We start from the raw sequence: 125,656 nt of genomic DNA on the forward strand, positions 1-125,656 counted from the left end.
TATATTAAACTAGTTTTATAATAATAATAATATATATAACCTTTTATTTTGTATATATATGTATTTTATTAATTAGGGATTTGAATATATTATTGTAATATTTAAAATTTAATTTCTACCAACCTCAAATATTTTAATCATATATTTACAGTGAGTTATTTAACTATTTGTTTAAAAAATCTAATTGGAAAAAGATTTTGCGGAGAACTCAATCCGTGAATTCCTCGAGGATATCTCTATTTCTTACTAGTAATTTAAAAGATCAAGTCAAAATTTTTAAAATAAAAAAATTAACCTTCAAAAACTTACTTTTTTGTTTGTTTGTTTTTATTTAAGTAAGAATTCAATCCTCTCAATTTTTAAATTTATTTTAAACTTAACTCTAAACTAATCTAAAATCCAAGCACGAAATTAGAAAGAAAGAAAGTTAAGATTTATAGACGTGCACTACATTCTCAAACATTCTAAACCTGGACGTTAGGCAAAACCCATACTCCCGTAAAACCAGTATTTATCCAAAACTATGGTGTAAACACAAACACCCCTAGCTACAATCACATTGGAGTATGGGCTTCGTTAAATGGGTGGCGTGGTGAGAAATGGGTCCCCTGGGAATGATGTGTATTGTATGACTAAGAAAGGACAATCATTCCCCTCACTGACACTTCATTTCTCTTGTTTGTGTGAACACTAACATGACTCGTGTTGATTGATTATGAAATCACCCTTTTTGTTTCTCAGTTGTATATTTCCACTTTCCACAGCGCTGCGTTCCCCTCCTTGTCTGCCCTGGCGCCCTTTCCAAACACACATCATTCTATTAAGAATTTAAATCACACTTGTTTCAATAATGACTCCAATTATAATTTTATTAATTTACTCGTTAACGGACGTTTGGTCTACGACTACGAGGGCGTAGATTGGATTTGTAAATTTGTTAACCCACCCGATCCTATTCCAATCCTTCTTAAATCCTTTTCAAACACGTATTATCGTAATTCTATCTATTATCGTGCTATTACAATACTATGACTATTACAATGTTAGGACTATCATAATATTAACCCTCTCCTAAATCATTCATTTTTTCGAACATCCCTTAAATCTTTTTATGTTGTACCTACAACACTCATAAGTTGAATTGTTTGTTTACATATTTGTTGAAAAACTTCATTTTTCTCTCTATTTTGTACATTATTTAATAATATTATAATATATTCATCTTCACTCGTGAACTTAATTTTTTTTTATTGTAAGGGTACTCCTATTTTTAATCATTACGATGATATTTTCTCTCTAACTAAATTTGATTTTTACTTATTTGATATTCCGACGTGCAAGCGTGAAGGTAACGTTGAACTATATAGAACTAAAGTTGCATTCATAATTGATGATTTAAAAAAGACTTCATTTTATAACTTACAACATACTAAGTACTATATTTCTAACTTCAATCTATCAGCTCTAAATTCTATGATTTAGTTGAGTGTCCTAAAATATCCTTAATTTGTTTACTTTTATTTATATGCAGAAATTAATTAAGTATAAAATTTAAAGTTTAAAGTTTGACAATATAAACAACAAACAACAAAATTGAAATTTATTGACTTGATAAACTTTTTTTAATATTCACGTACAAACTTTAAAATTAAATTTATATTTAACCAATGGATTGAAACCTAATTTTAGTGCACATCTAACTTATTTTCTTTTTAATATTTAAACAACATCTGTAACTTAATTCATTTTTTTTTTTCTGAAGTCATACATTGTTAATAACTTATAAGATTTTCAAACTGCAAATTTATATAAAAAATTCACGAATTTATAAGTATATTATACTGACATTGTTGTAAATTTTAATTTTTAAATAGTTTGATTGATCAATTATAAAATTGTGTATATTTTCCCAATGTTTACAAATTGAGATAGTGGGGAATTGTTTTTATATTTTCCTTGTTTTATAATTAACTTTTAAATTTCAAACCTTCAACTAAGAAAGAGTTTATTCTTGGGTTATTCCATTATTTTCTTTCGGCATAATAATCGAATGAATCAAATCAAATTAAAAAATATTCTTTTGGAGAAAAATTAAAACTATTCTTCAAATACTTTTCGTTTTAAAAAAGAAAACCATACTTGAAATCTTCACCATCCATCCTAAAAATGAAAATGGGATTTTAAAATAATAAAATAATCAAACCTTTGAAAATAATAAAATAGACCTCTGAAAGTACAATAATATAAAATTGACACAAATAACTTAGGGCATTTGTTACCAAGGTGAAAGACAATCCACTAGTGATTATAAAATGTGGATCGAGCTGATTGCTTTATTTTTGTTTACCAAAGTTTCATAATTGAAATGAGCAATAGTAGGTGTTTAATCTAATTTTGGTTAAAAATTACATAGAATCGATTGCTTTATCGTTACTATTATTATAACTATCTATCAGTAAAATCTCGTTTCTATTACACTAATTCTCATTACAATTCGATAAACATGATCTAAAATAACTAGGACGAAAATAAAATCTAAACTTCGAACGAGTATAAAAGTTGACACGAGTTTGAATTTTAAAGTTTTACGAAAAAAAAATGAAATTTAATATAAAATCTACTGAAACAAAAAGTAAAAAAAACAAACAAACAGACTTAATAATATTAAGAAACAATTAAGCCATTCATATGTCAAATCTTTATTACTGAAAAGTAGTTTTAAAATAAAAAAGAATCGAATCTCTCAATTAAATAATGAAGTTCATCAATCATGAATGATTCTTGGCAATAATTCATGGTGTAGTGATGAATAAAGTGCGACCGAACCCCTTTATTTTAAATTTTTCGAGGAAACGAACTCTAAAATTTGATTCTTCATCAATTTCGATCAAATACCACATGGTCTCCAAGTCCCTCGTTCACGGGAAGGCCCGACTTTGTTTTGTTTTGAATGTTGGTACGTTGTTATTATGTGGCAATTTCTTATTGGCTTTCCCCTCTAATAATAGTGCCAGCTCATCTGGCTCATGTGGTGGTGTTGGTTAGGTGGCGGGCCAGATGGAGCCTCCACCGTAACCGACTGTATCAAGCTTGTTCTTAGGACATTGAATAATAAGATGCTGAATAATAAGATGCTGAATAATAAGATGCTGAATAATAGGAAAGGGGTGTTGATTACGCGTTGATTTTCTTCTATTTGTTTTTAGGAAAAAAAGTATTACATTAATATTTATTTTTTATTTTTTTATTTTATGCTTTTAAAAGTTGATGCTTGTGTAATAATGAGTACCAGTTTTCTTTTTGTTTATTAATTATTTGAATATATTGGAAGGTTTGTTCAAATTTAATTAATTTTTAAATCTTGACGTAAATTACATTTAAATGAAAATGAAGGTCACGAGAGGAGAAGGCCATAAGATAGTTGAGTTGGGCTTTCGTAGGATCTACGATTCTCGACAATTGGGCTTTCGAAGGAGCTGAGCTTCAAATTCGGCCACTATTCGAATTTCTTTTTGTGGAAATTATGTTAAATAATAGTATAATCAAGGAAAGAAATATAAAAATATAGTATACTTTTTTACAATGAGTTATTATTGAAAACTATTTAACAAATTTTTAGGATGAAATAGTAGGAATATCCGTTTAAAGTATGGGGGTCGGAAGCCGAACGAGGTGGATAATCCTCAATTAAATGTAGAATGAAGGTGGGAGGAGAGACGGGAGAGTATTTTTTCTGTTGGCTAAATGGGACGGGGAGAGGTTTATATTTCGGCCCCGTCCTCGTCATGATTGTGTGTGTTCAACGTGTGTGTGCACGTGGGAAATCCATTTCCGCCCCCGCCCTACCCTGTATACATTTCTAGGAGAGTGGATTTTTTTTTGTTTTTTTAATTGTACTCTCCATCTATATGATTATTTATAGGCTTGTCATTCTAAATAAATGTTATGTTTTATTTAGCCATCCCAAACTAAAATGTTTTAACTTGAAAACATAAAGTACAACTATATTTCATTTTTGAAATTTAAATTTTAGATTGAAAATGTATGATGTCAATTTTAAATGCCCTATATTTTTCAATTTAATTTTCTTCTCAACCATTTTTATGCTTTATGATTCAATTTTTGTTCACTATTGATCTTCGCATATTTGAATACCCGTTTGATTCTTAGTAATTTTTGTTACATTCAATCTCTTACAACATTTTTTTAGTTTTTATTTTTATTTTTGACTATACGAAGAGAAAGATTGAGTTTAACGTTAGATGATAATACATTTTTACGTTCAATTCAAAATGACATTTTAGTTTGTGGTTTGTCAGTAGATTCCTTTAATAACCCCATCTTTGGGTTTCAAGGTGCAATGAATCGTTAGGATTCTTTTTCACACGTTTCCCTCTCTATCTAGAGAACCAAAATACGAATATTACTCTTTGCTGCTTCCTATTATTGAAAATCCAAAAGCTCAGTTCGTTTTCTTTTCTGTTATACTTGATCAAAAAGATGCCATGTGCTTTGCACGTGTTTCGTGATTAAACAGTCCCCATCACCCATATTGTTTTTCACTATTGCCCTACGGAATATTGAGCTTTTTTCAAAATAAATGAGTTGTCAAATTGAAATTCTAATCGCCGTTCCATTTCTTCTAGAAAAATTGTGAAAGATCATGGCCTTCACCATTGAATTGGCGCAAGGAACTCACGGAGCATGGCCCATCTCAAAGTATAAGCCCATTACACAATCGTCGGGCTGGCCTTTTGAATAATCTCGATAACTGGGCTTCAAAGTTGATGTCTGTCCAACTCCTACTTGAAAGCCCAAAAGCCCACTCGATTTTTCTTATTACATTTGATCGATAAATGGTTAATAAAAAAATATAATAATTAGGTTCAAAATAACTAGGTATATAACGATATCTTAGAAAAACTGTAAATATAGCAAAATCCGTCAAAATCTATCAATTATAGAGTATGTTGTAAATATTGATCTATAAACCATAAGAGTCTATTAGTGATAGAAGTCTATAATAGATAGATTTTGCTACATTTGCAAATTTTAAAAATATTTTTATATATTTAATTATAATTTCTAAAATTGCTATCAACTATAATTATGTTAAGGATAATTGCAAGGGAGCCCTTTGGAATAATAGTTAGTGATAATTACAAATATAGTCATTAGATTCAAAATATTAGCATATAAAGCAACATGTTATATTTGATATTTATTACTGATAAACTCATGGAGCTGAGTCAAAACTTTGTCATGTATGTTTTTTTTTTTTTTTTTTGTAGTGTACTATATCTATTAATACTTTGAATTCAATGGTTATATTTGCAACTTTCTCTTACATTAACCACGACCAACAACGACTAGTTGAAAACATATATTGCTCTATTTCTCTATATAATAACTATGCAATACATATTGAATTCACTCGATCTATATATATAAACCACTAAAAAACTCAATTCCTTCCATCAAACTCACGCTACGATCGACAATGACAACACTAATTGTCAGAAACTAATATGTCGACAATCGACCGTTTTTCGACCGACGATCACTCCTAGTATTCCCTTCTTTTTATTTTAACCTAATGATGTATTTTACCATTAATCTTAATAAAATTACTAAGATGGGTTGGACCCATTTTTAGAACCATGAATTGAAATTTGTCATGTGAGAAAGACGGAAGATATATCTAAAAATTGAACTATTCTTATTTTTACTATCTTATCCAAAAAGAGTGTAGGATATAGGTGCATCCAATCTGAATATGCATATGCTACTTAATAGAAAATGAAAGATATATATATTTAAAATAATTTCTGTTTGAGGCTAGAGGTTTGAATATCTAACGTGGACTTCAGAAAACAAGCAAAAATGTGAAGAAGAAATAGCAGAAAATCAAAAGGAACAAGAACCACTCATTTCAAATGGTGGAAAGTACTCAACAACCAAAACACAAATGTCAATTTCTTTTATGAAAAATGAAATGTAAGATCAAAGATGCAAAATGAAGCTCTAAATTCAGAATGGGACCCTGTTTTTTCATATTTTCATTTCTCCTCCACTAAAATCCATGCTCAAGATTCCATCTGGATAATTCTTCCCTTAAGTCTCTGTAATCCCAACTATCTCCTTCCTCCAAAAAGCACTTCTCAATCAAATTTCCTCTTCTTCCAATAATCACACACCATGTCTCTCGCTCATTGCCTCTTTTCAACTTCAAGAAACATTACCAAATCTGAATCTTCTTCAAATCCCCATTCTTCAATTCTCAAACACCGTCCATTATCTAATCATTTCTTCACTCTCCAAAATAAATTCCTCAACACAAATCCTTACCTGTCTTACAAGCCTCATCACCAATTCTCATCTATCTCAAAATTCAAACACTACCCTTTTGCTGGACTTTCATCTTATGCTGAAGCTGGTGGAGAGGGAAAACAAGAAATCATTCAATTCAGTCAAAATCACAATGAGCAAGAGAAAGGTGTTGAAGAAGAGGAATTACCAGGAATGGCTCAGGCTTTTCATATTTCTTCAAGAACAGTCACTGCGATTATTACCTGTATAGCAATTTCAGCTCTTAGTCTTCCACTTTTTATGAAATCTTTAGGGTTGGGATTGAGTTTGAAGACGAAAATTCTGTCGTACGTGACTTTGTTGTTTGGGTTTTATATGGCTTGGAATATTGGAGCCAATGATGTGGCTAATGCCATGGGGACTTCCGTCGGGTCCGGTGCATTGACGCTCCGGCAGGCGGTGGTTATGGCGGCGGTTTTGGAATTCTCAGGGGCCTTGCTTATGGGAACTCATGTGACTAGCACAATGCAAAATGGGATTATTGTTGCGGGTGTGTTTCAAGGGAAGGATATGCTGCACTTTGCTGGATTGCTTTCTTCTTTGGCTGCTGCTGGTTCTTGGTTGCAGGTACTCATTTTCCGTACCTTCTTTCTCTTCTATTTTTACTCAAATTATTTCTACTAAGCTTTAGGAGATTGAGAATGAAATCTGATTATCCATTAGTCTATAACTAAGCTATTAAAAGTCCTTTTGAAAAAAAAATGTCAATTTACGTTCCTAAACTTTTGAAAGTTTGGGGGTTAAAACTTTGAATTTGATCTATTTAAAGTCTATGTTATGTTCTGTTGTATGAACAATATGGCAGACTTCAATTAAACCTTTATATAATAATACTTTTATAGAATTTTACATCCTTCCTTCTATAGTTTTCTCAATGGAACCTTTAGGAGGTGTCTAGGACAACTTTTATCCAATATTATAATAATGACCCATTGTTACATTAAAAACGCCCCTTTATATTTCGTAAATTAGTTTGAGTAAATACTATTTTTAAATCTTCCATTTACTATTTACTATTTGTTGAAAATTTTTCTATTTCATGGTTCTTTTTTATTTTTTTTTGTTACAATCGTTATTATTGACTTTTTGAACTAAAATAGTTTACATACGGTTAGGTAAGAGTATTCAAAAAATAGTTGAATATCGAACTGATTGACAAACCGAACCAAAATCGAAACTGATTCTTATGTGGTTCGATTCGGTTTAAGATATTAAACCGATTTTAAAATCGAGCCGAACTACTTTATTTAAAAAGCAATTACATATATATATTATGGGGTATAAGTGTAACTTTGTATGAATTATTTGGATGAACTTTCAAATTTCAGTGTTTGAAACTTCTATGTCTTGTACTTAGATATTGTACAAATTAATTTAAGTTATGTTTTAGGACTTTTATTTATGTATAATGTTCATAAAGGATTTCAATTCGATTTTATTTATGTATAAATAGTTCAGTTTTGATTTGGTTTGACATAGATGAACGGTTTGGTTCGGTTTTAGATGTGATTTTTTTTTGTATTTTATGGTTCGGTATGGTTTTATCTTCGAACCGAACTGTGAACACCCCTACAGTTAGGGGTGTAAACAAGTTGGGTTGATGAGTATTTTAGGATCAACCTGAATTTTTGGGTTCGTTGGGTTGACAGCGATGATCTAAGAAGCATTCTCAACCCAACCCTAAAAATAAGGGTGGGGTTGGATTAAATTATTAGGGTTTGTATAATTTTTTTTATTCCTAATATTGTCAAATTTAAAAAATATTATACATCATATCCATAAATACACATATCCAAAAACATTCATAAAGTTCAACAATAATACAACAATACTAAACAAAGTTTTAAAATATCTCAAATTACTTCAGGAGAGAGTGAAATATGAATCAAACTTCTAAAATCATATTTCAACCGTCCTTCTATAAAAGTAATTCTAAAAAAAAAAAAAGATTGCAAGTTTTTTTTTATATATGTTTTTACTCAAACCATTTTGATAATGAAATTTTTTAAGTACTTTAGACTAGCCCTGAACACTTCTCACGATTCTTTTTAATATTATAACCAAAAACTGCCACCATTGAGATAAGCACTTCAATTGGTTTTATAATAAGACTAGAATATTTTAGGCGTATTTTGTTTTCAAAAATTAAGTTTACACATATTATTTTTACTTTCAACATTTATTTTACTTGTTATGTACGTTCTACTAATAATTTAAAAGATCACCCTAAACTTTGATGAGAATGAAAAAGAAATAGATTTCAAAAACTTAGAATTCAACCATTGAAAACAATAAAAGAGAAATAGGCTTATGAAAAAAAAACCCGAAATGATTTCCATACTTCTTCCAAGTTTATTGAGAGAAAAAAAAACAAAAACAAAAACTGCCACTTTTAAAGTGATTTTTGCATGATTCTGTGGTACTGAAAAATACTTAAGCACATCCTACAATTTTGAAAATTCTATAATTTAAAAAGTGTTGTTCTAGAAAGGGACTTTTAAAATTAGTTTCTTTAAAAGCACTTTTGAATATAGAAATTAATTGACTGGATGTGAATACACATTAATATTAGGTAAGAAATTATAGTATTATAGCTCAGTAATTTATTTTTGTTCAGACATTGTTGGCCAATAGTTCTTGAATTATTTCTTCAATAGAAATAGAGGCAATTTGACATTATATCAACATCATATTTGAAAATTAAATTCAATTGTGAATATAAAGATCTCCCCTGTAGTTTCCTTTGAGAGCTTTATGATCCCGGAGAGAAGAGAGTTGGCGTTCTAAAGGAGAACAATAAGATTAACCAAAAGTTTTCTAACCTTACTCATTCATCTTCACTTTTGTTGTCAAGATTGCATCGTATTATGGATGGCCTGTCTCGACGACACATTGTATAGTGGGATCAATGGTTGGATTTGGCCTTGTCTATGGAGGAGCTGGTGCTGTCTTTTGGGGCTCATTGGCAAGAGTTGCTTCTTCATGGGTGATTTCTCCATTAATTGGAGCTTTGGTCTCATTCCTTGTCTACAAGTGCATTCGTAGAGTATGTTTCCAAACTTGCCTTAGTTTTACATTAAACTACATAAAAACTCAAATCCTAAAAAGCATAATTAATTGTATGTCCTTTTCAGTTTGTGTACAGTGCAAAGAATCCAGGACAGGCAGCTGCTGCAGCTGCACCAATACTTGTATTCCTCGGCGTAACCGGAATATCATATGTATCATTTCCATTAAGTAAGAATCTTAAATGGGCTACAGCGCAGGCCGTTGCTTGTGGAACAGTAGGTGCATTCCTTGTCGACAGATTAATTCAGGGACAACTTGGCCATCTACTCAACAAAGCGGCTTCGTCATCGAAAAGGACCGATGAAAGTACGATTGAGGGTAAAAATATTGGGTTCCTTGATGATATTGCAGGTCCAAAGGGAACTCAGTTGGAGATAGTTTATGGGGTATTTGGATATATGCAGGTCCTTTCTGCTTGCTTCATGTCATTTGCCCATGGTGGAAATGATGTATCCAATGCAATTGGTCCGTTGGCAGCTGCATTATCCATACTTCATGGCAGTGTTATTGGTGGGGCGGAGATTGTCATTCCAATTGATGTTCTTGCTTGGGGAGGATTTGGAATCGTAGCTGGGTTGATGATATGGGGCTATAGAGTGATAGCAACCATAGGGAAGAAGATTACAGAACTCACACCAACAAGAGGATTTGCAGCAGAATTTGCTGCTGCTTCTGTGGTGCTAATTGCATCAAAACTGGGTTTGCCAATCTCAGCAACTCATACATTGGTTGGTGCAGTAATGGGCGTAGGCTTTGCAAGAGGACTTAACAGTGTTAGAGCAGAAACTGTAAGAGAGATAGTTCTATCTTGGGCTGTGACAATTCCTGTTGGTGCTTTCCTTTCAGTTCTCTATACATGGATCTTAACCAAGCTTCTGTCATATATTTTATGAGGCATGTATATGGACACATTCAGATATGTCTCTTGGAACAATTTGTTTACTCAGTTCATTCAACATATCCTCTTCCTTTTTCCAAATGGAAATCACTGTTTATAAATCATCACGAAAGCGAGTAACTGGTATGTTGCTTGTTTTCAGCCTTTTTTTCCTTTTAGATATTTGGATTCTTGCTGAAGATTTATGTACTTCTGTAGACTGAACTAAGAGATAATTTTGTGTTATTCTGGCAGAGCAATCATTCTTTCAATATACCAAATAGCCATACTCACACTTAGAGTACTTTTCGTAGAGCCTTTGCTCAAACTTTTAAAATTTATCAGCATAACATGTTACATGCACCTATGATCTGACCACAAGCTCTAAGTTTACCTTCTAATAGTATATCTCTTCCAAATTCATGCTTGTGGGAGCTCATCCTTCCAAAATTTCAAAATCTGCCCTGTTGACGATCTTTTACTCCAACATCTATCTAAAGTTCCTCAAACAATGTGATATCTCAAACCGAATAAATCCTTAATACTTCCCCCCTACTAAGACTACAAGTTCTTGAAAACTATGGCCAATATCATGTATGTAAGCAGTAATTTCAAATCCCAAAGTTAAGCGTACTCGACAACTTTACATAAGGCAGAATTTGATTTTTCAGGGATGATAGTGGAGAAGTCAGCAAATAAGTCACCCTTACTTTCCCCTCAATAAAACCGTTCGTGAGATTTTCACCCCATACGGTTCTTCGTTCAATTCACCATCCTACCATATAGGTTTAGCCCCTCGGCAACTGGAGAGGGCAAAAATCATCCAATCCGGAAGTAGGGTTTTACAAATCCTCCAACGTACTGAAGGAATTCACCAAACTTTACCTTGCAAGTTATGGTTGCACATCCTTGTGCTCATGTCATAATCCCAAAGTCCTGAAAACATTTGACGTTCCAGTTTCTTTAGTCTTCCACTAATCCAGTTGTTGTGGAGAACAAAACAGCCCTTCTTCCTGCAGGCTGATTTGACATTTTTTTTATTCCAAAGTCCTTGGTATGCGCCATTAGGAAAAAGGTTTCTATCCAAAAAATGGATTGTTAAATTTGTTTCAGGTTCCAAACATTTATTACTACCCACACGATTAATACCTCCCTCCCCACAAAGGGTATCATAGAAGCTTGGCTGCTCTGATTGTTCTGAAGTTGTTGCATGCTTCACCACCTTCTCCATGGCAGCTATTGTCGATTCATCAGAACGAGCAAAATAAAAACCAGAGTTTAAGCGTCTAGGTAGGTTAATTGGTCCTGCATATACAATCAAGCCATAAAGTGAGGAAAATAATTGGATAACTTAGAACAAATACTTGTTTTCAATATTCTTTGTGTACTTAGAAAAGAGCATCTGGGATGGGAATGAAAACCTGTTTTCTTGTATTCATCAGATTGTGCTACAAGAACACCAGAACCAAAAGTGTAAATAAAGGGAAGAGGGTTCATAAACCAATATACATCAACGTCGCTAAGAAGTACATTGTAACCCAGCTTTAATATCCTTAAAACCATTCTGGACTTCACTTTTGTCACTCTCTGAAAGCACTCTGTTCCAAAATGGCAGTCATTGAAACTGATATTGGTTGGAGGCAATGGATCTCTGTACACAGGCAAGCCCTGAGATAAACATTGAACTGTTGAATATAAAAAGTTGAAATAAATCTAATAAAAAGGCATAACACAGAAGCTAAAAGAACACAGAAGACAGAGAGTCGATAGAACCTGCAGGACTGAGAATTTATAGGTATCTGAGTCGAGAGCACAAACTAAATAATTGGAGATCTGTAGGCGGCGTAATCTGCAAACCCAACTCATTAACATATCCTTGTAACTATAACCTGCAATTGCAAGCACAATTGTCTTATTCTTATCTGCAACCAGGGGCAAGAGAAGCTCCAAGGAAAATGGAAGCTCTAAAGTTTCTGAATATGATATCCCGTTTGTCACTGAGCAATTTTGTAGTTTCTCCAGTGATCGAAAATTATGGTCACAAGTTGTAGGTTTCTTCTTCCTCCCAAAAACAAATTGATTTAGTGTGTTTTCAGTTGTGTTGATCAAAATATAGTGCCCATTACACTTGAGAAGTTTCATTAGAGTCAAATTTTTAGCTTGGGGATGAAATGAAGATCCATATATTGAACCAAGATGGTGGTTTCCAAAATATTCCCAGCTTCTTGTTCCATTAACTGAAGAATTTGAATATTCATTTCTTCCACTGGATGGCTGCTCAAGATCTTGGAGATAGAGACTACTGATGGTCCAACTTGCATCAAACACAAACCTGAATTCAGATGCCATAGCTTCATTGATGACCCAATTGTTATGGATCCCTCTTCCATACAAGAAGGGTGGAAGAACTCCACCGTGCAATGGACTGTCCCAGCTGTTCCACGCTATTAGTTCTTTCCCTCCACAGTAACTCCATTGCCAATGCTCATTGAGCAACTCCTGAAACCAAAAGAAAACCATCTTCTAAGCGGTTGCTCAACATATTATATGACTTTTACCGGACTATTGCCTCAAAAGATCTGTTATATCATCTAATACGTTGATTGTTTGAAATCCTTGATCATTAAGTGGAAATCAAAGTAAATTATGAAGGAAATAATATTGTCGGGATATGATCAAAGGAATCCTTGATCATTTACTCAACCTAGATACAATATTAAATCCTTGAGCTTATGGGTGAAAATAAATTTAATATTACATCATCGAAAAAGATTGCTGGAAAGATGACAAGTAGTACCTTCTGTATTCTTGTAAATTGTTTATCCTCCATTGAGAGATAACTCTTGGACTCATTAAAATAGAATGGTATGTACGAAATGTTTCGCGATGACACCACAAGCAGCCAATCACGGTCAAGCTTATAAGCGTAATTCAAAGTGGAAATAAAATCAGGAAGAAGAATAGTTTCAGGATCAACAAATGCAAAAATGTCTGATGCAAATGACTGAGATCTTGCCATCATTGAATGGAAATAAGGGGTTCCAAGGAATCTACACAAATAAAACAAGAAGAAAAATGAACACAAGCAATCTACCAAATACATTTGAACTTCTTCAAATCAACAATTTCACTTACGTAAAATCAATGTCGCTATCAATATAAACCCGAGAACTAAAAGAACTTGCAGAAGAGACAATGGAAGGGTCTTGGCTAAACAAAATGACTGTAATTTGAGGGGACAAAGCAAGCCATGAACGAATAGCTAAGCTCTGTCGAACTCCAATATTACCAACAAAACGGCGAGGAGCTGAGAAAATTGAAATTGAAGGATTGAGTGAATCACCCAAGGTTTTAGAGCCAAGCTCGGGCTTCACAAAATGGTCTTTGAAGGAAGGCAAACATTGAGTAGCATACAACGAGAGAGCAATCAGTAGCAATCCGGAGAGCCAGATTGAGCAAAGTCCTGCTTCAATTGCCTGTCGAGAAATAGAAAGGAAACATGAAGAGAAAAGGAAAAGCAAAATCAAACTGAAAAAAAAAATGGAATCGGAAGGCCCAAGAACCTTCATGATGAACTGTTATGTTGGTGTCTGAAGGTCCGCCATGGATACCGAGAGGTGAAAGATATTGGTTATTCATTGCTTATGAGACTTTAACCGAAAGAAATGGAGTGCAAAAGTAACAAACGCACCACTTCCATTAGCGTCGGCGTCAGCAACGGCGCACGCCACCGCACCGGCCATGTGAGGGCCTGTCGTTATGTGAAAGAATTAATACTTTAATGTCCACTGAGAATGGAGGGAATGCTTCGTTTTCATTTTTTTCTTTTTCGTATGAATATGAATATGATATCGAAATCCAATAGAACCATTTTTCAGCATTTTGAGTTTTTTAGTCCACCAATCAATGAAGCTATGATCAGCCTTTAACGTAAACACAAAAAGAGGAGAGAAAATCATTCGTCCTAGGATCAACCATTTATTAGTTTTTGTAAATCAATCCAATTTGATGGAGGCTATTTTTAAATATAATAAAATATTATCTTAAATAAATAAAAAAAATATCGTTGTTATGGTGAAAAAACTAATTTCTCCGATGGATATTTAAGTATCGTGTCCACATCTATCGAAATAAAGAAGTGCTTCAAACTTTTACATAAATAATTGACAAGACATTATATTTAATACTTGAACGATTAATATATACTTCTTAAAGTTAAATACAGTTAGAATGAATTGTTAACTGATTTCTTTGTCCCAAACCACATTTTGTGATATTATTATACTCTAAAAAGATTTAAAAAAACCCCTAAATTACTTTACAAGTCAGCCCAATGCAACTCGATTACGGTCGAGTATGCACTAATAAGTTGATTGTTTGAAAAATCATCATTATTTGATACATCAGAATAACAAAAGTCAGCTGTTAAAATGAGTTTATGTTGTTTACCTTTTTATTTTGTATATATATATATTTTCTTAAAACAAAAAACAATTCAAACCAACAAAGTTCATAATTCAAATTTAATAAATGCTAATCCCACTGGAAGTTAGGCACCAGAGAGACCAAAAAGCAGCACATCATATCCATTGAAGTCCAAACCCATTCCCATGGGATAGTTCTGAACCACTGCAAAGCCTTTTTATATGCGATAAACGATGAGCTTCGTTCATCATTTTCCCCTTTTCGATAAAGAAACTCAGATGTAAAAGCACAGACAGATGGTGGAAGCTCCTAAGATTTAAGAACTCAAATACATACACAAAAAATTCCAACGGTGAGTTAAATTTCTTTTCCCATCATACATTTTTTACACCCCATTCCTAACTCAAATCGAACCAGCAAAAAATTATTACACCTGAGGTTTTCCCTTCAAATCCACGATTGTATAAACTGAAGGAAACAGCGCTACACAAGTAACCAATATCATCTTATATTTAAAGCAGCAGCTCCACCTAGAACAGTATGTAGTATCACCAGTTCAATCCCTCACGTGCACAGCCACCCTTAGAGTATCACAACCACCTAGTTAAGCCATTGGAACAGACTTTTTTTGGATTGCGACCTCTTTAAATTCCGATAGAATCTGCAGCTTGTGAATCTTTTCCAAACGCAGCTCGGATTCAGGTATTGAAATCAAGATTCCGAGTCTCCAAACCAATACAATTAGTTAGGATTCTCTTTAGCCATCGACAGTCATCTGCGCCGTCTTGCAGGGGACCTAGATCTTGACCGCCTCGCCCTGAATAATATGTATAATTAGTCCTAAAGAACAACTGGTAATAAAGAATCTGAAGCATCCATTGGAGCAGCTTACTGTTACGAGGATGAGTGTGCATATGTCCTTTAGATCACATACACAAACTTAATCTATGAGACAATGCGTCATACCTGGTGATATCAAGAGAAGAGAAGGGAGAATGCCTGCGCTGAGAGTGCTTGCTATGTGGTGACCGCGATACTTGTCTAGAAATGAAAGCATCCATTATACTGATTTGGTGAGTTAAACATGCAAAAGCTTAGAAGAGAGATGCTCAGCCTTGTGCAGTGTAAAACTTAATAAGAAACTATTTGTTAGTATACACCACAAAAGATAACCTCAATCTTTATGTGAAGAGAAGAACATGGATTGGACAATACACAAGAAAAGAAACGGAGAAATAATTCACATAATTCCTTTCAACTCCTGCAGCAAATGATGAACTTGAAAGCTGGGCAGTGATGATGCCCATGTCTTCCATTTTCCAAGAGATGTATTCAATTAACAGCTTCACTTTTGATCATCATGACCAAATAACCAAGCAGATCGAATTATATTCATTTTCGTATTCCAAAATAAAAAAAATAAAATAACAGTCAAATCTCCATGGAATGTCAAAGATGCAAAAGTGAATTAGAGGTTTAGGATTACAATACCTTCTCTTAGACCTGATTGGAGAAGGGGATTTGTCACGTTTTCTTGAATTCACCTTCCTGCAGAAAGGGACAACGAATGAAATCCCATATAACTTTTTCAAAAGGGGAAAAGAATAGGAATATCTACAAGAAATACCTTTTAGAAACATCTGAGTCATCACTTGAATTATGATCAACTACCTTGGCTTTATTTCTGTCTCTACTGCTCTTGTGCCTACTTGAGTCACTTGGAATTTTCTGTCTCGTTCTACCTTCCTCATCCTTAGCATAGTCCCTTTTTCGGTCAGTATCATCTTTGGTGCTAACCCTGAGAAGCTTGTCTTCTCTCTTTTCCTCCTTTGAATTGTGATGCGTAGACCTGTGTCTAGAGTCAACCTTACCTTTCTCGCCAGACTTAACTCCTTGGTCCTTCAAACTTTCCTTTTGGAGATGCTGATCATCTCTTTCTTCCTTCCTCCGGTGCCTGTGATCTTGCTTCCGACGAACCTCATCAGCTTTTTCACTTGTCCTAGTTTTTACCTCCCCTTCTTCCTTAACACCGTCTTTCAATGAAGAACCACTCGCACTCTCCTGCTTACCACTTTTATGAGATTTTATTTTAGTTTCCCGATCTGGAGAATCTTTCGATCCCTTTTTACCATTGAAATTCTTCCCATGCTGTTCAGATACCATGCCTAGATTATCCTTTGTCCCAGAGGCAGTTCCATCACCAAGTCGTTTTTCATTATCTTTACCTTTACCTTTAGAGCTTGGCTTCAATGAATGTTCTTGACCCATTTCTTCATCTACCCGATTACCATTCAACTTATTTGACCCTGTGTTTTTACTCATTTCATTAGCTGAACTGGTTGAACCATAATTTATGTCATTTGTTGAATGATTTCCACTGTGTTCTATAACATTTTCTTGACTGCTTGGATTCTTAACTGCATCCTGCGTATCTCTTAAATTTCTTTTTGGACTTGATGGCTCCATACTCACCTTTATATTGGAACCTTGCACATTTGAACTCTGACTTTCACCATCTCTATCATAATTTTTTTCATCATCGGAAGCATAATTTCCAAGGCCAAGTACATCTCCAGGTGAGCTGGAATTTGACTTCTCACTAGTATCATCGTTATCAGATTCCTGAACTTTAACTGGAATCAAAATCTTGGCGGAACCTTTGGGTGTTGAAACTGGCAAGGTAGATGAAGAGATATTCTGATTTGGCTTGGCTGAATGTAAAAAGATAACAAAGGGAAGCGTTGTGAGAGAAATAGAGGAGAAAAGCAAAACTTCTAAGGTACTCTTTTCTTTTCCTTTTTTTTCCCACTTTTTTTATGGTGGTGGGGGTGGGCAAAGGGGAGTGTAGATAGTCACCTTCTACAGCAAGATCATCTTCATCCAGAACTTTTGTAGCAATCTCATCAAAAAGTTCATCAGTAACCTGTGTAGAAATCAGACAAACATGCATACATATAAACATAAAAAGTCCAATAAATGTTTTCTACCGATTTCTCAAGTCAACCAGGCTGCAAAATAAGTTCCAACACGGACATATATACTACACACGTTTAGTAAGAGCAATTAATTAAGCAAGGTACGGCAGACACAGAATCCTCCTCTCATTAAATAGTAATATGAATTATGGAACAAGCACGACTGAAGCAAAAGGGACGCAAAAGGCCTAAATTTCCATGCTTAAACCAACAATAACAAGACATAATCTAGCAGGGGCAGAAACCAAAATTATTTTGCTCCTTCCCAATCCAAACTAAACTAAACTAAACAGCAGCCATAGACATGGGATCAAAATATCCTCCCATCTTCAGAACGATTTTAATGCTCTATGGTGCACTATCTTGTAGTTTAGAATGAGTACTTTACTTTAAAATGTTGCTATATATGCTAATATTTGCAATTGTCCCAAAATTCAAAGTACATCAACTTTAGCTTCCTTGCAAATCCACAAAAATGAATCACAACTTCAAAATCCGTACAACAACGGGAGCATGTAGATAGAGATGAACACATGTGGATACTCCAACCCCATTGCAAATGTCATAACCCAAACCAAATTCCAAGGAAATAGTTGGTTCTACAATTCAGGCTATGTGATAACATGAAATGGAACTATGGCAGTATGTGAGGAAAAGAAATTTGAGAATGGTTATTGATTTTTTCAAAAACATGTAGGTCAGATTTAGCAACAAAACCTTCAAAAGTACTTCGGTCAGCACACGCTTGATTTCTTGATTTATTTCTGCAGTTCTTGCTCCTTCCACAAAATCCTGCATAGCACAAAAGACGAACTCCACAATCAAAAGAGAATATGGAAGAAGTTTCATCTGGATAAAGTAAAGTACTCATTCTAAACTACAAAATAGTGCACCATACAGCATTAAAATCATTCCGAAAACATAACATTATATAGAACCTCATCATCTTCTTCTTCAGTTGACCTAGATGAATCAATACTTTTACTATCAGTTTGATCATTCTTTGCAAAAGACTTGTCAACTCCGCGATCTTCCATGAGTTCAGCATCCTCCTTAGGATGGTCAGAAGAAGAGCTTGTGATCACTGCTTTTTTTATTTCCTCCCTCAGCCAATTTGGCACAGAAGCCTAAATTTACAGGATCAGTTAACGAGCATTTTATCATATTTCCCATATCAGGTCATGTGGCTGTTTACCTTTTTTGGACGTTCAGACATACTTGACATGCCATATACATCACCAGATATGACTGTGGGAGGAAGTGCAGCTCCAGGAAATGGAGTAGCGGCAGGAGGAATTGCAGGGGTGATGCCAGAACCAGCAAATCTTCCAAATGGGGGCGGTGTGTGTCCAGGAACAGAAGAAGGAACAGCTACTGAAGGATCAAGCTGCACATTTATAAAAGTTTTCAGGAATTTATCTTGATGACTTGGAACAAAAAATTCATAAAACAAATCCAAGACCTGTGTTCCTGATGCCAAAGGAGGAGGAATTGGTGGATAAACCAAGCCAGGAGAAATAGAAGACCAGGAAGGCATAGGGACACCAGAATCAACGCCTCTAGTGGATCCTCCTGAATCATTGCGAGCAAAGCCAGCATGCACTCTTAAACCATGGTCATGACCGAACCTGGGAGCAAAATCTAAAGGCTGATCTGCAAGATTGGTTACAGGACCAACTGGCCCTGGATCATTGCCATATGCATAGGGTGGAGGATTGGGTGGTTGGAAATGCTGCAGCCCATCATGTATTGAAGAATTTTGTAAAGGTAGAGATTTGAAAGACTGTACAATTTGATCTGCAGTGTCTTCTTTACCTGCCATTAGGTGTTTGAGATAGAAGTTGAAATTAAGAAATTGAGAGGAAACAACAGTAGCACCAACAAATAAAGAGAGGGGTAAGTCTACATAAATAGTAGGACTCCTAGGATTTAAAATGTGGGATCAAATCTCTGCTTCAAATAAGCTTCTGCCCAGAAGATTCAAAAAGTTCATGCAAGTTACAATTGGTGACTTAACTCAACATGATTATGATTCTGAAGAAGTCAACCACATTCTTGACGGTAGTAAAAAGCTGAATATGAAACACAAATTTTACCTTAGATTATTTGTCAAACACTTGTCAGAAAAACCTATGACACGCCTCGGTACTTCATTCAAAGACCAGTTGTTCTAAGTCTTAGAATCTAGATTGTACACTGATTAAATTGGAATGAAGTAGAGAAAGATGACCGATCTACCATTTTTTCCTTTTCACAAGTGCATGTGGGGTAAGGAATGGGAGGAGAGGGGGGGGGGGGGGGGGGGGGGGCTTTCTGCCTTAGAGCAATGAAGTAGAACATAACAACAGCGACCCAGCTTCTCATAATCGCTCATTGAAAATTACATTGACAAGCCATTTTGCAATTATTATTATTATAACAATAACAATAACAACATCATCAACAACAACAATACAATGGCAAAAAGTAACACAATTCATAGTAGATGTCGACAAATAACCAATGAGAACAAACTATTACTAATAAAAGCACCCAAAAGAATCTCCATTCTGCAAGATAGTCACCCAGCAAAGAGTTTTTTCTTTTCCCTAGAAGGAAAGAGAGTTGGGGGGGCTGATGATATTGATACAAAAAGAATTTCTGTTTCATTAATAAATGGGTTTGAAAGCAGGATTCTTCAGGAATAACTACACTCATATATACAAGTGAATCATTACCTGTAACAGAATAATTACTAGAAGGTACCTCCTGCTGATGAACTGATGGACTTGAAGATAACTTTCCTTGATGATGTAAAGAAGAGTTCATGTTGCCTCCATAACTAACATCACCAACAGTGTAAGTTGGACGTCCATCTGAAGGATAAGAAGAATGTTCGCTGCTAACAGTAACAGGTGTGGACTCCAAGTGATGAGCCGCTGGTGGCCGGCCAACAGATGTGGCTGAAGCTGAAAACTGGTCATAGATTGAAGGGGGAAGAGGTTGATGAGACATATCTGGATGATTTGAATTCATTGGCTGTGAATACTGATCATGATAATAGTTCTGTTCTTCAGGTCTTCCTGTAGGTGCAAACTGAGATTGCTGACTCTCCATTGCAGTCTTCGCATCTGCCCATGCCCTAGCTCTGGCGGCCCAATCTTCTTCATTGCTTTGGGCTGTTATTAAATTTTTTAAAAAAAAGTACACAGAAGCCAGTAAACTGAAGGATCACTAAGATTTCAAAGAAACAAAAATGTAATCCTAACATAATAACTCAACTAAACAAATGAGACTTGACAACACAATAACACAACTACAAAGTGTAAGCGATGTAGATACTTTAATCAATGATTTGATGAACCGTTTATATAAGCTGGAATCTGTCTTTATAAGTTGATTATCTCTAATAACCGGCTGCCTAGGTCTATTAACCAACTTACTGGTTCAGCCAGTTACCACCTCTTGTATAAATAGGCTTCCAGCCCTCCATTCTTCAATATAGTTTACAAGATTACTCTTTGGATTCTGAAAGCAAACCATCAGTAAGTGGAGGCATTGTTTCTCGTAATAATGATTAATGCAGATAGTTTAAGTTAAGATCCTTGACTATCCTTCATGCCATATGGATAAACCAAGATTATCGAAGATCAGTCATTCATTCTTATAAGCATTTCGTATTAAACACATCCAGAACAGAATCTATACTTCGTTTTGTGATAGATAAATTCTTGCTAAGCAAGAGTGCAGGTAGACTGGAAAAATCAATCAAGATATTAAGTAACAAAACCTCGATATCCCCAGCTGTGCGATTCATTTTTACAAGTATTTCATATTGAAAAAAACATCCAGAACGGCATCTATACTTGGTTAGGTGATAGGTAGATACTTGCTAAGTGAAGAGTCCAGGAAGAATCTAACAGGAAAAATCAATCAAGATATTAAGTAACAAAACCTCGATATTCCCAGCCTTGGTGCGATTCATTTTTATAAGCATTTCATATTGAAAAAAACATCCAAAACAGCATCTATACTTGGTTAGGTGATAGGTAAATTCTTGCTAAGTGAAAAGTCCAGGTAGAATCTAACAGCAAAAATCAATCAAGATATTAAGTAACAAAACCTCGATATTCCCAGCCTTGGTGCGGAGCCCAATTCGGATTGTTCCATTCCTACAATGGTCAACAGATTGTAAAGAAATGATTTATATGATCAAATATAACCTACAGAAAGTACATTGATGAACCTCAGAAGTCAAGAAAATCTTAGAAAACAGATAAAATAAAAAACAAAACAAAATGAATTCACCCCCACTTCAAGAATCATCCAAACAATCACTCATATCCTCCACCATCTTACGCCATTAAATTCCCACATGTCAAGAAAGCATTCTAGGAAGTAAGAAAATTCAGAGTTAGCAAACATTTAACTAACGAAACTAGCCTGAATCACCTGCGAATAAGGCTGTGGAACCTGAGAATGAAGAGGAGGGTGCTGAAACATAAGAGGACGAGGAGGTGGGAAGGGGTTATGATGCATAGGTTGCGAAGCATAGGGATGGGGGGGATAAGCACCAGGAGGAGGCGGAGGAGGCGGAGCAAGGTCAGAGTGAGGCGCCGGCGGACCCCACTGAGACGGAGGCGGAGGAGGAGTCGGGGACGCGGAGTGCGAAGGATGGTATTGAAATTGGTTGGGGAACCATGGACCCTGAGGGGGAACGGGAGGCCTCAAGGAAGGTTGGTGGTGATAGGGATCGGCGGGGGCAGAGGAGGAGGAGGGTGGCGGCGGAGGAGGTGGAGGAGCCCTGGGGAAATGGTGAGTCTGATGATAAGAATCCATCAGTGTTGTGGAGAATTGGCGGGTTGTTCTTGGGAGGGCTGAGGGTTGAAGCTTGAAGCTTGAAGCTTGAAGTTACAACATCATTACTATGCCCTGCGGGGAAAGGGGAAGGGACACCCCGAGAAGTCCCACTGTGAATTGCAACGGGGTTGTCACCGTTACGTCGCCGTTAGAATTGGGGTTTCCTTGTCGTCGGTGGTGGGGACTTAAACGACAGCAATGACTTCCACTTTTTTCTTCTCCTGCAAAATGGGCCGGACCTCCAAAAGCCCACTTCATTTTCAAGAGCATTTTCTCTTGTATTTATAGTTGCTTTTTTTATAAAAAAAAATACTTGTAATATTGATTTATAATGATGCCCACATGAATGAATATAGTTAAACTAACCTACAAATGTAATTAAGGCTAAGAGGCATGTCGTTTGAATTTCTATCCTTCTTTTATCAAATAATAAAAAATTGATATACACGTTCAAATGGTTTTTGTCTCACTTTTTTAAACTTAAGAATTTTGATCTTTTACTTACATCATTGTTAAGTATTATAATTTACACTTTTTTCACATTTTCTTCTGATTTCTTGGACTTCGACAATCACTATAGCTTCTTCAACGTGACCTTCAATAGAATTGCTTGTTGGAGAGTGAGAAAATGACACCCAACAAAAAAAAAAAACAACCAACAAAAGAGAAGAGAGCAATATATGAAAAAATAAAATGAGAGAATAAGAGTGCAAGAGAGTGGAGGCTGAAAGCCCAACCAACGTGTACTGCTTAATCCTTTTGGTAATTTCATTCGAATTATTGAAAAAGTAAGATAAATCATATTCCCGTCAATTTGTTTCATCCATCAAATAAAAAGCAATTTTTAGGGTTTAAGACCTTAGCCCAACAAGAAAAAGAACCCCTGTGATGAGAGTTTTGATAATTGTTTGGATAGAAATAAATAGAATTAATCAAATAGCCTGACTGTCCTTTCTAATTACAATATATGGTGAAATTGAACATAACTATCTCCTACCTACCTTGTCAAAGAAAAATTAGTCATTCTTTCAAAATGTGTATTAACAAACAAAAGATAATTGCAAATATAGCAATATCAAAATATTAGTATATACAAAAACATTTTAATTTTTTTTATAAATATAACAAAATCTATCACCAACGAACCGTATCGTCAATAGTATATCACTAATAAACCATACAAGTCTATAAAAAGTCTACGATTGATAAATTTTACAATAAATATTACTATACATCGGGTTATTATTCCTAAAATTGCTACCATTTACCATTATGCATGAGTAAACAAACAAACCTTAAAATAAGAGGTTATAGCATTTATCAGCATTAATGGACAGCAGTAAGCACTAAAACACTGTACAAAAAAATGATACATGCATACAAACATCGGAGATTCTGGCTTAAAACATTTATTTCATACAAATTTCAGTGTTTCATGGGCTTTTGAATTGCTATAATTGCTATTGTGATAAATGTGCTACTTTTCTTTCCCTTTTCCCTTTTCCTTTTTCCAAATCTTGTGTCTAAGAATGTTGAGTGGGTCAGCAGATGAAAATTTGCTTCACCCATGCACACTGAAAATAGCTAAATTGGAAATTAGTAGGCAGTCTCATGCCACTGCATCAGCCTGTTTTCTAGTTAATCTTGCATATAAGCCATCCTTTAGGAGAAGCTCCCTGTGGGTGCCCATCTGTGATATAATAATCAATAAGACAATTTCCTTCATAGCTTAAAGATTTTAACATCAAGAGCAACGGGCATCTTCAAATAAAAGGGAAATATCATATCAAAATTCAAAATCGAAAATAAGTTATTTTATTTTATTTTAAGTCAGGTTTAATAACTATTTGGTTTTTGCTCCTTCCACTTTTATCTTGATTTGTTTGCTATCTACTTTTCAGCAATATTTTCAAAAACCAAATCAAAATTTTAAAACTAAAAAAAAAATAGTTTTTAAAGTTCTTGTTTTTGTTTTCTAAATTTGGCTAAGAATTTACCTATACATAAGAAAGATGCAACTCGTCGTGGAAATTTGGGAGAAAAGTATACGTAATTTTAGAAAACATAAAATAAAAAATGAAATATACAAATTGTCGTGGGAATTTGGGAGAAAAGTATTTTAGAAAACATAAAATAAAAAATGAAATATAGTTACCAAAGGATCCGGCCTTATTTTTTCGTTTTCAAAACTTTGACTTTAAAATTATGAAAATGAGTAGAAAACGAACTTATGTGTGGGAGAGTATGGTTTATAAATTTACTTTTAAAAACCAAAAGAATCAAAGGCCTACACAAAATAAGCATGCTTTAAATGTCCAAAAAGTTGGATGAATATTGTAAAAACTTTAAACAAATAGAGAGCAGAACAACCTCAACTATCTGACCCCCATCCATGACCACTATTCGGTCGGCCGCTTGAATAGTTGAAAGCCTGTAAAATTAGTAAAAGTTCAAACTCTCCATTCAAGTGTTGAAAGAATTAAATTTACAATAACCTAACAACTTAAGTTTTGAGCCAATTAGTGATATAACACGCTCAACCAGCAAGAAGCATATGCAATGGAGGACAGAGTAGAGAGCTTACCTGTGTGCAATAATTAAGACAGTTCTCTTCATCTTCGAGTCATTTCTGACAGCACGAAGAACACCCTGAACAACAATGTCAAAAGCAACGTGTAAGCAATCCCTCATGTTTCTCTTTTCCCATATGCACATGTCGTAAAGTTACAAGAGAAGGAAGAAAAATTGCAAAGAACATCTCGAGATGTGGAGAAAGGTGATAAAAGAAAAAAGAGACATTAGCTATCAGGTGACATTAGCAGTGAATCAAGTGAATTAAGCAAGCAACAGAAGAAGAAAAGGACAAGTAGCCAGAGGAAAGAAAAAGAGAATAACTAACAGACCACAGAAAAACAATACAATGAATAACATATCTTCAAACAAGGTGGAGGTCTGCTTTTTCTGAAGCAATAGAATCTGGTTGTTTATACCTGCAGCCATTATCATCTTTATTTTACGGGTACGGTTGCACATCCTTACCCTTTTTGTATGCTTTTAATACAAAATTGTTTGAATTCCATGAGTATGTGGTAATATAGCCCAGCACTGTAACCTATATGTAAAGCCTTTCAGCCTCAATTTGATTATTTGAGGTCCCATTCGACAACAATTTTGTCATACAGTTTTCACTTTTGTTGAAGATCACTTGAATTCTAAGTCATATTCTAAACACAAAACAATTTTTTTAAAACTAATACCTCCGTAGAAAGTGAATAACAAAACATATAAATTTAGGTATGCAGTGTTTATAAGCTTAATTTTCAAAACCCTAAAACAAAAAACCAAATAGTTGCCAAACCAAAATTAATTCCTCTTTAGTCTATTTCTTTCCTCTCACACAAATCGCGTCCTATATCTTTGTTTCCTTTTTCTCGCTTCTCTGGGAAAGGGCATCAAGGGCATTGTGTAAGTAGTTACCTTAACATTGTGTTCACTCTCTGCATCCAGTGCGCTAGTGGCCTCGTCAAGAATTAAAAGAGTCGGATCCCTAAGAATAGCCCGTGCAATGGCTATCCTCTGCTTTTGTCCCCCACTAAGCAAATCGTCATCAACAAGAGTTTGATAACCATTGGGCAGAGATTGGATGAAGTCGTGAGCAAAAGCCTGTTTGGCTGCCCATTCAACATCCTCCTGTCCTACATCTCGGCTACATCCATACTTAATATTTGAACTGACATCCATGCGGAAAAGTTTAGGTTCCTGTTCAAAAATATCACGTCATAGGGGAAATATTGCACAACACTGAACTTCAAATTAAGTTGGAAGTAATTAACAGACCTGCCCCACATATCCAATTTTTTCTCTCCACCAGACAATGTCCAACTCCTTAAGAGGGTAGCCGTCAATTAAAATCTGCGAATAGGAAAAATTACCCAAAATGAGGGAAATCATAAGGGCATGAAGAATATTATTTCGGCTATTTTCACAGCATAGATAACTTTTGTGGATTCCAATCCAGTAGTATGACAAATAGGGAGAGGGAAGCAGGAGGATCATGGAACCCTATGCGGATCCTCATTCATACAACTAAAAGAAATTACTCGTGTAGGTTATTTATCCCTCAGACAACAACTTCATTTACTTTGATATGATAACTAAAATCTTTTATCCTAAACCAACACAAATTGGTGCAAGAAAAAACAAATTATATTGGCATTTATATCAATAAAAGAGGGTGTAAAAGGTAAACACATTACCTGCCCATTTGTTGGCTCGTAAAGTCGGAGTAAAAGATTTACTAATGTGCTTTTTCCACTGCCACTAAGACCAACCTTAAAAAGGAGGAACAAACAGCATCGAGTTATTAATCAATGCAGAGCCCATTATCAGTCAATGAAACAGAGGGAAAGTACTTACTATTGCAACGACTTCATTGGGATGCACTGAGAGGCTTACACGTTGTAATACAGAGACCTATTGAAGGGTTTGTATCAACAATCGTCTCGAGAGTAGGCAAGAAAAGCATCCAAAGTTCAATGATGATGATGATGATGATAAAATTAATAATGTGATACAGCCAGCTTCAGCAAAATAAATTAATAAGAAATCATCATGATTTATGGAAGCTTATCATCTGAATTTTACCTAGCAGAAAGTTCTAAGCATGCAGATCGATGTTGGAATGCATAATAACTCACAATAAGTCTGGCAGAAAGGAGAAAAGAAAGTAAAGTAGCTGATATAAATTATAGCGGTGCTTATGGGCCAATTTAATCAACAAATATTTTCCAGTATTAGCTACACCTATATAGGCAAGTGCAGGTAGAATAGAGATTAAGGTAGCGTTGAACCTTGTAGTTTTTTGCATTCTAACATTAGCCACAAGAACACTTGTAAGGGTCAAACACTCTTAAAAAATGGTGATATTATTCTTTCACAAGAGGAATAAAAGTGATGACCAGATTTTTCGGTCAATGTAAGGTGTATCATGACGGGATACATAAGAAATTAGAAATATAATACCAAGCCATCCTAATTTTAAAAATTGAGGAAATGACCAAAAGTGTTGCATATTCTGTTGTAGATCACAGTAGACTACTACAAAAAATCAGAGTGTTGAAAGAAATGGCGGATAGATGTTACAGCTAAAAAAACAATTTACCGTTGGCCTTGAAGAATAACTGAAAGAAACATCCAAAAACTCAATGTGCCCTGACAGTTTCTGCAACTTTGTTCCTGTTAGTGTCAACACAAAGTCAAGATGAGATTTTATTTTCTTGCTTCTACACCATATGATAAATCAATAGCTCAAAAAACCTTAATGATTTACGCAATGAAGAGAACTAGTTCAAGCTAATAAATTACACCTCATTCTGAAGAGTACACGTTAAAATCATAAAAGGAAAAGAAAAAGAAGCAGATAACAAGAAAAGACAAGAGCAAGGGCATAAGCAGCGTGTAAAATTAGTTTTACAATCTGAAGAAACAAATCCATCATGAAATATTTTGCACAAACAAGCAAAGCAATTTGATGCTGAAACAATATAATGAACATTGTTGCAGGAAAGAATATTTATGGTGCCTCGGTCAATCAAGAATTGCCTGAGGGGGTTTTTCATATTGAACTAACTTAAACTCCAAAACTAAGACTTTTAAACAGGAAACGGCCTGAGGGGAACTTTTGTAATAATTTGGTTCCCCATACTTTAAAAATAAAGCACCTAAGTTCTTGCCATTAAAAACTGATCAAGTATTAGACACTTACTGACGAATAATAACTTTGATTTTTTTAATCTTTTTTAAATTGATATGTGTATTTCCTTTTACATATTGGAGTTATCAATTCAGATAGCAAATCTTATATTGCCAACACCATTTTATGTCATTGACTTGCCATCACACTTTAAGAATGCAGAGAGTAAAATAACTGTAAAAGAGAGAGAGAAAACAATAAAACCGTTACAAGAATTAAAATACAGACTAGAGTCTAGAAGTGTATTTTAATCAGTATGCTTATTTGAGCTTACCACATGATTTCTTTTGGCAAAAATAATGATCAAATGGTCTCGTGGTGAGAACTTTTTCCACAACTAGTTAACTAAATTCACATGTGCCTAGGTATACCTATATGTATTAGCCTGCCATCTAAGTTGGAAAAGCCATAAACAACATTACGATTCTGCATGCGTTAGTGGTTCTTGCATGTGCCAGACCCATCTGATGCACATCTAAAGAAAGGAGAGAGAAAAAGAAAGAGTCTGCAAAACAGATTAACATCTCCATCACAGTTCAGTTAGTGGCTTGCCTTGTGATACAAATTGGTCACTAGGCAAGAGATCCATCAACTGAAAAACCTTTTCACTTGCCCCAACAGATTGCATCAAGGATGATAAATTGTCCCCCACCCACCATGTTGAATAAATTAACCATTCGCTATACAATATAAACTTTGTAAGCTGTTCAGCTGTAATATGACCGGATAGAATAAACGTTCCTCCTAATAGCACAGCAATGACCTAGAAAAAGAAAATATGGCACATTAAGAAACAGACAAGTCTTGTTTCCATTAAAAAGAAAAAAGCAAACAAATAATACTAATGAAGGAACGGTATAGTTTAAGAATACAGAGGTCCTTGCATTGGCCTTTGAATAATGAAGAAGAAAAATTCGGCCGAAGAATAATGATCCTAAGTAAATACTATCTTGAGGAGGCATGTTCATTGAGAGATAGGGAGACCTCACAATCTTTATTAAGATAAATGGGTTAACTCTCTCATTGCCAATTGGTTTTGAGATTACTTTCTATTTATCTGTTGAGGTGTTGAAAATCCTACATTAAAAAAATCAAGAGAACTCACACTTCTTATAAGATAGATGGGCTACTACTTCCATCGCCAATTGGTTTTGAGATAGAACCTCATACTATCAAATATTATCTAATGGTGGGAGTTAATTACTTAGTGGCTGTATTTCTCGTCGGTATAATGTCTTGTCATTTTAGCACCAAGTTTCTGTCTTTCAATGGGGCTATTTTCTAATAAAAGATTCTGATAAGAACAGAATCAAAATGTTAACCATATTAAAATAAGAAAGAAACTGCAAAATGAGAAAGAAATCTAAGAGCCCTCCCCTACTTTAAAAGTTCCGTGTATTTGGGATATTTACCAATTCCTTCCCTACCTCCCAAATCTCCTAACTTCCTTGCCCTAATAAACCATACTTTGCTCCAACAAACACGAGGGAAACATTTCACCCAAATCATTTCAGGCTAGATTGTGCATTTCTTATGCCTTGGCAATTACACAAGACAGCCTTATTAGCATCAGATTTCACACAAACCACTCCAAAATTGCAAAGTCAAATGAGTCAGAACTGCCTTGCAGAAATTCATCAAGCATAAGTAAAAAAGCACCATCCACCAGACATGTTCCCACTCCTTCCAACAGTGGTTATTGAACCATCATTAATAACCAGCCACTATTCAGCACAATTCATACATTTTCGTACATTCATATGGATTTGAATATTTTCAGCCCACCCTTCCAACTTGGGTTTTTCAACATCTTGAACACATCTCCCTCAAACCAGCTTCAATCTGACACCATTAACTGATAGACATAGTCCTGTACTTCACCTCCAATGCTTGCCCACGACTAAAACATTCTTCATTTCCACAAACAAATGAAAATTTCCAACCTATACTAATCCCCAAATCTGTGCTCAACAATAATTGCTCTATGGGGAAAACTGGAAAAATGTGAATTCTCTCTTAACCTACCAATTCCAAGTAGTCCGAAATCTTTGTCCAATACTTCTCTATCTTTCAAGTTCCACGTATCTACTAACTCACACTACTCATAACTACCATAGTCTGCAATCTATACCTCCCTCTCCACATACTAACGAACCCAACCTATGTATAATATAATGCTGACTGAATACTGTACGTAATTACATGTACAAATTAGTTAGTCCAATGTTTATTAGAATAGAGATTAAACATGAGCACATTGTAATGTAGCCCACTGAAAAGACTTATAACAAAGTTGGAAATTAAATGAAACATGAAATCAAATATTCATTTTGCAATCGTACAAAGTAGAAACAACAAAGAGCAGAACCTGTGTTGTATGGTAAAGAAAATTAAAGCTAAAATTCCATAGGCCATATCCTGCACTCTGTCTTAAGCTCACATCAGCTAATCTTTCCAACCACATCCCGTACCTAGGCATTAAGAAATGGGCATTTATCAGTTTGAAATTGAAAAACTAAACAATATTTGCTTTATTATGATTAATAATACATATTTAACCTATAATTACCGAGACGTTGATAGATGAAAATTATACACGGATTGTAACACTAGTCTACCTTCCAAGTTCCTCCTTCTCAGTCCCGTAAACACGAACTGTTCTGATCAAAGACAATGTTTCTTGTGCAACCTATGTTGAAAATTAGAATTTCTCTTTAAAAATTCAGAAAAAAAAATCATCAAATACGTAAAAAGTAAAAATTTGGCATACGTCATTGGAAGAAGCAGTGACATCTTGGACAATCTTTGCTGCCTTCTTCTGATACCTATGATGATGGACATGCATCAGGATGTTACTTACAACAAATTGCTAACAAAATCACTCAAACACAATCATAACCGAAAGAAGACAAGAAGGTTAATTCTTACCGGCCATACACTAGCATAATTGCTCCTAAAGTGGAGCATATCATCAGAGTGCATAAACCAAGAGGCTTTGACAAAAGAAGCAAATAGATCAAAGCACCACCCCCCTAGAAAAAAGAGAGAAGCATCAGATTAAGAATTGATAACCTTGCAACGCATAACTTATTAGTATACAAAGAAAACCTGAAGAATGTTGCGTAATATCAAATTAAGATCATTTCCAATGACTCTCGACACTTGCTGGCAATCAGCACCAAGCCTACTTGTAAGGTCACCAACAGTTTCATTGTCAAAAAATGATATATCCTACAAGCAAAAGGATCCCAAATATATTATATTGAGAGAGAGAGAGAGATTTGAAGCAACTTGATGAATTCCACCAGTTGGAAAAGAAAATTATAGGAGTTGGCTTCTCAATTATTCAGAACCTGTAGAAGAAGAGCAGAATAAAGTGTTTCTCTTGTTCTTTTAACCTGCAGTTAATGAGAGACATCCAGCCATTATGAAAGTTGCACAACCTGAACCAAATCATATTCAACAAGAGGTACAAAAAAATAATCTTTTTACCCGCCGTGCATCCGAATGTTCACTTTGGTTGAAAAGCGAATAATAAGTAATTCAAATAACATAATCTCTGTTTTATAGCATGTCAACCTATGGAAGAAATCCCAAGGGGTTGTTCGGCCCAACAAGTTGGTGGGCCCCACCACATCGATTTTATGACTTGTTAACTTCTTACATTGTGGGCCAAAAAGTTAATAACTATCCATACTTCACTACTCCTTAGAGTTCACAACTTCACTCCCTAGTGAATAACTACAAAATGAAAGTGAAACCCTCATCCTTCTTTTTTTTTTTAAACTACCACTTTCATCAAGAAAAAATAAAAGAATTCAAGGGCACACAAAAACATAAGGCCACAAAGAGAAGTCCAAACTAAAGAAAGGGGCTCAACTATACAAGATAGTGCCTATCAAATAGCTACAAAACATCCTGGAAACTGAAATCCAAAGGAAAACATAAAATCTACCAGGACCGAACATCAAAAGGATCTCTATCCACCCCTCTAAATACTCAATTGTTATGCACACCCTGAAGATCCTACAAATAGAACATACCCAAAACCGTCATCCACTGAGCCACGTTCTATGCTGTAAAGACACTGACAGGTTTAAATATAGCTATTTGCCTGAAAAATTATGATATGAAACTCACCAGGATCATGTTAGCAACTCCAAAACAGTAACCTCGAACACCACTGAAATTCAAAAGGAAAAAGAATCAGGCCAATGCATGAGCATTTCTGCTGCAGTATTCCCTAAAAATTTTCATTTTCCAACAAATAGAGGAAAAATTGAAGCTTAAATGAAACTTTAATTAGCAAATGGAAAACGATGAGAACAAAATTATACATTTGGCAAGTTAAGTCCTTATAAAAAAAAAAATTGGCAAATTAAGTTTCAAAACTATTAGCATAGAGTTAGCTTTAAAGCTAGAGAAGGGATCTTTGGCCATACAAGATTTTGACCTGCATATTCCTGAAGTGATACACAAGAACATCAAGAGTTGCACATTCCTGCGAAATACTGAGATTTTGCCACTCTCAGCAGAAAATATCGTTGCTGTTAAGAAGTGCGGTATGGATATCTCTGAAAGCTGAAAGATAAATGTTCAATAGTCAGAAAACACTGCAAAGCAGCTAGAGACTAAATCGTGTCGATTCCCTAGAATTCCATTAGAGTACCAAGCAATCCACCTATATAACTATAAGCGCTTAAACATTTCAACGACAAAGTAATTTATCAGCACTTTAACCCATTTCAAACTCATAATCAGATGCTAAAACTCGGAATCTGAACTAATGCCACCAAACACAACACTACAAAGTTAAACTAGAGCGGGAGAGAGAAAGAGAGAGATACCGCCGCAATAACCAAAACAGAAAATGCGGAGTAGATGATCCAACGGTCTCTAGAAACCAGGTCCCACATCCTCCCAAGAGCCCGAGTCACAGTCACTGGTTCAACCGAAATTCTAACTTCAGCTTCATCGGATAAGCTCCACCAGCTGCCACCAGGCAAAATCGAACGTAGGTGGCCAAGCAATCCCCGAAGCTTATCTACAATATCAAACTCAGCTTCCCCACGGCTTTCTTCTCGTTCTTCCGAAGAACTCGGAACTGAGATTCCATATCCGTTAATGGCCGACTTCAGTGGAGGTAACAGGAATCGACAATCGATTGATAAATGATTCCACCGCAGAATCTTATTGTCGGTGAAAGTAAGTCCTCGAGAGCGAATTTTATCGACATGAAGCTGACGTAAAAGCAAAAGATTGGGATGAGGAACTTGTATATTGCAAATGAACGAAGACATGAATGGAAATCAATGGCTTTTGGATTCAATCAATTAGGAGCTCAGAATTGTTATCTGAAGATTCATGAAGGACAAGAAAAAAAGAAGCCGCTGCAACGTTACAGCACAAAGACCAAAATGCTCACTCCTCGCCGAGCCAGTAGATTTCTTGTCGAGCAATGAAATTTTATTTCACATTTAAAAAGGGAAAAAAAAACGAAATTCACAATTCGAGACGACGTGTCGTCTACAATTATCAATCTTTCTCCATCTCCTGTTGCTGCGATAGTCGGACTTCCGCGTGGCGCCAAATTCAGTACGAAAAGACGAAAATACCCTCAAAAAATTGTAATATCTATCATTGGTCTTTGAGTATTTAAATCTTTTGGAGTCTTTCAGCTATGAAAAATATCTTGCCTTGAGTCGACTTTTGGGAAGCCGATATCTCGGTTGGAATTGTTCCTCCTCCGCACAGCGAGCTTCTTCTTCGACTATGGCTGTGGTTCTTGGAAATTGGGCTTTGTTGCTGGACGTAACGTCGCCTCGGATTGTATTGGCAGATCGGAAGGCTCGTCCATTGGCTCTCGACGTTGTTTTGAGCTTACACAAGAGGGACCTTAACGCCTATTATGCTGCGATAGTCGGCAAAAGCTTCGAAGCAGATGGTGAGGCTAGGAGTCAAAGAATCGTGGCTCGTGGAAAAGCGAATTCGAAGAAAAACGGTGGAGTCGAGTTCGAGAGTGATGAAGAGGAAAATTGGGAAAGTAATGGGTTGGACGAAGAGGAGAAGTTGGACTGGGAGCAAGAAATGCGGAAGAGAGTGAAGGAGATAGAGGAGAGGAGGGAATTGGAGAAGAAAGCGGAAGAAATACAGAGTCAAGTTGAGGAAGAAGGGAGCGAGGGCATAGAAGAAACCGAGGAAGAAAAGAGAATGAGAGTAAGAAAGGAGCTTGAAAAGGTTAGTTATCTGGCTAATTCGTTTGCAGTTTTAGTCAATTCTTCCATCTCATTGTATTCTATTCTTTGTCCAATCATATACAACTTCTTTCTGGCTTTCATGCTAAAAATGTATATTGTTTGCTTGAATTGATTGCGATTAGATACACTTTTGTTTTGTATTTGCGGTTGAATAGGTAGCTAAAGAACAGGCGGAACGAAGAGCAACGGCTGAGTTGATGTTTGAATTGGGTCAGAAGGCATACGGCAGGGGCATGTACAGTCGAGCTATTGAGTTTTTAGAAGGCGCACTTACAATCATTCCCAGGCCTACTTTATTCGGTGGCGAGGTCAGTTTGCTGCTCCGATGGAGCTTCAATCTACATTTTCCTTTACACCTGTGTGTTCATTAAATCTCTGTGTTTGATTCTTTTTTTTTTTTTTTTTTTTTTGTTCTCTTTATGTATTTCTTAACGTCATTGTTGGCTGAAACGCAAATTTTCCTTCGGGTTTTCAGATCCAAATATGGCTTGCTATGGCTTATGAGGCAAACAACCGCCATGGAGATTGTATTGCTTTGTACCGGCAATTGGAGAAGACGCATCCTAGTGTCAGCATCCGGCGCCAGGCGGCTGAACTTCGCTATATTTTGCAAGCACCAAAAATCAAGATATCTCAGGAGGAAATGGTTACAATACCACTAATCGGTTCTAGTTACGACAGGTGATCAACTGATTTCTCTTTTCTTATCACTGCTTGGCCTGCTTTCCAGTATCTTGGAGCCTCATTCTTCTATAATTTGACCATTTGCATGACTTTGAATTTACCCTTATGCATAATGTTATCATCACATATCTGCCTGCAATTTTACTATGGATTTCCTCATCATTTTTTAACATTCTTGTTAGAGAAATTTCATTACTAGCATCTGGAAGTCTCTATAAAGTAAAAACCTTCTCCTTTGGAAGAAATAGAACCAAAAGGGAGGGAAAAACTTAACGTGTATGATAGTATGAAGTTTCTTGTTTTGGTTTGGTAACCTGTTCTTCATTTGGTGAAAACTTAGAATGTACTGCTTGTTTAATTCTTATAACTTTTTTAGATTTGTAGCCGAACGTTAGAGTTTTTCTAACCCAAACTCAGCACCCGACCCAAGTCCCGGATTGGGGGAGACATCAAGGGAACTCTTATATAACATTTGAGTCTTTATACTTCCATAAAATTAACATTGAGTTACTAAAATGTTTCATTATTAATTCAATCAAACAACATGGAACATGGACGATCAAGTGCAAATACAACAAGAATTTCAATGTCAATAGCTTGTATAAAAAGCAAGTCAACTAAAAAAAGGGTATTAACCTTTTCTCTTCTATATCTATTCTTGTTTTAACCATTTGAAGAAAATCTTGTTGTACACGTAATATGTTAACCCCGAGTCTAATATTTGTTCACAATTTCACATGAAGCAAAAGTTGCGTATTGGATTTGCTTTTCTGAAATGAAAAATGTTGAAAACGCACTTAATTCTTGAATGTCACTATTCAGAACCATGGCTAGCTAGCTTCACATGGTTTCTAACAAGAGTCGTGATTGATGCAGCTATGCAGCAACGTGGAGTGACAAGAACAAAGACAAAGACCAGAAAGGAAGCTGGTCAACCACGAATCAGCTGCCGTCGTCTAAGGATTATTTGGGGGATTTTCTTGTTTGGCGACCTCCGATTGGCTTAGGAAAAAGCCAAGCCTTCTGGCTTGGGCTGACCTTGTGGCTTGGCTTGGTTGGTGCTGCCCTTTTACTTCAAAAGTGACACACTCCTTTAAATGTAAATATTACTGTTTGTTAATGCCTCATGTATTACTATTCATTTTCGAGTTTTCAGGTGGGTTTTGGTGTATTTTTACGATATCATCTTATAATATAAGATTTCCAAACTTTATAGCGATTTTGTTTAGTGTGCTAATCACACCATACTTTTATTTAGTATGGGTTTAACGGATGGTTTATGATTTTAATCTCTCTACTTTCATACTTTATAAGAAATTACTTTTATTTTTATTCTTCAAACCCTATCCCTGTTTCATAATCTTGAGTTTTGTTGCTTCCCATCCTGGAGAAATTCAAAAACAAGAGAGGATGAAGTCGTTTATTTCACTTAGATATTAAAAAAGGTTTTGAGATTTATTACTTAATTGTTATCTTACACTTTGGCATGAACCAAAAATTTTAAGAATTTTCGAGCATTTAGATTGTGAGAAAAACGAGGATGTGATGAAGTATTATACATTGCAATATTTATTTTTATTTCCAACTGATTGAAACTTCGGTTGCCAACTCATGTTGTAGCCATAGTTGACTCTATGACAAATTTCTAACCAAAACTTTGTGTGACAAAGATAACAAAAGTTGTTAGAAAATGTAAAATATAATCAAAATTAGTTCAATTGACATTAAGTATGTACGAGAACTTTAAACTTGAGGTTTGATGTCTAATCTATATACAGGAGGTTTTACTTGTATAAATTAATCATTAACATGATTATTGTTATTGTTTTCGTACGATTAATGTTTGAAAGTACATTCATCAAAACATACATCAATTAGTCAAGATATTGCATCATCAACTAAATGTTTACATTCACCTTGTTAAACTAAAAAAAACAATCGAAAAAACTATAGTCCATCAAAATCAAGACAAACTATGCAACTTAACCATTGTCAAGCAAATTGTGAACGATATATTTGATTGCCATTTTAAAAGCAGATGGCAATATGTGAATAACCAACTGCTTATTCTAACTTACACACATTACTATCAATCTCAGAGTTTATGGTTTAACTCGTCACCTCCCAAATGTGAATAATAAAAAGTCTCGAGTACTTGTGTGAAGGTAAAAATAGGTAAAGTACATGCACACATGATATGGCATCTAATTAACATCAATGGATGCTGTACATATTCCCAACTTTTCCATAATTTGACTTTTGATCGAAAAAATAAAAATTTATATTAAACTACACCTTTAAATATTAGTATGATTGTTCTTGAACTATATTTAAAATTGGGTAATTGTAATTGAATTTGAGAAATAATAGTTAAGGATATAACAACATTTTACAAAAATTGCAAATATAGCAAAGCTACGCTGATAGACTTGTATCACTGATAAACTCGTATGATCTATCGGTGATAGACTCTATCATTGATATAATTTGACAAATTTTGCTACATTTGCAATTTTTTTAAAATGTTGCTATATACTTACTTATTTTGAATTTAATTGCTAAATTTGTAACCATCCCTTTAAAATTTGATTTTAATTTGTACATTTTCAAATATCTAAATTTATTCATTTTACTCTATTTAAATTATCAAATTATAATTTTGAGTTTTATTGAAAATAAAATTGTACCATGGGTAAAAAACATAAACCAAAAGAGTAGTTTTGAAAAAAATTATACCAACAAAATACTAGACCACATTTAGATTTAATCTTTTTATAATTTTAACATCTTTTAGAAGTCATGTTCAAAATCACTTTTAAAATTGTAAAAAGAGGAGAAAAGAAGAACTGGGGTTAGAAGAATATGTTCATGTGAGTAACAAAGTATATTGATTATATATTAGTAAAAAAACCATTAAGTGAATTGTAATTTTGTTCACTATATTTATATAAAAATTAAGTGCGTAAATAAGACTCATTATACGCAATAGAACACTTAATCATCACCGTCTATAAGAGTTGCCTTTCAAATGTTTGATTTTGAAAATATTTTAGACATGAAAACATTAAATTCAATTATATTGTTAGATAAAAATGGGCATAAGTTTTTCTTTTCTTTTGAAATATAAATATTTACTCTTAACTTTATCAAAACAGATGCTCTTGAGATAAAGAATTACAAGAATCAACTTGGGCTAGGGATAATTACTGGAGGAAAAAATCAACCCAAAGAAAGAAGATTTAATGATTGAGTTGAATGAACTTGAACTTTAGTTAAAATGGGGCTAACACACGTAGTTATCACTAAACTTTATGCAAATATTAAATATTAATTTGTTTTGTTTATACATATTATATAAAAACAGTAAAGTTGAGGGGCCTTGGACCTATACTAAATCCGCCGATGAAGAGGATCACCATAACAAATTGAACTCAGTAATAATAAAGAAACTACCAAGCTCATTGACAAGAACCTTGCTTTACTATTATAAATTCAATCTAAGTTTGAACAAGACTACGTTAATTACTCTAATTAGCTATATAAAAAAGGATAATTGTACTTGACAAATTTTACTAATATTTATAAATTTTTTTAAAATATTGTTATATACTTTGTTGTTTTGAATATAACTACTAAATTTGCCATTATCTCCCTCCAAAACTTCCATCAATATTTCCTTTGGGCCGGATCGAATATTTGGGCCTTTGGAAACATATTGAGCTCAACCCAATAGATGGCGTCACGAAGCCCATACTTTCCTCTTAATATCTCGAGGCCCAAGTCCATGACAGAACAACACACTCTTTATCCCAACTCATATAATCCCTCAAACCCTATTGTCATTCCATCTCCTCCGAGCAGCCGAAACCCTAGGGTGTGTGTGTGTGAGAGAGAGGGAGAGATCCGCCATGACGACTCGTTTCAAGAAGAACAGGAAGAAGAGAGGACATGTCAGTGCTGGACATGGTAGAATCGGCAAACACCGAAAGCATCCTGGTGGTCGGGGAAACGCTGGAGGTATGCACCACCACAGGATTCTCTTCGATAAGTATCATCCTGGTTATTTCGGTAAAGTTGGTATGCGTTATTTCCACAAGCTTCGCAACAAGTTCTATTGCCCGATTGTAAACGTCGACAAGATCTGGTCATTGATCCCTCAAGAAGTGAAGGATAAAGCCTCCAAAGACAACGTTCCATTGGTCGATGTTACGCAGTTCGGATATTTCAAGGTTTTGGGCAAGGGTGTCTTACCGGAGAATCAGCCTATTGTGGTGAAGGCCAAGCTTGTGTCCAAGATCGCCGAGAAGAAGATTAAGGAGGCTGGCGGCGCGGTGGTTCTTACAGCTTAGGTTTGAGTTTCTCTTCGTTATAGAGATTTTTGTTCTTGGTGAATTTTCATTTTTGTCTGTTTGAACTTATTGAACTTCTTTTTTCTTATATAATTTAAAGCTTTTTATGGGTCCATATTCTAATATCTGGTGCTACGTTCAAGCTCTGTTCTTACTCAATTAGTGTTTAATTCTTAGACTATGCAAGAGGAATACATGGTTGATTGAACTATTAAGCGTAGTGCAATAAGAAAGTGTACTAAAACTTTGATGGCACCATATTTCTTTCAACATTGATTCGATGGAGTCTACTTAATTTTCTAGTCAAGTGATTCGAGAAAGTGAACTGAAACTTTTGTAAAAACATGACATTGATCAGAACTTATAGGAAAAAATTGGGACTTCTAATTCATTTATTTTAAAGTAATTTGGCCATATAATTTTACGAAAAGTTTACCTTCTTGCTGAGCATTCTTAAGAGGGGTTCTGACTGATAATGATGGACAACCAGGAACAGATGGTTCTTTCCTATAAGTACTTAAAAGATTATAAATTTATATTACACACTCTGAAGAGTCAAATGTATATAAGGAAAAGGGACTTTGGTTACTCTAATTTCCATTTGGTTTCCAGTAGTTTCAAATTTTGAAATTTTGCTGCTCTATATCAGTTTTCCTTCTGTCTTTCCCTAGACGGGGTTTGAAGCCCGATCTTAAGATTTGAAATAGGGCATGGGACGAGTGGTGTCAAATAAGCATTAAAATATAGACATGTATATACTTGTTTTACTCTCAAATGTATAGTATTTTTTTGCCATGTTTAACAAGTTTAGAATTTCAATTAGTTCTATTATGGTTTTTGCCATGTTCCAATCTGGTGGTTAATGTTTGAATTGACTGATGATAAACAAGTACTTACAAAAGTTTCTCGATCAATGAGCATGAATAGAATTGCAATTTTCTCTACTTTTTTTTTAATGCATATGAATATCTAACATTTTGGACAATAGTGTAATACCATTTTAACAACTTGATAACCAGTTTGAAACTTTTCATGCTTTAAGGGATTTCACTTCATAATAGATAATTACCGTCGGAACCACTGGAAGGAGAATGGTTTTAAAGTTAGAAGTGATTTTGTAGGATGTAAAAATCATTATTTAATTTACATTCTCATATTTTAATTTCAATGATCAATTTATGCCATATGTGTGAGTGTGTATAGGATAGAATGAGAATTTTGATGACTTCTGATATCCCATTAGGTTTTAGGTTTTGGTTTTGAAAGATATATGTTCGTTCATTTTTCTGGACATTTTTCAACATTTGAATTATTAATATAGTTGATAACAAATTTCATCAACTTATAGATACTGAATATGATATTATTTGCTCATATTTTGTTCAATGAGTGAGGATACTAATGAAAACTCTTATAATAAAAACATGGTCTGAAAACTTGAGCCTGAATTAATTTGTCCATAGCCAGTTGAGGTCTCGATGACCATTTAAATTTCGAAATTTGTGTGTGCTTCCTCACTCTCTCCGTCTCTTTTTTCTTTTTCTTGACTTTCTTTTTTTTTTAGAGATACTTGATTTTTTTATTTAATCAGATATAAAAAAAAACCAATATTAAAAAATGGTTTATTATTATAAAAATTATAAAAAAATACCAAAATAGACAAAAAAAAAATCAAATTTGAAAGGATTTTGTCTTTGGCTTTTGTAAATGTAAATAGTTTGTTTGTTTTATTATCTTTGAGAAACGCTTTGAACAAATAATTCGTTGATCCTAACAGAATCATATTGGTAGTGAGTAAATAAACAAAAAAAAGAAGACAAAAATGAAACCCTTTATCAAATAGGATGTATAACTAATTTGAACTTCTTCATCACATCCCCATGGACAGCAATGCCAATGTTGGTTGGTTTTTAGCTTCCCTCCATGCTTTTAGAAGTGATTCTATTAGGAAACAGTGGGACCTCCCCATTTCCTTATTCTATCCTCAGCAACAGATGCCTGCATTTTCATCATTCCAACTTCTGTCATTTTTTCTAAACCAAAATTCCATTTCTGTTCATGGTTTTTGAAAATTAACTTATAAATAGCATTTTTTTTTTCATCATTAAATCTTTTGCTTTGGTATTTGCTTTCTATCTATGTTTAACAAACTTAGGTCAAAGTTTGAAAACTATTTTTTTTTTAAAAAAAAAGATATGTTTTTTAAGTTGGTTAAGAATGCTAACTCTTTTATTTTATTTAAGCTAATTATAATACGTAGTGAATTTAGGATTTTTCAAAAACTGAATATAACCTATGGCAAGTAAATTCTTATGGTCTATCATTGTAAACTCTTTTATTTTATTTAGGAGTAATATTGGTCTATTATATACTATATCCCTCTTATAAAGAAAAATAGAGTTGATTTTAGAGAAAACCAAAATAGTTACCCAAAAGGGCTAAATTCACCCAAAAGGAAATCTTACCTCTTCATTCCAATTGGTTTTGTACACCATCCATACCAATATGAAAGTCTGAATTATGGTTCCTCCAATCATGCCAGACCATATTCCCTGCAAAAATCAATGGTAGTTGCAATGGTTATGGCTGATAATTTAATGTTATGGTAAATTATTTAAAAAAAAACTGTAAATACTTTGATCGACGATCAGTTAGCAATACAATCAGCAAGTTTTTGTTTGATTGTTATATTTATAATTTTTCAAGAAATTAAAGAAAGATGGACGAGGAATTCCATAAAGGGGTTTTTGTTTTCCATTTTCTAGGGAATAATGAAATAAGTTTCATTGTTCTAGAAATCAAAAGAATGGAATTATTAAAAGAAATTATTTAAGGAGTCCACTAATCTCGTGGCATTTAACAGTTCTGTATGGTTAGATTCTGGAGTTTGTATACCGTAATTATTAAGAAGCATGCAAATTCATTCGATAATTATTATGAAACAAGTAGATGGTGACGAATTCATTGAATAATGTTTTGATAAACTGAAGGGACTTACCAAAACACCCCAGTGAAGAGCGAAACCCAAAAGAAGGCCCAAAGGAATCCCAAACAAATAGTAACAGCCAACATTCACATAAGCCACAACAGCTTGCCATCCAGCTCCAACAGCCACTCCTGCAGTTTAAGTTCATTTCCATCAAAAAACACGTACTAATCGAACAACACATAGACGGTTTGGAATGAGTTTTCAAGTATTTAGAAAGTCATTTCAAACAGTCTTGAAATCCAAGAGTAAAATAGAAGTAAAACCGGATAGAACTGGTTGGATATTGTTGACGACAATGCAGAAACCAAGCATAGGAGTTAGGTTCTTGACAATTTGTCTCACGGCTGAATCATTCGAAAATAAGTAAGGATAATCGTCCTTTGTGATAATGAGAATAGCTGTTAGAATGAGACCCACAACGAACGACGATGCTACAGCTACTACCAATGAAAATCTTGCTGTTCTTGGATGTGCTGCTCCCAATTCGTTTGATACTCGAACACTACATATATTTTAAAAGATTTATGATTAATATCTACTTCAAAAATACTATCAAACATAAACTAAAATATAATTATTCAATTCTAGTTTCAGCCCATAAGAGTGATTAATGTTTTGTTACTATTATATACTTGAACATATATAGTTGGAGTTACTTTTTATTTTTCATGTTTGAGATCACAATCAAACATGTTAGTAGTAATTCGAATTGAATTAAATATTGGATGTCTAAGAAAATCTATGGTAAATGTCAAAATTGCTAAAATTATTTACAAAATTTAATAACTAATAACACTTCTAAAATTTTGATATATTTAAAAATGTCTCTTAATCTAACCTTTTAAAACATAAATTTTGCATTATTAAAATTGATTTTTGAAGTAACAGAAACATAAGTTGAAAGTGAATTAAACATGGAATAAAAGAATACATGCTCTTAGTAAATGTTACGAAGAATAATAATAATATGAATAGTGATTTCTTTCATTTGTACCTTATGGCTGCATTTATTCCAAAAGCGACCATCACAGTCCACCCCAAGATGTTCGTGCTGCACCATATAAAACACACCAAATTAATATAGAAGTGATTCTGTACAATTTCGAAATTACTTTAAAGATTCTACTATTTTGATTTTCAATTGACATTGGAAAGTTTTCTTTAGAAATTACAACAGCCTTTCTTTTATTTCTTTTTTAATTACTTCCTTGTCAAAATGGGAATTGCTAGAAAAGCCTTTTTCAACTCCATATATAATATGGAAAAAATCGATGTAAATGACTAAAAACTATTGATCTCAACCTAGATGTACAGAGAATTCAAGACGAGATATGGGAATAACTTGTCATAAAAGTGTTACTTGTAGTAGATGTTTCTAAAACTTTTTTCAAAAAAATTTCTTATAAACTCCATAATTATTTCATCCAACTCAGCAATTGTCTTTGATGAATGGCCAAAAACAATAAAGGCCAAGATGAAGTACATTTATTCAAAGTAAGTGGGTCTCCTCATAAGATAAAATGGAAATTTTCTTTTCAAGATTTTAGCCCCGTGATAATGAACGACCTGCCTACTTTGAATGAATAAATGTACATCACCTTTAATTCCAACCCACTGTATTTATTCATTCTCTTGCAAGTCAATATAGTTCTTCGAGATTGTCTTTGGTTAATAATTGGAAAAAAAATCCGGGAAAGAATCACACTTTCAATTTGATATTGGTTGGATTTAATTTTTATTTGGTTTTTGAGTTTTAAATTGTGTTACATTTTTATTTGGTTTTTGAGTTTTAAATTGTGTTACATTTTTACTGTATATATATATTTTTTTAATTTCAGAAACAAACTATAAATATAGAATTTTAAAATTGAAGGATAAAAATTATTAATCAATCAAAACAATTATGATATGATCAAAGATATAGTTGGAAAAAAAAAAAATTATTGATTTCTAACTTTTCATTTATTTATTTTAAATATCTTTTCTTCCAAAATAAATACCATGCATTTAATACTGACTGTCAACCATCCCATCCACGATAATGTTATTATAATATATATAGATCAAAATTTTCAATTCACACATTTCCTGTAACTTTCTATCCGTTAATTATATTTATTTTTAAATTTAATAAAATAAACTACAATATTTAAAAGTTATAAAGATCAAACTAAATCGTTATATATATATTTTTTATACCATGATACACATAAATAATATTTTAATATATTTATAAATATTTTCGTAAAAAATGTTGTTGAAATTAATTTTTTTCTTGACAAAACACGATGGAATTGACTCAGTATTGAAGTCGATGAGTGGAGTTGTTACTTTTGGCATTATCTTATGTCCGTTCATGTAAATTAAAGCCATCAATGGTAGATATGGTTTGTTTTACCTTTTTCATGCGATAAGATGGATCGATTAAATACTCAATTATTATTATAAAGCAACAATTAACCTAATATTACGTACCATATGGACAGCGCGTCAATGGAAACTTCGGCGTTCTTCAAATATCCAGCAAACAGTATCAGAGCCATAAAATACCATATCTCCAAACTGCATAATTATAGCTCATCCGTTACTAATTTATATCAGTAATCACTATTACTGTTTATTTTTAGTTAAATCACTTTGTCAGAAAGTAGTATCCATGGAGGATCATATAGATATATATAAAGATATATAGCGGACCTATCACTTATGAGTAACATTGCGAAGTTAAGACTCTAAATTTAAGTCACGTAAAGAACTTTGGAAGACCTATGGCGACTTTGGTTGAACCTATTGAGAACCTCCTAGGACCCCTGGATGTTCTAACAGAGGTTGAGTTTGAAAAGTCTCTTAGATTCTCAACAAATGGCCCATAAAGAATTGAGCTAGAGGTTGATGCATTTACACTTGGATGACAACCCTAAGTTATTATGGTAGTGTGTAACTATACCCAACCAGTTAAGGGCTCATTGATTCTTAAATTTATTTAAGAATAATGATGAACTTGAGCATCAATTACACATCATTGTTCTAAATTTATTTGGTTGTAGGTACAAAAAAATTCTACTATTTTCTACCATAAACATACCTACAAATTCGAGGTTGATTTAACTATCAGAGTACTACGTGTGATTTAACTATCAAAATATGTGTGACTTAAGATCATTTCAGTTTCTCTTGTTTCATAAAAAATTGACTATTTTTTAATCTAATCTCAAAATTATTTAGAATTAAATATAGATGAATTTCAACTCAAAACTATAACAGATTTTTACAACCATCCAACTCTATATGACATTTGTATAGTAATTAATGTTGAACTAATTAATGCACCAAACATGTATATATAGTAGAATAAATTAAACATAGACAAACCATTAAGTCAAGTTCATACCTACTCAAAGGAAAAAAAATTCATGTTTATGATTTACATTTACCTTATATCATATAATTAATATTCTTTCTAGAAGAAAATGCACGTAGCAGGTATTAATAAAATAAATTAAACCTACTTAAATAATAATCAAATAATTGAATCTCTAAATAATCTAATTAATATTTTATTAAAATTTCACACTCTATGGAAATGCTCAAAATTACTTTTAAAACACCTTGGCGTTGCTTGTGGGTTTGCCAAACTATAAAATGATTTATAATTTCTATATATAAAAAATGTAAGATAAATCTTAGATTCAAACTACTAACACATATAATATAAAATAAATAAATTTGAAAATACAGTAATATTTTGATGTTATATAACATATTGTTAATATTAATGAAGTATATTAGTGATGTTACTCAAGTCTATCAACAGTAGTCTACTCAGTGGATTTTGCTATATTTGTAATTCTAAAAAAATATTTTACTCTAAAATTTCTATTGTTAACTCATTCATTGAGTTTGTTTTTTAAAATTAACCATATTTTTCTTGCAAGTTTACAATAAATTTAATCTTAAATACTATGGTTAAATTTTTAACTAAATTTTAAAAGCAAAAACAACGTTTTAAAAGCTAATTTTCTTTTAGATTTCAAAATTTTGAATGAAAGAAAATTGAATGCTGAAATAGCTTTCTACAGACTTAATTTAGAAAAAATTACTAAAACAACACATCAATTATTGGTTCCTAAAACTACTGTCAATTATAAAATACGCAAAAAAAAAACCTAATCAATCTAGTTAACTAACCAAGAGGCCAATTGTAATGTTTGACTAAAGTTTTTAGATATTGGCAGATGCTAAAGTTTTTTTTTATCTTAGAAAGAGAGATTTTTTTAAACCATTTTTTCCTTTATAATTAAGGGATGAATGACTAAATAGGGAAATGGTTTAGGGCAAACTATGCATCCATCAATCAAAAAAGAAAAAGAAAACCTATAACAATCCAAACCTATATTAATGAAAGTAAATAAAAAGTTCAAAAAAAAAAAAAAAACCACTCCTGAAAAAACAGTAAAAATTAGTCCTATATGAGTTTATATCGTTAGTATAATTCGATGTTAATTTTCTATCTCTACAATAATTTTTTTAATGTATGGCAAAAAATGTTGCAAGTAAAAAAGGGTTAAGAATCCTAATATAATCGAAAAAAATGGTAAAAGAAACTGACCAGAGCATGACCGCAGATGCAAGAGAGAGTCTAACGAAACCCCAAAGATTGTGAAACGCTTGCCACGAGAAACCAGACCAAGCTCGGCCACAGCTTCCACTTAATATATAAACAATCTGAGCAAAATCGATCACCCACCATGATGCATTAAGCACTATGGCACCACCTGCTAAACCCCAACCCAGCTTCAGCATGAACAGCCAAGTAAAGAACGTGTGGAATACCTGAAGGAGTGTTCAACATATAAATTGATTATAACTTTGATATTTTTAATAAATCTTATACTTAATTCTCTTCAAGTTAAATTTTACTAAATAGGGTTCACTATATTTTAGTGAAAAGACTCAAAGATTTAAAATAAATTAAAAAACTAGGAGTTAAGATGTTCTAAAGATTAATAAATTAATTTATTAAAAGCATATAAACCAAAAATTAATATTTGAACTTTCACAATAAATTAAAGTTTGCTGGATGACTATTTAAATTTTACTTTTGTTATTTTTTAAAGAGAAAACCTATGATCTTTTTAATATGAGAATTATAGTAATGGGTAAAATTGTAAAAGTTATTTATAAAATATAATAACATTTCTTAATAAAAGCGAATAAACATTGATAGATTCCTTCAATTTTTATCAATAAAAGCTTAAATTTGTGTAAATATTTTGTTTTATTTTGAGAATATGTTAATTTTAGGTTTATTTTTATTTCTTCACAAAAAGTGTTTATGTTTTTTTTTTTTAATTTTCCTTTGATTTTACCCATGACTTTTTAGATGTGATTTTTTTAATAAAAAAAGTGCTAATTTGAAGATATCCAAAAACATCATTGAAACTATCCAAATATATATATATATAGACATTTTTAAAAATAACAAAATATAATAAAATACACCAAATACTTTAAAAGCTTATTTAATTTTTTTTGGAATAGCTTCAATACTTTTTTTTATCTATACAATTCTCTTAAACGATACAATAAAGCAAAGCAAAAAAAAGAAAATTATATATGAGAAAAATTGTTAATCTTTTTTAGAATAATAAAAAAAACAAACTATATATTTAAATAAAATAAGTTTATATATAAACTAAATTTTAAAAAACAAAACTATGAAAGTAGAGGTCTAAATGCAAGGATTTCTAAGTTGAATATATAAAAAAACTAAAGCATACCAAAGCCACAGCGGAGATGACGGACATGGCCATCATCTTGCTCTGCGCCTGCAAGAATTTGCTGACCGGAAAGTTAAGAGCGTATGCATAAAGCTGAGGAATCATCCATATCGACAGTACTCCCGCCGCCTCCGATATCTCCGCCGTCTGTCCGATCAGCTTCAATAACGGCGCCGAAAATATGTAAATCGGCGTTAGAACCACCGCCGTTGTAAGGAGAATCACCCACGATCTTTGCAGGTACACTCCCATCATACCCAGCTGCCCTGCCCCGTACGCCTGCCCGCACAGCGTTTCCAATGCACTTCCCATTCCCAGCTGCACTTCGTCATTTTTCAAATTTTATTTCACATTCTAAATTAATTCAAATTTTAATTTACATTTGACACCATAAAGATAGATAATTAGTAGTTTGTTTACACTAAATTTAAATATAACACACAATTATAATAAATGAAAATAGTATATAAAAAATTTGTATAACATTTGACAAAATTTTATATTTAATAAATTGATTTTATCTTTGGATGGTTTTATTCTATGTAGGATAAATATTCTATTTTGAAAAAAAAAAACTATTACTAAAATTACGGTAAAGTAATTTTACTTGTAAAAAACACTTCAAAACCACATTCAATGTTCATTTATTGTCATGTTAATGTATTTTTTTAATAAATTCGGTTGGGTGTAGTCTAGACAATAGATTTTGTTTCTTCTCTATGTTTAGAATGATTTTAAAATAGTTAGTGTAAAATCTTTCAAAGAAAAAATACCTTTGATCTTTCAAAATCATTTTTTTTCTGTCAAGTTGTGTGTCTAGAAGTAAGATAATGTAAAATATTGAGAAAACAAGAACTAAAAACAGACAAGAACAATATACAAGATCATTCTGAATATAGACAAAATAATAATAATAACAAATGGGATCTGGAAAATATTAGATAAGTTTACATCAAGTCCTCAACTATCCATTTGAAAGACATGAAATTTTACATCATTTTAGATAAACATGAATTTACACTGATTGACCATAATAATACAAATAACAACTAAAGAAGAAGACACCAAATCAAATTTGAAAACTAATAATACAAAATATCTATTTGGATTTTACAAACTATTGTACTATCCTTAAATGAAAGAAACTTTTATCTAAAGACAAACCAACAATGAGAGTGTTATTAGGTTTACTTTCAAAATATACCGACAATTAGTACAATCTCGATATTTTGTACATGGAATTTTTAACTTGCTATATCTAGATTTGATAGTCAATTAATTAATTTTTATAGCCTCATGTTATTTAAGGTACCAAGTTCATCAAACTCACTCGAATAGATATTAGATAAAATGAGTTTTTATTTGATAAAGAGTAAATGTTGAAAAATACAATATTAAACAGAGATATCAAGAACACCACATTCAAACGATAAAAAAAACACCAATCTTTGTAAGATCGAGTAATTATTGTGGTCCATTAATTTATAAATAAAATATATTACTAATTCCAGTATACATTAGCGTAGGTTTTAAACCATATGATTAAAAGATATTATTTGGAGGTTACGTACAACACTAGAAATAGAAAAGCTATTGATCTAAAAAATGCAAAATACAATTTTTCTTCACTTCAAAATAATATTAGGAAAAAGAATTGGAATGGGAATTTTTACATTTATTTAGGATAGAAAATAATGTCAATTAAATTCAGAAGATTTTACAAAAAAGAAAAAAAGATGTGCAAAATTATATAAGACAATTTTTAAATAATCAAAATATTTACTAAGATATTATGATTGATTTAGATATAATAAGACAAGTAGTCTGTCCGTAATATTTAAAACATTTCCTCAATTCTAGAATTCATTTTCCAATAGCTTTTCCACTTAATAATATAAATAAATAAATAATTAAGTTTGGTTTTTCTAAAACAATAAATAAAAAACTAAAGAGTTAGGCAAGAAGATTGATAACGAAGAATTTAATTTTTGTAAATAATTGCAGAAAAAGGGGGAAAGAGTACGTGCCATGATGCCGAAGGAAAAGCCAGCAATAACGGAATTCTCAACGGAGACGGCGGCAAGTGCGATGGTGCTGACTTGTCCGGCGAAAAGTTGAGTGATGGCTCCGAAAGAATATTGGCAAATGGATGTGAAAACCGCCGGAGCTGCAAGGTACCACAGTTTCTTTAATTCGATACAGAACTCTCTGTAGAAATCACGTGCGGTGTTGATTGGAGGGATGTCATCGGCGTCGGGAGCAAAAAGAACCTTCGTATCTTTCCTGCCGGATTCCGGCGAGTCGATCAGTTTATTTTCCTCACTCTGCGAGAGAAGTGGCTGAGAAAGTTCCGCCATTGAACAAAGAGATTAGGCGTACAGCGTCACACTCTGCTTGGCTAACGCACCCAAGAAAACCCACCGGTTTTTATACTAACAATGTTTTACTTTAATTTGTGCAAAAGTACCAAGCTAGCCTTCAACTCTCTCTCGCAAAAGTGTATTTTTAACTTATTTTACATTTTCAAACTGTTGTAAAAAAATATTATATTTTCAAATAACAATAATAAACCAAAATATTTCAAAATTTTGGATTTATCCATTCTTTTTCTTTGATTGAATATAAAAAATGTACTGAATAGAAACAGCTGTAGAGTGGGGGTAGATGAAATGTGTGTTGGAAAATCTTCAACGTGGGGTTACCGCTTCGTAAAGCGCTTAGATATGTATGGACGATAAGAATGGGTCACGTTGGTGCAGCCACTGACACTGTGCTTCTTTATATGGCATCATTTCTTTAACTAGTAAAGTCATTGTCCTGTCACGTCCCTGTTCTTCACATTTATTTTTTAACATTGCTCTCTATGGTTAGTCAACTACTCGACGTTAAATAAGTTAACTCAAGATTGAATGTGGTTTGGCCATTTGGGTTATAATTATTGCAAATTTAAATTAAACATAATATATCTAATTTAGTTGTCATATTTATACACTAATTTAATACTATTTTTATTTAAGTTTGATCTAATTTATTTTAATAAATTGGGTTGACATAGTTTTGGGTATAACTGTCAGTGGTATAATTTAATTGGATGAACAACAAGTACCATCATTTGATTTGCCCACTTTCATATATTTCATTTTAATTTGAAGGCACGTATAAATTTGTAATTGAAAAAAATAATTACATGTTAATTTGTGATTTATCCAAATTTCTCACGTAAATATTAAACAAATTGTATAGTTATTATATAGTAATACCAGAATTTATTGCATCATACATACTTTTAATTTAAAACCATAAACTGAGTTTCATCACATTCTATATTTAAAAACATTTTATTTTTATGTTAATATAATTACACATCCCAAATTTTAAAATTTTAAAATTGAGTAGGTTAAAACATTGTTTTAGAATGAAGTATATTTAAAACATAATTATAAGGCTATTAGAGAATTTAAAACATAACTATAAAGCTATGAGAAAATCATCTTTTTCAATTTGTTACTTTTATGAATTTTAAAAATATTATGATATGAATTTTATTATCATAATGTTTTTACTATTCTTTTTTTAAAAACAGATCCATACATATAAGTCACATAAATGTTGTGGATGAGATATTAATCCTCCCACCCAAATAATTAGAAGAAACAAAAGGATATTGACTAAATCTGAGTAGAAATTCAAAATTAACACAACAATTAATGCCTTGTCTGAACGTAGAGTGTGGAATGCAATTGAAAATTTCATAGGGTTCCGAATCTGCCGGCATCTCCCTTATTTAACAATTATAGTTCACAAATCTTCTAAAAAAACAATTGAAGTGTTAATCACATGCCTTTGCACGCATTTCATGCTAGTTTCTATATCAAGAAGATGAAGAAATTATAGAATTTTGTTGCGTCTACGAGCCCACGCTAACTTATGATAATATGATTCATACATTCATACATTTATGATAATAGAATTTATATCATTACATTTAAAAAATAATAATTAATTGCAAAAATAGTAAATTTAAAAGTTGATAATCATATGATTACCGTCTAATAATCTTCTTATAACTATATAATAGTCATATGATATCACTGATTTTATCATATTCACAATATGTAGAAAAAAAATGTCATTAACTATTGTTTTCTACATGTTTTTGTCATTTAATGTAATTTCTCTTGTTTTTACCATAAAATTTTAATTATTAACATATAAATTGTAAACTATTTTTTTTATTGAAACTTCCTCGAAATATAGTATTATAACAACAGATTTTTTGGTTGCAATGAATATTTTCTGTAATTACTTAATTAGAGTAGTTATTATTTCATTACCTTCTATTTTTATTCCTTTTACCATTTTACATTTTTTATTTTATTTATTATTTTATTCTCAACCTAACCTAAAATATTGTATCCATCACATGCATGTTATCATGATCGAAATTAAAATTAATATACCTCACAAATATAACTCCTTACCATGAATGCTCTTAGTATTTTATTTAAAAAAATATAATTACATTTTTTTATAAAAAAATGCTAATGTTGAATGAAAACTATTAATGTTTTATTTCAACTTGGATTTGTAAAAGTTTCAATTGTTTTCTTCAACTTAAAATATTAAAAAAAACCTATTACCTTTCGTTACTAGTAATGAAGACTACGATCATTTTGTTTTAAAAACCAATTAAAACTAATCAAGATTTATGTAGTGAGTTGATCTGTTCAAGGGATCCTCCAAAGAAAAAAAAAAAAGAAAGATAATGACCATCAAATCAATCGAAAGTGATTTAAATTGACATCCGTCAATTGACAATGATCTCAAATTAAGGGGATATGCATTATGATAATCGATACCAACTCAATTTCAATGCATATACCTACTTTATTTAATTAATTATGAAATATTTTTATCTTTTATGTCAATATATAACAACAATCATGTATTTTTTTCTTTTTTTCATAATGTAATAATGACAGCTACACATTGAACGAATATCATACTACACCTAAAAATAAATATATACAGCAATCAATACGAAAATTATTTAGAAATCATATCTTATAATCCCTTGAAATCTGAATCTCAATACAGTGAATACATTTGTGTTTTGTTTATTTGAATGGAGTTGACTTCTTATTTGAAGGTATTATACATTGGAGAGGAAAGGGATTAGGGGAAATCAACTTTTGTCCTTGGTTAATTATGAACCAACGTTGATGCTACGATGTGTGCATGCTAAAGTAATTTTTTTAAAGTAACATTGGGAAATTAAGGCTGATCTAAACAAATTGGAACACTTTAACTATTTAACTATTTGACTGTTTTCATTTTCATTTTCTTTTTTTTTGGAAAACGAAAGTCATATCAACCAACAATCCTATTAGTCCTGACAACGTTGAAAAGCTAATAGAAAAAAGAATATGTCTAACTCTAAGAGACACAAGAGACAAGTTAGCATATTGGATCTTCAAATTATTGCAATCCCTAGAAAAGTAGCACAACTTTCGAACAACGTCTAAGCAACTACTAAGAGCGGACATTTAAGCATAAAATTACACCGAAAAGAAAACAAGAAAGAGTTGAGGGACTTGACAACACTAGCGGCATCAAATTCAATCCAAAAGCTCTCTAAATCAAGTTCTTTTGCAATATGGTGAAAACTTACGTGCAAAGTAGAGATTACCCCACTTTCTGTTTCCGCTTCCAAACAGTAAAGACAACAATAATATTTTCTTTCGCATTTCGCACAATATTGAAACTTTAAAACACGTGCATCACACCTAGATTTATTCTAGTTATATTAAAAGAAAAATTATCACAAGAGATAAAACTGTCAAAAATATTTACAAAATAAAACAAAATTTTATCTTCTACAAATAATAATGTCTGTCAGATTTCTATCATTAATCGAATCTACAACTAATATTTTAATTTATTTGACAACATCTTACAACATTGACGTATAAAATCTATATGATTAATCTATACTATATATAAAAGTCTAGAAGTGGTTTTCTCTCCCTCGTGTCATGTCCTTGCATTTAGTATAGTTTTATTGCAAGTTTGTATTCAATTAATTGTGGTTTTTATATTTAAATAATTGAGTATTTAACATTGATGTGATTTTTATCTAATTGCTTACTTCAATTAATTCTAATTTTAGAATAATTAGTAGGTTTGGTTTATTTCTTGTGATGGGAACAAGTTTAAATAGGTTTATTTTTATAAAGAAAATGGAGAAGTTTTACATTGAGGAGAAAAAAAATTGGTTTCAATATTAAATGTTGCAATGTGTCATTAATGTTTCGACAGAGAAGTTATAAGTTTTTTTTTTTCTTTGTGATATGAAATAGTTTTAGGTTGAAGGAAAACTTTTTTGTTAAGACTATATAGTTTCTGCGTCATTTATTTCTAGACCATTTAGTTTCTTTATCATTAATATTTTTCTTAACTACAGTTGTATTTCTCACTCTATATATACATACAAGTTCTCTCTTGTAATATAAAATGACAAAAATCATCCTCCTCAACCTTAAAATAGACCAAGGAGCTTTAAAAACCTATGGTTTGTTTTAAGGGTTGGTAGAGCGTATAACTTTGATGGCCAAGAATCCAAGGTGAACCAAAGGAGAGAAGGAAAAGGCCAAAGGGGCCAATGGGAAAGAAAAGTGAAAGCAAAAGTGAAAAACCCAAAACGAGAGGACCAAATAATAATTAGTCAATGAGAAAAATGGGCAAAAAAAAGAAGAATTAATATTCGAGGTTGGTATGTATCATATCATTGAACAATCTCAGTATTACTCGGTGGTTAGGGATGTATTATTGGACCTTATTGGACATTGTTGGTGGTATAAATTGTTTTCTTGTATTTGGATTTTTTTGACAAGGATGACATGAAAAATTAACCATAACCTCAAAACGAATCTATTTTAATTTTAAAGTTTTACTTTTATCGTTTAGAAACTTTTAGTTGCAGTTAATATTATTTTGATTATACTTTGTATTATGCTAATTAATATTAGTTTAATCATATTAGGTAGACCCCACGTTTATGGATCAATTGATAGCAAATTTAAAAAGAAAAAGATGAGTATGTATCGGTCACATAATTTATATCTTATTTAAACTAATAAAAATAGACTTTTGCACGTATCACAACCAAATGTATACAATATCAATGGGTAAGCTTATTCCTATTGCAAAAAAGATACGGATCATTATAAAAAATCGAGATTAATCAACTTAATTTTAAAAATTTAAAATAAAAAATAAAAATAGTTATCAAACGAAACCTAAACTAAACATTCTAAGAGTTTAAGAGACATGGTCAGTGATTTACCATGGTTAAAATCACTTTTTTTAGTCACTTTCGAAATATTATTAATTTTACTAAAAGGAAACTGCCATTAAAGTATATAATTAAAGTTTGAATTGATACTAAAGTAATGTGTCTTTTACTATTCCAAAATCCTTTAAAAAAGTAATCCAACACTTGGTAGGTTTCTTTTCGGTTCTTAGCAAAGGAGTTCACCAAAGACTGCTATTTCTTTGCTTCTCTAATCACTTTTTTTAAAATCAATTTTAATAAAATGATGAAATTGTTCTTGAAAGTATTTAATTAAAATTTGAATTGATTTCAAAGTATGGTGTTTTTCACTGTTCCAAAATCCTTTAAAAAAGTAATCCAATACTTTGTAGGTTTCTTCCCAGTGCTTAGCAAAGGAGTTCATCAAACACTGCTATTCTTGTGCTTCTTTAATCACTTTTTCACAAGTCACATAGAAAATACTTTTAACAATGCTTCAATTTTAATAAAATGGAATTGCTTTAAAAAGTATATAATCAAAGTTTGAAATGATTTTAAAGGTGTTTTTCACCATTCCAAAATCCTTTCAAAAAGTAATCAAGCACTTGGTAGGTTTTTTTCCAGTGCTAAGCAAAGGAGTTCACCAACTGCTATTCCTCTGCTTTTCTAATCATCACTTACAAAGTGCAATCCAATATAAAGAGAAAGTAAAAGATGACATCCAATCCAATATATAACAATAGAGTTCTTATAATAAGGTTAGATATGTATGCTTGCCAAAGCTTTACAGTAATTATATCGTGAATTCGAACCGACACATGGAAGCCGCCTGATCACATTCTTGAATAACCCCTATGGTCTTCATATTCCTCCATGAATGAATCGTTGAACTTCTTGAAACTTGTCATGATTTCAGGCATGTCTTCCTCAGCAGGCAAGATGGTTGTTCTCAAATGGAAAACCCTGTAAGAAAAAGATCAGCCATGGCAATTGACTTTTAAGTTATGCAAGATCATCATGTTCAAGCCAAACTATGTACATTGTCGAGATACAAGAAGACCATATTTAGTTCTAAAAGTAACAATAGTTAGGAAGACGATAAAATTGATTACGAGTGTGTTTGGATTACTTTGTTTAAATTTGATGGAAAAAAATCATTTAAATTTTTTTTGAAGTGTTTGATAACTTTTCAATATGTATTTTTAAAAATATGAGATTAAAAAATAATATATATATTTTAAAAAAAACTCAACCAAATTTTTAGAAAATAGGTTTTTAGCAATTGATCAAGAATTTATTGAATTTTATTAAAAATTTATTATTATATTTTGTCGTTGGAGATTAATTGTAGTTATAATTATGAATTTACATGCCAACATCTTCGTGCCTCTAAAATAAATCCGTGGTTGTAAAATAAAATTGTCTAAAAGTTTTAATACAAATAGAAGATATCGTTTTTAACTTTAATAATTTGAAGATAACGTAGCATTAATTTTAAAATATATTTTTTTCTAAAAAATGAAAATAGATACGTTTCTTCACCGTGTTTAATAGTCTTTTATGGTTATTTGAATTAAGTATAAATATTTATGGTATATGATATAGTCTTTTATGGTTATTTGAATTAAGTATAAATATTTATGGTATATGATTAAATATAAATATTTATGGTATACGATAAATTAAACAAAATTATATATATAAATACTTATAAAAAAGATTGTAAGTGTTTAAATTTTAAACTATGAAAAGGGTTTAAAAGAAAATTTATTCTTTTTTAAATTATGTATATTTTTTTTATAGATAATCCAAAGCTACTGCAAATGCTTATAAAAGAAGAGATAAGGAAAGATTCTAAAAGTACTTATAATATTACCCTTCTTTCTGTCCAAAGCCTGAACCTGGAACAGTGGAGATTCCAGTGGCTTCCAAGAGCTTGAGACAGTAGAAAACATCAGGCACTTTTCCTAACTTTTTAGCAGCATCAATGGCTTTTGGTGGTAGGCGAATTTGTGGGAAGGAATACATGGCACCTGATAAAAAAGTCATCTTGTTTTTTGTAATCTAATACCATAGACATCGAATTCGGAAGAATAGAAGGAAATGAATTTACCTTCTGTGAAATTGCAGATCACATTTCTACAGCTATTGAAGCCATCAGTCATTATTCTCGCTCTTCTCCTCAGAGATTCAAGGATCCCCTTGCTACAATCCCACAAATGATAAACAAAGTTAGTGGTTCCCAAAATCCTAATATGTTGGCGCACATGACTAGTAATATCGCCTTTAGAATAATTCAACAACGTTAGGATTCAATACGGCTGGCGAGTATTAATGGAACTGTACTACTGTAAAATGTGATCTTGCTCAACGTATATGCCATTAAAGAGGTGGGGAAAAGTATTATGTTAAGCTAGCCATACCTTTCTCTAATAAACTGATCATATGAAATGTCACCAGGCTTAGGTGGGTTGACCATCAACCCCATCTGCAAATAAATAATTCAACTTTCTACATGAGAAAATTCAGGTGTGACAGATCTGAATCTGAAGGCTAAGAAACAAACATATAACACATTGAGCTGACTCACAAATATCTGAGCAGGAACATTTGGGCTGAGTGATATAGATGCAACCTTATATATTTCATCGACCGTCTGCAGCATAGGATGGGATTGAAGTTTGTTTACATGAGTATTATAAAAACGCTGAAAGGAAACCTATAGAATTGAACAATAAACTTATGATGTAATCAAACCCTTGGAGGAATGTTGGTCATCTCAAAGTATCCACCTCGCTGTCCACATTCTCCCCAATATCCTTTCGACACGGTATGGAAAGAAATAAGCTGCAGCTCCTTGCTGATGGGTGGGCCCATATCCAGCAATACCTGAGAGATGCAACAAATCAGAGTATGGATTTGAAAACCAAAAAGAAAGTTGAGATTAAGATGTAACCATTTACCTTTCTAGAACTAATGAAGGGGCGTTCATCTTGGTATACATTTTGCTGATAAACCTCATCTCCCAGCAAAACCAAGTTTTCTTGGAAACAGAAGTTTAGTATCTCTCTCAGATTTGCTTCACTAAGGCATTGACCAGTTGGGTTCCCAGGATTTATGATCACCATAGCTCTTACCTAAACAAAAACCAACATACAATACATGAGTTGTCGAGTTATTGCAATGACTTTAACCTAAAGACTTAGGGACATTTGGGCTCAAACTTGAAAATCCTTTCTACTGTATTTAATATTTTGTAACCATTCTCTTACAAATGTATTTGTAATCCATACTAAAATAGTTTCTATCTCAAACACAGACTATTATAAGTTAAAATATTACACCTCAAATCACATTATTATAATCTACAGACTATAATAAATAATGACTAAAATAGCTAACTCAGGCTCCAAACAACTCCTTGAACACACTCGTTGTTATATAAATGTTAATAAGCTACGGATGGAAGATCAACAAAGATGGCTTGGTTTTAAATTTTGAAAACCGAACACTTGAATTCAATTTCATATCAAAACACTGCATAGAAGATTTTGCTTTCACCAATAAATAAGGAAAACACACTCACATTAATTCCCTTGGAACGAGCCTGAGCAACGGATTGGCGAAGGTCGTTAACATCTAGACCCCAATTTGCAGTCTCTTCTAGGTAGTACGGAACAAGCGAACCCCCGAACAGTGCAATTGCGGCTGAGTAAAGAGGGTATTGTGGAACCGGTACCAGAATCTGATAAGACACCAGTTTTAAACTTCACATACAAAGAGGGTAGAGAGAATGAAGAAAGGTATTCACTCAAGTATCAATTTCCGTAGTAGAAAGCAATCACGTTCTCATGGTCAATAAAGAAAATAAGAACAATACCCCATCCCCTGCACCGCGGATAATAGTATTCAAAATCTGCATAACACCTTTACTAGCACCATCAGTGAGGTATATGAGTTCTGGATCGCTGCCATGTGAGCAGTGAACCATAAGCATTTCAATCTTATCAACTTAACTCACACACATTTTTTATGCATAGATATAACATGATTATCACCTTGGATAGCCATCTCGCCTTCCTATAAAGTCTGCTACTTCCTTCCTAATTGCAGGAATTCCTCGGGAATCGCTGTAAGCACCTAGAAGTATTTTGGAAGAATTAAAAGTTAAAACCAATCAATTATATGTATGTCCTTCAAGATTAGAACTTCTATGAAACCAAGTGCTTTCAGAGCTTTCTAAGTCAGTTACACTTCCAAGTTCCGAGTAGTAAAAAAAGGAAATTGAGTAATGGATGCTGTCAAGTTTAGAAAATTTAAACAAAATAAATAAGGTAGACATAAGAAACGGACAAATGTGGTCCTGAAACCTAATGTTAGTACCAGAGTACAAGAAAATTTGAAACTAAAGTTGTGTTCTTGCTGTTATGGTTTCATTACACCCCTTCTCAACAGCAAGATTCTTCAACGATTAAACTGAATCATTCTAACATGAGAAAGAAAATTGAGAAATTACCTAGGCCTCCTGGAATCAATGAGAGATAATGTTTGGCTCTTGCAATAGCATCAGCAGGAAATATTAATCCTACATTAGGATCTTCTAACAGGAAGGGAGCTTGGCAAAGAGCTACAACCTGTCGAATAAAGAGAGGTAGTTTTATGCAGACATCGGAACAGGGTTGCATTCAGTTTCAAAAGAAATAAAGAGATCGGACATCAACAAACATGGAAGTGGCTGTAGCAACAAACCTGACGTGGAAAAGTCAATGGCTTCTGTCCAAGAGCATGAGGATTCCCAACATTTGTGAAAATAATCTGCAGATATATTTGAGATACAAGTGTATAAGCTAGACTATCAAATATACCAAGTAGAAAAGTTACTAAACAAGGGTATCAACCGGTCTCAACGATGCAATGGTAACAAGAAGATTAACTTAAATATAAATCAAAGATCAAATTTCCAAAACTTCGAGGATGGATAGAGAAAGAGGAAAAGAACGAAAAGTTCAAATGGAATTCTGTTTAATCAATTTAAATTGGATCACGCTAGTTCACTAATGGAACAATGGATAAGTAATTTGACTCATGAGAAATGCCAAGTTTGTTTCAAGAACGATGCAATAAAGCACAGTAGGGGAGAAAGTATTGATGAAAGTAAAACATAACAAGTTGACCATACTCCTTAAATAATCAAAGGTAAATTTCTTAAGAGCAGATAAGGAACTATATGATTGACAGAAATATATTTAGACGAAAACTTAATACCTTTTTTCCTTCCTTCTGAAGCTCAGAAGCTCGCAGATATAGTTCTCCTCTGACAGCATACTGAGCTTTTTTCACGTTTTCATTAATCGAGTCATAGTCTAGTGCCTTGCGTGACATGGTGATGTACTTGACTTGTTTAATCTATTACTCCAGTACAAGCAAACAAAGCTAGAATTTACCAACCAAAGAAGAATCTGCCCTGAACCTGAAATTTACAAGAGAGTGAAATGTAAGATAAACAAGAAACCAAATGCACAAGTCCTTCAAAGCTCTTAGGAGGGTAAGAAAACATGGGCCTGATATTACAGCTTTTCATGTCTTTTATCACAGATTCACACAAAGCATTGAGAATATACAAAATGATTAATATATATATATATATATATACCCTAACCTATGTAGCTTAACCATTTAAATTTAGTCCTAGCTTAATATGTTTAGAACTGATTCTAAAATGGTTAAAAACACTTATACGATTTGATGGAACATGGTCTTAACATTTCAATGAAATCAAAATTCGTAAAATTAAATATTAAATTTATTTTCTAGTGATTTTGAACGTAACAAAGTAACTGTATATCTTGTCAATGTAACTCCCGTTTTATAATGGCATTTCTTTTTCCGCTTAATATATTAGTTCACATTCTGAGTTTCGTGAGTCAAATTGATATCTAATCCAATGCACCAATAGGAATGTTGATAGTTTTATGATTTACGTAAATGAATCCGCAGAAAACATCAGTAAACTTCAATCGATATACTCCATAAAACTTCAGGCTACTCGTCTTTCACCAAGAACTACGACTGGAAGAAAACTAAAAGTGCACAGTCGAAGGCTCAAAAAACATCCATTCTTCCAATATGAGAAGATAGAAAAAAGTGAACAAATGCGAGTGATTGATAACAGCAATATAAATGAACTAAATTGGCTCATAGCAGTCTAATCTATGTAAAAGAATAAACCAAAAATCTCATAGCTCTTTTGATTTCTGAAGTCTTGCAAAGGAAGAACTGCGCATCGATACAAACGAGGAAGAAATCCACAAACAAACAACACAGAATAGCATGAACTTTCACTAATGATCAAAACCCACCAGAATTAAGACAGCTAGACTACTCCAGCAAGCCACAGATCAAGAAAAACTAAAACAGAACAAATAAATGACTAATGATCAAAACCCACAAAGAGTTAAACTAACAACATCACATATTCATTCAACAATGGATTCATAACGCAACAATAAGCAAGAAATTCAAAGATTAATCATAAGAATGCAAAGGAAACACTATCAAATCCCAGTGAAAACCAAGGATGATTTAAAGAACTAGATGAGTAATCAGATTAAAACAAACAACTAAAGATGAATTTATTTATGATTAAAAAAACCGGAGATGGGTTCAATACGGTATGGCGTAGGGAGGTCAAAACTGACCTTTGTTGGAGCGAATCGCTGCAGAAGAGAGGGAAACTAGTGAGGAAATGCAGCGATACTCAACTGACACACAAAATTGGGACCCGGGTCTAAGTGAAAGTTGGATATTGGGGAGGCGGAATTATGTGGCAATAAAATTGAACGTAACGATGCATCAGAGCCACTGAAAATTCGAGTATGGATTTTCTTTTCCATATTGGAGAAAAAAAAAGAGATAAAGTTCATGAAACTATTAAAAGTGTGGCGTAGCTTCATACAGAAAATTTAGTTTGATAGAGTGATGAAATTTGGTGGCTATGTTTCTTTGGCTCGATGGTCAGACATTGGACAAATGAAATCAATAAGTAGTGGTGGGCGTTTTTCAATATTCTTTAAAAACAAAAATTTAATGTGAACAAAACTTATAGAAACCTGACAAAGTGAGATACACCCTTATGGTGAGGTCAAGAGGCAGAGAACCATATAGATATCCTTGTTAAAGCCTTTTTAGTTAGACAATGAGATGTGATGTCCTTTAAAAAGAAAAAAATAGTTAAAAGTTTCTTGCATAATTGATATTTTAGATACAAAAAATCATTACATGTTGGCTCAAAAGGTGTTAGTTTTATGATTGTTATGATTTGTTTGGATTGATCTACCGAAAAAAAAATGTTTTTCAATAAATTAATTTTTGTTTAAACTATTTTTTCTAAAAACTTGTTTAAAATACACTTAAAATTTTATTTTGAGTGACTCATATACTAAAAAAATATTTATTTTAAAAAAATTAAATTTACCTTATTTTAAAGATCTCTCGATTCGTTCTTCCTTCAAAATAGAGAGGAGTTTGGGATCCTCTTTAAGTAAATTATCTTAAGTTTTTCTATAAAAAGTTGACTTGACAAGGAATCATCAAATGAGTAGTTTTTTTTAAAAAATAATTATTTTCGTGCTTTTGCAATAGTCAAGAGAGTGATTTTCTTTTAGTTCAATGAGTGAGGTAGAGATATTTGAAAATGTAAATGTATGTCTTAACCAATTTTCGCCTACTTGGTAATTTGATTTAATACATTTGATAAAAAAAAACGAGGCTTACATTAATTATGTTAATAGTGGCTTGTGAACGTAATGTTCAAATCTAACATCTTTTACTTATTTTAAAAGGAGGACTGAATTACTTCTCCCATAAATGAGTTATTTGGTTAACTATGGAGGTGACCTATAATTTGACTATAAGAGTTAGACAAATCAATCTACGAGATGAATCAAAATTCAATATGTATTCTAAGTAGGAGTGTTCATGGTTCAGTTCGGTTCGGTTTCAAGCTAAAATTGCATCGAACCGTAAAATGAAAAAAAAAACCTCATACAAAATCAAACCAAACCGGACCGCATAGTTTGGTTTAAATTCCATAAAATTTTAGGCCATTAAAGCATTAAATTCTACAAATTTTTCCTTTTTAATAGATATTAGTCAACAAACGTAACCAAGTTTTAGAAATAAAACCTTTATGAATACTTCTTTAAATTTATTTAAATGAAGTAGTTCAGTTCAGTTTTAGAATCAACTTAAAACATTAAATTAAACTGAACCACATAAAAAGCGGTTTTTAACACAAATCGTACAGAACTGAATACAAACAATTTCCATTCGATTCGATTCAATTCAATTTGTCAAATTAGTTTGGTTTTCAAATATTTTATGAACACCCATACGTTAAAAGTAAAAGGCATGGACTCAAGGTAGCTCATGTGCCTTGTGAAGGCCAACACTAGCCGAGCTGCCATGATGGGCAAGTTTTGCTTAATTGTTTTAAACACAACCCATGTACTTTGATTTATCAATTTGTAATGGCAAGTTAAAATAGTAACAATTAAATTAATTATAAAAAAAGATTAATAAGTAAAAAATGGTTACAAAATTATATTTTATAAAATAATGAACCAAACTTAACATATACGGTGCAATAAAAACGTTATCCGTTCTTCGTTGATTAGATCTTTAAATTATTATTAACTTGACGGTTGGAGAGTGTCCTTAGCTAAGTACCATACTAATGCTATATTTTATTGTTTCTTTTTTGGATAATTGTCCAATTCATTCTAGTAATTGCAAATTTACAACTAATACCAAATTTCAATATCAATAACTTGTTTTCAAGTTTCACGTTTTATGTCTATTTTTGGTTGATGCCAAGGTACCTTCAATCTTTGATGATGATGATTTTATTTTACTTTTATATTTATAAAATTATTGTTTGTTTTCTCCAAAGTTCTCTTATACTTATTTGAAGTAGAAATTTATTAAAATATAAAAAGAAGGTTGAGATCTAAAACAACTCATTATTTAATTTGAAATGAAAAGGAAAATTTAAACAAATAAGTACACGTTTCTCAATTATTAAAAATTTTAGTCCTTTAATAAATTAGAAACATTCAATCAAAGTTAATGATACTAAGACAAAATTTAAAACAACGAAGAAAATAAGCGTGAAAGTTTAAAAGTTTGCAATTTTCTGTTAGATACATTTTTTGAATTAGTAAAATAAATTAAAATATTTATAAATTAGAACAAAATTTTATAACTAACTATCAAACATTTGATATGAATATAAAATTTTGGTATAGTTTGTAAAAATTTTTTTGGTTAAATTTACTATTTTTACTATTGTTATTTATTTTAACATGCTGTTAAAAAGGTGTCCAAAATACCCTATTTTAAAATGTCATTATCTCTACGAAAACATACGAATGTTAAAAAACGTCATCCTTTACTGGATTTTCAATTTGTACCCAGCAGATAAAATGGCGCCTCAGTACTAGTCATCAGAGTCGGCGACATATCGCTCCCTTCGGTTTTCGTTCAGAAACCCTAGCAAACCCCTCAAATCCTCCCAAAGTTCACTGTCGTACTCCATCAGATGTTCGAAGCTAAAGAGACTAATGGTGGGCGATACTAGTGGAATGATCCTTTCTATTCAATTTAAAACTCTGCTTCTTCATCGATCTCGATACCAATCACTAATCTCCAAGGCGAAGAAAATTGAATTGCAGCAGAGGCCAGATTCTGGTATTGTAAACGCCTATCTTCTATTTATTCTTGTTTCTTTTTCTACATGTTAATATACAACCCATGTCAATTTAATTGTGGATGCTTTTGTAAAAGATGCTGATATTTAATTAAATAGGAGGAGACTATTCCAGTGGTTAATAGATGTCGCATCACACTCTCTAAGGAGTCTCAGTTTGAATTCATACATTTCTTGCATTGACACCTTATTTTTTCATAATTATTTGTGTAATGTTTTGCAACTTCTAAAAATTGAAAAACCCAATTATTTGTACTCAACAGAAAACTTATCCCTAATTTTCATCCAGTTCATCTCGTTAAGAGGCCTAGCAAATAAATATGTTATATTAATTTTATGCATACTCCATTTTAGTTACGTTAATTAACATTTTTAAAAATTCAAATGCAATTTAAAAATGAAACTCATATTCAATATCAAATTCAATATTGAATTCGATAAAGACCCCTAGCTTTATCTCAAATCTACCAAACCCTAAACTATTGTTTAATATAATGTATTCAAATTTCATCTAAATTCATAGACTATTTAAATTTTGTATAATTTTCTAATTGCAATAAAAAAAAATATACCTACATATACATATGCACTAAACTATACATATATATACATTGCACATTACACATTAAATATACATATAACACATAAAATTATACTTACATAAAAATATACCTACATATACATATACATACACCCTAAACATATACACATACACATTAAATATACATATAACACATACACACATAAAGTTATACTAACACACACAATAAACATATACCAAAAGCTACTTAACGAAGTCCGTATTCTTGTAGTGACTAAAGCAGTAACGAGATGTCAATCTAATTGAATAAATCCAATTTGAGCAAAGAAAAAAAAAACTAGCTACTTCAATGTATGACATAATTCACTAATCTAATAAGATAGTGCCTTGAGTGAGATATTGTCTCCCTCCTCTTAACGCTCAAAACTACGGTTGAGGAAATATCACACACAGATTGTAAACAAATATAATTGCACAACATTGACAAGATCAGGTTCCATGGATCAAAATCACTCAACAAAACAAAACATAATGAATTAGCCAATCTAATAACAAAGGAAAACAAAATAACAAAATCAATAACCCTACCTTACCATGTAACAAAATTATTATAAGATTATTAATATAACAAAATCATTATATTTTTTAATTAGTATACCTCCTACCTGGCTTCAGTCCTAACATTTGACATAATTGCTCAGTTGGTAAGCTTTCACTAAATTAAGTCAAGTCACATTGTGTACCTGGTACACTAATTTCCTCCGTACCAAAATTACTATATCTTTTACAACTGTTTAAACTTTAACAACTGGTTTATTTATTCTTTTAAATCTACCCCATTTTTATCATTAATTTGAAAAAGAATATTATTTTTGAGATTAATTCATAAAAGAGTAAAAACGATAGTAAATAGTAAATATGGTAGCAAATAGAAATTTTGAAATGGTCTGGAAGATAATTAAAAAATATAAAATTAATATTTAGTAATTATTAACATCAATTTCGAATTATCAAGAAATGACGTTGAGATTGAGGAACTTCAAAATTACACGAACTTAAACATCATAATTTGGGGATTCTAAATTTCACATTTTAAAGAAAAGTGGGACGAATAGGGAAATAAAATAACGAGTATTTCTATTAAGCATTGGGAAGAGAATGCTTCTAGTTGTAGTAAATTGCATTGAAAAATCAACGAAGAAGCCACTTTACTAGAAAATGAGGCGCACGGTTCCATAAAAGAAAAGAAGTTTTACTATAAAAGAAGAGAGAAAAGTTTAAACCATAGCATTCCCTTAGACAGATTTGTCAATTTTAAACTTCTTTTTTCCTATTATCTTCATTAATTTTAAAACTTTTATTTTTTACTTATCACCAAAAAGAGAAAAAAAAATCATTCTCATTTAGTTACCTATATTTTAAGTTTGTTTTATTTCAGTACATGAATTTTCAAAATGCTTCCTTTGTTTCCTCAAATTTCATGCTTTCTTTTGACCTATGTAGCTTCAAACTTATCAAAGTGCATGCCCTTATTACTGCCTCAGTAAATTCTTTTTTTTTTCTAATAACAATATATGGGGTGATGAAATGGAACTTCTAAGAGTACAACTTTATGCTATTTGAGGAGTCATACTGATTTTGGCTTACTTCATTTACAAAGAAAGGTTTGATAAGTATGATTATTCTGGTAAAGTTTATATTAGAGTTAGTTATCCTTGCCCTTCAGTTAGTTCTCTAGTTACTTTCTAACTCTTGTAACAGTGGCTATATCTTTGCCATCTTTTGAACCCAATAAATTAACCCAATAGTTTATATAAAAACCAACATTTTAATAGATTAGGTGACAAAATAAAGTAAATTCAAAATTCAAAAAATATATATATATGATTATTTTCAAAGATATTTAAGATTGTAAATGAACTGAATTTAAGAAGTTGATAACAAAATATAGAAGCTCAACCCTATAAAAAAGAATAATTAGAAGGTAAAATTTTGGTTCTTCCTGCCCATCTGAATGGCAGAAACCACCAGCTTTGACTGGCTACGTTTTACAATCTCTATACAGTGCACCAACTAAGAAAAGAAACGAACAAAAAAAAGAGAAAAAACAAAGATTGGAAAGGGTAATAGCTAAAGTTAAGAAGCCATGGAGCTGTTATTCAATTAGCCCTTTCGACATGTCGGCTAAAAACAACCTCTAAGTCGGGAGGCTTGAAGAATTGGCGCACGTTGCCGTGGTTGAATTTCAACGAAGATTTAGGCTTCTTAGGGGCGGGTGGGCATTTGGAACCCGATAGGATCCGGCATTCATCTCCAGTAGGCGTCGGCGGTTGGTCTTCATTGTCGCAATGACTGTGTTCTTTGTTAATGGTGAGCAATAGAGGAGGTCGTAATTGAATTCCAGTAATGACCCATTTTTCGGGGTCAAATTCGAACCCCATGTCCTTACGGAAGTTTTCTGAGAACGGCATTAATTTTAAAGGGATGGTGGTGGTGGTGGTGGTGGTGGTGGGAAAAGGAGAGAAAGATGAAGGGAAGTAATATAGAAGGAGGGGAATAAAGAGAGGAATAAAAGGAAGTGAAAGGGGAGGTGGAAAGTGATCGAAAGTGTTGGTGCTGTGGATTTACAAAGAAGAATATGGAAAGTGACTTTGGCCTAATTTTAATTTGCTTTTTGTTTGTTGCAGCTAAAGAGGAGTGTTTTTCTTTTTTCTTTCTAGAAATCAAGAAACAGTTAATTTTGGAGGCAAAGGTTTAGGAATAGTGACAGCGGGAAATTGAGATACATGCTTTATTAGATTCCTTGCCCAAAAGGAGAGAGATGGGAAATTCAATGAACATCAAATGAAGGGAAGCTGACCCCAATAACCAAGTTGACTTAGTTTCGCGCTTAAATTGAAAACATAAGTAGTTGCATGATGTTGACATGCTTCCTAAAAATATTATTAAGACGGTTAAAAATGTTTTAGAACGCACTTAAATATAGATTGAATAACCGAGTCGATCGACCAAACTGAAGTTAAGTTAGTCGTGTCGGATTGAAAAAAATCAAATAGTTAAAATGACCTAACCAACTGACCAACTTTTACTCATCGACAATCTAGGTCGACTTCAACTTTTATTAAATTGACCATAGTCGGTTCATGAACGATTTGGTCAAAAGACCAACTCCGATTGAACAATGGTCACTCCTAGTTTCAATAAATTGAATTTTTGTAGACACTATAAAAAGTATTTCTAATGATGTTTGACCTGCTTTAGATCTTGGGCTTACACATACGTATTTCAACACTATTATGAGAGTAGTTATCTAGAAAGAACTATCATTAGTGTGAAATCTTTTATAATGCTACCTCTGTTTATTTGTCATATTGCTTTTTAAAATAGTGTGGAGCTAATAGCAGTAAAAGAAAATATTCATGAGAACAAATATCAAGTTAAACAAAGGGAGGATGATTTTCTTGTAATGCTAAAATAGTGTTTATATAAATGATTTTCTTGTAATGCTAAAATAGTGTTTATATAAATGATGTGGTAGCAACGATGATGTTTGTCAAAGTAAAACTTGAAAAAAATGGCATTTAGATATGTCGACTCGCCACCTAACAATCAGTGAGAACATAATTCAAGCCTAGCAATGAAATGCCCAAACTCAACAAACCAAATATAACAAATACAACTGTAAGAATGAAATCTTAATCAATTAGAGTTATTAAAAGTAAGAATTTAATACTACAAAATTAAAAGTTAAAACTAACTAAGTTACTGATAGTAAAATGTAACTTTTCCCTGTTTCAAAAAAGAAAAAAAATATAACTTTTTCCCGCTTAAAAAAAATGGTTAGATGGAAAGTTGTGAAATTTGCAGAAACGGTGCAAGAAAGTTACTTATCAAACAATGGAACAAAATAATTGCTAAATATAATTTTATACATAAAAACTTTTTTTTTTTCAAAAAGAAAAATAATTCAAATTAAAGAGCTCCAATTTTCAAGGTGAGTTATTCTTATTCCAAAAAAACAAGCCGGAGGAATCTTGCAATTTGTAGGTTTCTTCCCCGAGTGCTCGGCAAAGTAGTTTATCAAAAGCTGCTTTTCTCCCCTTATCCAGTATTCCATATTCCTCACCTTTCAGATTTCAACAAAGTCCTTCACTCAATTTCCTCATCATCACTTACAAAGTGCAATCCAGTATCAAAATTCCAAAGAAAAAGAGTAAAAGATCACATCCAATCCAGTAGAATAATTAAGTTCTCATAATAAGGTTAGAATATGTATTTCTTGCAAAAGCTTTACAGCAACTGAAGAGTATATAGCGAATCCAGATCGAGCCAAGGAAGCTGTCCTGATCACATTCTTGAATAACCACTATGCCCCATATTCCTCCATGAATGCATCATTGAACTTCTTGAAACTTGTCATGATTTCAGGCATGTCTTCCTCAGCTGGTAAGATTGTTGTCCTCAAATGGAACACCCTAAAGGGAAAAAGAAAATCAGCCAATTCCAATGTCCAAACCAAAATGCATGAATAGAAACTAGTATATGGCCGAGATAGGAGAGGATCATGTTGTGGTTTTTAAAGTAGCTAGATGGTTCGGAAGGCAATGTAGTTGATTATTTAACCGAACAAAGACTTGTCGATGGAGAAATTTAGTAAAAGTACTGATAAATTACCCTTCTTTCTGCCCAAATCCTGAGCCTGGAACAGTGGAGATTCCAGTGGCTTCTAAGAGCTTGAGGCAGTATAAAACATCAGGCACTTTTCCTAACTGTTTGGCAGCCTCGATTGCTCTCGGCGGGAGTTGTATTTGTGGGAACGAATACATGGCACCTGTTAACAAATTCACTTGTTTTTTTAATCTAATATCTCATAGCAATCTAATCTTGGAACTGAAGAGGCAAAAGAAAAAAAAGAAATGTCGTAATGACAAACATTTTACCTTCAGTGAAATTGCAGACTACATTTTTGCAGCTGTTAAATCCATCAGTCATTATTCTTGCTCTTCTCCTTAGTGATTCAAGGATCCCCTTGCTGCAATCCCAAAAATGGTAAACTACTGTTTATTTACTTGGAGAGTTTGTCATTTCAATTTTTTTGTTTTTGTTTTTGTTTTCCTGTTTTTGAATCAGTTTTTAATTTTTTGTTTATTAAACACAAAAAACATATATGTTTGGTAACTGATTTTGTTTTATGTTTTTGAAAAATAAAATGTAATTTCTTTAAACAAGTTTTTTTTGAAAAATCACTTTTCCTACATATTTTTAAAAACAAGTTTCTTGTTTTAAAAGCAAAAAAGTAAATTAGTTACCAAACCTGTTTTTTAAAATTAATTTTTTCAAAAAAAAAAAAAACAGAACAAATGAGTTGTCAAACAAATCTTTGTAATTTTTAGTTAAATGTGTTCATGTATACCAACTTTGGATTAACTAAGGTCATGTTTATTGCCAATTTTGTTGTTAGTTCTGAAATTTATGCTTCTACCGAACTTTCTTATCATGGTTTTCATAGTTTAATTTTTAAAGTAACGTTTGGATTCTTAGTTAAATTTGAAACAACAAAAACAAGCTTTTCAAAACTACTTTTTTCAGTTTTTACCACTTGAATTGGGTTTTAGAAAACATTGATAAAAAGTGTATAACAGGACAAAATACTTTTTGAGTGAGAGTCGTGTTTATAAGCTTAATTTCTAAAAACCAAAAATCAAACGGTTGTCAAACAAGACCCCAACTAATACCCCAATAATGAAATGAATTCTTAAAGAAACGAGATATAGCCATTAAAGAGGAGGGGAGGAAATATATAAGATGCTAGCCATACCTTTCGCTAATATACTGATCATATGAAATATCACCAGGCTTGGGAGGATTGACCATCAAACCCATCTGCAAAACATAAAGCAACTTTCTGTTTGAGAAATTTCAGGTGTGCTACATCAAAAGGTTAATAATAAACATACAACAAATTCAGTTAACTCACAAATATCTGGGCAGGAACGTTTGGGCTGAGTGATATAGAAGCAACTTTATATATTTCATCAACCGTCTGCAACATCGGACAATCAAGATTTACATTGAGTTTCATAAAAATGCTGAAAGGAAACCTAAAAAATTGAGCAGTGATCTTATAAAGTAATCAAACCCTTGGAGGAATGTTGGTCATCTCAAAGTATCCCCCACGTTGTCCACATTCTCCCCAATATCCTTTTGACACGGTGTGAAAAGAAATAAGCTGCAGCTCATTGCTAATAGGTGGACCCATATCTAGTAATACCTGAGAGATACAATGGATGATATCAGCAAGTTGAAAACCGGACCCAAAAAAACTGTTGAGACTCAAACATGACCATTCTACCTTTCTAGAACTAATGAAAGGGCGTTCGTCTTGGTATACATTTTGCTGATACACCTCATCTCCGAGTAAGACCAAATTCTCTTGGAAACAGAAGTTCAGAATCTCTCTCAGATTTGCTTCACTAAGGCATTGGCCAGTGGGGTTGCCAGGATTTATAATCACCATAGCTCTTACCTAACCAGAAACCAAAGAATAAGGCACAAGTTATTGGTATGGCATCAACATATAAAGATATAAACAGACTCAATATATAAATGTTTAACGAGCTACAGATGCAAGATCAACTAATATTCCTTAGTTTCTAAATTTGAGAACCGAAAAGTGCTAATCATGTTTTGTATGGAAAAAATTGCATACAGATTTTCGATTTCACCAACAAATATGGGAAATGGACTAACATTAATTCCTTTGGAGCGAGCCTGCACAACTGACTGGCGAAGATCGTTAATGTCAAGACCCCAATTTGCAGTCTCTTCTAGGTAGTATGGAACAAGAGAGCCCCCAAAGAGTGCAATAGTAGCTGAGTAAAGAGGGTATTGTGGAACCGGGACCAAAATCTGATAAAGCATCAATTTAAACTTAACAATGTAGACAGTGTGATGCAAATGGAGAAAAGCTATTTGAGTAACATATTTTGCAAGAGAAAGCAATCAAATTCTCATGATCAGTCAAGAAATAGTACCCCATCCCCTTCACCACGGATAATAGTGTTCAATATCTGCATTACACCTTTACTAGCACCATCGGTGAGGTATATGAGTTCTGGATCACTGTTATGAGAGCAACAAACATCAAGCATTTTCTAACTGTTTTAAAAGATACATATTTTTAAGTGAAAGGAAAATGTTTTAAGTGCTTAAAATGATTTTCCAAACAGGTCCTAACTCACACAAATGGTAAGATTCGAGTAGATATCATCATTGTTTTTATTACCTTGGAGAGCCATCACGCCTTCCTATAAAATCTGCTACTTCCTTCCTAATTGCAGGTATTCCTCGGGAATCGCTGTAAGCACCTAGAAGTATTTTGATAGGATTAAATGCCAATCAATTATATGTAGCTTCTAGAAGATCCTAACTTCTATGAAACCGATTTCAGAACTTTCTGAACCATCTGTACTTCCCAGTCCCTCCATGTAGTAAATAAAAGGAAATTGAGAAATTGGTGTTGTCAAGTTTATAAAACTTTAACAAACTAAATAATGTAGACTAAGAAAAGGATAAATGTGGCCCTGAGACCCAATGTTTATATGTAAGATTTTTGTGGTCATAGAGAAGTTTGTATTTACCAATGGTGAAAATATTACAGAAAATAAAATTTGAAACTAAAGCTATCCTATGTGTCCTTGATTTTATGATTTCGTGAAACCCCGTCCTTCCCAGAAAGATCGTTCACAATGATTAATCCAAAATCACTCTAACTTATGAAATCAAATTAAGAAATTACCTAGACCTCCCGGAATCAAGGAAAGGTAACTTTTGGCTCGTTCAATAGCATCAGCAGGAAATATTAATCCTACATTAGGATCTTCCAACAAAAAGGGAGCTTGGCAAAGAGCAACAACCTGTATAAGTAAGAGATAGGAAGTATTTATGGTAACCATAGGAACAGAAGTTGAAAAGAAACCAAAAAATGGTTAAATACAAGTTTAGTTCCTGAACTTTTAGATTTGTGTCTACTTAGTTCCTGAATTTAAAAAGTATCCTATAAGTCCTTCAAGTTTTAGATTTATGTCTATTTGATTCCTAAACATTCAAGAATCTATTAGATACACAATTAAAAGTCGATGGATTAAACTTATAATTTAACCAACAAAAAAGAATCCAACCTGACGCGGAAAAGTCAATGGCTTCTGTCCAAGAGCATGAGGATTCCCAACATTTGTGAAAATAATCTGCAGAGTTTTTGAAATTGTGAGCATTACAAGTGTTCAGGCTAGAAGAGTTACTCTGAATTCCAAATATCCCGAACAAGGTTGAAACAGGAAATAAATACTAGGTGTGCGACCAAAGTCCCCACCTTGGCTAGATAACAAGAAAATCTTACGTATATAAGTAGGAGACAATACCATCATTGGTGTGAGACGTTTCAAATGAACCTAAAAACAAAGTCTCTAGAGCTTATGCTCAAGTGGCTAATATCGTATCATTTAAAAGATGCATGCTAAGTTTATTCCAAAAACTTAGTAATAAGTCACAATAGGATAAAGCATTGATCAAAGGTAAAACATGACCAATTAAACAAACTCCTCAAACAATCGATATACAATTGACAGAAATATGATTAGATGAAAATGAACTTTATACCTTTTTCCCTTCTTTTTGAAGCTCAGAAGCTCGAAGATATAGTTCTCCTCTAACAGCATACTGAGCCTTTTTCACATTTTCATTAATTGACTCATAGTCTAGTGCCTTCTGTGACATGATGCTTTATTTAACCTCTTGTAGCTGTTACTCCAATACAGGCAAAAAAGCTGCAATTTATCAAACATAATTTTTAGAAACAAAACACCAAGACCTTATCAAACATGATCTAAAATATATGCCAACCTATCCATTTAATGGTTAGCTCAAGCATTTGAATTTAGTGGTCACTCGACATGGTATCAGAGTGAGAGGTCCACTTTGTATCGACCCTCCCAACCAATATACCAGTTCACGGATTGAGTTTCGTGTATGGTATGAACATCTAATCCCAAAATATGAGAAGTTTTATGTTGCTTATGATAATGAATAAGAGGAAAACAGCAATAAACTCCCATTAACAGACCCATAATATTTCAAGCAACTAGAGTCCCTTCTTCCAATATTGCAAGATCAACGAAGAGAACAATGTCCCCGAAGCAATCTAATGCATGCAAAATAACAGACCAAAAAACTTAGAACTCTTTTAATTTCTGAAATGACAAATTAACACGAAGATTAGCAGTTAAACACAAACATGCATGCAAAGAAGATAATTTACCAAATGGAAACGAAACACTCCCTAATCGAATTCAGCAGTAAAAGGAGAAAATGGTGATGAGTAATCAGATTAGGCGAAGAACTTCGAGAGGGGAAGTCGTTAGGGGGTGCAGCGATATTCGAATTGGGAGCAGGGGCTCACTATTTTAGATGGATATTCGAACGTAACGATGCACCAGAACCACTGAAATTTGGAATGGAGATTTTTCAATATCGAAAATTTGAAGAGATAACGTTGAAGCAGCTAAAGTGTGGCGGAGCTTCAAGCAGAAAGCTCAGTTTCGATAGACTACAGAATTTTGGCGGTTCTGTTTCTTTGGCTCAGTTGTCATATTTGGAGTTTGGACAATGAAATTGGCAAGTGGCGGGTGTTCTTTCTTTTAAAAAAATGTTAAATTGTAGTAATAATTGTCATTATATCTTCAAACAAAACTTTCATTTGTCAAAATTTGATCTTAAATTTAACTTTGACACAATGTGATGTCCCATATGAGTGATAAATTATATGTGTGTGTTTCAAATTTATAAAATGAAACCATATTATAGTAGCATGATGTTCTATTGTATTTTTATCCTCATTTTAAATAATAACATATATCGAACAACTAAGCAGATGTTGAAGTGAGGCCAAAATTCTCCTTTGCAAAAAGATATTACCAACTAGGAAAGTCATCCCAACAACAATGAGATTGGGCTCCTTCACAACCCAACAAGCAAGCTACCAAGGAGCATATTATGTGATCTCATATGTATAGAACGATCATCTTGATTGTCGCATTTCTATGATCAAAATATCATCTACCACCATCCTCCTCATACAATTAGATTGTTGTCCAACTATCTAAATTCACCGCTAAATGACAATTGTCCAACATTCACCATTGCTAAGATACCATCCACTTTCATAAGAAACTCTAAAAAGCAATCATTCAAAAGTTCCATGCATAAACCTCCTACTAACAACAAGTGTATCGGATAATCCACAAGTACCCAACTAATATCACTTTTACAAGCAACATTGTCTCAAGCATCATCACAAGACAACACTAGCACCGTTTGAGAAGACAACCCCACATCATCGGTTGATCGTTAATACTACACATCATTATCTCTATTTGACTATCACTTGCAACATAATTCATCAAATCAATTATATACATCATTTTTGACATAAATTCATATAATCAATTTCATTATTACGTTAATGTTTTGTTTTCTTCGACATATATATCCAAAGTAAGGTGGTCATGGGCGTTGGGTATAATGTAACAAATAATTTGCAATTAACAACAAATACATCGACCTTTTTCCATTTTTGTCGTGACCAAAACAATTTTCTAATTTTTGAATGGGATGGGAAACGAGTCAGATCAGATGTCAAAGAGAGCCTTGGAATTTTCACATACGTAGGTGGGCAACGTCATCGTTAGTTACATTTACATATTTACCCACCAGAAAGACACGCGATTTGAGAGCCCCAGGGGTATTTTTGACTGCACACGTCTCTTTGTACCGGCAACCGGAACAAACTTTATACAGTTAAAAAGGCCACCCCAAGTTCAGCAAAAAACGGCGCCAGTCACGAGAGTCACATCCGCCATATGGCGGCAAATCGCCCCCTTCGCTTTTCTTTCAAAAACCCTAACACACTCCTTAATTCCTCCCGAAATCCATCGTCGGTGCCATTTTCTAGAACATATGCCATCGGAGATTCGAAGATCAAGAACCGCATTGCGTGTGAGATCAAGAATTTCGAGAATTCTTATCACTGGACTATCGAAAGCGTTCCTGGTACTACTGATTCTTTTTGCTCAATTCAAAATTCTGCTTCTACCTCGACCTCCATACCAATGGCTACTGCCTCCGCTGCTATCGCTGCTTTGGAATTGACTTCAAAAAACGACGCCAAGAAGATTTGCCTCTTTTTCTGCCCGGAGACGAAGGCTCTAGCGGAGAAAATCGCTGACGAGTCTGATGGAATTGATCTACGTAGTATCTCGTGGAGGTTAGTTAGATTGCTTTAGCTATGCTGGAGGAAATATATTCGATAGTGTTTCGTTCGTTGCGATAATTTTAATTATGAATACGACTTATCGATGTGACGTTCCGGAATGATCGAATGTGATTTTAATAGTTGATTTCCATTTCCGACCTTAAATTTCATCCACAGATGCAACAGTTGAGATGTATTGCTACGCGCAGTGAAGTTAATTATGCTCTTGATCACAATGTCTAGTCGTTGAGATTTTGGAAGCTCGAATGTGTTTTCGAATTTTTGCATTCTCACTTCAAAACAATATTGCGTATCCTGCTTATGGCTCTCGTCTTTAAATAAAGCATGATAAACACAAACTGCTTAAGTTTCTAATTTCTAGTTATATTCGTTGTAGTTTAAATTTCTTCAAATCAGAAGGCCTTTTCATTAATGCTTGCAACGTTCTTATGTTAGGAAGTTCGAAGATGGATTTCCGAACATATTTATACCTAATGCTCAAGGAATTCGTGGACAGCATGTAGCGTTTCTGGCGTCCTTCAGTTCACCATCTGTAATCTTTGAGCAACTCTCCGTTATTTATGCACTGCCGAAATTGTTCATCTCTTCATTTACGCTTGTTCTTCCTTTCTTTCCAACTGGAACTTTTGAGCGAATGGAGGATGAAGGAGATGTTGCAACAGCTTTTACTCTTGCTCGGATCCTATCGAATATACCAATTTCAAGAGGAGGTCCGACGAGCCTTGTGACTTTTGACATTCATGCCTTGCAGGTTCAATAGCTACTATATATAAATATAAGATGATCTGAACTTTCTTTCTTAGAAGATAACTTGCCTATAAGAATCCTTCTTCACCTTTTCGAGTGCTTCCTCCTCTTCAATGGCTGTCTTATTAAGTACTTCTTGCTCTCTTTCATTAGGAGAGGTTTTACTTCGGGGACAACATTTTACCTTGCTTTGAAAGTGGAATTCCTTTGCTAAAAAATAGGCTGCAGCAATTGCCCGATTCTGATAATGTAAGCTCTTATCTTCTAGTTTCCTCGTTCTTCTTACATGTTCATTTATAACTTATTTTGATATAATTGTGGATGTTTTCATATAAGAAGTTTTTTTAAAATCGTCCATGATTTTTGAATATTCGTCTCAAAACTGCCTTGTGAGATAAAGCTGATCTGGACTTTTGATGTAGAATTCTTGAATAATGAATACATTTTACTTCGTAGTATCTCTTTCATTGTAGTGACAGAATTTTCTTTTCTGCTTTCCAGATAGCAATTGCTTTTCCTGATGATGGAGCATGGAAAAGGTTTCATAATCAGCTGCAGCATTTTCCTACGGTAAATAGATTATAAATATGTACATATTTGTATGAGTTTCGTTGAGCAAAAAAAAAAAAGGAATGGTAAATGGATTATGTATTGATTGACTGCGTGAGGCCGATATTGGATATCAGTAAACAAGGAGATCAAGTGTAACAGGCACTACACTGCTCAGAGAGTTGAATAACATGGTTTTAGTTAATATCCTATTCTCCACATAAGCAAGTAATGGAGTCTAGAATGTAAGGCAGAGGAAACACGAGAAATATGATGTAGATATCGTTTCTCAAAGTGAATAAATTGAGATCTTGTCTAGAAAACAGAACTTCCACTAATCACGTGATGGATTTGATGTATATAGTAGTAGTTCCTATATGCTTATGGCTTTTCACAACTGCTACAGTAAAATTACAGAATACGAAGTTCCCAAAGATTCTGATATAGATTTTGCTAGCAGCAGAGCTGAAACTAACAAACTAAAGGTAAAGAGTGAGCGTAGATATTTGAAGGAAAATGAGTTGGTAGATATTTATTTTCAAAAGAAAAATTAAGAGAATAGGCTTGGTGGTTTAAAATGAGTGAGAAAGGATATTTGAAAGAAAATGCAAGTTGTTTTATTTCTAGTAATTTGTTTCAAGTATGAGTTTTAGAGTCAGAAGCATGAAAATATTAAGCAAATTTGTCGATAAGTATCAAATAATGGGTTTTGCACGATTTATTTAATCTATAGATACATTGTATGAAGTCTAAGCATTGCCAGTGTCATATTTGCAAGATCTAGAGCTAAAGTTTAGATGACTGTGTGAAATCTGATCTTTATTTGAATAAGGAGTAAGTACCCTTTTTAATATGCCAACCTGTATTTAGTTCCGTCGTCTATTTAACATATATTTAAAATAAGAAACTTTTCGTTGATTTCATGAAAATTATTATAGGGAAAGCAAAATATATCCCTATCTTATCAGAGATATCAAAAAGGCAGATAGCTATCTTATACGCTCTCAGAAACCTACTCCAAAGTTTATTAATTACTCTTGGCGAGTTAACAAAAAGGTTTGGCTAGAGAGTACCATTTTTAGCGCACTGCTATAATATATTAATCAAAATTCCCAACAGTGCTGCCTCTGTTTTGCTTTGTCGGGAATTTTCTGCTTTTCAGGTTAAGAATTCTAACACATTACTGCGCAAATACAAATTTCAGAGTTGCATCCTGTATTGAAACTATGATCTGCTCTTAAAGATGATGAGACCTGTTTTGTTAGTTCAACGTGTAGAGTGAATTTTTTAGCTTATGAACTGCTCGAATAGTTTTCTGCTTCAGGTGCTTAATACCTGAAGAACATTGCAGAATAGTGTATATTCTACTATGCTAACCTTGTTTTTAGGTTCTGCTAACTTCACGATGTTCTTGATTTTATTTTAGATTGTATGTGCGAAAGTTCGGGAAGGAGACCAAAGAATAGTGCGCCTAAAGGAGGGGGAACCAAAAGGACGGCATGTTGTGATTGTGGATGATTTGGTTCAATCTGGTGGAACTCTAAGAGAGTGCCAGGTAACTAAACTCTTGCGTTGGAATCTCTTATTGAGGATGTTTGGGAAAGTGCACTTACTCTCTTCTCATAATAGAAAGTGCTGGCCGCGCACGGAGCATCAAAAATCAGCGCTTACGTGACACACGGAATTTTTCCGAATAGATCGTGGCAACGCTTTGAACATGATAATGGAGGTATTTTATTGCTGTATCATTACTTTTTCTCAATCCTAGGCATGTTGTTTTATTTTATGGTCTTTATCTTAATTATAGGATAATTGCAATACTAATTATTAGTATTCAGCAACATTTTTAATTTAATATGAAAAATTCTAAATTAGTGATGAACTTTATCATTGATAAGTTCCTACCAGATATAATCTCTAACAGATAGCTTATTTGTAATTTCTTTTGCATCATTCTATATTTGTAGATACTTTGAGCCTGCTATTTGCAATTATCCATGAGGATCTAAGGTAGTGTATGGGATGCCTTTGTTCCACATTGGTTAGAATGTGATGACCAATGTCATACTTCCGTGGTTTGGCTCTCTTGACCCAACAATTAACTCGGTTCTCCAGGTTACTTGAGTACCTAACATTATCCTTGTGGTACTTGTGGAAATACGACCTACAGAATTGATTAGTCATGTTAATAATTAAATACTCAAGATTTTAGGATAGTCATGGTCTAGAAAATGAAATACTCAAGGTTTTAGTTCATTTTGGTCCTGGTTAACTCGTGGATTGCTTCCCGTATTGCAGTTATCTTGTGGTAGTTGTGAGAATGCAACATATAGAATTGATTAGTCATGGTACAGAAAATGAAATAATCAAGGTCTTACTTTAGTTAGTTTTTGGCCTAGGTGATTCAGTCAAAAGTAAAATGATCAAATAGTAATTACACACATGTACGTATATACAATGATCATATATGTATGTATGTGTAAGATGCATATGTCGATCAACCCTTAAGCTGGTCATTGTTGACAGGGAATCCTGAGAACGGGCTTACATACTTTTGGATTACTGATTCGTGCCCGCTGACTGTTAAAGAAGTAGTGAATAAAGCTCCTTTTGAAGTTCTCAGTCTTGCTGGTTCCATAGCTGCAGCGCTTCGGATATAGGATAGTAGAACGCAAGGATCGTTCGAAGCCTTTTCATATGTGAGCTTTGCTTCGGTCTTTGTCTTTCCTTTAAAGTTAATGTTTTTATGTATGAAGTATAACAATTATGTTCGATAACTATTTTGCTTTTTAGTAGCGTATAATTGTTGTATGGATTTGATTTTTGAGTTGAGATGAACGAATGAGGATGCACCGATCCACCGGCAAAAGTGGGTTGCTGTTGTCTTTCATAGACTGACACGGAGCAGTGAGACGGTTCTAAATGAAACCATCTGCATATCAAGCCTCATCATATACTCGGTTAGTATTTATCTAGTCTAGTCTATGGAGTGATTGATTGGTGATTACGATCCGTTTCTTTTACTTTTTTATTTTATAATTGTTTTAAAAGATAACCATCTTTTCTTCTTTTTTTTTTATGGAAAAATGTTAATATGTCTTGTTTCTAGGCTTTAAAATGTACGTTCTTAGTTTCCCATTTATAGTAATAGACCTATTTGGTTTTCAAGTTTTTAAAATAATTTTTTTTATCTTCGAGTTTTTTTAAAAATAGGTTTAAAAGTTCCTAAAAATATTATGGAGAATATGTTTTTTAGAAATTGTTTAAAATATCATACAATTATAAACTTATTTGAATGACTTTTTAAATTTGTCTTCAGAAATCTAGAGACTTCTAAAAATTCGAAATTCAAATAAGGTTATTCTTATAAATTTGAGATTAAAGATGTACATGTTTATAACTCAGAGAGATCGTACACATTTCCTTCAAACCTCAAGACAAAAGATAAATTTTTGAGAAAAATATAGACAGCTAAGATCTCATTAGTTTTTAATTTTGATTTTTTTTTTCATCCATTGGTTTCATTATTGGTAAGTGACCATTTAAATTCTTGGTTAATTTTTAGAAGAAAAGAATTAAACTCATTTTCCCCCTTTTATGGGAAAAAAATAAAAGGAAGAGACGAATGAGTATAGGATGTGGCTTTGTGTTACAAAGTTACTATAGTAAATAAAATTTAAACAGTTCTTTTTTAGTTTTTGGAATCGAATCAGAGTTTTTGTATGCATGGAAATTTAAAAATAAAATCAGCATCCAGGTAAATACAAAAAAGGTACGTTAGACAAAAAACTTTTGAACTCTTAAAAAAAAAAAATCTTCGGAGAAGCTTACCACGTCATTGAAAGAAAAGAAAAGAAAGGGTCTAACGTACAAAATGGCAGAGCCGGTGAGTGGTCCACTTTTCCCTTTATGAATAATTATGGCATTGCCAAAGATAAGGATGGAAAGAAAATGAAGGAGTCTGTACGAAGTATAAAAAGAGATTTTGAAATGTTGTGTAGAGAGAATTTCTACTTAAACTTGTTAGAAATTTTGATATAGTTTAAGAGACGTTTAAGAGCTTCGCCACTGTCTATCACTTCTCGGGCCCTTTCAAGAGCTACGGATACATCTTCAGCACCACTGCATCCTAGCAAGTGATCCACCATTCCAGCATTCAACACAATTCTATCGTATGCTGCTCCCTTCTCACCATTAAGAGCTGCTAACCCCAACTCTATATTCTTTGACACCTGCACATACCCCAATTTCCATTCAAATTGGTAGATATTTCATTAAACATGTTGATCGATTGGATTGACGAGAAAAAATATTTTATTCAAATTATTGAAAAAGAGGTTTAAAATGACAAAATTGTTAAAAAAAATATTTTTATTAGTGATAATCTATTAAAGACTCGAATAGACATTTATCAATGTTTATTACTAAAGTGATAAATATCTTTTTAAGTCTTACAGTTAGTTTAAGCATCACTAACAAAAAATAAAATTTTGTTATGTTTGTAAATATTTTTTTCAAAACCTTTTTTGTGCCATATTGAATGAAATAAATAAAATAAACCAGTCATTGGACCAATTAGGGTTGTGTAAGATAGAACCACAAGCACTTCCCAACCCATGGAAGTTTATGTCATATGCGTATCCCTGATGAAATAAATGCAATAAAGAAAGGGATATATTTGACATATTTTCTTCTCACCCTTTTTCCTTTTTTTTTTTTTTTACCTAATGACCAAAATTGAGAAAGGGCTACAAACATGACACCTTTTAGTCAGATTTCTTCAAATTCCCTCCAAGGGATGACTTATTTGGTCCTGAACTTTCTAAATTATAAATTTAGCACTATAACTGTTTACTTGCAAAATTTGACAGTTTAGTTTAGAGATAGGTTAAATAAATTTCAAATTTGTTTAAAGATAATTAGGTCAATAATCTTTTAATCTATTACCACAAAAATTTGAAAGTTTTATAACCCTATAAGACACGTGATAATTGAGAACAATGGTTCTAGTTTTTCTTTTTTTCGAAATTGGATCAACTTTTAAAACACTCAGTTTTTTTTTTTTTTTTCTTTTTCTCTTTGCTTATGAAAATAATGTCAGCATGCGAAAAAATGCCTTTACACCCCTTATCTTCGTCAAATTTTCACAATCAATCCTCAATGCACCAACCTTTTAACCAAAATTTAATTTTTACTTTTTTGAATCTACTATCAAACTTGAATAAGAAATTCTAAATCCAATTTTTTGTCCACGTTTCCGGTTGATAAAATTGGATGAGATTTTTTCATTAAAAAAATTGATAATGTTGTTTTGAGAACAATCTTTTTATAAATAACAAATCATAATTAGCTCCTCCCAATTCCCCGTGTAAAGATTGGACTATACCATAAATTATGTCTTCTTCATAAAAGATTTGTCCCGGGGGGAAAGAGGAGAGAAAAAACGATAAAAATAAGAAGCAAAGCAGAGGATAGGAGAGTACCGATCTGTCGGTTCTTGGAGTATCAGTGGGTTGAAATCCATAGTCAGCCGCATTGACCTCCAGACTGAAACTGTGACGTGATACTCCTGCAAATATAATTATTTATTTCCATTTCATTTCATTCTTCACCCTCCATTCATCCATCCCATTTAATTAAGATATTCGGAATTAGTTAGCCAAAACAAAAACAAAAAAGGGTTGAGATGTTAAAACCATCAACTTCGAAGGCTGATTGCATGCTCAGTGATTGAAAACCAGAACAGTAGTTCACAGGAAGCCCTTTCGAAGCATTGGCTGACCGCAACTTTGTCGTCATTGAGAGTGCTCCTTCCTCACCCTATGACAAAGATTGTGAAATAAATATTTAAGACATTCCACAAATTGAGTCCTACAAATAGAAACCTCTCAATTATAAAGAAATGTAAGTTCTAGAGATCGCTTAAAATAAGAAAAACTCCATTTGAAAATTATTAAATTGGATTTACTCGAGTTTAGCTCTAACAGTTAATTGATATAACCTTCTTAGTAATGGAAGGTTTCATCCCCACCCTGTTAGTCATACTCCAAACAAAAAGAAAAGCATTTCCACAAAGACATGATAACTTTTTAAACAGAGACATATTTCCGGTATATGTGTGTGTATATTGATATATTAATATTTCTCTTTGGATATAATATACAAATTTAACATAAAAACGAGATATACTTCACTACAAACAAACAATGTTAAGTTAATTTACAATATTTGAAATCATAAAGGATAATAGAAAGATTTAGTTGGCTATAGGTACACATTCCACTTTAGGATTGATCGATATAGGATACAGCTATAAGAAAATCTATATTTTTTCTTCCCCTTAATTTTTAGATTAAATATTTTCTAGAAAAACGTCCAACAAAATATTTAATTTGTTGCAATGCTATACCATGCCAAAATATGACTTCCCTAGGTTACAATGCCACATTTTCTAGCATGTTAGACATGTGTTCAGAGGTGTCTAAACATATCCGTGCACGACCTCCCTAGGTTATGACTTCAAAACTACACATTCTTGCAATGCTATACCATGCCAAAATAGGATCAACGCTTTATTTCACACAAATTGGTGAGAGCTTAGAAACATCACTGATAATCATTTCAAAAAATAATTTAATAGATTAAATGCTAACCTTCACGACTAAACCGGAGTGAACACCCCTTCTTCTCATTAGCATTAAAAGTGGTTCTTCATAACCGTGATGATAGAATCCAGTCACAATAGCTTCCTTCCCTCTAGCCTGCACTAAGCATTATTTTCTACACGTTACTTATCCAGATAAGAAGTGTAGAAAATTTCTATGGACTACATATTTTTTGGGAAGAAGATTCACTTCACGGACTAATTGTGTATTATTTATCAAAGGATATCAGAAATATAATTTAACATCTCCCTTTAAGCACCTTGTAATATCATCAACTAGGATCCAAACTCAGCTTTGTAATTACAGAAATGCATATACTATTCCAGACTCGTTGCAAATAAAAAGAAAATTTAAAAGCAAATCAATCGACTGTTGTACATGATTCATTAAGCATTTGCATATTTAATTTTAACCTTTACAACGTAGTACATATCTAAATGTAAAAGCATTTAACCACTTTGAGATACTGGAATAATCATTTTTTAAGATCTTTAAGTTGAGGAATCATGCAGGTCCCGTTTAATAACCACTTCATGTTTAGGGTTTAGTTATTGAAAATTAAGTTTATAATCACTACTCTTAGTTGTTGACTTCTTTATTTTGTTATCTACTTTTTAAAAGTGTTTTCCAAAACCAAAACAAATGTTTAAAACTAGAAAAAGTAGCTTTAGAACTTGTTTTTGTTTTGGAACTATTGCTAAGCATTCAAGTTAGAAAAGGCAAAATCATGGTAAAGAAGAGTTGTAGGAAAACAAATATAATTTTCAAAAACCATAAATGGTTATCAAATGGGCAGTAAATATTTGATAAACATCATCAGAAACTTGGGGTTTGGGTTCTATTGTTGGCTATTAAGTGAATCTACCGATAGGTTGGAATCTATCTTGAATATTACATTATTGTTGATATTCAATTTGATATTGTTGTTGAAATTCTAATAACCATTTTTCGTAAGATAATATCAAACTGAAAGATCAAGTGTTAATTTGCTAGAATATCTTTTTTTTCTCTTCTTTTCGAGAGAAAACAACAAACAAAACAAAAATGATTACCAAGAAGAGCCTCTAAGAGGCAAAACTTGGAGATCAATATCAGGCCAAAAATGGATTTTTTACCTTCACAAATTGCTGAACCTTTTCAGTTGTTGCTAATGGTGGCCGTTTCTTTATGTGCTCCCTCAGCCCAACCAATGAATATCTGCAGAAACCACAAAAATAATACTCTTCTCATTCATAAAAATAAGCAACAGGTTAAAGGATACCAGAACTGGGTAGAGTCAATTAGGAACCACAACTAGAAGGAAGAGGAACTGTCAGGAAATTGTTATTGGGATACAAATAAATCCAGCCATTAGAAAGAAGAAAAGACAGGTTCTAACAACAATATGTACAAATTGACATGATTAACAAAGTGACTAGAATTAGAAGGAACTACCAGTATATTGTTATTACTATACGGATAAATCAAAAGACATTAGAAAGAATAAAAGGCAGGTTCTAACAATAATATATACAAAATTAAAATGACATGATTAACAAACTGACTAGAATTCATACAAAGATGGGCGAGCTTCACGCTGACTTACATAGGCAAAACCAACTTCCTCATCCTGAAATATATAGTGACAGCAACAAGATTAAGACGAAACATGGCAAAATGTGCATAAATGAGTATTGCAAAGAATCATAATTAAAGTACATATTAGAATTAAACGGAAAGTAGTGAACCTCAAGAAGTCTTTTAGCATGCGAGGGGAATACGTTTGTGTTTGCACCCATAAATTTCAGCATCTGCTCTTCAGTAATACCACCCTATAGAAGATGACCAATGGAAAAAGTGAACAAACAAAGTTAATAAAAAAAGAGGTACACTCCGTCCATAGAGCAGTTTAAGCATAAAAAGAACATTCTACCAAGAAACAGTTAAAATTTGAGAATAAATGGATAGAATGAGAAGGCTAAGAGAATTCTTTTGTCAGTTGAAATCGAAGCTTATCTTGCAAGGAATAATCAATAACTTGTTTGCTAAAATCAAAGAAAAAGAGAAAGAAAGAGGAAGCCTGATTTGACCTTTGGAGGCATCCAATCCACACCATGTAGCAAGCAAGATTCCCCATAACAGGATCTAACCGCAGCAACAAACAATGTGCTCCTGAAATAACGTGTATTTCCATCATAAGGTTCCCCATAATGAGTCAATGATCTAACATCAGCAACTGGAGTGGGACCTATTTTCAATATTCGTTATTCAATACTTAATCACGACAGTCGTGGTTTGATTTTGATGTACCACAGAAATATACTAGTCACTGTAAAAAGAAACTCACCAGATTCATCATCAAATACAAGGCAATGTGCTTTAAGCTCACGATCAGTTTCCCGGTTCATACGTTGACCAATTAAGAAGGCTGAAAGTAGTGAATGACTAACTCCTGAAGGCATCAGGCTTTCTGTTTTAAGTGGAAGCACGTCTCTCATCACCCCTTGGACCTCCTCATATCCAAGATGCCCTCCTGCTAAAATTTCTCTAAGGGCACCAACCAACCTCATTTCACAGGAACCTTTCCCGACAAATTGAGGTCCAATTGAACTCCCTCCCATAATAGAACCCTCAGGATCAGCAAGGAAGATTACATCAGGAGGTAGAACTCGAATTAGGAGTGGCCAAAATGTGGTCATTGCCTTCTTTTCCCCTTCACTCCACTGAGTTGCCTCAGGGAAGACATTTGCACGTATAGTCATTGCAGAAAAGAATGCCCCAAGCTGTGATTGTGACACTTCCTCTTCATCTTTAAGCTCTCCTTTAACTGAAACATTGACAGCGAATAAGATAACAAACAACTCCACTCCAGGCCGCATAGAAGCATTGCATAAATATGGCATCCAGCAGCAGCGCCAGTTAAAAAGATTTCACAGAACTGGTTTCACTAAAATTGTGAGTTATTTTTAACTACCTTGCCGATTTATTTTTCCTTGAAACCACGACAAAATTTAGCTAACAACGCACTGAGGATCGATGATACATAAATATATTTCAAGTCAAACACAGAGTCGTCGAACTTACGGAAGTTCAAGTTCTCCAGAATTTTAGACTCGTATGGGAGAAACTGTCTACAGGTTTTTAGTGCTGAACCGATTGGACTTCAAAATTTTATTCAAGTTCTCTCTAACTATCACGCCGACTTATAATTTTGGAAACCGCGACAGTTATGACAAATTGAGCCATAAATAAGATTGGAGAGCGCCTGACTTTTCTCTCTCTCGTAAAACATTGAACAGAAGAAACATCAAGTTTCAGCAGATTTTTAGCCACGGATGGAAGAACGCGTTTTCAAGAGTTCTACTCCTAATCTTCTCCTCAAATATCAACAATCGGATTCCTATCCAGCGCCGAATTCTCCCGGTAATAAACGAAAACGAAGAACAAAAGCGCAACTAGAAATGAATACAGTACCTGATATTTCCTCAAAAACAAAGAAAGAAAGTAAGAAACAAGTACCTGATCTTAAAATTGTGTCCAACACCTTAAAAGCTTGTTCTTCACTAAGCGGCCTGGTCTGAGTAGGTCCGGTACAAACCCTAGCCTGAGCTTCCAGCACCGTCTGGTTTGGCTTCGGCAAATTCAAACTACGATACGAAGTGGAAATTGCCGGACTCTGTACATCCGATTCCGAAAGTCCTAATTGATCCATCGTAGCCCAATCTAGTTCAGCTTTTGCGGTCAAACATATCCGCTTCCCTCTAATCCATCGTCCTCGATCTTTAACAGGAAATATCAAAGGAGTTCGAACTTGGAAACGGAGAAGATCTCTGTTGTTCTGGCAGCGAGAATGATGCGGATGAAGAAAAGAAGATTCAGAATGGAAAAGAGCTTTCATGTCGATTTCAATGTTCTTCCCACTCGCTGCAAACTTCGTTCGTCTGAAAATGGCGCAAAAGGAATAAAGAAAACGCTCACCGAGAATTTATATGGAAGCCTTTTGGAAGGATTGGCATGTTGTCATTTTATAATGAAATAATGAACTGCATCCGAGGCCAACTCCAGAGCAACGTTTCGTTAACATAACGGTTGATTTTGAATTTATTTTACTTTCTTTTTTTTCAACTTAATTAACAGCATTTTAGATGGGATGTTCTAGGGTGAATATGATGCATCGAAAGTCGATCAAAGCTATCCGAGAATGGTCGGAGTCGATTTCGAAAAGTTTCAAATTGATAATTTTGAAATTTATTTTTAAGTATTTAGATCGACCGATTCCAACTTATTGGTGTGAGATTGTTTGTGGTGATCGATTTTACCAACTCTTATAAGGTTACTGTCACAATGTTATTTATTTTTTTTACTATTATTATTAGTTATTTTTTAAAATAGTAAAATAAATTAAAATATTTCAAAATTTTGAATTCTATTCGACCGATATGTTGCAAATACTTTATCAAATTTATTATTTACAACAATTTTTCATATTATTATTATTTGTTATAACATTATTTTATAATGACATTGGAAATTAATAACGTAGAAATAAATTTTTTAACTTCTTTTACAAACTTGAGTAAGAAAAAGTTACCAACATTGTTTCAACAAAATTAGTAGTATCAAATGTTTCTCTTAACGTAATTAGGTTTTTACGAGTCAACCATTACGTAATTGGATGAATCCATGAATTTTGAAATGTTTATAAATTGATTGGAAAGACCCAACAACAATAATTTGATTTCGAATATCGATATATTGTGGGCTTATATATATATAAATCATCTGTTAGTATATTTATTTGATTCAAATTGTATCAACATGAGAGGACGTAGATTCATATGTTTTAAAATAATAAATGATAGAGTTTACTAATTATGTTCATTTCAATGCTCGGTTATTTGTACATTTCTTAGTTCATACGAGAATTTCGAACTTTTGACGACATTTTTAAAGATAAATAGTCTTAATCGATTATATTTATATTGTATACCCATGTATAGACTATAATTTATTTTTTATTTTAAATTTTTTGTGCATATCTATTACTAGTCATTTTTAATCTAGTTGGCCGAATAAACTTTATTTAATACAATAAAGTTGCAATAAAGTGATGCAACTTTTATTATTGTAGAATAAAGTTGTAGTAGGTAAACTTTGATGTATATTAATTAGTTTAACGACATTAGATTTGGATTAATGTAATTAATTTTTTTACTAACTAGTTAAAGTGGATTCTTTTTTAACGTAAATAAATTTATGTTAATAGTTATCAACTCGATAACAATTAACATGATATTTCTCTCTAGAAATCAAAATTTAAAATTTTCATTTTTTAATTTTTCAATACAAAGGTGTATAAATTGAAAATGGAACTTTCAATCTCGAGAGATAAATAGTTACTATTGTGTTAAATTTGGTTTTAATTAAGTAATTTATTTTGTTCATTTTTAACTAAGGTTGCTTTTACTTAGACATCTTTGAAATGAATGTGACTATAGAATAAAGTTTTTTGTTATTGACCAAGTAAAAATAACGTCACATATCAAGGATCGTGATCTCTAATCCAGAATTTTTTTCATAAATCTCTAATAAACTTAAGTTGAATTCGACAATGTAAAGTTTAAACTTCCATGCTCGACTCTAAAAAGTTAACCTTGATGGAATTCTGTTGATGTTACGAAAGAAATGGATGTCTTTACCTTTTACACCTACGAGTCAATACTAACATATTTATTCAAAACAAAATACTTGTCTTGGAATGATCGATTTGATTCCGACGATAATAATCAAATTTTAAGAAATGAATAAAACAATTGGACTAGATTTGTTTTCTTGGGAAAAAAAAGACTAGATTTAGATGTGATAATATGGTGTAAATCGTACTTTACGAAAAATAATTAAAGAAAGAAAGATAAAGAAAGTTATAAATGTAGATGAGAATTTATTCTCTCTCTTTTGGAATAGGAGTTTTAAGTCAATTTACAATAAGTTTTAACCCTGTCAATTTAAAAAACAATAATTAGAAAAATGAACAAAGAAGAGTTGAAATAAAACAATTATTTAGAAAAATAAAAAAAGAAGAGTTGAAACAAAACAGTTCTATTGATATGAACTTCCTTTCTCGAGATTCAAGATTCAATCCTTATTTCTCCAGTGTACATAGAAAAAGAATATTAAAGAAGAAAACTATGTATTAAAAAAATGAGATGAAAGAAGAAAACTATGTATTAAAAAATGAGATGAAAGAAGAAAAATGTTTTCAAATACCTTTGCATTTATTACGAGAAGATAATAAACTATTTATTTACCTAGACAACAATTGATGCCAAGATTGATCAAATATGTCTTGACTATTTACCTTATTAATTACTAGTAGGATTCTTGTATATAAAAGTGGATAACTTACTAGTTTAATGTTAAAATTTTCAATTTTGGGTTAAATGGGTTTTAAACTTTTAAAATATATTTTTGAAAAAAATAAAAAGTTAATAAGTTGGTAAGATTTGAAAACGTTTAATCAAATTTCTAAACTCTTGATTTTGTAGGGAATAAATTTATAAACATTCACATAGATATTTGACATATGCTATATCTTATAAAAAAAAACAATTATGAGCAGATATTGGGCACAAAATAAAATAAAGTTTTATAATTATCAATTTTGTTAATATATTAGAGCATGATATTAGAAGGGTTTAATTTTAGATTAGTTCTTAATTAATTAGTTAATTATCGTGTAATTTTCTTATCACAGTGATCTATAAATAGTCAAAATAGGATAATTATTGAAGAGCTTTTGACGATATTCTTAAATCATAAATTCAACACACAAGTTTAAGCTCATGGTAAAGGCTAATTTAATATAACATCAAATAAATGTTTCAAATACAAAACACTCTTCTTGTGCGAGCTTTACCTCTTTTAGGGTGAATTTACTTGTTGTTGGCCATAGATTTGTTCTAATACACCAGTTGACTACATTTCAAAATACACATGTGATTTAGATCCACAAATATCGGTTGAATTAAGGTAGAAATTAAACAGTTAAATTAATTATCCAACATTAAAACGATAAACTTGATCCGTCGTAAAGTGTTGGTGTGAATCCAAATTAAAACACTGCATAAATACAAACCTTTCTCCGTTTTCCATGCAGAACCGATGTTTGAGTGCTCCCAAATATTACAAATTCAGGATTGATATTAATTTATCGTGTATGGATGTTGATGGATAGATTATTCCTAGTGGCAAACCCTGCTCTTGAATCAAACAGCAAGAAAATTAAGGAAGAACGATAATATGCCACGTGGAGCTTAATTATATTTATATATCATAATCATATCCTATGTCATGGGCATCAGCCGGCTTCTCCCTATGGAGTAATAATGTGCGAGAATGTATAGGAGGACAAGAGTAAGAAGCACAACGACACACCAACCTCTTTGCTCTTGGCTTCTTCCTTTGGCTTCGTATTATCCCCTCTCTCTTATCTCTCCTTTTCTTTCTGTTTCTTTTATATTTTATATCAATCTTTTAAGTTTTCATTCCCTTACCATTTTGTCCATATTTATTTGTATCACCGTACTTCTAACCCCTTTTAATTTAATGTATGTATGAATCTTCTCTACCTATATACATATTATTAGTCTTAAAAAAAAGAAAGAAAAAAAAAGACAGTTCATGACTAATGATTTTAGTTAGAGATTCAGATACTCAAAACATAGGGTATAGATTATTTTACTTTCAGGTTATAGTAGCATGTGTTTGGTGTATAGACTAAATTATAATTTTAATAAAGAAATAGTAAATATTGTAACAAATAATTAAAAAAATGATAAATGTAAAGTATTGGAATAATCTTTTCTATAGCTAATTGAATGCTTTTAATTGTTTCCAATGAATATGTTGAATTCTTGCTAATATGAGCTCAGCTCAACTGAGCTTCAAAGACATTATGTTCGGTTACAAAGATTGTATAACCCTCGATACGTACATGTATGTTGAAGTAGAAGATGTCGTCAGAAAACTATACCATTAACAAACAAAAAATGAATGAAAAATAAACATATTCATTTGTATAATTAATTACTTGAAAGTTGAAGTCAGCCGTTAGAATCAATGGCTCTAGCTGTTTGTTGCTATATCCAAATACGTCAAAATAAGAACAAAAATAATAATTAAAGAATGCTAAATAACACCAACACGGAGAGCATACAATGAGCATCAAATTAACATCCTCTGTTTTCTTTCTTCCTCACAAAGAAGAATTCCTAAAACCATGGCTTCAAACGCCGTCGTTTCACCCTCCATCTTTCTACTCATTTTCATTTGTTCTTCAACAATCTGGGACGCCGCCGCCGTCGCTGCCGCCTTCGACTCTAATCAAACCATGTATCCGATGTCATGTTCAAGAATAAAGAAATGTGACGCCTCGTTTTATCACGTGAACAAAGGTTTGGAGGGCGAGAACGAAATTGCCGCCGCCTACTCCGTCAATCCGTCGCAGATTCTGCCGCTTCCGCACAAGGGAGTTGAGGATTACCTAATTACGGCGCCGTGTTCGTGCGAAACGGCCGACGGAGTGTCCGGAACGGCGTACTTTCACGACACGTCGTTCAGAGTGGGAATCGGGGATACCTTGAGCGGCGTGTCGAATCGAAATTACAGCGGACAAGTTTGGATATCCGGTGATCCGTTGCTTCATGTTGGAGATGTAACTGGAGTGAAGTTGTTATGTGGATGCATTGAAGATGAGTCTAAAATTGTGGTGACTTATACGGTTCAATTGCATGATACTTTATCCCAAATCGCGAGCTTGTTGTGGGCTGATGCGGATGAAATCCATAGTATGAATGCGAAATTGATTCAAGACCCTGAGTTGATTGTTCCTGGTTGGGTTTTGTATGTGCCAATGTACAAGAATGCGTATCAATCTACCAAAGGTAATCTTAACTATTTTTCTACCAAAGGTAATCTTAACTATTTTTGAACGAGTGCAAATCACTTTAAAGTTGAAAATCACTTTAAAACAGAAACTGATTGACGAATTATTTACCCCTATAACAAAATTTCATATGTGTATTAAGATCGATAAACGTTGATAGAATCTAAAATTTCTTATACCTTAAACAATTTCTTAATTTTCTTATTAGTTTTTAAAATATCAAAAATTTTATATGAAAAATATATTGTAAATAATAAATATATTAAAAAAATATTTATAAATATAACAAATAGAGATATCTAATAATAAATTATAGTAGTTTATTAGCATGTGATAGTGATATTTTACTATGTTTAAAAATGATTCTTTCTATATCACGAAATTGATTTTAAGTGATTGGTATATTTGAGAATGAGTTAAAATCACTATATAGAATATGCTTGGTAGTGTTTTAAAACCGTTCTAATAGTATCGAATTTACATTTTGAAAGTGTGCAATTAAATATTATGTTTCAAGATGATTTTAAACCTAGCATAAATTATTTTAACCAATTAAAAATTTACTTTGAAACATATCAAAAATTAATTTGAACTATTGTGACATGTTTGATGATAACCTCCTAAGGTGGCATAGTTATAAATATGAGATATGACCTTGACACAGTGTCAAAGAATTATGAGAGATGGTCACCTACACCAAAATTTAATATCCTACCTACGGTCTTGTAACGTTAGATTATTTGTTCCGTAAAATTAGAAGAAAAAAAAGTTGTAAAAGGGATGCTTTTAGAGCTTATTTGCTCTGTTTATGTGGAATTAGGGTCGACAAAGAAACATGTATGGACAATAGTGATTGCAGTACTATCAACTTTAACACTACTTTCATTGGGATCATTGGCTATCATCTTCATAAGGAGAAAATTGAAGAAGTCCCATCGTAAGGACGAGCTGGAAAATTCAAAACATCATTCCAAGAGTTGTAGTATTACTGGAACATCTAGCTTTCAATATCCGTTGTCAAAGGGAAAATCAGAAGCTCACAAAATGTCATCTAGAAAAGGTGAGAAACAAATTACATGTCTTAATTTTAACCCTAAATGTTTTCTCATGAATAAAAATTGATATAAATGTATGGATGTATAAATACTTAAATTTTGTTTTTACCAATATTTACAGAAGTATCAGGGTTCGAATCAGAAAAAACATTGACTTTTAGCATTGAGGAGATCCAAGAGGCTACGGCTAACTTCGATGAATCTCGCAAGATTGGAGAGGGTGGATATGGAATTGTTTACCATGGAGTATTAAATGAACAGGTTTTTTCTCTTTTTTCTTCTTGTTCTTTTACATACACAGATGTATATATATATATTATAGAACAGAAAAAAGATCAAAGTTTATTCATAATTGCTTCTTTAATTTGCAGGAGGTGGCAATTAAGAAAATGAAATCTAATAAATCCAAAGAGTTCTTCGCAGAATTAAAGGTCCTGTGCAGGATCCATCACATCAATGTGGTAACTTACACACATTAATCCCTTGCACTGCCTATTATTATTGGGGTATTTTTTTAAAATTAACAAAATATTAAAACTATTTACCAAATACAATAAAATTCACATATTTCAGAATATTTTAAGCTTCTTTTAATTATTATTTATAATAATTTCTATTTATTTTTTAAAAAAATTATATCAAATCACAAAAATATTTAGAAAAAAACAACTCAATATTCACATCAATTTTTTGCATATTGCAAATATGACAAAATTAGTGATACCAGACGATAATCATAGAATTATCAAATGATCACCACTCTTGAATTTTTAATTTTTTTGCAAATTTAGAAAATATTGTGACATGAACTCTATTATCATCATTTTTTTTCTTATTTTTGTGAAAGTCTCTTTCCAAACCGTTTTTGAATTTAATAATAGGGAAAATGACAAAAAAAATTTAGCAAAAACGGTCCATAACACATCTCTTTTTCATATTACAAATATATTGACAAGTAATTAGATATATCAGATGGGCTATTAGAAAGTTATCCATTTTTAAATTCGCTATTTTTACAATTTAGAAAATATAATAACATGGGTCCTATTATCATAATTTTTTTTTTTTGTTATTTTTGCAAATACTTCTTAATAATAATTGTTTTTCATATAACAAAATGATCCAAATATTTATAAATATAACCAATCACAATATATTAATATTTGGGTCTATCATTAATACATATGGACATAATATTATATTTTACTATATTTATACATATTTGTAATAGTTTTTTCATCCAATAGATTTGTTTGGATCTTTTTTAAGTTAACGAAACTGAATTTCTTTTAATATAAATACTTATAAAAATTAATAATTTGAAAATGAAGTTGAAAAGTTATTTAGTCGTGAATTACACGATATATCTATAATTAATAGAACTACGCATTTGAATATTTATTTAAAGTATTTGAATTTTTTTAAACTAATTAAGGTATTCTATAAATACTTTAATTCATTTTTCTAAAAAAATAAAAAAATGAAACTATTTTTAAACTAAAAAGATAATTTTGCTCCACTGTGTAAATATCGACATTTTACTATTTTTGAAAATATTTTAAATTGATAAATGTTTAAAAAGTTTATTTGGTTTTTCAGGTAGAACTTCTAGGATATGCTAGTGGAGATGACCATTTGTATTTGGTTTACGAGTATGTTCCGAATGGATCACTTAGTGATCATCTACATGATCCATTGAAAAGGGGTACTCAAATTCTTTGCTCAATTTCATTTATTAAGCTTGAGTTAAATTTTATCGAGCTTGTCTTAATCGTTATTGACATACTAGAAATAGAAGATTTGATCCTCCATATTATTGCTTTTGATGTATTCAGAAAAATTTATATGAAGAACATAAACTTGACTAAATTAATTATTATTTCAATATTGATTTTTATGGAATCTTAAGAAAAGTTAACTTCGATTTCGTTAGGATTCCAACCTTTATCATGGCCTTCAAGAACACAAATAGCTCTAGACACAGCAAAGGGCATCGAGTATATCCACGACCATACTAAATCACGATATGTTCATCGTGATATCAAGACAAGTAATATCCTTCTAGATGAAAACCTTGAAGCAAAGGTAACATATTTTATCTATTAAATTGTTTTACGATGTTGGTCTATTTTCATGTTTCTAATGAATTCGACGTAGACGAGAGGGTAAATTAAATATTTCTATTATATGAACATAAAAAACACAAGTATAAAAATGGCATTAATAAAAATATAATATAAATAAATAAGCATGTTTCTTATTCTAAATGTACTAAAATGTTTATTTACTCGTTTTAATTTATTCTTTAATAATTTTTTCTTTTTTATAATTGTTCTAAAAATATCCATCAATTTTTTTAAAGCTAAAACCCTAATTCTTTTTATCGACGTTGATATTTTAAACCGTGACAAGATGAATTAAGATTCAATTTATTATATATATCACATAGTTAGGTTATTGAATCAACTTAATTAGTCACCAAACCTGAAAAAGAAAAGTTAATTACATTTTTTTTTAGACTTTACTTGATGAATTCCTTCCATCCTAATCCTAACCCTAACAATTGTAACTAGGGTCAATTTCAATTAACTTTTTAAGCACTTAAGAAAGTAATTTTAAGGAAAAGTAAATATATTTTTAACTAACATTTGAAAAGCCAATTCAAACATATAGTTTGTTGATTTAGTGTGCTAATCCTAAGCATATAACTCACGTTTAAGTTGTTTCATTTTGCAGGTTGCAGATTTTGGATTGGTGAAGTTACTCAGTCGGACGAACGACGAGGAACTCGTAGCAACTCGACTAGTCGGAACTCCAGGCTACCTTCCTCCAGAGTAAGAAGAGAAATAAATTTCAAATTAAAAATATGAATGTGTTACCACTAATCTTGTTTCATGAATTGTGTAAAAAGATCTGTAAAAGAGCTGCAAGTGACACCAAAAACGGACGTATTTGCATTTGGAGTGGTTTTAGCAGAGCTAATTACGGGAAGAAAAGCTTTGGTTCGAGAAAACCAAGAGCCAAAGAGAACCAAATCACTAATCACGCTTGTAAGTTTTTTTAACTAAATTTCTTTTAAAAGTAATTTTGTATATAAAAAAACTTTAAGATTCCATTTATCGTTTAAAAAATGTTACTGATTAATTTTAGAGACAATAGCAAATATAAAAAATTTGTCAAAATTTATACTGCAACTAGTGGTATGTGATAGATTTTGTTTTACAACTTTTTTTACATCTATATTATTTCGCGAGTCATTCATAATAATTACCCTTAATTTTAAATATTGAGTTTGTTTTTAATTTAATTTTTAAATTTATGTTAATACAATATTCAAATTTTTAATCTTTTAATTTAGTTATTCAAAAGTGTAAATATAATGTTACGACCAAAGAACCAAATCATAATCATAACAAGACATTGAATTATAAATTTGTATCCACCTAAAATCAAAGTAAATGTGTAACATTTTTAAATGTAAGGACGTGGAAATAAAAACTATACCAAAAATCTAACGAACAAAAATGTATTATTCTCTAATTATTATTTTGCATTAGGTTCAGAAGGGATATATAGTATGCATCATTTAATAAAATGGGCGTATTGCAATGTTGTTTAGATTTATTCAATATTCCAAGGGGAAAACTCTGAGGCTGATCTGGAAGCCGTCGTGGATGAAAATTTGCATGGAAGCTACCCCATTGAGGACGTTTACAAGGTAACTTTCCTTTAATTCCATCATTTTATCTTTAGGAAATTTTAATTTCGTTATGTTTTATTAATAGAAAAAAGAAAATCCTTTTACTTTTTGAACTTTTTTTAGTGAGTTTTAGTTATTTAAATGGAATAGTAAAATGTGAAATGAAAGTGTAAGTTGAATGAATGGGGGATGATGGGCGCAGATGGGAGAGATAGCGGCGTGGTGTTTGAATGAAAATCCGGTGGGGAGACCGGAGATGCGTGAAATTGTTGCTTTGCTGTCGCAGCTTATGACCTCCGCCGTCGAATGGGAAGCCTCACTCGGCGGTAACAGCCAGGTTTTCAGTGGCCTCTTCACCGGAAGATGATTCACCACACACTTCGAACTTAAAAATCCATATTTACCAGTCTTTTTTCTTTTTTACTTTTCTTCTTTTGTGATATTTTGTGAAACGAAGGAAGGTTTACTGTAATTAAATTCATTGAATTCATCTTTTGCCAATTTAGCATCGAAGAAATCACATGTGGGTTTGAGGGGAACGAATGAAAAGGAAGGAAGGGAAGTAAATAAAGTAAACTGACTATTTGGCATTATGGTAAATTGGCATTTTTTGTTTTGTGGAAATTCTAATTTGATGGTTAATTAATTATAGTTTTAAATTTTAATGTATACAATTTATCCTTATTCTTGTCTTTGAGAAGTTTTTAATAATTTCTTAAAATGAAAAACATTTCAAATTAAATTCATACATCTTCAATTTTATTTTTAATAGATAATTAATTGATACGACCTTTTAAAAATTCATCAATTGTAAAAATGAAAAATGTAAAGTCTTGCTTACTCTCGTTCTAGTTCACATAAGTTTGAGTTCAATTATATGTTTAATAAATAATTTTTTTAAAGACTCAAGTTTTAAATGCCAAATTGTCATAAAATTAAAAATTAGTATTAAACTTGTAGTTTTAGCCTCAAAAGGGTATAGCTTTTATTTAGTTTTTTTTCTCATGTTAAATCTTTTAAAATTAACAACTATATTTCATTGTTAATAACATCTCATCACATAATAGTAATGAGATATAAAATCATCACATAATAGTAATGACAATATGAAAAAGTAGGAACATATAACATTATCACCTTTCATAATTTAATATATATATATATATATTTTTTAATTTAAAAAGTAATATATATATATATATAATTCAATTAAAAAAGTAAAGTATAAAACATGAAGGTATGAGTTCGAATTCTCCAATACTATTGTACTAGAAAAGTGATAAAAATAATCAACACTATAATAATTCTATATTATCATTCACTAAATTGTTATAAAATTGATCATTGATATGACGTAAACGATTATGCTACACATTAACAAATTCGTTAAAACTATAAGGTCAAGTTAAAATTTTAATTTCTTTAACTATGTAAAATAAATTTATGAATAAATTTCTAACAACTACCTGTCATATAAATTTTTGAATAAAATTCTATCTAAGTATGTGAACTTTTATTTTTATAGGTAATAAATCTTGTAATAACTATTTAGAATTTCAAATTTTTACCTAACAAATTTTTGTAACTGTCAAATTAAATTTTAATAAAAATGAAAAAAATGTTGTTTAATAATAAATCATTACTACCCCACAATTCTGCCTCAAATTTATTAGATACCAACTTGTGGGGGTTAACAATACAATAAGCACAAATTTAATACATTTTCTTTTCATGTCTCATAAACCCAAATCATATAACATAACAAAATAAAATAGTACATAGATATAGATTAATCTAAATCATACACTATAAATATTTAAAAAACTTATTTCATTTAAAATCATTTATCAAATTAAAATTCAATTTTTTTTAGTTACAAATTCTATAGGAAAAAAAAAAGTAAACCCAAGTAATTCAATAAATAATTTTCAAAGCAATTTCACATTCTAGGCTGAAAATGAATTTATTTATGAGAAAAAGGAAAGGGAAGAAAAAAAGAAAGTCTTAATTCCAAACTAGAATAACTCGGCCATTGGAAGGAACAGCTAATTGCCGCAGATCGTCTTGTAGTAAAAATGGGTGAGCGTCGGGATCCAGAGGACACAAGTTTCTGGCTCGACGATGTGTTGAATTGATTCAACTAGATCTACCGTTTTACCCAGTTGATTCTTCTGCTGAACATCGCGAGATCTCCTTCAATTTCTTATGTTCTCCTTGATTTCCTTCAACAACCTAGCTACCAAGAGGAAGAATTGTTTCTACTAGTGATTCACAGACCGCTTTCTGATTTGATTCAATGGCGGGGGCGGCCTCCGCGCTGTTCCTATTAGACATCAAAGGGCGTGTTCTCATTTGGCGCGACTATCGTGGCGATGTTTCGGCAGTTCAGGCCGAACGCTTCTTCACCAAGCTCATCGAGAAGGAGGTTCTGGATCTTTGTTTTTATTTTATCACTTCCTCATACAATCGTACTCTTTTTCACTTTTGAGGAGGAGCGATTAGTTATATTGATAATAAATGGGACTGAATCAGAGAAATTGGTGGTTCTCATTTCGGATTTGTTTTTTTTTTTTTTTATGTCATTAGGAACTGGCTAAATAAAATGATATGAATCTCTACCTGATGGATTTTGTCAAAATCTTTTGATGTTAGGGTGATCCGCAATCTCAAGATCCAGTAGTTTACGATAGTGGTATAAGCTACATGTTCATTCAGCACAATAATGTGTACCTGATGGTTGCTGCGAGACAGAATTGCAATGCTGCAAGTCTTCTTTCTTTTTTGCATCGAGTAGTTGATGTAAGTTGTATATATGATCATATCATTCTCCAACAAAGCATTTTGGTATTTCAAACATGTTTAATTTGGATATATAACAATGTTCACATAATCTTAGTTCCTGAAGTTACATGGTTTAGTAAGATTTCTTGAACTTTGAGGCTACTTAGGATCTTTTTCTATCAATAATAGGAGAATAATTTTCCCCCATTAGTTTACTTTTCAGCATTGATTTCGTTGGTATATGTGAAGGAATTTTCTATTTTGTTTTCTTCATATATCGATTTTAGGTAGATTTTGGGACTTCCAAGCAAATAGGTTTCATGATGAGAAATAAAGGTAATAAACGGTTGATCTGAATCATTATGCTACAGGTCTTCAAGCATTATTTTGAAGAGTTGGAAGAAGAATCACTTAGGGACAACTTTGTTGTGGTGGTAAGATATGCCTTTCACAAATCAAATCTTTGTAAATTTCTTAAATTGTTCACATGTATTGTGACTTATGTCAGGTGGTGAATGATAGTATTAATACTTATATTCCTTGTAGTATGAGTTGCTTGATGAAATCATGGACTTTGGTTACCCTCAATACACAGAGGCCAAAATTCTTAGTGAGTTTATAAAGACTGATGCTTATAGAATGGAAGTTGCTCAGAGACCACCTATGGCAGTAACAAATGCAGTTTCTTGGCGGAGTGAAGGGATAAATTACAAGAAGAATGAGGTATGTGTTCTTTGAAAGAATCAGCTGGGATTTTTTGCGATGTTTAAAGCTTAGTAGGTAATGCCCTGTTTGTATTTCTCCAGGTCTTTTTGGATGTGGTGGAGAGTGTTAATATACTTGTCAACAGTAATGGGCAAATAATTAGGTCAGATGTTGTGGGCGCATTGAAGATGAGAACTTACTTAAGGTCTGCTTACAGTGCTTTGAAATTTACATCTTGACACAGAATAAGCTTGTACTTTTTTCTCTTGCATATTGCACACAATATCCTCAAAAGTACTTTTTCTGGTAATCAAAAAGAGTTTTCTAGACATACATACAACCTGTTATTAGTCTGCTCTCTTTTACTTTCAAAAAAAGAAAATATTTCTATTGTTTTAGTAAACTCTGAACTCGGAAACTAAACCATTCAGAATGTATGATCTGTTTAATGAATCTAAAAAGCTTAGAAGAAGTGTTGATTTTTTAAACATGTAAATATTGTCTTAGTGGTATTTTTTAAACCTTCATTTCTTGATGCTATGGTTTTACCATGCTCCTTTCCAATTGAAACTTCTGTTGTAACTCCTTTTTCGGGTTTCCCTCTTCTTTTGTAATTTCATAACATCAATGAAATTTTTTTGTCTCCTTTTAAAAAAAGTATTGTTGAAACCATCATTTCTTCGCTTTCCGGTCTCTTCTTTCAGTAATTTGTTGTAGTATCCTTCTCATCCATTTGTATCTTTGTCGGCAGAAATTATGGTTTGGTTTTGTTTATTGTTGTAGTGGTATGCCTGAGTGTAAGCTTGGGCTTAACGATAGAGTATTATTGGAAGCACAAGGCCGAACCACAAAAGGAAAAGCTATTGATTTGGAAGACATAAAATTTCACCAGTATGTATCAATTCATATGGTGCATTTACTTTCCTGTACTAGTGATATCTGTGTATTGTGTTGGCTACGTTAGCTAAAATGATAATGTAAGTGTTATGCCAGTTTCTATGTCATCTCTAAGTACACAAATGCTTTTTTTGGGCGGGCTTTAGGTGTGTACGCTTGGCCCGCTTTGAAAATGATCGGACCATATCCTTCATACCTCCCGATGGAGCTTTTGATCTCATGACTTATAGACTGAGCACCCAGGTTTGATACAACCACGTAGATGCTATTTTCTAAGTCCACCGTTGGTTTATTCATTATTTTCTTCTATCTCGTTATTTGATGTGTTTCATTCTTTTGTTGACAGGTAAAACCTCTTATTTGGGTAGAAGCTCAAGTTGAGAGACATTCAAAAAGTCGTATTGAGATTATGGTGAAAGCAAGGAGCCAGTTCAAGGAGCGAAGGTATTTTAAAATATCTCCTAATTTATTTTTTGAGGGGGTTCAGTAAAAATCTTATCTACCTAGTTTCTTTTTACTAATAAAAAATTCATCATACAGCACTGCAACAAATGTTGAGATCGAGTTGCCTGTGCCAGCAGATGCCACCAACCCGAATGTTCGGACCTCAATGGGGTCTGCTTCTTATGCACCAGAAAATGATGCATTGTGCTGGAAAATAAGATCGTTTCCAGGTGGCAAGGTATTTAAAATTTTATTTGCTTCTCTGTCAATTATACCTAACTTATGCATGAAAGCTAATTTTCTTGATCTTAATCTGGAAAACTCAGGAGTATATGTTAAGGGCAGAGTTTCGCCTTCCTTCAATAACATCTGAAGAGGCAACTCCAGAGAGAAAAGCTCCAATTCGTGTAAAGTTCGAGATACCATACTTCACTGTTTCTGGAATCCAGGTAGCACTTCCATTTGCTTTCGTGTTTATTCCTGATAACTCCTCTTTCTGCCCTCTGGTTTTCCATGCAAGAAAATTTCTCAAAACACATACTTCGTCTAAAATCTAATATAAACAGTCTTTTATGAAAAGTTGGGAAAATTTTCTTTTAGTAAACTAAGTACACAACGGTTCAGGCACTAGAAATTATGGGGCTCCACTTATAAAAACAGAAATCCTAATTGTGGACGATTACAAAAATGCCTATAATATGTAGGGAATTTCTATTTTAGAGAATATGTAGGGAATTTTAATGATGCGATGCCAGCATCATCAATTCTGAATTTTTTCATTAGAAAGTATACAACGGGATAAGGCGCCAGAAGTTAGGAGCCCCACGCATAAAACAAAAAATCGAGTGTGGATGGTTACAAGAATACCTATGATATGTAGGGAATTTTGATGCACTGAAAAACTCGGATTTGTTCACAACTAATGCCTGAAGTCATTTCTAAAGGTGAACAAATCCGAAATGGAAGAATATCCAAATTCATTTTTATAATCGTCCACAGTGGGTCCCCGATCTCTCATCCTCGATATATTCTGTTGTTTATGTTATCAGATATGTCAACGTAGTTAGATCTGGTAGACTTAAATTAGTTTCAAGGCTCAAATATGTGACGGAGAATAAAGATAACAGAGTGAATTATAACCATTTTGGAGTTACATAAGTATAAACTTCAGAACGTCTGATATTTCTCTTAATTAGTATGAAACTAGGAGTACACAGATATGATATTTTAGATGTTAATGGGCAGTACTATGATTTCGTAGGTTCGTTACCTGAAGATTATTGAGAAAAGTGGGTACCAGGCTCTTCCATGGGTGAGATACATCACGATGGCTGGAGAGTATGAACTAAGGCTCATATGAAAAATTACTTACTTTGATTTATAGACATATTCGTTTTGCAGAGTTCATATGTCGTGAATTATTCAGTTAATAATCACAGGATGAGTTAAAGATTTGTTGTTGTAGAGGATTTGGTGGGGAAAAGAAAAAAAAAAAAAATCTGTTTTTCTACTCTTCTTTTGTTTGTGAAGCATATTGCAGCTTTTGTAAGTTCGTAGTAACTGAGAAGGGTTTCTTTTTCCTTTATTTTTCTTTTTTACTACACTAGGTGGTCTGGTTGAATTCTGTTTTGATCATATTACTTTCAACTAGCTCCATTTCTTTCTCTTTAATTTCTTATAACCATTGTCATTTTCCAAATGCTTACTATTGAACTTTTTTCTTCTTGATCCGCGTTCGTCGCAGATGTTAGTAACTCAGGTAAACCAAGAAAGAATATCATTGAGAAAATAAATGGAGGCTTTAAGGTTAACATGAATGTGTAGAAGTAATTTTTTTTTATTGATTTTGTTTCACGATTGCACTTCGGTGTTTGGGTTTGGCAAGATCAATTGTTGTTTCCTTCTAAATATGTGTTTTCTACAACGCTCGAAAATTCTGTCGTATATCAGATCGAATTGAACTCCTGCTCGATCCCGATTAATAATGAATGATATGTGATCTGCCTCGACAATCTTGTAGTACCTAAATCCAGAATTTCACAATGTTGAAAAACATAACTAATTATTCTATAAATGGAATTACTATGCAGTTCTAAGATCGGCAGAAGTTTGATTCTCTCTTTAAATTATAAAAACTGCTCTTGAATTTGACCGTTTGTTCTAAAATATCATATTGTTATTTCAAAAGTTGCAAAAATACTTCAATTAAGCGGAAATTCTGTAGAGTTTTTGACATAAATCGCAATAAAAACAATGGGTCATTAAATGGATTTTCATCCAAATTTTGAAAGATTTCTATTTCGAAACGTTATGAAAGTTCATATCATGAAGGGAGAAAATGCTTTAAAAAGAGATGTAGACTAACCAGATGCCAGGTTCCCAAGATTGAGATTCAGATTCATTATGAACAAAATGGCTTGGATGTTCGATTGGAAAACGTGGGTGAGTCATAGATATTGTGTTTAATGCCCCATCATTCTCTTGCCAATCCTCATCCCTGCACATCAACGAGCACAGACATACTACTAAATCACCGATTGATTCAAAAGTTTCAAGTAAAAATCAATCTTAATTGGTGAGAAAATAACTCTGAGTTATTTTTTCTCTTTAAAACCACTTACAAAACTCACATTGAGCAACACTTACCGGTAGCCTTTATACGGTGGCGAGAGCTCGGAAGGAAATCGCCACCGGCTCATTTGCAATGCTCTGATAGAAAGCAGAGGGTGGATTCCAATGATACTGTAAGGAACGGTGAGACCAAAGATTTTTCTTGGAGGCTTTGTAACATAGCTAAAATAATAAGTGCTTTTAAAGGTTTGCAAACGGCTATTCAATCTCATTGATCCTTGAATTGTAAGATCAGGAAGAATCCAATCTCCCGAAGCAAATGGACCTGTATTTCCCAATAAACATTTTAACAAACCCAAAATTCCCATTTTCTTCCATGACATGGGGAAGTGATCGAATCCAAAGTTGTAATATTTTTTCAACCAGCCAATGTCCAACCACTCATAAGCTATTACCCCAACTCGGCAAAGCTGTAGCAGACTTATTGGTTTCATAGTTTCTCCATCTTCTGGTCTGAAAACAAAAGGAAGTCGAAACCCAAGCTTTAGACATTGTTCAAACTCAAAAGTTTAAGTTAATAAACTAAAGGTTGCCTGTGATAACCTCCTACAAGATTTAAAGCATTTCAAGGTCATTTCAAACTTGCCCTAACACAGAACATGAACTATCAACTCGGACAAAATAACTAGTTGAGTTCAAGACCCTCATTTTCTCTTAGATCCGTATAGTTAACAAGAGGACCATAAAAATATCCCTAAACTTTGTATTCCTATTCTATAAAAAAAATTACAACTCATTTGTAATTTTCACATTTCATAAATGTTTCAAATCCATCACTAAAACGAATTTATTTCAAATATATAAAAAAGTCGAAACTTGAAATAGCGTGGTGGTGACCTCAAATAGACGGTGATCAAAATTTCCGTTCTAGGTCTCTTAATTACATTTGGAAACTTGTATGTAAATGGTGAAAATATATTTTTTAAAACAATTGGTCTAGTCTAAGTAGAAGGGTAAGTAAAATTTTAGAGAGAAACTCACTGCATTCCATCCAAGTAAGTTCTTGTGGTTCCATTGAAGGCACCTGATATAGCCGTTATACTTAAAACCCAATTCTCGGAAGTGTTTTCGTGGCCCTTGAATGCCTGCACCCAAATTGAACACACACATAACAAACATTCACATTGGAACATCAGAAAATGTGTTGAAGAAAAAAACTTGAAAATGAATACAACAAGTTATAACAATGTTCTACTCAACTGACCTTATCGGCGAGCATTTGTTGGAGTAGGCGAGCAACCTGAGCTCCGGCGGAATGCCCCACGATGTGAATAGGATGATCCTCGTCCCATTCAGGATACTCCCCTGAATTCATCAATCAAATACAAAAACAGGGGAAAATAGGATAAGAAAAATATATATCTTTTCAAACTACACATTTTCTTTGTTTATTTAGTTTGAGTTAGCAGCGAGTAGATTTGAACCGAGAACCTCTTCTCGACACATACAAGATACAAAATGTTATAAGCTTCATCGATGGTTCGGCGACAAAGGAGGTAGAAATGCACCTTGTTTGGTTAGAAGCTTAGAAGCTTATAAAATTTTACTATATTTGTGTAAATATTTCTTTTTACAGTAATCTACCTTTTTTTCTCCAAATTATGAGTTAAAAATTAGTTTGTTATATAATTGTATAAATGTGAAAGAATTTGAATATTTTGACTCAAAAATTTCATCATTGAACGTATAACTACAACAACTACTTAACAAAGTGGTTTTTGAAATTTACCAAAAACCAAAAACACAACAAAGAAACAAAAAAACACGAATCCCAATTGACCTTGTTCATACAGGCGGCCGAATTGCGAGTGACCAAAAACTCTGCTGTGCTCTTCACCGTAATCGACTTTTCCACCTTTCAAATAATAGAACAATTCACAAGCCCTGAAATCCAATTTCAATTATTCAATTTCCATAAACGAAATAGAAAGTCACAAAAACTTTAAACAAACATCGATCTTTTGTTTTTAACCTGTCGTAAATGCTGGTTAAGGACCCCAAATCGGGCACAAGAACCCTTTCGTCTTTGTTCTCAGCCCCAGCAAAATACGATAAGCTCCCTAATCTCTGAAACCGAATTAAATTATATAAAACAAAAAGTAAAACACATCAGGACAGAAATTTCAAAAAAATGATGGTAACAAATTACAGACCCCTTTTCCAAAACCAAAAATTCCATGAACCAAAACGATTGGAGGAAGATGCTGGTCGGAATTTCTCAACGAGGACGGCAGCGTCGTTTTGGAGTCAAAATTGACCAATTTAAACTTTCGAAAGGTTAAATTGAGAGAGTCCGAAACATCACCAGCTACAGCGGAGGTAAAAATATACAAAGCATAAGCCAAATGAACAAAAGAACTCAAAAAGAGTTCCCAAAAAAGGAAAACTACAGCTGCCCATGAACCGATCATTTTATTACTGGATTTTCGCCGCCGCAGACGGTGGTTGTTTAGAACTATTAGGCGAAGTTATAAGCTATTGTAAAGTAATAATATAGAGAAGGAAGTTAGGCGTTTGATGGGTCTGAACACGTGCTAGTGGCACGTGCTTTGTGTTTTACATTGCATGGGTTGCATGATTGTTATTTTTGGTTGGTGGATTGTGTGTGTGTGTATTCAAAATAGGAAAATTAAATGAATAGACGAATAAAAGAAAGAAGAAGAAGACTGTTGTATTTGTGGTAGTGGAAGTTAGCTAAACTAAAATAGAGGCATTAGGAAGAGAGAAAAGAGTGTGTGGGGGCTAAATAAAATCAAAAGGCCAAGAAATGACAAGATATGATTCAATGGGATTAACGCCACGTCTCTTTGAGTCTTCTCTTTGATTTCTACTCCCACAAGTTTTGGTTTTGAGGACCCCACTTAAAGTTCATTGGAGAAACCCCTAGAAATTTCCCCAATTTCCAAACCTTTATTTCTAATTCTTAATTTTTAAAATTATGTTATCAACTCCAAAATTTTCAATTTTGTGTGTATAATAAGTTCAATGGGTGCTTGGGCTATCGTGTTTGGAGAGAAGAGTTAACGGAATAGTGTTTGGGTTTGAATTTAACTTTTCTAATTATTAAAAGAAAGTGTTTTATAGGCTTACAAAATCAATCAAAATTAAGTGATGTTTTAGATATAAATTTAAACTTTATTTCGTACTCTAACTTAAACTTTTTTATTTATTTTGTTATTAGACTAATTATCTATATACAAAATTAAAAATTCAATAATTTAGAGGATATAAAATTGAAAATATAAAGATTTAATTAAGATATTTTCTCAAGATATATTAAACATACACTTTAATTTTTTTTTCAAAAACCAAGTAAATACGAGTTAAACTTATAATTATTTTAAAAATTTGTTACTTTTAACATCGATTTGATTTTTATCATTTTTCGATTTTTATCATTTTCAAATGCTGAGAATTTTAATTAATTAGTCACTTTATATCTCTAGTTAAACTTTATAAATGGTCTACTAATTATTCTTACATGAAACTTTACTTTTTTTTTTTTAACTCTACTCATCACCCTATAGTATCTACAAATGTTACAAAATTAATTCCGATTATAACAACTAAATTTATAATATTTAACATTAAAATTTGAAAGGAGAGAAAAGGGATGAGATGAATAATGTACTTTGATATTGAATTGAATATAATACATAAAAAATATTCTTATGTATTTTTTAAATATACATGTATGTATGTATTAGTTTAAGATTTTAAGCTTAGTTTGACTTTTGATTTTGTGGAGAAGTGATGGAAGGTAAGCTAACAAACAAGAAGACCAACCAACTCTAATGGTAGCTATAAATTTGAATTTAATGTAACTTAATAAGTTTTTGAAAAATACCAAATATTTATCAAAATTTTTAATTTTATTCTTAATTTGTGTTTAAACTTGGGTATATATTAAACTTTACATTTTATATTTAGTAAAATAATTTCTAAAATTCACGAATTTATCAACTACAAAAATGAAAGTTTGAGTCTTATATTGATTGATGGTGTTTTATTGGTTTTATCATATCAACAAATTTAGAAATCTTTCGTGAATGGTACCCTAATGGACAATAAATAAAGTCTTTTTTTGGTTGGTGAGATGGTTTCAAAAAATGTGAAGAATTTAGACACATAATTAAGCATTTAAAGTTATATTAGGCGCAAAATTTAAAATCTAACAAACATAGATTAGACTATAAATATAAATAACTTTTAATACCAAAGAGATGAATTAAACACAATTCGTAAAATTTACTTTTTAATAAAAAACAAAATCTTATCAAATAAACAAATGAAACATTTTTTAAAATAACAAAATAAATTAAAATATTTATAAGATATAATAAAATTTTGAATAAAAATTATTATTTTTAAAAAATAGGCTTAAAATCGTTAAAATTATTTATAAAATATACATAAAAAGAGGAATTTAAAAAAGGGATAGAATTTAATAGATTTTGCGAATAATTTTAACGCTTTTCTTTTAAACAATCATTTATAAAAACACTCTTTGAAGTTTCAAAATTTATCATGAAAATGTCCTTTTAAATTAAAAATTGGGAGTGGGCAACCTAACATATTCGTCCTTTGAGTTTTACAAAATTGTCAAAAAAGTCATATATTCCTTGTCTCGTTATTTTATTTCATTTTATTATAATTTGGAAAGCATTCCCTAAACAATCGTTCCAGAATTTAAGCGTTTGATTTGCTTATTTAAAGCACCAAAGTCTTCCTTTTCTTGATACTTTCACGAAAAGAGTTCAAAAAAATAGGAAGTCACAAATTCCTCTCATATATTCATTTCAATATTTAAATTAGATGCATTCGAGTATTGCTTTTTCTTTTTTCTTTTCTTTTTATTAATGAATTGCTAATTTTTTCTAATAACTCTTATTAGTAATAAAAATACATCAATTTAAACTTGAACTTCTTGATGTTTGTCCATGTAAAATGCAAAAGAGGATTTAAATTGATACATGTATATAAGCCATAAGCTTTGAAGTCTAAATTGATGCAATTATTGTTTGAGATTTAGATAAATTGATACGATTATTAGTTTAAAGTTTAAATTCATACTGACTATATGGTTCAAAAGTATAAATTGATTTTTTTTTTTATAAAAAAAATCTAGGAATTTTTTTAATAAATATAACGAACTAGCAAAATATTTACACTAGATAGAAACAATTATATAAAATATCAAAATTACTGGAGTCAACATGCAATAAATCGTTGACCACATGCGAGATACACGATTGTGTAGATTTTGATACACGATTTTGGACATACCATGTCTCGAGATGCCTTGAAATGAAAGGATTTTGTCTTTGATATTTGATATTGAGCATAGAATGCACCAAACCCGAGATGAAAGATAGAAATGTAGATCTACACAATCCTATACTTCATTTTAAATGACTCTCAAATTTAAACGATCGTGTAAATCATGAAACATGACCTCAGACCTTAGTCGCACCGACATGCTTCAGGATGAAAGAATTTTTCCTTTAATTATTGGATCTTGGGCTTTAGTGACACCGAGATGGTCCACAATTAATTTTTTTCTTTATTTTATTCGATTTCAAACATTCATTGCCTTGAGATTCTTTGGGATGAAAGACAAAATCTCGAGCCTTCACTACAGTGAGATGACCCGTTATTAATAAATCGCAAAGGAAAGTATAAATCGCAAAAACATATGTAAAATTTATGAAAAAATGATAACTCGTCGTTCTGTTATAAGGGCTGTAAATATTTTGAATTTTGTTATATTTATTAAATTATCTTTTTGTAGTATACTATTGTTATAGGGTAATTGTAATGGATGACTATTTGAGAAATAATAATTAATGATATAACAACATTTAAAAGAAATTGTAAATATAACAAAACTATCGCTGATAGACTTGTATCACTGATAGACTCGTATGATCTATCGGTGATAGACCAATTTTTACAACATGATCTATCAATGATAGACTCTATCATTGATAGAATTTGACAAATTTTGCTATATTTACAATTTTTTTTAAATGTTGATATATACTTAATTATTTTGAATTTAATTGCTGCTACTATACTATTGGTTATAAAAAGAGGTAGAGATGCAGGTCCAAAGTAAGCCCAGTGGGCTTATTTTGTCGGTCCATTGTTTGTTTCTCTATTATTGTATGATTTAGGCCCCAACCAGCCGGCCCAAAGTAAGAGCCCAGTTGTCTCCCCCTCTCCCTCGCTGTTCGAAACGTTAGGGTTGTGATTAGACTCTGGATCTGTACTAAAACCATTTCTGCTCTGCCACCACTGTGAGAAGTGCCGGAAAATGGCGTCACCGTTACAGAAGTTCCGTCCCAGCAAGGATTTGGCGAAGAGGTCGGCGGAGAAGTATCTGGAAGAAGCACTATACATCAGGCTTTTTAAAGATGGTGGCTCAGAGAAGAGCGTCCGGCTACAGTTGAATAAGTTCATCAAGAGTCACAAGCGAGTTTTCAAATGGGAAGTTGGAGATACACTCAGGAAGCTTCGTGATAGGAAGCTGTACTATCCTGCTCTCAAGGTTCGCCTAACCAAACATTTGAAATTCTGTTGTATTTTGTTGTTATTGGCTATGCGTTCTACTCGTCTTACTTGCGGAAGCGTTTATTTGCTAGGAATCCAATTAGTCTAAATCATTGTTGTTCGATAATTTCAGCCATATAGCCCGATAGATACCTCCTGCCTTTTGATGTAGTTTTATTTTTCTCGTTCTTCTTGGTGAAAGCATATGATTACCTTATGGAGCCTAAGTTCTTAGCATTGGGATAAAGACTACTATATTTGCAGAGAAGTATTATATGGTTGAATGGAATAGAAACCAGTGGACAGAATAGTATTATAATGCTAGAAGTGATTCCATTTTTTGGAGTTAATTATGAACTTTGCACTTCATCGTTATAACGATCATGGGTCGGCCATTGAGTTTGATAAAGAGCCAAGAGAATATGGGTTCATTCCATGGTAGTCAACTACCTAAGATACAAGTTTCTTTAGGATCAGGTGTGCTGCCCCGTGAACATAAACTGGCTGATAAAAAGAAACTTGGAACTTCATTATTACAATTTATACTTTTCCCTTCTGTGGTTGTTAGCTACTAATTATACATTTTTCAGTATAAATATTTATTTTCTTCAATTTGTTCTCTTTTTTATTATTATGTTTCTTTTTGGAGGAGGGGAACTGGAGGGTTGTCAAATTTCCTTTATTGAAACTATTGCAAATAGTTTATTGTTGTTGCTTATATTACTTGTGTGGGATGGTTCTGATAACGAAACTATGTTATAGCTTTCAGAAATTATGGCCAAAAGGGGCATGAACAAGACAGTAAGTGATCAAGCAATACATCTTGATTTAGTAGCCAAGGCTCGAGGAATTGATGCTGCTGAGAATTACTTTGTTAGTCTTCCTGAATCATCAAAAAATCATCTTTCCTATAGCTCTCTTCTCAACTGTTACTGCAAGGAATTATTGACTGAAAAGGCTGAAGCTCTCTTCGAAAAGATAAAGGAACTCAATCTACCGGTGACCCCTGTGCCATATAATAGCCTTATGACCCTATACTCGAAGATTGGGAGGCCGGATAAAGTTTGTACAATCATACAGGAAATGAAGGCTGCCAATGTAACGTTTGATCCCTATACATACATAGTGTGGATGAGGGCACTTGCTGCTTTAAATGATATTTCTGGTGTGGAACGGGTTATTGATGAGATGAAGCGGGATGGAGTTAAGGGAGATTGGACAACATATAGCAATTTAGCTTCAATTTATGTTAATGCAAACATGTTTGAGAAGGCAGCTAAGGCACTGAAGGACTTGGAGAAGATAAATACTCGCCGAGATCTCATTGGTTTCCAGTTCCTCATTACGTTGTATGGACAAATTGGTGACCTGACTGAAGTTTACAGAGTTTGGCGCTCATTAAGGTTGGCGTTTCCAAGAACTGCAAATATAAGCTATCTCAATATGATTCAAACACTGACGAAATTGAAAGATTTACCTGGTGCAGAGAAATGTTTCAAGGAATGGGAATCGGGGAGCCCAACTTACGATATTAGGATTCCAAATGCTCTTATAGGAGCTTATACCAAGGGGGGTTTACTAGAGAAAGCTATGGCACTCAAGGAACGAGCCCTAAGAAGAGGAGCTAGACCTAATGCGAAAACTTGGGAATTTTTTCTGAATTATTATCTTAAAAATGGTGACTTTAAACTGGCAGGTGATTGTGTTGCCAAAGCTATAGGTAAAGGAGATCGTGGGAAATGGATTCCTTCTCCTGAGATCATTAAATCGTTCATGAGCCATTTCGAGCAAGAAAAAGATGTTGATGGAGCAGAGAGTTTTCTTGAAATCGTGAAGAAGACAGTTGACAGTTTAGAGTCCGAAGTCTTTGAATCATTGATCAGAACATACTCAGCAGCAGGAAGGACAAGTTCCTCGATGAGTCGCCGATTGAAAATGGAGAATGTGGAGGTCAGTGAGGCTTGCAAGAAATTACTTAACAAAATATCTATTGAATGAGCTTTTGTTGTATCACTTTTCGTTTGGAATTCCAAGCTCAGGGGGAAAATGATTTTTTCCAATGGTTCTTTAATTTAAAATAAACTTACTTTTCCTTCTGTCCTTGTGAAATACTCACAACAGCACCACCTCTTGTTGGTTACTTGCTGAAAGATGAAGTTCATATGCAAATTGTATTGAACTCCTTTCCCATTCACATCTTTTCCGTTGGTAGTTGCCAAGCTTCTGGATTGCATATACTTTTGTTTCAGTAAGTAGACTAGTAAATACCCGTCTTATCGTTCGTCATTGGAGGTGTCGGGTTGTAGTTTTGAGTTTGATTTCTATTTAACAGTCTTGTCGGATTTGGAACCTTTCAGCATTTGGTGTTCATGGTTTTCACTTTCTTCTATTGAATAGTGTATTTAATTTTTACAGTCATTACTATTGTATACTAGCAAAACATAATATTAATAAAAAAGATCATATTAATCATTCCCATGTCCCAATCCTGAACTTCCCTTTCATTCTCCATCGTTAAAATTTCAGTTTAATATTTAGTAGTCAGGCATTACATTCCTCATGAAAAAAAAACTCTTAAATTTAAAACTAAAAATTTAATGTTGTCCATACATTAAAGAGTTTAAATTAATTGAATATACTGATACAAAAATTAATTCAAATGTATATGTATGTATGTATTTTATCAATCGAAAAATAAACTTAAAACTACCATTTTCTGAAATTCTTCCAATGGATTGTTATAAGTATGTTTTTCAATTTTATTTTTCAGAAAATGGATTCACATGAATAAAGTTATTTCACATCATTTTTCTAACCATGTGTTTGAAATGAGGTGGTTGCCCAATTAAGAAGGTAGCCATAGAGTTTATGGTTCAAATTTTCTTAATCCTAATTTGTGGTTTAATTTTTATTGGTTTCCTAATTTTCAAACTTCCTTAAATGTTTTAGGGATTTATTTTTAAAAGTAACTCCAATACGAACTTAAAAAAAAATGATTGAGATCAATACGAAAGTTGTTTAACAGCATACATTTGTAAGATAAATCAGCAAACCATTGTTTTAGAATTAATGTTTGAATATGTACATGAATGTAACAACTTATTCACACCATTGGGTCAATCAGATTTGAAGGCTTCCAATTAAATTATATATTTTCAAAGAAATTCACATGCAAGTCCCATCTAATATCTATCAAAGACAAATCAATTCCACAAGCTTAGTATATAATTCACTATTTCTTTCTTCAAAATTTACAACAGTCCCTTCCTATTCTCACATTTTAGTGAATTTCAATTTGAAGGAACCAAAAAAATGAACTAAAACCCAACAAACAAATACATGAATATTTCACATTTTCCTCTAAGAAAAACACCCCACAAGAAAATTCATGAAAAGAGAAAGAAACCAAAAACACAAATTTATGGGCATCTCACATTTCTTCCGGGGCCACCATAGTAAAAATAATTTCCCCAAACTCTATTAATTCCACCTTGAATGTTATAACAATTTGGATGATCAGCCAAAACCTTCAGATTCGATAGAGGAATTAAGCTGTTATCCCAATCCACCACTTGCAAGTTCCTAAAATATGAAGCTTTTCCGAATCCTTCTCCGGCGAAGTGCCCGCTCCCCATTTGTGTCCCCGTGTGGAAACCCGACGCCCGAGAATTCACCACCTCACCGCCGAATTGTATCATAGTCGCGTGGCTTCGGAGGTGAGTGAATAGAAATGCCGGCCAGTATCCCACTAATACACCCGACCCGAATTCTAACCACCAATTTCCATGCTTCGGATCCTAAAGAAAAAACCATTTTTAAATGACCAACTCAGAGATATTATTTGTTGTCGGTGAAGGTATAATAGAGTTTGGTTACCTTCCAAACAAGAAGACTGATGTCGAACTGGCCTCCATTGTAGGAAGAAGTTGGAGAAATAGCAGCTCCAATGGCGATTCTATTGTTGGTTTGAACGAAGCCGGAGCAGAGTAAATTGTAGCAGCCCGTCGTTTGATATGCGTCTGACTGTTCAATTCAATTCCATTCCTTTATTATTTTTTCAAGAAAAATAAAGATAACTCATTTTGCCATTTTTTATGATTTTCTTTCAATAACTTATTTTTGCATTTTTTAAAAATGGTTTAGAATTCAAATATTTATTCATTACCGTATGATTTTTTGTTTTGTTTTTAGTTCCTCAATATAACAAACAAAAAAGAAATAAAATTAATTTTCACAAACTAAAAACAAAAACATTGAAATTACTACCAAATGGAGTCTTCAAAAATATAAAACTATTTGAGAAAAAAAACAAAACATTCACAAATTATTTTTTTAAATTAAAAAAAAAAAGCATTGAGAGAAACTACAAAGTATAATTAAAAACTAAAAAACCAACCATCATTTAATTAGAAATAACAAATTAGTTTTAGGATAAGTACTTACAGTCCAATAAGTGAAAAATCTCGGGTAATTGTCTCCATACAGCTCTGGGCTAACCTGTGATTATACTTAAACATGTTAATTAATGGAGCACATGAAACTTTGCATTTTCTTTTATTAAATGTTTAGATTTCATTAAGTTCTAATTAATTACATCTGTTTCAAAAGAAACCTAATTGATTGCATTGCGTAATTAATCCATTCCCCTAATTCTATTCTTCAATACTTAGAATGGTTGAATTAATTGAGGTTGTACTGTTCATTCATTATTAAAGAAGAAAAAAAAACAATATGTTTACTAATTTTTAAATGAAATGTATTGTTGGCAAAGGGAAACAAATTGACTACTAAATAATAAAAATTAACAACTAAGAGTTTCTACTCATTATCTTAATTCTTAAGTCAACCATTTTGATTGGTTACTTTGAATTATAACTAATAACCAACCAATTTTCAAATATTTTCTATTCAATAGAAAAAAAAAAAAAAACTTCAAAATTTTGGAAAAAAATAACACTATAATCAATCAATTAAGTACAAAGTCAAGTAATTTTAATTTAAGAGAGAATATATTCCTTTTATATATACACATATATATAACAAATGTGAGCTTTTTTCTTTTCTTTTAAATAAAATTAGACTGTGTTTAAGAAATTCTTAATCTCTCACTCTCAAAAGGTCTTTTAATTTATTTAAATTTTAAAAATTAATTCTTCTACTAGATAGAAATTGAAGTTTTATCTTAAATTATTTACAAAATATAAATTAATTTTATATGGTATAATAATTGTAGGTCTAAAATTTTATTTTATAAATATTTTTATTTAATTTGTTATATTAAAAAATATTAAAACTAAAAAGAAAAATAGAACAAACCAAACACCTATTTGATATAAATTTAAAATTTTGTACAACTAAAAAAAGTTTAAGGTAGTGTTAGACGTTTAGTGACCTATGAAACTAAAATTTATAGGTTTAAAATACTTATTAGATGCTTTTCCAATATGACGACTCAACGAACATACTATAATGTGAACGGAAAGGAGTGAGAAATGTTATAGATTGAGCAGTGGTTGAATTATATGAAGGTTTTAAATAGAAGAGGAGAAAAAAATGTAGGGAGGTAAGTAATTTAATGTTGTATACAAAAGGAAATTTAATGTTTGTGGGAAATTCTCTAGGCAATAAAGTTGAGTGTGTGGTAGCTTTCACATTTGGGGTATTTATTTGTGTGACAATAATGAGTTTGATAATGATACCAATAATAATGAATTTCACAGTTGTCCCCATTACAACAATCCTTCCATTCCTTTTCCCCCAACCCAACCATACACAATTCAATTCCCAAACAAACCCATTATTGTTATTCAATTAATGAAATGATACCATCTAATTTTTGTTTCAAATATTGTGATTTTAACGTATTTATTTTAGTTTTGATCTCTATATTTCAAATTTTAGATGAATGTGTTGCAATGGATATAGGTTTTGAATGGTAAAACATGAACTAGAAAACTTAAAAGAAGAAAAAGGAAGAAGAGAGAAGAAGAGAGAAGAAGAAGAAGAAGAAGAACGGGAACTTGCCTGCCAGCCAGCTTCAATGGTGTTAAGATCATCTCCAAAAGAACCAGAAATGACCCACATCTGAGACAGACTAAACTCGTATTGATTCGTCACCCGCGGTGCCCATACGTTTATGCTTCCTTTTGCTCCGTAGTACTCTTCTCCACTTACAAATCCCACTGCATGCTGTCACCGTAACCAAAATCACCCCGCACCCCTAATTAATCCATCGTTATTAACCCACACTCTAAACTTTTTATTCATTTCGCTTTCTTTCTTTCTTACTTATTTACTTACTTACCTCATGCCCACTGCTGGATGAATCTCTTCTAATCCTTCTTCTTACTTTCCTTCCAAATCTTTGAACAGAGCTCGCTCTCATCATATCGTTTTCTGTTGTTCTTCTGATCGGAACACTCCCCTCCGGGCAAAATTCCCCGGACATACTCCATAATTGGAACGTTTCCGATGATTCCTCCCCCGAACTACTCCGTTCGTACGGTCTATCCGGCAGATCCTAAAACCAATCCAATTCGTTAGCAATAAAGAAAACCCCAGATAAATAAATCAAATTTGTTATTGATTTACCAATGGCTTCTGTCCTTTCAGTAATGGATGATCAAAAGCTGGCTGTTGATGAGTTATAACACAATCTATAAGATCACCGTCAGGGCTCTGCACAAATCAAAATCCCATGAAAACAGAGGAAAACAGAGGAGATACACTAAAGAAAATTAAAAAAGGAAAAAGGAAGATGAATGAATGAATGAATGCCTGAATTGTCTTGATGGGTGGCTTGTTGATTCTCTTGAGATGAGCTCTAACTAGCTTCAGTTTCTTGAGATGGTCTTGTGGGCGAAACGCCGTCGTTTTATTGATTGGATGGGAATGAACAGGACAAAAGGATGAAACGACAAGAAGGGAAAAAACAAGAAGAGGAAGAAGAAGAGAAGAAGAAGAAGAAAAATAAGAAGAAGAAGAAGAATCCATGTGTATTGTTTTTGTTTTTGTTGTAATTTGTAGCTGTAAATTTGGGCATTTATCTTGTCCTCATGAAAACGGGCACTAAATTCTTAGCTTTTGGGTGAGGAGTAGCATCTTGACAAAAAACCCAACAAGAAATTGACTAAACCAAAATCTTAAGAAAAAAACGAACAGTGTTTCTCACCATTTCCAAAGCACAAGTGCTTGGCTTTGAAATTCTCTTCTATATTGAGCTTCAAAGGCACGGGGGGATGAATAAAATAAAGGTAAAGAAGAAGAGGGTGAAAGGGAGGGAGGGAGAGAGTTTTATGCTTATGGGGGGTTGGGATTTTCTTAAAGTTTTGCCCATGTGAGTATGGTATTATATATATTCACTTGGTAGTGATGAAATCATGCCCAATTTCTCTAATTTTGAAATTAAAATTAAACTATTACAAAAGATGGAGAGAAAAGGGAGATGTGTGTTTCCAGTCTGCATTACAAAGACTGATAACTTTAGCTTTTTTGTGCCAAATATCATTTCCCCCAATTTAAAATTTAAAAAAAAAAAAAAAAACAAAAAAGAAGAGAGAACTTAAGTACGATTAATATATTACATCTTTATATTTTCAAATCCTAAAATCAAAATTTGTATGTGTTCAAATTAAAATAAGTTTAAAGATAAATAGAAATGTGGAAGTAGCAAAATATTAATACATTTATTCATGCCGTGAATAGTTCAAATTACAAAGTGTATGTATGTTTAGGATTAGGATTACGTTAAATTTCTCTCATTTTACCGTTTAGGGTTTCTTATTCTTAATTAATACAACTTTACCATTCTCGAATTTTCATTTTTTTTGTTTCTCGTTCCCTATTCTCTAATTTGCGGATTCCTTGTTGCTTATTTTTGTAAAACAAAAAATGAAACTGCATTTAATGATTATTTATGTTTTATGTTTCTCTAAAAATTGTTTCAATTTAATCCATAAACTTTAAAAATGTTTGGATATCGTCACCCTTAAAATTTATTTATTTTTTACTTATTTCAACTCGACCTCTCGATCTCATGGTTACACTCTCAACTTTAGATTCAATGCTCAAATTTAATTTTTAATGTTAATGCTAAGGCATATGAATTAATTTAAAATATTAAAAATAACTATAATTAATTAATTAAGGTTAACCCTTTTTAATACTATTAAAAATAATTTTAAAATTTCACTTCATCCATATTTTGAGTTAATTAATTAACATTAATAAGTAAAACTAAAAGTAAGGAATTATTGCAGTTGTTCCAAGAAAGTTATTATTACAGGGGAGGTTATAATAGTTTAGGTTTAAATGGTAAGTTATTTTAGTTGATTATAATGGTAGCTATAGCATGTTTAAACTATTTTAGTTTTAGAAAAAAATTAATAATAAATAATGTAATAAAATAAAATTTTAATTATTTTAAAATAATAGTAAATATAGTTAATTGAAAAATATCAAATAGTCATAAATAGTTTTTATCTCAAACATCTCTATATATTTTATAATAACATACAAAAATTTAAAGTACACAACTTAAAATATAGGTAAGAAATTGAAATACAACTTAAATTTTAATAAAAGAAAATTTTGAATTAAATTAAAAAAATTTAGAAAAAAACAGTTCATATTTTGTTTGTATATTATAAATTTAATAAATAGGATGGTAATCTATTTTTAAATTAGTTATTTTTGCAATCTTAAGAATGTTGACTATATGAATTTTATTATAATAATTTTGTTACGATTTTTGCAAATTCTCATTTTAAAAATAATATCATATCATTTTCAAATGTAATAACTAAATAGAAATATATATATATATATATTCGAATAATTTAGTTTTCTCCCCCGGCAGTGAGTGAATTGGTGAAATTAATAATTGGGGAGTGGTAGAGTAGAGTATGGAAGCCGTGGAATAGAAACTGCTGCAAATTCGATGCTTTAATTAAATTTCACGGAAATGCGTGATCGAAACGGCGTCGTTGTGTGAAAGGTCCAATTTTCTAAAATTGGAACACGCGCGTTTGGCCGTTTGAGCAGCGTGCCCATGCACCCTCATGCGTATTCCCTACGTTTTTCTTTTCACTATCATTATATATAATATATCTATTCATTTTTTAATTTCGATGTTTCAAAGTAATATTTTTTCCATCCTCATTTATTTATTCATAACTTATATAATAAACATCAATTCTTAAGTATTTATGATATTTTTATTTCTATTTCCTGTTCTTGGAGTCTAATTTTTACTATTTATGAGTTAAAATTTCTCAAAAAGAAAACAGTGGATAATTCAAAAAGAATTACGTGTGATAACTCCTAATTTTTTTAGTGGATAATTCAAAAAGAATTACGTGTGATAACTCCTAATTTTTTTTTGCTTTTATCTTAAAAAGTTTTGAACTAGCATTAGTGTTTTCTTAATTTGGTTGTTTAAAAATTTTGATTCTAATTCATTCTCATTTTTGTAAAGCGCACGAGACCATTCAATGTTGAGTTGGGGATGTAAACACAATAGCCTTAAAGATCTTCTATACCATATCTACATGAAAAATCGTTGCTCGTTGACTTTCTAAATTTTAGCCTTTCGTTTTCTTATTGAAAAGGAGAAAAGCAAAATATCACTAATAGACTTTGTTATAGAAAATTTAATATATAATGTCGTAAAAAAAAAACTAATGATTATATTATAGACTTTATTTTATAAATTAATGACACATCAAAAATTATATTTTTAAGTATAATGACTTAGAATTAATAGACATAAAAGTCAAATGGACATATAACAAAAGCATATATAGAATGTAAAGACAATCTATAAGTTTGGCTCTTGAATTCTCGAAGAACTGAGCAAAAGAGAATTGAATAAAATTTGAAGTGGGGTCGAGAAAAGGAAAGGCATCTTTCGAATCGTAGTCTTTAATTTGTTGATATAATTAAATTCAACTAAATGTATGAAAATATGAAGGTAGGAATTACTTCAATTTATTTAAAATTGGTTGAGATGTAATGTGTATATATATATCATTAATGAGATGGAGAAAAAAGCCATAGCTGGAAGAATTAAAGAAAGTTAAGTTTTGTAGATATTGTTAGGTATTATATTATAATTATAATTGATGGTAGAGAGAGAGAGAGAGAGAGAGAGATTATAAAGAGAATTTAAAAGGTAAAAATTCAACAATATAATAAATATTAGAGACAAAGACATGAGGGGTAATGTAAATAAAAAGGAGAGCTCCAATTTCCCAACTGTGTTGGACAATGAAAGCAAAGGTCACTTTCGTAATCTTACCACAAAACTTCTACACGCACGTAAACATAATTAAACATGAAAATATCCAACATATGAAATCAAACAACTCGTCTTTTTTGCTTCCTTTTTTTATTTGTCTTTTTTGAAGAAGAAAATTATCTTTCCTATTCCTAAATTAAAAATATTTCCATTTCTATTCGTATCCGAACATAATAGAATCTCGAAAAAGATGGTTAAAAATGTCCCTCAAACTGATGTGGTTTTTTCAAGCTAGGATTGTTTAGCCTATAAATTTACAATATTTTTTAAAACTATTTCTCCACTTTAAACTAATAAGAATAGTAAAATCTACGGGAAGTATAGTATTTTAAGAGAAATTGTCAAAGATGATCATTTGAGCAAATTATTTATATTTTATATCAAAATTACGCGATAGTGCAATGAATTTTTGTCTTAAAAAGAACACTATATTTTAAATCTATTTTTAAAATTATTAACAAATGCATTTTCTTTCAAAATTCTATTCAAGATCTAATCATTATTTATATATTTAATAAAAAATTTATCTTGAAGATATTTTAAAAAGTAACCAAAATATTAAAATTATTTACTAAATACAACAATTAGTTTAGTTTTTTTCTTAGTCCAAGGATGCTTGGGTTGATGAGAAAATGTGTCAACTTGGATAAAATATTTATTACAACTTAATTAAATTGGGGTTTGTTAGTTACACATCTCTGCATGAAATTCAATTTTGGCGGCACTTAATAAACAAGAAGGCCTTTGGACCATCCCTATAATCTTACATCCTATTTGTTCTTTAAATCATAACTAAACATCTCTACCCAAAGTACTTTTAAAGGTGGTTGAAATTTGAAGCCAAAAATTAAATATATAACATGCGAAGTAAATATGCTTTACAAAGTTTTGGTTTCAAAAAGACATTTATTAGTTATTCATGTATTTTATAAAGATGGCAAAAAAAATTCACGTGAAATTTAGATTATTTTTCTCTATAAAGATAAGATGTGATGTTTAATTCTTTTAATCTAATGGAAACTTATTAAAGTTTTGACCATATAAAATTCTCAGCTGAAAAGAGGTCTTTAATTTGGGTATTTTATTCAGAAAAAAGAGAGAGAGAGAGAGACCCCATGTGGATTTCTTTTATGAAAAATGTGGAATTAATTTTCTTCTAAACTTAATTTAGATAATGATGAGGTTAAGAAAGGATGAGAAATAATTAATTAACATTTATAAAATGGATGGGTGCAAGGCTGGCTGGGGACGCCTTCTATGGGTTCTACGGCCAATTATTACACTCCACTTTTCTTTTTCTTTTTCTTCTTAAACAATCAAGATTAACTCAACTAATTTGATACGTTATGTTGTATGGTTTTCTAATTTTTTGAATTTAATTATCCTAGTGGATACAAATTTGAATTTTGTTATATTTATGAGAATGTTAAATCTCAAAGTTAATTTTATCTCAAATTAGAAGTTAGTGATACATTATGTGAAGATGGTAAGTGATATCTTCATTCCAAAATCCTAATTTCATAAAATAAGTTTTTTAAATTGTATTAGATCTATGGCTCTTAATTTTACAAAAATACCAAAAAAAAAAAAAAAGATACACATGATAATACTTGATAATTTTAGTACACTATGTACCTAATACACTCTTACTATAATTTTCCTTTAACAAATCATATTAACTAAATTTAATTTTTAAGATTATAATAATTAAACGCATATTTTTTTTAATCCTAGAATCAAATTTACAATTTTTTTAAAAAAAACTTTAGGGATTCTATTTGTAATTTCAAAAGTTATTTGACTAATTAAACAGACATTTAAAATTTTAAATATAGAACTTATTTGAGTATACTTCATTTTATATATATATTGGTGTAATTGCTTTTTGTTGGGAAATGTAAACTTTGTTTTTGTTTTAAACCATCCATTTTGTAGGTAACCCCACTACCTTTAATTTTCCATTTATTTTTAGTTTAGGCATGAGAGCATTCAAACTTTAGACCACAATTATGCCAAAAAGTTACTTTTCTAAATTTAATAATATGGCCTAACAATACCATTAACAGTTAATTTTTTTCATACAAAGTGGACGGTTATTATTATTTTTTATAATTTTATTACTACATTAAAATTTTAACCTTTCAAACTCAAAAACTTACGAAAGGGTAAATTATACGAGTGGTAAAATTTTACTTTTTAACATAAATTTTTTACCGTAGACTATTTGTCCCCTTCCGTTTTCCTCTCCCATAGTTTCAACCCCTAAATTATTATATTTGTTTGATAATTATTTTAAATTGAGTCTACGTATACTTATTCTAAATTTTCTACTTGTCATCTACTTTGTTTTTAATTTAAAATTTCCTTAACTCTCTTACTTAGAAAATATGAAAATTA

The 125,656-nt window shown here is 32.1% G+C and overlaps 16 protein-coding genes across 22 annotated transcripts; 7 read left to right on the forward strand and 9 right to left on the reverse strand.

Moving 5' to 3' along the window:
* The first annotated feature begins 6,198 nt into the window (after positions 1–6,198).
* On the forward strand, positions 6,199–10,331 carry PT2-1 (inorganic phosphate transporter 2-1, chloroplastic-like). The gene is made up of 3 exons (NM_001301090.1): positions 6,199–6,936; positions 9,224–9,415; positions 9,504–10,331. Exons 1-3 carry the CDS (start codon positions 6,199–6,201, stop codon positions 10,329–10,331), a joined length of 1,758 nt encoding a protein of 585 aa, NP_001288019.1.
* Positions 10,332–10,480: 149 nt separating this feature from the next.
* LOC105435560 (beta-arabinofuranosyltransferase RAY1) lies at positions 10,481–14,214 on the reverse strand. The gene is made up of 6 exons (XM_011657303.2): positions 13,879–14,214; positions 13,451–13,791; positions 13,113–13,365; positions 12,089–12,814; positions 11,737–11,983; positions 10,481–11,620 (listed from the first exon to the last, which is right to left on the reverse strand). The coding sequence occupies exons 1-6, from the start codon at positions 13,882–13,884 to the stop codon at positions 11,187–11,189; spliced, it is 2,007 nt and encodes a 668-aa protein (XP_011655605.1). The 5' UTR covers positions 13,885–14,214; the 3' UTR covers positions 10,481–11,186.
* An 807-nt stretch (positions 14,215–15,021) lies between these two features.
* LOC101214056 lies at positions 15,022–22,706 on the reverse strand. Of its 3 annotated transcripts, XM_011657304.2 has the most exons (12): positions 22,147–22,706; positions 21,818–21,866; positions 20,433–20,873; positions 19,178–19,530; positions 18,911–19,102; positions 18,654–18,842; positions 18,433–18,507; positions 17,597–17,663; positions 16,368–17,451; positions 16,232–16,288; positions 15,707–15,781; positions 15,022–15,557 (listed from the first exon to the last, which is right to left on the reverse strand). In XM_011657304.2, the coding sequence occupies exons 1-12, from the start codon at positions 22,531–22,533 to the stop codon at positions 15,512–15,514; spliced, it is 3,015 nt and encodes a 1,004-aa protein (XP_011655606.1). In that variant the 5' UTR covers positions 22,534–22,706; the 3' UTR covers positions 15,022–15,511. The 3 variants fall into 3 exon arrangements, with proteins under 3 accessions (XP_011655606.1, XP_011655607.1, XP_031741481.1); XM_011657305.2 differs by lacking the exons at positions 21,818–21,866; positions 22,147–22,706 and adding an exon at positions 21,650–21,789; XM_031885621.1 differs by lacking the exons at positions 21,818–21,866; positions 22,147–22,706 and adding an exon at positions 21,138–21,158.
* Positions 22,707–23,831: 1,125 nt separating this feature from the next.
* On the reverse strand, positions 23,832–33,762 carry LOC101213809 (ABC transporter B family member 26, chloroplastic). 2 transcript variants are annotated; one of them, XM_004135440.3, is made up of 18 exons: positions 33,154–33,762; positions 32,760–32,887; positions 32,447–32,489; positions 31,660–31,704; positions 31,415–31,537; positions 31,235–31,338; positions 31,077–31,131; positions 30,925–30,995; positions 30,675–30,777; positions 28,859–29,069; positions 27,716–27,789; positions 26,971–27,027; positions 26,811–26,885; positions 26,392–26,466; positions 26,032–26,313; positions 25,139–25,203; positions 24,925–24,985; positions 23,832–24,244 (listed from the first exon to the last, which is right to left on the reverse strand). In XM_004135440.3, the coding sequence occupies exons 1-18, from the start codon at positions 33,604–33,606 to the stop codon at positions 24,164–24,166; spliced, it is 2,106 nt and encodes a 701-aa protein (XP_004135488.1). In that variant the 5' UTR covers positions 33,607–33,762; the 3' UTR covers positions 23,832–24,163. The 2 variants fall into 2 exon arrangements, with proteins under 2 accessions (XP_004135488.1, XP_031741316.1); XM_031885456.1 differs by lacking the exon at positions 33,154–33,762 and having other exon boundaries at positions 32,749–32,887.
* Positions 33,763–33,981: 219 nt separating this feature from the next.
* On the forward strand, positions 33,982–36,536 carry LOC101221356. 2 transcript variants are annotated; one of them, XR_004216690.1, is made up of 5 exons: positions 33,982–34,543; positions 34,719–34,871; positions 35,039–35,244; positions 35,624–35,875; positions 36,124–36,263. XR_004216690.1 is itself a non-coding variant. In XM_004135222.3 (4 exons), the coding sequence occupies exons 1-4, from the start codon at positions 34,079–34,081 to the stop codon at positions 36,329–36,331; spliced, it is 1,032 nt and encodes a 343-aa protein (XP_004135270.1). In that variant the 5' UTR covers positions 33,982–34,078; the 3' UTR covers positions 36,332–36,536. The 2 variants fall into 2 exon arrangements, 1 of the variants encoding a protein (XP_004135270.1); XM_004135222.3 differs by lacking the exon at positions 35,624–35,875 and having other exon boundaries at positions 36,124–36,536.
* A 2,536-nt stretch (positions 36,537–39,072) lies between these two features.
* Positions 39,073–39,854, forward strand: LOC101221117 (60S ribosomal protein L27a-3). The gene has a single exon (XM_031885934.1). It carries the CDS (start codon positions 39,156–39,158, stop codon positions 39,594–39,596), a length of 441 nt encoding a protein of 146 aa, XP_031741794.1. The 5' UTR covers positions 39,073–39,155; the 3' UTR covers positions 39,597–39,854.
* Positions 39,855–41,272: 1,418 nt separating this feature from the next.
* LOC101220883 (protein DETOXIFICATION 29) lies at positions 41,273–50,799 on the reverse strand. Its single transcript, XM_004135220.3, has 9 exons — positions 50,393–50,799; positions 48,366–48,683; positions 47,195–47,418; positions 45,061–45,147; positions 43,580–43,636; positions 42,849–43,087; positions 42,595–42,713; positions 42,062–42,148; positions 41,273–41,594 (listed from the first exon to the last, which is right to left on the reverse strand). Exons 1-9 carry the CDS (start codon positions 50,720–50,722, stop codon positions 41,541–41,543), a joined length of 1,515 nt encoding a protein of 504 aa, XP_004135268.1. The 5' UTR covers positions 50,723–50,799; the 3' UTR covers positions 41,273–41,540.
* Positions 50,800–56,219: 5,420 nt separating this feature from the next.
* Positions 56,220–62,623, reverse strand: LOC101213570 (glutamate--glyoxylate aminotransferase 2). The gene is made up of 14 exons (XM_011657309.2): positions 62,376–62,623; positions 60,943–61,147; positions 60,427–60,492; positions 60,194–60,311; positions 59,736–59,817; positions 59,558–59,645; positions 59,264–59,422; positions 58,641–58,814; positions 58,435–58,566; positions 58,268–58,333; positions 58,101–58,165; positions 57,791–57,882; positions 57,554–57,710; positions 56,220–56,640 (listed from the first exon to the last, which is right to left on the reverse strand). The coding sequence occupies exons 2-14, from the start codon at positions 61,057–61,059 to the stop codon at positions 56,511–56,513; spliced, it is 1,446 nt and encodes a 481-aa protein (XP_011655611.1). The 5' UTR covers positions 61,060–61,147; positions 62,376–62,623; the 3' UTR covers positions 56,220–56,510.
* Positions 62,624–70,060: 7,437 nt separating this feature from the next.
* Positions 70,061–75,558, reverse strand: LOC101220645 (glutamate--glyoxylate aminotransferase 2). Its single transcript, XM_011657308.2, is given in 15 exon segments — positions 70,061–70,359; positions 70,361–70,459; positions 70,659–70,815; positions 70,925–71,016; positions 71,803–71,867; positions 71,962–72,027; positions 72,124–72,255; positions 72,337–72,510; positions 72,735–72,893; positions 73,019–73,106; positions 73,270–73,351; positions 73,783–73,900; positions 74,165–74,230; positions 74,643–74,809; positions 75,301–75,558. Coding segments are annotated over 14 exon segments (1,443 nt in total). The 5' UTR covers positions 74,760–74,809; positions 75,301–75,558; the 3' UTR covers positions 70,061–70,331.
* A 1,293-nt stretch (positions 75,559–76,851) lies between these two features.
* Positions 76,852–81,584, forward strand: LOC101220410 (ribose-phosphate pyrophosphokinase 3, mitochondrial). Of its 2 annotated transcripts, XM_031885549.1 has the most exons (8): positions 76,852–77,304; positions 77,749–78,064; positions 78,214–78,309; positions 78,562–78,630; positions 80,036–80,164; positions 80,239–80,338; positions 80,577–80,619; positions 81,136–81,584. In XM_031885549.1, exons 1-8 carry the CDS (start codon positions 76,901–76,903, stop codon positions 81,143–81,145), a joined length of 1,167 nt encoding a protein of 388 aa, XP_031741409.1. In that variant the 5' UTR covers positions 76,852–76,900; the 3' UTR covers positions 81,146–81,584. The 2 variants fall into 2 exon arrangements, with proteins under 2 accessions (XP_031741409.1, XP_004135267.1); XM_004135219.3 differs by lacking the exon at positions 80,577–80,619.
* Positions 81,585–82,409: 825 nt separating this feature from the next.
* LOC101220172 (anthranilate phosphoribosyltransferase) lies at positions 82,410–89,258 on the reverse strand. Its single transcript, XM_004135218.3, has 10 exons — positions 88,773–89,258; positions 87,601–88,080; positions 87,344–87,501; positions 87,002–87,085; positions 86,831–86,883; positions 86,390–86,471; positions 85,263–85,370; positions 84,306–84,429; positions 84,093–84,178; positions 82,410–82,841 (listed from the first exon to the last, which is right to left on the reverse strand). The coding sequence occupies exons 1-10, from the start codon at positions 89,149–89,151 to the stop codon at positions 82,620–82,622; spliced, it is 1,776 nt and encodes a 591-aa protein (XP_004135266.1). The 5' UTR covers positions 89,152–89,258; the 3' UTR covers positions 82,410–82,619.
* A 4,205-nt stretch (positions 89,259–93,463) lies between these two features.
* Positions 93,464–99,576, forward strand: LOC101213332 (lysM domain receptor-like kinase 3). Its single transcript, XM_011657952.2, has 10 exons — positions 93,464–94,222; positions 95,018–95,203; positions 95,347–95,513; positions 95,624–95,713; positions 96,852–96,957; positions 97,186–97,337; positions 97,989–98,086; positions 98,164–98,302; positions 98,872–98,970; positions 99,155–99,576. The coding sequence occupies exons 1-10, from the start codon at positions 93,532–93,534 to the stop codon at positions 99,317–99,319; spliced, it is 1,893 nt and encodes a 630-aa protein (XP_011656254.1). The 5' UTR covers positions 93,464–93,531; the 3' UTR covers positions 99,320–99,576.
* A 1,354-nt stretch (positions 99,577–100,930) lies between these two features.
* LOC101219697 (AP-1 complex subunit mu-2) lies at positions 100,931–105,478 on the forward strand. The gene is made up of 11 exons (XM_004135216.3): positions 100,931–101,377; positions 101,605–101,751; positions 102,105–102,167; positions 102,280–102,456; positions 102,540–102,643; positions 103,222–103,329; positions 103,482–103,578; positions 103,682–103,779; positions 103,876–104,017; positions 104,106–104,228; positions 105,041–105,478. The coding sequence occupies exons 1-11, from the start codon at positions 101,249–101,251 to the stop codon at positions 105,137–105,139; spliced, it is 1,287 nt and encodes a 428-aa protein (XP_004135264.1). The 5' UTR covers positions 100,931–101,248; the 3' UTR covers positions 105,140–105,478.
* Positions 105,479–105,586: 108 nt separating this feature from the next.
* Positions 105,587–109,155, reverse strand: LOC101219935 (lipase). The gene is made up of 8 exons (XM_004135217.3): positions 108,564–109,155; positions 108,383–108,477; positions 108,191–108,294; positions 107,615–107,715; positions 107,392–107,495; positions 106,426–106,863; positions 106,145–106,276; positions 105,587–105,802 (listed from the first exon to the last, which is right to left on the reverse strand). Exons 1-8 carry the CDS (start codon positions 108,819–108,821, stop codon positions 105,631–105,633), a joined length of 1,404 nt encoding a protein of 467 aa, XP_004135265.1. The 5' UTR covers positions 108,822–109,155; the 3' UTR covers positions 105,587–105,630.
* Positions 109,156–112,653: 3,498 nt separating this feature from the next.
* LOC101219456 (pentatricopeptide repeat-containing protein At1g60770) lies at positions 112,654–115,434 on the forward strand. 2 transcript variants are annotated; one of them, XM_004135215.3, is made up of 2 exons: positions 112,654–112,960; positions 113,725–115,434. In XM_004135215.3, the coding sequence occupies exons 1-2, from the start codon at positions 112,727–112,729 to the stop codon at positions 114,958–114,960; spliced, it is 1,470 nt and encodes a 489-aa protein (XP_004135263.1). In that variant the 5' UTR covers positions 112,654–112,726; the 3' UTR covers positions 114,961–115,434. The 2 variants fall into 2 exon arrangements, with proteins under 2 accessions (XP_004135263.1, XP_031742054.1); XM_031886194.1 differs by having other exon boundaries at positions 112,822–112,960; positions 113,732–115,434.
* A 723-nt stretch (positions 115,435–116,157) lies between these two features.
* LOC101219221 lies at positions 116,158–120,354 on the reverse strand. The gene is made up of 7 exons (XM_004135214.3): positions 119,740–120,354; positions 119,554–119,640; positions 119,267–119,482; positions 118,987–119,151; positions 117,406–117,459; positions 116,839–116,985; positions 116,158–116,759 (listed from the first exon to the last, which is right to left on the reverse strand). Exons 1-7 carry the CDS (start codon positions 119,953–119,955, stop codon positions 116,382–116,384), a joined length of 1,263 nt encoding a protein of 420 aa, XP_004135262.2. The 5' UTR covers positions 119,956–120,354; the 3' UTR covers positions 116,158–116,381.
* Positions 120,355–125,656: the final 5,302 nt, after the last annotated feature.

This window comes from Cucumis sativus, chromosome 5 (assembly GCF_000004075.3).
Source record: "Cucumis sativus cultivar 9930 chromosome 5, Cucumber_9930_V3, whole genome shotgun sequence".
NCBI lineage: Eukaryota > Viridiplantae > Streptophyta > Magnoliopsida > Cucurbitales > Cucurbitaceae > Cucumis > Cucumis sativus.

Coding starts and splice junctions, on each gene's coding strand:
- PT2-1 (NM_001301090.1), top strand. CDS start 6,199: ATGTCTCTCGCTCATTGCCTCTTTTCAACTTCAAGAAACATTACCAAA. Junction 6,937..9,223: donor CTGCTGGTTCTTGGTTGCAG/GTACTCATTTTC, acceptor TTTGTTGTCAAG/ATTGCATCGTATTATGGATG. Junction 9,416..9,503: donor TCTACAAGTGCATTCGTAGA/GTATGTTTCCAA, acceptor TGTCCTTTTCAG/TTTGTGTACAGTGCAAAGAA.
- LOC105435560 (XM_011657303.2), bottom strand. Junction 13,366..13,450: donor GATAGCGACATTGATTTTAC/GTAAGTGAAATT, acceptor TTATTTGTGTAG/ATTCCTTGGAACCCCTTATT. Junction 11,621..11,736: donor TGATGAATACAAGAAAACAG/GTTTTCATTCCC, acceptor TTGTATATGCAG/GACCAATTAACCTACCTAGA.
- LOC101214056 (XM_011657304.2), bottom strand. CDS start 22,533: ATGGATTCTTATCATCAGACTCACCATTTCCCCAGGGCTCCTCCACCT. Junction 19,103..19,177: donor CTTTGGCATCAGGAACACAG/GTCTTGGATTTG, acceptor ATAAATGTGCAG/CTTGATCCTTCAGTAGCTGT. Junction 17,452..17,596: donor AGATGATCTTGCTGTAGAAG/GTGACTATCTAC, acceptor TTTTACATTCAG/CCAAGCCAAATCAGAATATC.
- LOC101213809 (XM_004135440.3), bottom strand. CDS start 33,606: ATGTCTTCGTTCATTTGCAATATACAAGTTCCTCATCCCAATCTTTTG. Junction 31,705..32,446: donor GAGTTGCTAACATGATCCTG/GTGAGTTTCATA, acceptor CATTAACTGCAG/GTTAAAAGAACAAGAGAAAC. Junction 26,886..26,970: donor CCAATGAAGTCGTTGCAATA/GTAAGTACTTTC, acceptor CTCCTTTTTAAG/GTTGGTCTTAGTGGCAGTGG.
- LOC101221356 (XM_004135222.3), top strand. CDS start 34,079: ATGGCTGTGGTTCTTGGAAATTGGGCTTTGTTGCTGGACGTAACGTCG. Junction 34,872..35,038: donor CTACTTTATTCGGTGGCGAG/GTCAGTTTGCTG, acceptor TCGGGTTTTCAG/ATCCAAATATGGCTTGCTAT. Junction 35,245..36,123: donor ATCGGTTCTAGTTACGACAG/GTGATCAACTGA, acceptor TGATTGATGCAG/CTATGCAGCAACGTGGAGTG.
- LOC101221117 (XM_031885934.1), top strand. CDS start 39,156: ATGACGACTCGTTTCAAGAAGAACAGGAAGAAGAGAGGACATGTCAGT.
- LOC101220883 (XM_004135220.3), bottom strand. CDS start 50,722: ATGGCGGAACTTTCTCAGCCACTTCTCTCGCAGAGTGAGGAAAATAAA. Junction 48,684..50,392: donor GCTTTTCCTTCGGCATCATG/GCACGTACTCTT, acceptor GACGAAGTGCAG/CTGGGAATGGGAAGTGCATT. Junction 47,419..48,365: donor TCATCTCCGCTGTGGCTTTG/GTATGCTTTAGT, acceptor ACACTCCTTCAG/GTATTCCACACGTTCTTTAC.
- LOC101213570 (XM_011657309.2), bottom strand. CDS start 61,059: ATGTCACGCAAGGCACTAGACTATGACTCGATTAATGAAAACGTGAAA. Junction 59,818..60,193: donor ATTGATTCCAGGAGGCCTAG/GTAATTTCTCAA, acceptor AAATACTTCTAG/GTGCTTACAGCGATTCCCGA. Junction 56,641..57,553: donor GGCTTTGGACAGAAAGAAGG/GTAATATTATAA, acceptor TTTTTCTTACAG/GGTTTTCCATTTGAGAACAA.
- LOC101220410 (XM_004135219.3), top strand. CDS start 76,901: ATGGCGGCAAATCGCCCCCTTCGCTTTTCTTTCAAAAACCCTAACACA. Junction 77,305..77,748: donor CTACGTAGTATCTCGTGGAG/GTTAGTTAGATT, acceptor TTCTTATGTTAG/GAAGTTCGAAGATGGATTTC. Junction 78,631..80,035: donor AGCTGCAGCATTTTCCTACG/GTAAATAGATTA, acceptor ATTTTATTTTAG/ATTGTATGTGCGAAAGTTCG.
- LOC101220172 (XM_004135218.3), bottom strand. CDS start 89,151: ATGAAAGCTCTTTTCCATTCTGAATCTTCTTTTCTTCATCCGCATCAT. Junction 87,086..87,343: donor TGGATTGGATGCCTCCAAAG/GTCAAATCAGGC, acceptor CATCTTCTATAG/GGTGGTATTACTGAAGAGCA. Junction 85,371..86,389: donor AGGTTCAGCAATTTGTGAAG/GTAAAAAATCCA, acceptor TGCTTAGTGCAG/GCTAGAGGGAAGGAAGCTAT.
- LOC101213332 (XM_011657952.2), top strand. CDS start 93,532: ATGGCTTCAAACGCCGTCGTTTCACCCTCCATCTTTCTACTCATTTTC. Junction 97,338..97,988: donor ATGAAAACCTTGAAGCAAAG/GTAACATATTTT, acceptor TTCATTTTGCAG/GTTGCAGATTTTGGATTGGT. Junction 98,303..98,871: donor CCAAATCACTAATCACGCTT/GTAAGTTTTTTT, acceptor AATGTTGTTTAG/ATTTATTCAATATTCCAAGG.
- LOC101219697 (XM_004135216.3), top strand. CDS start 101,249: ATGGCGGGGGCGGCCTCCGCGCTGTTCCTATTAGACATCAAAGGGCGT. Junction 101,752..102,104: donor TTTTGCATCGAGTAGTTGAT/GTAAGTTGTATA, acceptor ATTATGCTACAG/GTCTTCAAGCATTATTTTGA. Junction 102,457..102,539: donor TAAATTACAAGAAGAATGAG/GTATGTGTTCTT, acceptor GTATTTCTCCAG/GTCTTTTTGGATGTGGTGGA.
- LOC101219935 (XM_004135217.3), bottom strand. CDS start 108,821: ATGATCGGTTCATGGGCAGCTGTAGTTTTCCTTTTTTGGGAACTCTTT. Junction 108,295..108,382: donor TTAACCAGCATTTACGACAG/GTTAAAAACAAA, acceptor ATTGGATTTCAG/GGCTTGTGAATTGTTCTATT. Junction 105,803..106,144: donor TCTTGGGAACCTGGCATCTG/GTTAGTCTACAT, acceptor TTCTGGATTTAG/GTACTACAAGATTGTCGAGG.
- LOC101219456 (XM_004135215.3), top strand. CDS start 112,727: ATGGCGTCACCGTTACAGAAGTTCCGTCCCAGCAAGGATTTGGCGAAG. Junction 112,961..113,724: donor TGTACTATCCTGCTCTCAAG/GTTCGCCTAACC, acceptor ACTATGTTATAG/CTTTCAGAAATTATGGCCAA.
- LOC101219221 (XM_004135214.3), bottom strand. CDS start 119,955: ATGGATTCTTCTTCTTCTTCTTATTTTTCTTCTTCTTCTTCTCTTCTT. Junction 119,152..119,266: donor CATCCAGCAGTGGGCATGAG/GTAAGTAAGTAA, acceptor TTACGGTGACAG/CATGCAGTGGGATTTGTAAG. Junction 116,760..116,838: donor TCAGTCTTCTTGTTTGGAAG/GTAACCAAACTC, acceptor TTTTTTCTTTAG/GATCCGAAGCATGGAAATTG.